Below are 144,179 nucleotides of genomic sequence, written 5' to 3' on the forward strand. Positions count from 1 at the left end.
TTGTCTACTTTATCAGACTGGGTTTCAAATGCGGTACATAGTTCCCCTACCATCTCCTAAGCTATAGTCATGTCACATGTCTCCAAGTTTATAGATTCAAGAAGGGCTTGGGCCCTCGTTGTCTAGGTTCAGATTAGGGGTGGCAATCGGGTCGGGTTGGCGGGTTGGCGTGTCAGCATACCTCAACCTGAACCGACCTGTTTATTAAACGGGTCGGCTGTGGCAAACACGAACCCGACCCGTTTAATAAACGGGTAACCCGACACGACCCGCCAACCCATTTAATAAATGGGTTGGGTCGGGTAAACGGGTTTTCAGGTTGGCGGGTCAGGTTGGCGGGTTGACGGATCGGGTTGTCAGGTAGGCAGGTTGGCGGGTTGACCGGTTGGGGGTCAGCCGGGTTGGCATACCCCCAACCCGAACCCGACCTGTTTAATAAATAGGTTACGCGGGTCAACCCGTTTATTAAACGGGTTGGCTTAAGCCCAACCCGAACCCGCCTAAGAGGCGGGTTGGCGGGTCGTGTCAGAAATTGCCACCCCTAGTTCAAATTAACGGAGCTGACGTGGTCATTGTGACTAGTCCTTGGAAAATAAGAACTTGATAGGGATATCCAAAAAAGATGTACCATAATAATATCAATCACACCGAACGCATATACGGCTGGGTAGGCATGGGGCTCCTGCACTCAAGGCATACACGTCTCCAAATAACTAACAAACACTTGGGTTGGTCAGACCCTCCTAAAGGTGCCTAGGCTGCACTAAAATATGAATTTGAACTTGGTGCAGGCTGAGAAAAATTCATTGAGACATTTCTCCAGCTCTTAGAGATACACTAAAGACATCATAGGGACATAAACAATCTCAGTCCTCTGGACTCATGGTAGATCAGTGTTGGGTTTAATCTAACTCCAAACATGACAAAGAATCAAACACAACTATATAAAATACGATTAAGAAAGTAAATAAAAAAGTCAAATTGAACCTGTACGAAAATCGTAAAGGACGTGGGCCCTTGATGCAGTGTTAAAAAGTGAATGGATGGATGGATGGTGTGGCTCCCAAGATCGCTGCATAGAAACCAAAAAGGTTGCATGTGTCCCAAGGAGTATGCTATGATACCAAATGTCAAGACTTGATTTCTATAGGTGTCAGGTAGATCTGGTCACGAAGAGGGACAAGTCTAGATGGACACGCTACAAGGTACAACAAGGGGGAAGACTCGTAGCATGTGTCCCTGGGAAAGAGACATGGTCAGTCAGGTGACAAGAGAGAATGGATTGTGTCACAGGGTAGGGACACGGTTAGGCAGAGGTGTCTAGGCATGCGAGTGCTGGAGGAGAGAGTTGTGTCCTAGGGAGGGGCACGGTCATACATACGAAGAAGTGATGGCATGTGACAGGGCTTATCCTAGGGTAGAAAACACAATCAAGGGGAAACCAATAGAAAGAGAGAGAGACACCTCTCTTTGATGGTTATGGAACAAGGCAAGTGACATAGGGTATCAGTTGGAAGGGAGAAACACATTCTCAACTAGTTGGTGATGGCGGATAGGTGAGACAGAAGAACTGTTCCCTTGAAAGCAATCACTCACATGAACACAAACTAAGAAAAGAGGAATCACTCAATAATTTTAATTAAAAATAAACTAAGCTATAGTACATCTATATATAAGAATGTAGAAGGGCAAAAGAGTAAACAATACAAGCACAATCCTACCCTAGATAGGATTCTAAGGGGGTATCCCACCAAAATCTCAGCTTGAGTGGAACTTAAGGCTGGGCGGGTTTCCCTGAAGTGGATCCTAGAGCTGGGATGATTCCTGCATATTGGATTATGAATAGGGTAGATCCAAGGCTAAGGGGGGAAGAATCTTCATGTCAAACCCGGAGCAAAAAGGATCTTTAACATATGCTCTTTGCAAATGATATAGTGTTGGTTAGTCAAGATAGAGACAATACACAAAAGCAACTAGAACCTTGGAAGAGCATGTTGAAGAAAAATGGTTTATGAATTAATAGAACGGTGATACCAATTACATTAGCATACAAGAGATGTCTATTCAACAATGGAGACATATTACAACAAAATTAGAGTTTTGAAGATGATATCACTAATAGGATAAATGTCAGATCGGTTAAGTGAAGACAAGCTAGTAGTGTGGTATGTGATAAAAGAGTACCTCTACGACTAAAAGAATGTCTCTACAAGACTACTATGAGATCAACACTATTATATAGAGCTAAATGTTGGGCGACTAAAAAACTACAAGACAAAATGTATGTTGTAGAGATGCGTATATTAAGATGAATATCCGGGGTTACAAGAAATGATAAAATTAAAAATGAATATATTAGAATGCACTAATAAGTCAAACCAATAAAATATAAAATAAGTGAGTGTCATTTAAGATAATTTGGACATGTTGCACGAACATGACACCAGTGAAAAATGTTGACTTGGTACAAGTAGTCAGGAAAGACCAATGAAGGCTTGAGAGGAGGCAATTAAAGATGACATGAAAGATTGCAAAGTGATACAAGATTTAGATCTAAATAGATAAGAATGGAAAAACGTGATTCATAAAGCTGGCCCTATATGGATAAGATTCAGGTCAGACAGGATATCACCATATAATATGATCAGGTCTAGCACCAATGTCTTCAATTTAGGTAGACCCTTTAACTGCTCAGATTTGACGTGTACTCTATTATGGGATCCAAAATTTACTTGCGAAATCTTGTTTGGATTTGGATTTTGAGTCCATTTTCCATTGGGATTGAGTCACATACTAAAAACCTTATAGATTTGAACCTTTAAATGTATTTATCATTTTGTACTCAATAAATGTGTTTTAAAGAAGTAAAAAAAATAATGGTTGCTATGCTATGATAAACACATCTAACGATTCAGATCTAACATAAAACATCTTGAACTATTATTTTTGGTAGGTCCTAATGTAACCTAGCTGAATAGGGGTAGCATAATCTTCATTCTCTGTATATATTTGATGAGCTTATATGTTATAGATTTATATATATATACTGATGTTTCTAAAAAAAGTTTTTTTAAACACTCATTTTTTAAAAATATCACAAGATCTGTGACTAGACACAGCAAAACCATAGACGAGACTCGCTACATGAATCAAGCTGCTTCTAACTCGGCTCAGTTCAGTTGATTATGGGTTCATTAGGCTTATCTGATGATAATTAAGCTCGCATTCTAGTTTATGTGAGCTTATAATGATAAGCTCATATTCTACTTGATATGAACTTATAATAAATGAGAAATGGTTGAACAAGCTTCTTCTTTTTTTCTGACAAGGAACCTTTGTAGGGGAGAAAGGATTTAGTGAAACGCTGGGTGACATTAGCAATCACCCAGGGTTCACAACCACAAACCTCACACCTCTGTGGGTCTCACTTGTACTGAGCTACAGTAAAGAGGGGGCGGGGTTTATAGTTGTAAACGTTGGGAGACATTGCTAATCTCACCCAGTGTTTGACAGGACCGCTCTCTTTGTAGAAATACAAGTGATTTTTTGGGCCTGCTTAACTATAAAGTAAACCCCGGGCAGTCCACCAGGCCGAGAGCAGATCAAGCACTTTTAGGAAAGTGATTTGGTATCCTCACCGTCTAAAATATGCACAAAGACCATAGATGAATCAATGCATATGTGCTGTCCACCAGACCCCATGAAGCTCAACTTGTTTTCTCATAAAGATAATGTATGCATATTTAGTATGCAACATATAACTCTGAAAAAATATTGGTTGCCGGCCATGACTTTAGGTTGAAGGTTCCATTTTTCACCTTATCATATGAAAAACAAAAAAATATGTAAACAAATCTCAAAGTTCAAAATTTCTTGTTCCTTGTCTGCTATGTAACACAGACTCTTATAACAGGGCATCGCACCCGCACCCGCACCCAGGCGGGTGCGACACTTGGACACAACTTCCTTTGTGTTAGGTGAAGCCAACCACATTGAGGTTTATTTTTATTCAAAAGTAGATTCAGTTAACCCTAATCAAGTTTATTTTTTATCCATATTATATATATATATATATATATATATATATATATATATATATATATATATATATATATATATATATATATATATATATATATATATATATATACCCTCCTTACACCCCCTGCACCCAAGTTTTTTTAAAGTGTCACGTCGCCACATTAGCATCTGCACCCGCACCTATGTGACATAGCTTGTCTGTATTTTTTTTGTGAGTCAAAGTCACTTTTCTTCCTAACACTTCCCTTTTCATTTTTTTCTTGTGATAGGGATCCCAACACGTATCACATGTTTAACTTAATGTGCTGACCATTAGTGAAAAAAATCTCATCACCAAGAAATTGTACGTACATCAATGGCTTGTATACAGGTGGAGCATCCATGAGTGGTCACATCAATTCATTGCCCATTTTACTCAAATGCATCTAGCTAACTTTTTCATAAATAGATATGCATTAGATATGTGAACTTGATAAAGAAAACACATTTTTTTTTGGAAGCACAAATTCTTTAACAAGGAAATTGCGTGTCCAGTATCAAAGAAACTTGATTTTTATATTGGAAAAAAGTAAGTTTTTAATTCTACAAAATCGACCTACTCTTAGGGCTTGTTTGCAATGTCATCTGATAAAGGATTTTCTCAACAATCACAGCTTCTACTTTCTCAGCTGTGATTGTTCATCTCCAAACATGCCCTTAAAGCCTTGAAAACTGAGCCTTCGAGCTTCTGAGAAGATTTTGGTTACTATGGTATCTCATTCCGTAAATGTTGGCTACCCACGAATAGTCTAAACGAATAGGAAGAATGGAAATAAACCTTTCTATCCAATCATATTTAGATTTTCAATCTATATTGGTCTAGGTCGAATGAGATAGCTGGATGGTTAAGTTGCACCAAGGACTCAGGTTCAAATCCTAGAGGGATTATCCCCCAAATATATATATATATATATATATATATATATATATATATATATATATATATATATATATATATATATAGAGAGAGAGAGAGAGAGAGAGAGAGAGAGAGAGAGAGAGAGAGAGAGAGAGAGGTTGGCCCTGCTGAAGCTATTATGAGGTTGTTCCACCCACTGTATTGAAATGTTTACCGTAGAATGGATCCAAGTTTAAACGAAAGAATCATCTCAAAAATCTAATTTTTATTCTTATATTCACAGGAATGAAAACAACAAGCAACAACAAAGAAGACAGACCACAGATCTCTCCTTGAATCAAACCAGAACCACCATTTTACATGATTATATCACCAACACACTGATTGATGTTTTCTCACCAATAAATAAATCAGAAATGAAAATCGTGGGGCACCACTTGGTGATCTGCCCTCTGCCAGCCTTCCCCACCCTACAAATCTCTATAAGTACATACACCCACTCTCAGCCACCTCCTCTTCTCTCAGATGGAGTGAGTGGGGGGGAGCACCTCTCTCACTACATTACTGAACAATTGCACCTGGACTCAAGCTTCGGAGGTTTCATGCTATCAGGCTGCTTTGGTACATTAACATGGTGGATTTTCGTTTCTGGGATTTTCATTTCTTCGGTCTTGTTGAAGGGGCGGATATCATTTGTTTGCGGTTGTTGCTTTGCTCTAGGCCTTTGTGATTTTTGCATCCGCTTTCCAGAGGAACCACTTGGATTTCTGGTATCAGTTAGACCAGACTTATCCAAGATGGTAACAGTGGGCCTGGAATCTTCAAGGCAAAGGGATTCCTCCTTTTCCATAGCAATGCTTGCAGCTTTGTATGCTAGACTGTGAACAATGGAGCTACAGAACAGTATTGTGTCTGTGGCTTCCTCCAATGTAATGTTTCTTGATAAACAGCTTTTTGGACCCTCAACCTTTGTGGCCTCTTCCTCTGTTAGCAAGTAAATGTCAGTAACTACCAAGATTCTGACTGGAAACCTGAAATCAATTCACTGTTACATGCAAAAGAGAAGAATTTGAAAGAGAAACTTGACGTGAATTCAACCATCCAGAAAAGAAGTCATCCCTGCAATTCATCATGCAAGCCATAATAACCCTGCGAAATTGCCATCTCCAATCTAATTCCTAAACTACATACATGCAGTATTTCAGTTGGCAAAGAATCACTAATTAGTCAATAGTCCTTCAAAAGGGAAATCTACAAGAGGATGAACAACAATCAAAGATTGCAAATTTGGCAGAACCAGACATTCATGACTATTATTAACATCTGAATTGAAGTCAGAAAGTTTGATGGGTTTCATAATGGATGACAAGAGTGCTATTCTTCCATTCGATTCTGCCATCTATAATGTTGTACATCATATTTAGTAGTGGTTCGGTATGTGATATACAACAAGAAAAAGAAATTCATATATATATATATATATATGTATATGAATGAATACTTGCTATGCAATGGTAAGTTAGGTTGCCATATATAAACGGATGGCATCAAGTTGCTTCAAACTTAATTTATACATTGCATTGCAACTCCATTGAGATGGTCTCAAGAGGCAGCAAGGCAGAGAAAAGCTTTAAAATATGACAGGTTTCTATCGAGGAAAATTCAGCTATGCTCAGTGAAATCAATCAAAAAAGTTAACATGAATCACAATGTTAAAAGAATTACATAAATCCCCCTTATGCTTCTGCCACAACATCAGACAATTATTCACAAGGGATCATGTGGTTGGTATGCTGCTGGAAAACCAGGTCAGAACAAGAACTAAGATGCCATATCTGTTTAAATATATGTAACTATACATATATATAGGGGTATTATCGACTTTTCACATAGTTGTTTTAGTAAACAACTATTTCTTTTTGTATTCATTTTTTATTTTCTTTTTATTTTGTGCCTCAAAATCCAACCCAAAAGGGCCCCCACATAGAGTCATTGGGGCCTCCAACGGTCACATTTGTGACCGTTGGGGGCTCCCAATGACTCTATGGGAGCCCCCTTTTGGCTCTCCTTTTGAGACCCCTTGTGGGTGTATAAATAGGGGTGAACCCCTTTGTATTCTTAATGCTTTAGAGCTCTCTCCTTCAATAAAGAGCATTTATTTTTTAGTTTGTGCCTTTCTCAAGGCTTGTTTATGTTGTCCCACAGTGGACTTGGCTATTATCTATCGTGTATTGGACCATTGTTGGTAATTGTGAATGCTTTTAGCATTCTCTAGTTTTCTGCATACTTCATTACAATACCTGCTTCAAGAATCAAGTATATCTCTCATTGCTTCAAAGTTGATCAATTTTACTACCAGGATGCTTTTAAGCATTTCATGATCCACCCTGAAATAATGGAAGAGTGTCACTTATAGAGATGCTTTCTAGATTTTTAACTTTGGAATATCTGTTCAATCAAGTTCAAATATAAAACAAAGAAAACTATGGACTGAGATCTCAACACTAGGCAGTTATTCCGAGCAAAGTTGCCCCCACTCACAAATGTAACCAATAGGGGAACTTGGAATCCAGAGAACACATCAATCTTATAAGTCATGATATGTATGTCCCATACACCTAGAACCACAACTCTGAACCAACAACATTGTCATATGGTCATGAACTTCTTGAATGGAGTAAACAGAATGAATACTTCTTTCAAATCCTTGTGGCACCATGGAAATCTCCCTCTTTGGTGCAAAGATGGTGCTTCAGCTGCTTTAAGCAGCAATCAATCGGTCCGAATAGCTTCTCCTATAATCCTGTTGATATGTTTCTTGTTCAAACAAAATGCTATAATAAACCTAGGATCTCATCATTGCTCTATTCTTTCACTATGGATAAACATGCCAATCATTGTTGACTCTTTTCCTCCGGAAAGTCGGACAAAGAAAACTTTTCAATTATAAGAGAAACACAAAAGGAATGACAAGATGTCATCCTTGCATGACTGGAGAAAAAGTAGAGAAACCAAGGAGATTCTAGTTAATGTTAGTGCTTATTGATTCTTAAGTTGGTTTTTATGATCATCTCTATTTTTAAGTGCCTCTTGTACGGCACCAAGAGTCCTCTTCTTTTAATGGACTCCAAGTGTTTTAACCAGAGTTACCAAAAGCTTTTTAGATATGTGGGAAGTCCGCTTTCTGGAACTTGCTTCAGAAGCGCGATACACTTCGCTTCCAAAGCACGATACTCCTCGCTTCCGAAACTTGATGGGAACCTCGATTCTCCCACGCTTCGACTATGCTTTCCAAACACTTCATCTATTCTTCTTATTGTAATGAAAAACACGGAAGCACCAATAATCAAAAGATCTCTTTGAAAGAGTCAAACCAAGATCCAAGAACACAAGCACGTAAAGTGCATAAATAACCCACTAAGGGGTGAAGTGCCTAAAGGCAAAAGGATATTATTGAAGAGAAGAGACAAAGTGGGCTGAAAAGCCTTGCTTTACAAGTGAGAGAGCTCCTTTATTTATAAAGGAGCCAATATGTTGGAGAGGGACCACAAAAGGGGCTCCCTTCTAGTCGTTGGGAGCCCCAACGATCATAAATGTGACCGTTGGAGCCCCAACGACTAGATGGGTGGGGCTCCTTAGTGGTCCAAATACAATAAGACAAAAAAAAAGAAAAAGAAAAAGGAAAAAGATAAAAAGAAAGAAAAAGAAAAACCTAAAATAAAAAAGTATAATATAATTTACCAAAATACCCCTATCGGGTATTTGAATGAAAAAAAGAGATATATGTATATATATACATATTTTAACAGGCCTCCTCAAACTTTACGGGGAGAAGACCGAAAGTTTGCCAAGAAGAAACATAAAACGCGGAGTCGGAAGCGCTTTAGTGAAGAAGTCAACCAACTGATATTCTGAAGTAACATATGGTAGTGTGATGGTTCCTCTGAGAAATTCGTCTCGAACATAGTGACAATCCATTTCAATATGCTTGGTACGCTCGTGGAATATATGATTGCTTGCGATGTAGATCGTGCTATTGTTATCACAACACATCTTGGTGGAAGAAGAAATGAGGATGCCCATGTCACAGAGGAGACTTCTAAGCCACACAATTTCCATAGTTGTCATCGCCATAGCCCGATATTCAGTTCAGTGAATGATAGAGAAACTTTTTGTTGCTTCTTACATCTCCATGAAATGAGAGAATCTCCTAGAAAAATGCAAAAACCAGTAGTTGAGATTTGATCATTGGGATTCCCCCCAATCAACATCAGTATAAGCAGTTAATTCAAGAGATGAAGAAGAGGATAAGAAAAGCCCTTTGGAGATGGAGTTCTTGATATATCGAACAATTCGCATTACGGCCGCCATGTGAACTGTAGTAGGAGCATGCTGAAATTGACTTGCAGCATGAACCACATGAGCAATATCCAGACGGGTGATGGATAAGTAAGTAAGGGATCCAATCAATTGCCGATAGGGGGTAGGATCCTCAAGAAGAACGCCATCCTCAAGTCTCAACTTTGCATTTATAACTTCAGGAGTTTCCACTTTCTTTTCATCTGAAACTCCTGATTTGGTCTAATTTCATTTGAGATAGAATGTATCCTCGAGGAGAATACACCACTTAAATACCTAAAAAATATCTCAAAAACCCCAAGTCAAACATATCAAAAGTTTTCTTTAACATAATCTTAGCATCATTTACTCTCTTTTTGTCACTTACGGTGATGATTATATCATCAACATACAGAAGTAAAATAACAATGGAGTCATCTGTTTTCTTAACAAAAATAGCAGTGTCAGTATAACAAGAGATAAAACCCAAATTGATTAATACATTACTAAACTTGTCATACCAAGCTTTAGGAGCTTGCTTAAGACCATATAATGCCTTTTTTAATTTCAAAATTTTACCATTTAAATTCATGCCAAGAGGTGGTTCCATATAAACTTCTGTAAAGATGTTCACGAAGAGACAATCCACATCCAAGCACTAATACTTTATAAAAGATGTGCTCAAATGCACTCAAACAACACTTGAACAAATACGCATACAAGCATAAAATAATCAAACATACACAAAGGCATGCGATGAATGCATTAACCAAAAAGGAAATGCTTATTTTTACAAAGGGGGAGCACCCCTATATATACACATCCACACAAGAGGAGCCAACATGGGGGCTCCCAAAGGAGTCGTTGGGAGCCCCCAACGACTCTATTGGGAGGCCCCCAATGTGGTTCAAAAAATAAAAGATAAAAAATATTAAAAGAAAAAGAAAAAGAAAAAGTTAAGAAAATAATTACAAACATAATTCCAAAGGGAATATGCGTAAAAGGGAAAATTACAGAAATACCCTTTCGGGTATTATAATAAATAAATATATATATATATATATATATATATATATATATATATATATATATATATATATATATATACATGTAATGAAATTTGAAGTTACATTTTAACACCCCCCCTCAAACTTACGGTGTGATGACCACAAGTTTGCCAAGAAGGAAGTGAAACCTAGACGAATAAAGAGCCTTAGTGAAGAAGTTCGCCAACTGATATTCAGACGTCACGTACGGGAGATCAATGACCTTCAAATATTTCTCTCGGACATAGTGACAGTCCATTTCTATATGCTTTGTTCGCTCATAGAAAGTGTGATTCTTGGCAATATAAATTGCACTTTTATTGTCGCAGCATAACTTTGTTGGTTCTCCAATGTGAACTCCCATATCTTCTAGAAGACGCTGAATCCATACAATTTCCATGGTGATGGACGCCATGACTCTATATTTTGCTTCGGTGGAGGACAAAGAGACCTTCTGCTGCTTTTTACATCTCTAGGAAATCAATGATTCTCCTAAAAAAACACAGAAACCAGTGGTGGAGTGATGATTATTAGGGTCACCTCCCCAATTTGAGTCAGTATAAGCAATTAACTTTAATTCATAAGAAGAAGACAAAAATACTCCCTTATTTACAGTTCCCTTAAGATATCTGATGATGCGAAGAACAACACTCATGTGAACCGTTGTAGGAGCATGTTGGAACTGACTGGCAATGTGGATCGCATGTGACAAATCAGGTCGAGTGATACTAAGATACATCAACGAGCCTACCAGTTGCCTATAAGGAGTGGGTTCTACTACACATCATTGCTTGAGAGACACTAAGGATGAATTCAAAAGCAACCTGAGATACGTAGATTCATGGATTGAGGCCATATTTGGCATGAGGCCCATGCCAAATCCGACCTCCATCAAAGAGGATACCTCAAATCCCCCAACACTCCCTCTCCCCCCCTCCCCCCCAAAAAAATGCTTGAAATCTATGTATCTCTAACCCGATGAGGGGTGGTTAGGCCAAAGATCCTTGGATTTGATATTAGATCTTAGATCTCGAGGATTGTTGATGGATTTGGATATGAGATTTGAGGTAATCAAACTTATCTTAAAGAGTAAAAAGCTCTTCTCATTATGTGTACAATCAAAGACCATCCTTGTTTTCAAGTCTTCAAAGTTCAAACACCCAATGTAAAGAGAAAAAGGTTACATAACAAGTTAGATCTTTGGTGACAAAATTCATAGATAAGAGGTCAACTTAAAACTTTCCTTATGCAAAATTGAATAAAGGAAAGTTAGGTGTATTAACCATTCCTTTTCCGAACAAAAGGTGGACACTTATTGCCCAAATTCTGATTCACTAGGATTAAATGTATAATAATTAGTGAATAAAGATCTCATACCCAACATGTGATCTGTGACATCCAAATCTATAACTCATGAAATAGAAGCCACAAGAGACAAAACATTAGCATCTTGTTGCATGTGATATGATTTAAAGGTGGAAGTATATGCCCTATCCTCAAAATGATCAATCAATCGAAGCCATAATTCCTTAATTCCTTTTCTTAGAAGAGCTAATTCCCCTTTGCTTAAGGTTTCCTTCTTTTCTTGAAAACCATTATAAGCAGAGTTGCTTATAAGCAAAATCTTTTCCACTAAATCTCAACATTGGTGCCTAGCGTGCTTTGTCTTTCCACAAGAACTGCACTTAAGCTTCTCCTTTTCATTGTTAGACTTGAAGCCTCTACCACCATCTCAAATTATAGCTACCCCACTTCCCTTGCCTTTTTCACCACTCATCTCATGAAAAGGCATCTCACTTAGAAGGTGGATCTCTCATCATTTGGTCCATGGGAGACAACTTAGTTCTATCTTCCTCTTGTTGAATAGTATATATATATACTCGTATGTATATATTCCTATTAGTAAGGGGTAAAATTGTAATATTTCAGGGGGATTAGTGTTAATATATATAATACCCAGTAGGGGTATTTTGGTCATTTTACATAGTTGTTTCTAGAAACAACTATTTTAATAGGTAAGGAAAAAAAACTTTTGGGTTATGTAATGGGTTCTATTCTCGAACTTCAACTAGAGCTCACCAAGATAGGAGGTCAAGAGAAATCTCTCGAGAGAGATGCTCGCCTTAAGGCCATTAAAGAACATCAAAAAAGGGACAGAAGATTGGGAGAGCAATCATGTAAAGATTCTTGCATGGTTCATGAACAATGTAGAATTCAAGGTATGTGCTAACATTGCCAAATTTCGTAAAGCCAATGAGGCTTGGTCCTTTATGAAGGGTATGTATAACCAAAAAGATCTTGCAAGAGCATAGTTTTTGCAAGAAAAAGTGAGAACCACCAAACAAGGTGATTTAAGCATTCAAAATTACTATAGTGCTTTAAATCTACTATGGAATGAATTAGCACTCTTAGAGCCTAAGTGGGTTGCCATTGAAGATGTGGAACTTAGGCAAAAGCAAATGGAACAAGAAAGGTTTTCTCAATTTTTATTCGGGCTTCGTCCTGAGTTTGAACAAGTTAGATCCTTCCTTCTATATAGATCTACTCTTCCTCCTTTGGAGGATGTCATTGCTGAAATTATTCAAGAAGAAACTCGGCTTGATATGAGTAAGAGTGTTGATGAGGTCTTAGCCACGTCTAAACCCGACAACAATGTTAAAACATATAAGCCTCCACATTTTGGGAGGCAAGGTAACTATACCAACAATAATTGTAAAACCTGTAAAATTTCGGCAATTATCAAAATAAATAAATATAAAATTTCTCTAGAATAAATATGATAATATGATATGGATTTGGTCCAAATGGATCTTGGATCCGAACAAGATCATATGGATCCAGTATTTGGATTCAGATATGGCAAGTGGATTCAGATCCTTGATGGATTCGAAACCCAATTGGATCTTAATGGATTCAAATACGGTATAACCTCAATCAAGATCCGAAAATCTAGTCAGAGAGTTTTATAAAATTCAAAGTATTCGGATATCTAACCAAAATCTAAGATCCATTAGAAAACCGTAAGTATATAAATAAATTAATATATACAAAATTTACAACAAGACGTGAAGTGGTGTTGTGGTAAGGTGTGTTGCATCCTTGTGAGGCAACCTGAGTTCAAGTCCCACTACACGATTTTCTTTTTTGAAAAAAAAAGAGACTACATGTAAATTGATTTGAGGATTCATATTTCTAAATTAAAGAGAAAAAAACAATGACCCCAAGTTGGGTGGGACGTCCCCACCTACTGGATATATATATATATATATATATATATATATATATATATATGTGTGTGTGTGTGTGTGTGTGTGTATCAAAATTAATTAGTTAGAATAATATATATATAATGCAATATGGGTAAAATCCTAATTGTCTAGGGTTTTATTTAAGTAAAGAAGCGGCAACTAGGGAGAGTTGCCATGTTTAGATTAGGCTGAGATTTTTTTTCAACCCTCATCCAACGTTTTAGAGAGGTCCTATTTGGTAAGAGATCTAATTAAATGAGAAGGGTTTAAAAAGAAATGTAGAAAGAACAACTAAGGTAAGTGGACACTTACCATATACCTTGGGCTTGGGGGTGACTCTCTATATAGAGACTCTCCACACATTTCCCCCCAAGCTCCTTCTTCCTTTTTTTGTCCTTTTCTCTCTCTCCTTTACTCTCTTCTCTTATTTTCCTTTTCTCTTCTTTTCTCCTTCCTCTCCTCTTTCACACCCCTTAGGTACACTTTGTAGCACGGGTTGCAACCATTGGATTTGCAGCAAGGTGGTGGCAGCCTACATCTAAGGTGTTCTTCATTCTTCACCAAATCAATCCATCATCTAACCACACGATTCCAGTTTCAGGTTTCCAATTCATTGAGAGGTAAGGGGTTGATATCTTTGTGTATGTGTGCATAATGCCATGAGGCACGTATAAGTGTTACCACTTGAATATATGTACGATGATACATACATTTCAGCCATTAGACTTGGCCTTGGTTGAAGTAGTATATACATCTAATGCTGCTTTATACTTATGCGTAGATGTATAGTCTCAAATAGTAATCTGCACATTTGCATTGTTTGGATCTTTTATTTTTTATATACGTATGTGCTTAATCATAAGTCTGTGTATTTGTGCATATTTGATTTTTTATAGTCTTGCATATATAGGTGTAAATCATAGATCTGTGTATTTGAGCAGATCTAATGTTAAATCTGCATATAAATATGCTTAACCACAGATCTGCGTATTTGAGCAGATCTGATGTTAAATCGGCATATGAATATGCTTAATCATAGATCTGCGTATTTGAGCAGATCTGATGTTGAGTCTGTATATACGTGGGCTTAATCATAAATCCACAGATTTGATGCTAGAGTTGCATCTACGTAAGCCATAGAAAAAAAAAAACAAAATCCGGTTTTGATGTGCATATGCCCAATAGTATAACCAAGTAGAATATCAATATTCAAGCTACACGTGTCTTATGCATTTGATTGCGTTGAAATGCTCACGTTTTTATATGGTTTGACTTCACATTATAATAAATTATGTTTGATATCAAATTTGTTGAAACTGTGTGAAGGTTATAGAATCGCCAACAATCACAGTAGTTAGTTGTTAGACACATACGACGTGAAGCATGCAAATAAGTGTTGTGTTCTGCATCAAGGTAAAGAATCAAAAGTATTGCAAATAAATAAAAAATAATAATAAATAAATACTCTTTATATATATACAGATCGGCCTGGGCAGGGTTGATGCAGCAAGGTGCGCCATACCCTGTTGGCACAACCACTGCTTGCTGCTCTACTGGACTGATAGGAACTAGCTCGTGCACATCACTTGGTGTTGGGACATTACAGGTTTAAAACCCATGGGTGCGGTACCCGGCTTGCTTTTCAAAAGAGTTAATATTAACCGGTGGGGTTTGCCAAAACCCAGCTTGCTTTTCAAAAGAGTTAATAATAACCGATGGGGTCTGCCATGCCCCAGCTTGTTTAAAAAAAATATATAATTATGTATTCTACAAGGTGCAACCAGGAATGGGAAGGGTCGGTTCGACCATAGCCCACGTTCTTTGGTACCATGTACAGTGGGATAGACCAGACCAATATAACTGATATGGCCGGGTATGCAGCAGTCTAATTCGATTAGGCTTGACCTGTGCAACTCAGACTGAGTCACGCTAGTCAAATGGTCGGGATCCAGTGCAGGGTCAGCAGACTGGGAATTGCTCGGTTCCCAGCTTGCTGACCGTGCACTACTGTGGCTGACAGCCATTGTGCATAGCAGTATATTTTGCATCCTGCTGGGCACAATCGGATGGGTCACATTGAACCCCAACCGCGGTTGGTATAGTCCTTGCAGACACAGCTGCAAGGCTTTTAGAGGTCTGCCTATGCCTAGTTGTGGCTGCAGCGGACTGCCAGCATGTTTATGACTCGTCGCAGCCCAACTACGGTATAAAGGGAATATATATATATATATATATATATATTGAGAGACAGAAGGTTTGGTACGATCTTTTAAATGATAAATGCTTGAATTCGCAAAACCTCAATTTTATACATATCCTCATTTTATTCGACAATCCAAAGAAAAATGAAAAATTTGGTTGGTTTCGACCGTTATAGTGTACACAGGCACACTTTTGCATAAGCTACGCATTTTACTATTTGTTCCTAAAATAAATGTTTATCTCGTTCTTGAGTTTGTGAAATATAGAAAATGACAATTGTACTGGTTACTTCGCTTGCGAATGAAATATATGTTACATCGAAGATTCACTATTATGTGTATACTCATAGTAGGTTTGAAACTCAGTAATATGCACATACATTGGTTATGGCAAAACTCACTACAATGCACATGTTTAAATAGTGAAATAATTTTTATTATCTACTTATGAAGAGAATATTATGTGGCAAATGAATGAGATATCAATGACGTATTCATGTTGCACATGGTTTTGTATGTAGTTGACATATGAATGTCATGACCCATATCAATGCATGAACCGCCCTTTGTTAAATGCATATTTTTGTTATAATTGCACAATTAAGAAAAACTACAAGGGCATGATGGTACAAGATTGAAACTGAGCACACAGAACCCCTGTGGTGCTATATGGGCACTTATGATGCTAATTGATTTGCATATAAATTGAATTGTGATTAAATGCAAATATGACCATGTTTAGTTTTGGTCGATATATGCTTGTTATGCAAAAAAATGCATAAAATAAAAATTTTCCATGCCATGATCATGATCATGTGAAAGCTCAAAACTGAGCTTGCAGTTCTGCAAGTGCCATACGAGCACTTATGAAATGTTGTGTTTGTGATATGCCATGTGGTGGCATAATCAGTGTGGTACGATACGTATACCCTAGCTCAAAAATAAAAGCTAAAATAATGCATATACAAGTACTTGGCTCAGGTTTGAGCCGTAATTCTGAAAAATTGTATTGGTGCCTATCGTGCACTAGGTTGGTAATGTGTATACACTTGATCACCTCGAGTGTGGGTTTGGGATTTTGGAAATCCCTTGTGGTGCAATGACTCGTACGAAGAAATAAACAAGATTTAATATATGCACATATAACCTAACTGCGGGGTTCTGGGTATACCTAAAAAATAGTATATGTTACCATTTTTTCTAGATTCTAGGTATACCTGAAAATGATATATGTTACCGATTTCCCAGAGTTCTGGGTACACCTGAAAGACGATGTATGTTACCGGACCCATGGTCTACCTTGGAGAGGGTAGATGGTACAAGCTTCGTAGGACAATTATGTTTTTGTGAGAGCAAGACGTCTCACCCGGTCCCCATTCCTCAGAGTTAGGGGGCCAAGACTATCAATACGGCCTAGGTGGTAGATCCAAGTCTTCTGCAGAAGTTTTTGGAGTGCATCCTATTTCTAGTTCTAGCCATTGGGGAGTACTCTCTCGGTCGAGAACCGTCCCCTTTGGGCCTCCGTACGGCTAGTCACACGGGGTATTAATTGAAAAAGCATAACAGACCCTCGTGTGGTCTCGGTCCGCTACAATGTCGAATGCCTGTGCGTACAGGTAATTAACAAGAGAAACATAAAGTCAGTGCACTTTTGAATGTCTTTAAGTAGTCAGTTCACTTTTACATGTCTTTAAGTACATATAATGCTTGATGTTGCAATTGTTATAGTATAAATGTAATTCATTCATGGGATGCGTAGTTTAGTAATGTTTTCCTTTATATTCAAATTGTTATAACATTTATTCATATGATGCGTCTCTCATTAATGTTTTCTTTTCTGTACTAAACAATGAGTTGTTTTGTATTGGGTGAATCTCATGGAACTTATATGAATTTTATCATTTTCATATCATTATTTGAATATGTTGCACATATATGTGTACACATGACACTAAGCACGTTCATATTGATACTATGCTTCTTATTCAGACAGGGAGTAGTCTGACCCCATCTGAATTATTATTTTTCAAGAAACAAATAAAGATATCGGGGCAATTGCGGTCATCGCTACGGGCGGTGCCACGAGACCATGTCTTTTGTAGATGTCCTGAGAAACTCTGACTTTAAATTCATTAATTGTATTATTTATGAGTTGTAATATTTCAAGGCAAGGCTTTAATTCGCCTAATGATATTGAGTTTTTGTTATCACCTGTAACCCGCTCGTATTATTTGACCGAGTGATTAATAAAATATTTCCGCTGTGGTTTAAGAAAAAATTTATTCCAAAATTTTTGAGTTAAATATTTAGGGCGTTACAATAATAACTATGGTGGAGGTAGAAAGATGATCGTTTGTCATCATTGTAATGAGTTGAGTCATATTAAACCCGCTTTCCCAAAATTGAATGGAACTTTCAAGTATAAGGTTGCTTCCGTTGAATAATCAACTACCAAAAAGGAAGATGAAAGCAAGAGTGAAGATCTTAAAGATATACTTGGACAAATTTTCATGGCTCTTCAACAAATCCTCAAAGCTACTTCATCTATATCGGGTGCCACCATTGCCTCTACATCACCACCCAGTACGTATTCTTGGATTTTAGATTTGGGAGCATCATTTCATATGACTCCCCATGAAAATGCTTTAACCGATGTATGCATCAATTCAAAAATATCTTGTGTTTCTATGGTCGATGGAACCTTTTTAAAAATAAAAAGTATAGAAACACTAGATCCCAAAAATTCTCAAAAGTTTTTTGTCCTAAAAGTTAGAGTTGTTCCAAAACTAAACTTAAATATTTTTTTTGTCTCTCAAATTGTAGACCATGGATGTGAAATATTTTTCTCATCTAATGGGTGCTTTATGCAGGATCGTCAGTCCGGGAAGCGGATTGGGCAAGGCCATAGGAAGAGAGACCTTTACTTTATGGGTTATTTGACTCTTCCTTTCAACTCATTTTGTACATATGTCCAAGACAAGAGCATTGAAACTTAGCATAAAAGACTTGGACATCCAAGCTACTAAAAAATGCATCTTTTTCCTTTTGAGAAAAAATTTTGTAAAGAAAAAGATATGAATTGCAAAGATTATATTCTTAGGAAAATGAAATATATTTCATTTCTAACTAGAACCTTTGTTTCAACAAGACCTTTTGAATTGGTGCACTCGAATATATGGGGTCCATCTCCGGTTTTGTCTAAGGGTGGTTATTCATATTATGTAACATTAATTGATGACTTTACTAGGTATGTATGGATCTATTTTCTTAATTTTAAATCGAAAGTTTTATCATTTTTAAATAGTTTTGCATAAAAGTTAAAAATCAATTTCAAAACAATATATCTATTCTTAGATCCGATTCGGGTAGAGAATATCTATCTAATGATTTTCAAAATTGCCTAAAGATAAATGAAATTTTCATCAAAGATCGTGTCCTAGAACACCTCAACAAAACGAGCTAGCGGAAACAAAACATAGGCATATTGTAGAAACCGTTAGAACATTGCTTATTTCTAAAAATATCCCCAAATTTTTTTGGGCCGAAGCCGTTTTAACCTCCACTTATTTAATAAATTATATGCCATCATCCACTTTAAAAAATATCTCTTCCTATGAAAAACTTCTCAACATGACATCCAACTTCAATCACTTACGTGTTTTCGGTTGCAAATGCTTTGTACTTTTACACGAAAGAGATAAGTTGTCTCCAAAAGCAATTGAGTGTGCTTTTCTTGGATACGGGAAAAATAAAAAAGGATATAGATGCTTTGATTTAAAAAATAACAAACTTTATTTTTCTAAAGATGTGACATTCTTAGAAGATGAAAATGGTTTCGAAAATCTTGATAAGAAAGATGAAATTTGAAAAGAAGGCATCGTTATCTTCATTGTGTATGTCTGACCCGATCCATTTATGTAATGGATCGGGTCCAGATCCAGTTCATGTATTGTAAATTAACATTTTGTAAAGGGGTATTTTCGTACCCTAGTGTTTTACACTTTATTTTAAATAGAATGAGAGGGCAGTCACGATGGACTGAACCCTCCTTCATCTGGAATCTCTCTCTCCCTCTCTTCTCTTCTCTCACTGTCGATTAGGGTTTCCTTCTTTCATGGTATCAAAGCCCAGCGTGAATCTGCGTGAAGAAAGCCCAGCGTGGATCTGCGTGAGCCATGAATCTGTGTGAAGAAAGCCCAACGTGAATCTGTGTAAAGAAAGCCCAGATTTATCAGCCGTGAATCTGTGTGAAGAAAGCCCAACGTGAATCTGTGTGAGCCAAAATCTGGGAGCAAATCCCAACGTGAATCCATCAACGTCAGCAGAGTGGATTTATCAGTCGTGAATCTGTGTGAGGAAAGCCCAGCGTGAATCTGCATGGTATTGTGACCCTCAAATACCCAGCGTGAATCTGTGTGAAGAGTATTGTGAACCTCAAATACCCAGCGTGAATCTGTGTGAAGAAAAACCCAACGTGAATCTGCGTGAATCTGGACCTATCAGCCGTGAATCTCAAAGAATCACAGCATCAATCTGTGTGCCTTTCATCAGTGTGCTTCTACCATCTTCTAGAGCTCGCAGCTTGATAGAACATAAGAGGCTCATCCTCTTTACTTATGGATGTCAAGAATAACTGAAAATCCAATGAAAATTTTTTATAACTTACCCACCTGTCAAGCGGATGTCGAATCCGTGAAGATCTTCTGATATCCATTTGCTGCGAAACGGATGATCCAGATGGATCCGTGTTCGTACAAGGAATGAATGAGGGCTCTTTCTCTCGCCGAGTGTACACAATTCCCTTATACCTTGTTGGCTCCAAGTCATATGTGACAGTTTCCCCCGTTTGAGTCTCGTTGGCTGAATCCTCATGTGGCTCATTCTGACTGCAATTTTCTGGACAGTCTACTGTACCGTTGGAGAAGAATTCTGAATTTAACCATGGGTAGTATACCTCAATGCTGGAGCTTGAGTTATCAGTATCCACCATAGTTGAATTAGTATCCTGATCAGCAAAGTTCATTTCATCGAAAATAACATTCCTTGATATTTTGACACGCTTACTCAGGGGATCATAACACATGTACCCTTTGTAATCTTCTGCATATCCTATAAACCTGCATTTCAAAGCCTTATCTTGGAACTTGTGCCTGAGTGAGCTATCAATGTGCACATAACAAACAGACCCAAACACACGTAATTCATGATAATCAGGTTGTATGCCAAAAAGCGAGAAGTATGGTGACTTATTTTCTAAGATATTCATGGGCAAGCGATTTATCACATGAACTGTGGAGTGGAAGGCCTCAGTCCATAATGATATAGGGAGATTGCTCCCGTGCATCATGCTCATTGCAGTCTCAACAATATGTCGATGCTTCCTCTCAGCAATCCCATTTTGTTGAGGTGTATGAGGGCAAGACACTCTTCTCTTTATCCCATTATGTTGAAGAAAATTAACAAAATCACTCGAGGAGAATTCACCTCCTCCATCACACTGGAAATTAAGAATGTTGGTAGAGAAATGATTTTGAACGAAAGAGTGAAATTTCTGAAACAATCCAAAAACTTCTGATTTGTGTTTCATAAAGAATATCCAAGTATAACGTGAGTAACTATCAATGAAAATAAGATAGTATTTACTGCCAGAAAAAGAAGTAATTGGAGCAGGACCCCAGACATCTGAACAAATGACCTCAAATGGCCTTGAAGCTCTTTTATTAATGGAAGCAAAAGGTAAAACATGACTCTTACATAGATGACAGCTAGAACATTTTGTATCAACGACTTCTGAACTCAGACTGGACTTAGGAATAAGATTATTCATGACAAGTTTTTCAATGAAATGACGACCACAATGGCCAAGACAACTATGCCAAAGTCTTGGCTTATTACTTTCAGAAACAGTAAATATAAAATCAAAATCAAAGACTTGACGTTGGTGAGGCTTCAAGGATGAATAGTTGGAATGAATGAAGGAAGGATCTTCTTGGAAAATGTACATGTTGCCCCATCGTTTTCCTTCAGCGAATATCCTCCTCGTGCGAAGATCCTTGACATAAACAGAAGAGGGAGTAAATTCAACTGAAGCATTAGCATCATCAACAAGTTTTGAGACAGAAACAATGTTCTTTTGAATATTAGGAGCATGGATGACACTTGGAAGTTTAAGAGAGGATTTTGACATGTGTATAATGGCATTTCCAGTATGTGAGATGGCATGATGGGATCCATCTCCTGTGACTATGCTATTCTTTCCAACATAAGGTGTAAGAGTCAAGAGCTTACCTACATCACCTGTAACATGAGTAGCTGCTCCGGAGTCGACATACCAAATTCCTTTGTCATTTTGCTTCATATTTAATCCTGCCAAGGTTGCCAACAGTAACTCTTTTACTTCTCCATCCTTTTTAGTCTCTGCTTGTGGAGCTTTCCCTTTGTTTTGGGGATTAAACCAACAATTCGCTTTAATGTGCCCTTTCTTGTTGCATAGGAACCAAGTGGGAATGGGTCGTTGTCCCTGGACATTAGGTGTTGGAAGTATGCCACAACCTCCATAGTTATTTCTCCCTTGGCCTCCTTTTCCTCCAAAAGAACTTCCTCTACCTCGACCATAACTCATTCCCATAGCCAGCACATCTTGTGTTCCGGAATTCCCATGAGAGGTTTCAGAGGAACCTTTCAGATTCATCTCATATTGCAATAATTTTGCACGAAGATCTTCAAACTTTGGAAGTTCTGGTAGACATAGTAAGGTTGTCGTCATAACATGATAGTCTGGCCCCAATCCACTCAAGGTTTGTTGTACTTTATCTTTTTCACTGACAAGACACCCAATAACCGCCAACTGATCTGTGATGCCTTTCATTTTATTCAGGTATTCCATAATGGACATGGAATCTTTCTTCAACATTTGAAATTCTCGCTTAAGAAACATAATTCTTGCCTCAGAAATTTGTGAATATGTTTGAACTAACATATCCCACAGTTCCTTTGCCGAACAATCATCAGGAAGAGCAATAAGGACCTCCTGTGAAAGAGTTGAAGTGATGTATGCCACTAGCGATTGATCTCTCTTTATCCAAGCAACATATTCTGGATTCTTGTAAAGAACAACAAATTGTTCTCCTTTATCGTCCGCCTTTTCTTGCGCAAGGAATTCTGGAGGCGGTGGGACCGATCCATCCAGATGACCAGAGAGGTCCTGACTTTTTATAAACGGAATAATCTGTCTTTTCCAGGTTAAGAAATTGCAGTTATTCAATTTTTCAGAGACTAGTTGACCAAGAAAACTTGAGGACAGACATGATTGCCCGTGAGTAAATTCCATTTGATGAATATGCTTGAACTGACACTTAGGTATGAAAAACAAAGGACTCGACTAACAGAAAAAAAAATTCAGATGAGGAAAGACAGATGGCTACTAGCAGGCAGTTCTCTTTAGAATCAACAAAAAATACAGATCAGCAGAAAAGGAAATCACAGATTGACAGTGATTAGCAGGTAGCAGGGAAACACATATTCAATGCAGGAAAAAACAGCAGGAAGGAAATCACAGATCAAGAGAGGCAGATTAACAATGATTAGCAGGTAGTAGGGAAAAACACAGATTAAATGTAGGAAAAACAACAAGAAAACAGCAGGGATTAAACCACAGATCGAAAGAGGATCGAATTTTCACAAAGGAAAGGGGGAACCTGATTTTATTAGACACGGATTTTGTTGGTAGATATCATCATCACAGGGAATTGTAAAAGCCACATTGAGCAGGTGAAGAAGTTATTAAATCAGAGATTTAAGATGAAAGATTTGGGAGAGTTGCGATATTTTCTTGGGGTAGAAGTTGATAACAAGAATGATACACTTACCCTTGCTCAACACAAATATATGTTGGACATTCTCGGCAGAGCAGGCATGACAGATTGTAAGCCGTTAACAACTCCAAGTGTCATTCATCAGAAATTGAGTTCACAAGAAGGGGATATGTATGGAGATCCCACTAAGTATCGCAGTTTAGTTGGCATGTTGCAATACCTGACTTTTACTAGACCCGACATAGTATATTCGGTTAATCAGGTATCCCAGTTTATGCATGAACATCGTGTGTCACATATGGAGGCAGTCAAACGTATACTTCGCTACCTAAAGGGTACAGTGGGTGATGGGCTGGTATACAAAGGCAAGGAAGAATTAGATCCAGGCGGGGGCCATGAGATTGTTACTTATGCTGATGCCGATTGGGCGGGTGATCCAGACGAACGACGATCAGTATCCGGTTACTGCAGCTTCATTGGGCCAAACTTGGTATCCTGGAGCAGTAGAAAACAAAAGGTGGTTGCTAGATCGAGCACTGAGGCTGAATATAGATCAATGGCCACTGCCACGGCCGAGGGTACATGGATAAGACATCTTCTGACTGAAATGGGAGAGCTGATTGCTCGGTCACTGTTGCTGTGTGACAATCAAAGTGCCATCAACATGTCATTCAATCCCATTCACCATAGTCGAGCAAAGCACATTAAAATAGATCAACATTTTATTAGGAAAAAGGTTGAAGACAAAGAGATTGAGCCCATGTATGTGTCAACTAAAGAACAAGTTGCTGATATCCTCACTAAAGGGTTAACAAAGGATAGATTTTGGTTTTTGAAGAACAAGTTGTTCATGGTCCAACACCATGCACAACTTGAGAGAGGCTGAAAAGAAGGCATCGTTATCTTCATTGTGTATGTCTGACCCGATCCATTTATGTAATGGATCGGGTCCAGATCCAGTTCATGTATTGTAAATTAACATTTTGTAAAGGGGTATTTTCGTACCCTAGTGTTTTACACTTTATTTTAAATAGAATGAGAGGGCAGTCACGATGGACTGAACCCTCCTTCATCTGGAATCTCTCTCTCCCTCTCTTCTCTTCTCTCACTGTCGATTAGGGTTTCCTTCTTTCAAAATTGACTACATATTTTTGTATGATCTTTCTCCAACGGAAGATATGCATTCTAGTGATGATTCATTGAATCATTTTGAAATCATAGATGACACATATCATGAAAACTCTAATATTGAAACATCACCAAGTAGTGATGACATCATTGATAATTCTAAAAGTCTTCAAGTTTATACTCAGCGTGGGCAAAATAAACCTATCAGTGCCTTAGAAAAATTTTCTTAAAACAATGAGTCTATAGAAGAAACCTCTCTTAGACGATCTACTAGAGAATCCATTCCACCAAATAGATTTGTATCCTATGAAACACTAACACGTAATTATAGGGTTTGCTTAATAACTTTACACTCCCATCATGAGCCCCACATTATAATCAAGCCAAAAAAATATACTACATTGGATTGAAGCCATGAATATAGAACTAGATGCTCTTAAGAAAGCTAGCACTTGGAAAATAGTTAAACTTCCTCCCTACAAGAAACCTATTGGATGTCGGTAGGTTTTTAAAGTTAAAACTAAAAGTGATGAAACTTTAGAACGATATAAAGCAAGATTAGTAGCTAAAGGATACTCACAAGAATATGGTATTGACTATGAGGAAACCCTTGCACCCGTGTCTAGAATGACCAATGTTAGGACCCTAATAGTTGTGGCATCAAATAAAAAATGACCCATATATCAATTAGATGTTAAAAATGTTATCCTTAATGGAAACCTAAATGAAGAAGTCTATATGGATCCTCTGCCGGGATTTAACATTAAACAAGGAAAAACTCTTAAACTTTTAAAAGCACTGTATGGTCTTAATCAAGCTCCTAAGGCTTGGTATGATAGATTTAGTGATGTCATGACTAGTCTGGGTTTAACTCCGCCTGTGTAGTTATACACTGCCGGTCCCAAGCCCGGATAAAGGAGGAGGGTTGCGGTAGGCCTGTGACAGCCAGCATAAAAACTTTGTCATATCCTATGAAAATGAACCAATATGAGAATTTCGTTGGGGCGTTCCCTACTGAGCGACGCGCTGTACTCTCTAGGCCCGGAGGCAGTGATAAATGTGCAAGGGTTGCTAGGTCGTCGCCCAGAAGCGACGCGTCACACCGGCGCCCGGGTGTGGTGTCAAATAGGCAAGGGTTCCCTCACTTTGTTGGACGGGTGGGGGTAAAGAAGTTAGTCCAAGACCATAAAATTAGGTTAGCCACTTGGAACATAGGGTCTTTAACTGGTAAGTTGGTAGAGTTAGTAGATGTTATGTGTAGGAGAAAGATTGATATTTTATGTCTTCAAGAGACCAAATGGGTAGGTGAGAAAGCTAAAGTGATAGAACCTTGGGGATATAAGATTTGGTATACAGGAATAAATAGGAATAGGAATGGAGTAGGGATTGTTATGAGTCGTCAGTTTATAGATAATGTAGTTGAGGTCCGTAGGAAGGGTGATAGAATTTTACTTATTAAATTAGTATTAGGTACGGATATTATTAATATTATTAGTGTTTATGCACCTCAAGTAGGTTTAGATGATTTCATTAAGCATCAATTTTGGGAAGATTTAGATGGAGTAGTACAAGAGACATCTTATGGAGAAAAGCTTTTCATCGGCGGTGACCTTAATGGACATGTAGGCATTAGTAGGGATGGATTTGAGAATATCCATGGAGGCTATGGTATAGGAGAAAGAAATGAAAGTGGAGAAAGGATTTTAGATTTTTGTTTGTCCTATGATATGATCTTAGCAAACACTTGGTTTAGGAAGAGGGAGTCTCACCTAGTAACATTTAAAAGTGGGGTTAATACGAGTCAGATAGATTTTTTCCTACTTAGAAAGAGAGATAGGGGTTGTTGCATCGATTGTAAGGTTATACCAGGAGAAAGTGTAGCTACACAACATAGAGTCTTAATTTTAGATCTTAGAATTAGACAATGCCGCAAAAGGGATAGACATAGGATAGATCCTAGAATTAAGTGGTGGGCACTGAAAGGAGCTAAACAAGGAATGTTTGTAGAGCAGGTAGTTAAGGAAGTTGATTGGTGTCTCGAGGAGGATTCAGAATCAATGTGGAATAAGATAGCGGGTGGTATGAGAAAAGTAGCTAAGGAGGTATTGGGTGAGTCTAAAGGCGGTGCACCACTAGGTAAGGATACATCATGGTGGAACGAGGATGTCAAATTAGCTATTAAGGTTAAAAGAGAGTGTTATAGAAATCTAAGTAAGAGTCGTGATAGTGAGAATTTGGAGAAGTATATGATAGCAAAGAAGGAAGCTAAAAAAGTTGTTCGAAACGCGAGGGCTAAGGTATATAAGGAGGTTTATGACAAGTTGGATACCAAAGAAGGCGAGAAGGATATTTATAGGCTTGCAAAGATGAGAGATAGGAAATCGAAGGATTTGGGTATGGTTAGATGTATCAAAGATGAAACGCAAAGGGTTTTAGTCAAAGATGAGGAGATTAAGGAGAGATGGAAAGATTATTTTGATAAGCTATTTAATGATAGTCATGCTCAAGATCTTGGAGACTTCTCCATTCCTTTTCATGAGATAAATCGTGACTTCATGCGCAAGATTCAAAAGAAAGAAATTGCAGAGGCTTTGAAGAAAATGAAATCAAGAAGGGCAGTTGGCCCAGATGGTATACCTATCGAGGCTTGGAAATGCTTGGGAGAGAAAGGTTTAGAATGGTTGACAAATCTTTTTAACTTGATTTGGCGAACAAATAAGATGCCTAATGAGTGGAGGAAGAGTACTTTGGTGCCTTTATATAAGAATAAGGGTGATATACAAGATTGCACAAACTATCGTGGTATAAAACTCATGAGTCATACTATGAAACTTTGGGAGAGGGTGATTGAGTCTAGGTTGAGGAAGGTTGTCATGATATCGGAGAATCAATTTGGTTTTATGCCTGGAAGATCAACTATGGAAGCTATACATCTTCTTAGACAACTTATTGAAAGATATAGAGAGAGGAACAAAGATTTGCATATGGTTTTTATTGATTTAGAGAAGGCATACGATAGAGTACCTAGGGACGTTCTCTGGTGGACAATGATGAAGAAAGGTGTTTCTCTCAAGTACATTAGTATAATTAAAGATATGTATGAAGGAGTAGTAACCAATGTCCGCACTTGTGGAGGGGTGACAACCAATTTTCCGATAACGGTTGGGTTACATCAAGGATCTGCTTTAAGCCCTTTCCTATTTGCGATAGTGATGGATGAGCTTACGAGATCAATTCAAGAAAATGTACCGTGGTGTATGTTGTTTGCTGATGATATTGTTTTGATTGATGAGTCTAGAGCTGGGGTTAATGCTAAGTTAGAATTATGGAGACAGACATTGGAAGCTAGAGGTTTTAAGTTGAGTAAGAGTAAGACTGAATATATGGAATGTCGGTTTAGTAAGCAACGAAGTAGTGATGGGAGTGTAGTGAAGCTTGGTGAGCAAGATATACCGGTGAATGATTATTTCAAATATTTGGGATCCATCATTCAAAAGTATGGAGAAATTGATGGAGATGTAAATCATAGGATAAAGGTTGGGTGGATGAAATGGAAAAGTGCTACTGGAGTGTTGTGCGATCGTAGAATGCCATTGCGGTTGAAGGGAAAGTTTTATAGGACGACTATTAGACCCGCTTTACTATATGGTACAGAATGTTGGGCTGCCAAGAGACATCATATTCAAAAAATGAGTGTAGCTGAGATGCGGATGCTTAGATGGATGTGTGGAAATACAATAAAAGATAAGATTCGGAACGAAGAGATACGTAAGAAGGTAGGTGTTGCACCCATTGAAAATAAGATGCGAGAGAATCGTTTACGGTGGTTTGGACATATTCGGCGAAGGCCTAATGATGCTCCAGTTAGAAGGTTAGAGAAATGGGAAAATATATTAGTTAAAAGAGGTCGGGGTAGGCCTAGGAAGACTTGGATGGAGATGATAGGAAAGGATATGAATGCTTTGAACCTCACCAAGGACATGGCGTTGGATAGAAATGATTGGAGGAAAAGGATTCATGTGGAAGACCCAAAATGAATTTCTTTTTTGGTTCATATCGCTGACCCCAATTGTTTTGGGATGAAGGCGTAGTTGTTGTTTTTGTTGTTGTATGACTAGTCTGGGTTTTCGTTCATGTTATACTGACACTGCTCTCTTTGTAAAAAATATAGAAACTAGTATTGTTATTCTTCTACTCTATATAGATGATATGATTATAACAGGGAATGATCAAATTGGTGTTCGTAATGTTAAAAATATGTTAAAAGATAATTTTGATATGTCTGACTTAGGATTCTTAAGATATTTTTTAGGAATTCAAGTTGCATACTCTTCTTGCGGATATATACTTTCTCAAATGAAACTTGCTGCAGATATATGTACTAAATTTGAAATTTCAAATGACAAGGTGAAAACTCCGGAAGTAATCAACGCTAAATTAAGACTAGAGGATGGGACTCTTCTAAAAGATCCCACACCCTACAGACAACTCATTGGCTCTCTTACCTATCTGACCATTACCAGACCAGATATTGCTCATGTCGTTCATTCTGCTAGCCAGTTTCAGCATGCTCCTACAATTGTCCACATGAGTGTTGTGCTAAAAAACGTCAGATACCTCAAGAATACCATCAATAAAGGGTTATTTCTATCCTCATCATCTTCATTTAAATTTACTTGCTTATACTGATGCTGATTGGGGAGGAAACCTTAATCATAGAATCTCAACTACTAATTTTTGTGTCTTTTTAGGAGATTCTCTGATTGCTTAGAGATGCAAGAAGCAACAGAAAGTCTCGCTATCTTCTACTGAAGCTGAATACCAGGCTATGACAACTACCACTATAGAACTCGTTTGGTTACGAAGTTTTCTCAAAGATATGGGTGTAGACATCTCCGATCCTTCGAAGTTATGCTGCAATAACAAAAGTGCAATTTACATTGCCAAAAATCACACCTTCCATGAGCGCACCAAACATATAGAGATGGACTGCCACTATGTACGTGATGAATATCTGAGAGGAACGGTTACCTTATCATATGTCACATCAGAGTATCAGTTGGGGGACTTTTTCACTAAAGCTCATCATGCTCCCCATTTAATTTTTCTTAGAAAACTTTCAGTCATCTCCCCATAAAGTTTGAGGGGGATGTTAAAATATGTATATAAACCAGAGTTGCCAGTCGAGGAAGCGGGAGCGGGAAGCGATACGAGAAGCGGAAGCGGGAAGCAAGGCACTTTCAAAATTTTAGGAAGCGGGAAGCGTGGGACCACTTAGGAGCGAACCGGGAAGCGTCTCGGAAGCGACATAGGAAGCGTCTCGGAAGCAACATAGGAAGCGAACCGGAAGCGACCTAAGAAGCTATAAATTTCTAAATTGTAAATTATAAGCTACAAAGTTCTAAACTCTAAGTCTAACCTTAAAATTAACATAATCCACTACTTCACTTCATCATGCAAGATTCAAAATAAAAGTATACCAAAAAAATATTATAAGACCATTACAAAAAAGTAACATAAAAGTTTTTAAGTTGGACTACTCCAACTACATCATCAAAAAAACAATTAATAATTCAAGAGTTCATTAATCTGTCATCTTTCTCTTCCCCTTCAAGTCAGCAATAGATCGTGAACTTTCTGCATCATCACGTGCGTCTTGTCCTCCACGACCATGTCTTCTGCTCGTTCCTTCATTTCCTATAATGAATACCTTAAAAAATTAAAATGTTCAAAAACCATAATTTAAAATATAAAAAACACAATATCAACATACCTTGCCTAGGTCTCTTGCTAAAGAAACGATCAATCCGACCTTGAGGAACTGATGATCGCTCTTGTATATCTGCAGTTCTACTAGCTCTGTTGGATTGATTTGTATCCTCTTCAACTTCATTTGTGCGTATGATTATTGGAGGTAATGGAGCTCTTGGTTGTGCATCTTTATGTTTGGATTTGGAAATAGTGCTTGATTGTTGTGCACTATCATCCAAATCTCTCCATCGCATATCCTCTAATCTCAACGTATTTTCTTCTACAATAGGAAGTTCTGGATTGATATCCCATTTTCGACTAGGCCCTTTTTTGTAGCGATCGTTGCACCTTTTATAACAAGAATATAAAATATGAATGCTAATAAACAATCAATGATAGAAAAAGAGAAAAAAAATACCAAAACAAAAGTACAACACAGTTTAATTATACCTGTCAATCAATCGAAGATTGGAATGAATATACACTAAGGTATCAGCACGATCTTCATTGAGTCTATTTCTTTTAACATTGTGAATGTAACTATAGGTGCTCCACACTCTTTTTGCAGAAGATGTGCTAATAGGTTGAGATAAAACTTTAATGGCTAATGCTCTCAACTCAGGTGTATCACCACCATAAAAACGCCACCAATTAAGCACCGACATTGTAGGATTCAGTGCATCTATTCTTGCTGCATTTCGGCTAAATCTTCCACTTCTTGATGCAAAAGCCATAAGTTGTGACCTATAAAGTGTAGATAGCTCTTCATTTCCAGAAAATATGACTTCAAGCGCGAGCATTGCACCGTCTAAGATATCATTATCCTTTTCTGCAAAAAAAAATGTTTAGTAACTATAACAAGAAAATGCAAATGAAATAATAAAATAATTAAATCATTAAACTTTATTAAATTGATAGAATAAAAATTTTACCAGGAGAAACTCGTTTGACCCCTCCTGCTGCTGGGATTTTGAGATACTCCGACTCGTAATATTTTGGAGTAAGCATGTGGGCTAGACTATGGAGAGGCACATTCATTCTATCCCATCTATTTGAGACAATCTTATGAATCTTTTCATATAAATCTGGTTGTCCTTTTAGATTGTCTTTGATTTCCCCCAACATGTTGTCCATGCCTTCATACACTTCACCAATTATAGAGCCTTCCTGGTCACAAAATTTAATCATCTTATAGATGGGTTTTGTAATCAATAATGCTAAACGTACAGAATCCCAATATTTTTCATCAAGAACAGTTGTTTCTGTTGTAACAACCCTTTTTTTCATAGTGTCATCCGTGCATGATTGCTTCCAATCGCTCCATCTATCTGAAATTACTGTGAGCCTTAAGCTCTCCCTCACATCAAGCAAGCGTTTCAAAGTAGTATAATGTGAAGCAAACCTTGTTTTTGCAATCTTTATTAATTCTAATTTTTCATTACTTCTAAAGATTGCTAGTGCTTTTGAATGATTTGTGATATACTTCACAATTTCTTTACTCTGCAAATATGTTTCTCCCAACCAATGAAACTCATGTGCCAAATCCTTGAAGATCAAATTAAGTGTGTGCACAACACAAGGTGACCAAAAAATATACTTGTACGTTTGTTTTAATTCTTCACCTGCTAACTTGCAATTTGCTGCATTGTCTGTAATCACTTGCACTACATTAGAAGGCCCCACAAGTTTAAATCCCGTCTTCAAAAACTCGGCAATGTTTGCAGGTGACTGTTGCACATTAGAAAAATCGTTTGCATATAAGAACATCGAGCCAAAACAGTTTGAGGCAAGTATATTTATCAAGTGTTTGTTCTTGATATTTGTCCAACCGTTTGAGACAATGGAAACTCCAAACTCCTCAAACTTTTCTCGAAATTCATTTAACTCCCTGTGAACACACTCTTTCTCACTGTCAAGCAACGTTGTTCGCGCTTTTTCATATGATGGGGGTTTATATCCAGGCACTTTACTAACTGCAGATATCATCTCTTCCCAATATGGTGATCGAAGCACATTGAAAGGTATGCCATTTGCACACAAAAATCTGATAATTTTGTGATCTACATCATCTCTTTCTACCTTTTTAAAGGTATCACGAATATCAACTGTTTTTCGGCTTCCACTAGATGATGTAGTCATACTAATAGGCTTCTTCGGAGTATCAATTCTTGATCTCAACTCAAATGCACTTGATGAAACCTCCACTCGACGAACTTGCCTCTTAATTTTTTTTGCCAATTCTGCATTTTTTGCAACTACAGGGCAAAAGACAATCCCAACACTTTGTCCCTTTGGAGATCCCATGAGATGTGCCAAAACTCGAGTATATGACCCATGATAAATATTTTTGCAGTGCCTGCACATAAAAACTTAGGTTCCACCTTACTTTCCTTGCCCACTCTTCTTTTGTTTCAATACATGGCGCCATAGCACTGTTGTTTTATGCATGCTAGGTGGTTCATCATCTTGGTCATCTTCAGAATAGTAGTCATATTCTTCATCTTCCTCATCAAAACAATTTTCATTTCTGTTCTCAAACTCATATGGAATCTTGCCCTTTCTTGCATTATCCTTCCCAACACCACTAGACGATTCATGCTCCAAATTGTAAAAAGAATCATCATCGTCATCATAATTATCGTGATCATAGCTTGTGATGGTCATTAATGAAGCAAAGAACAAGCAAATATATCTGCATCATAAAAGTATAGGAATCATTTTAGAACACTTTAAAAAAACTATTATTAACAGCAAAAGATGGAGAGTGGAATGCGAAAACAAAAGGAAAAAAAAAAGACTCAAAGTGAACCATGAACGCCCCTTGCAATCGAATTCCCGTAAAATACCGTGGGGTTTACTAAACAACTTCAGTGTCAGCGCACATAAACTAATCATGCTCATTTCTTAAAATAATCCAGACAATATGTATCACACAGCTTCGCAGTCACAATCTAAATTTCAGAACTATGAAACCAATCAGATTTCCTTTTTCTAATAGCATTAACACCCGTAATGAATACAGAGGAAAGCATCAAGCCTTAAAATTCAAGTTTAATCAAACTAAATCTCAAACAAACATTACAGTTGAAACTTGAAACACCACAGATTTAATTTAACCCAGGAAATCACAAATAGGTAGAAGCTTGATAAATCCAATCTAAAAAGAACTGTAGACTAGTTCTATTTATTTTTATCAGAATATGCCCATCAAATCAAATTTAACGAACCAGTACATGAATCAGCCAAGAGTCCAAGACTCAATGAATATAGCAAAATTTGTGAATCAGCCAATTTTTTTTTACATAAAATAAAAAATGGCTACAATTATTAATAAAAATCTATTTCATATAGACAAATCGAACTATTTGCTGCAGTCAGGGTTGGGTACTGGGCTGGGCTACAAAAATGGATAAAAATCTATTTCATATGGAATCAGGGCTTGGCTAGGACTGGGCTTTTAAAAATAAATAAATAAATAACTGTTTCGGGAGGCTACCGTAACAGTTATTTATTTATTTTTTTTAAAAGCTCAGTCCTAGCCGGCTAGCCCAGCCCTGATTCCATATGAAATAGATTTTTATTCATTTTTGTAGCCCAGCCCAGTCCTACCCAGCCCTGACTGCAGCAAATAGTTCGATTTGTCCATATGAAATAGATTTTTATTAATAATTGTAGCCATTTTTTATTTTATGTCAAAAAAAAAAATTCGGGGGCAGTGTTGTGAGAGGCGTGCGCCTCATTACCTAGCTGAGGCGTGCGCCTCATTACCTGAGACGTGCGCCTCATTACCTGAGACGTGCGCCTCATTACCTACCTGAGGCGTGCGCCTCATTACCTGAGGCGTGCGCCTCATTACTTGAGGCGTACGCCTCAGAGGCGAAGCGAGGTGCTTCGCCTCATTGATTCAGTGCAGTGGCGTAGCTAGGATTCATGTGGGGGCAGAGTTGTGAGCCTCAGAGGCGAAGCGAGGCGTTGAGCCTGCGCATTTACAACCTTGCTAAGCAATGGAGGAGGTCGTCGTACGTCAGTGGAAGAGAGGAACATACCTGAACAGAGACATTGCTCGATCGCCGGTCGTCGGAGGTCGCAGATCGTCGGAGGTCGCCGGTCGTCGGAGGTCGCCGGTCGCCGGAGGTCGCCGGTCGCCGGTGGCCGAAAATGAGAGAGAGGAGTCGAGTGAAAAAGAAAAACCCTGCCTTCGCCCTTAAGTTTTCACGATTTTTTGTAAAATGTCTGTTTTACCCTTATTCATATTTTTTTTATTGTTTTTCACGTGTCAATTTCGTTTTAAAAAAGGGTAAATTTGGTATTTCGTAAAGGCGTCCCCCTTTAAAGGGGGACGCGATTCCCTTTAAAGGGGGACGCGTTTTCCTTTAAAGGGAAACACGTCCCTTTTTAAAGAGGGACGCGTCCCCCTTTAAAGGGGGATGCGTCCCCCTATAAAGAGAAGCGCGTCCCCCTTTAAAGGGGGACGCGCTTCTTCTTTTTTATGTGCGCTTCCCTGTGCGTTTCGGAAGCGCCGCGTTTCACGCTTCCGAAGCGCGTCTCGGGGAAGCGTGCTTCCCCTTTTAGCTAGGCGCTTCTGGTAACCCTGATATAAACACACACACACACACACACACACACACATATATATATATATATATATATATATATATATATATATATATATATATATATATATATATATATATATATATATATATATATACAATACCTGATAGGGGTATTTTGGTTATTTTATATAATTGTTTCTAGAAACAACTATTTTGATAGGTAGTTTATTTTTATCTTTTTTTCTTTTCTTTTATTTTTAATTTTTAATATACATTGGGGGTCCCACGTTATAGTCGTTGGGACCCCCCAACGTTCATAAATATGACCGTTGGGGGCTCCCAACGACAACATGTGGGAGCCCCCAATGGCTCCCTTTTTCCCCACTCTTTTTGTGTATAAATAGGGGTGTTCTCCCCTTGTATTCTTAAGTTTGTTAGCTCACATTCAATAAAGCTCTTTACTTTTTTATGTGTGTAGCCTTTTAAAGGCTTTTTGTATTGTCCCTTAGTGGACTTCTTTACTATATCTCTCTTGTGCCTTTGTGCTTGTCTATTATTAGACATTGTGAATGCATTAGCATTCATGTATTACATTTCCGCATACTTCATTACAGGTAGTATCTTTTGTCTTGTAGTGTAAAGGACAAATCAACCCCTATATTCTTGGGGTTCTCTCTTTTGAATAAACAAGTCTTCCCTCTCTATTATCGTCTCTTCTCCCCTTCTCTTTTGTTCCTGCTGGTATCGGAGCTTGATTGAAATCGAAGGGTGCCATGTTGAAGATTGTGAGAGGAAGAAGCTTTGTCTGTTCTGGGACCCACCTCGTTTTGCATGATCTGTTGCTGATGTCTATATCAATCTTGTTTTTTTTTTGGTCGATTGAAGTTGGATTTCATTAGACTGAATGAACTAAAAATTTCAATGAACCGATGAAATCTCAATTTTTGGTGGATTTTTCTTGTATTTTATGAAAAAATGTGATAAACAGTACCCTGAATGCAAGAAGTTCGTGATTGTGATGGTGTTGGTGGGTTTTGTTTGCCCAAATCAGTTGTAATCTGGAAGTTTTTTGGTGTGTGATAGATTGGGACTGATTTAAAGGGTTGTTTTAGTGTTCGGAACAGAGTTACCAGTCGAGGAAGCGGGAGCTGGAAGCGATACGGGAAGTGGGAGCGGGAAGCGAGGCACTTTCAAAACTTTAGGAAGCGGGGAAGCGTGGGACCACTTAGAAGAAAATCCTGAACCGTCTCGGAAGCGACCTAGGAAGCGAACCGGAAGCGACCTAGGAAGCGAACCGGAAGCGAGGGGGAAGCGAAAAAATGAAAAAAATGGGGAAGCGTTTCTAAAAATATACTGTTATTGCAAATAAACTCAGTTAAACCACAAAATGTGAAATGTTTCTCAACCAATATACTGTTCATTCACGGGACTCAAATAAGAATATAAATGATCATCATATTGATAACACAAAAGATAAAGACCATCATGTTATTGCAACAGGAAAATGAAACAAATAGTCTCTAACAATCCCCTGTTCCCTAAATGTACTTTCTAGAGAGAATGAAGGAATCAAACATCTACTCACGAGCTGAACCTCACACCACACAGGTCAGACACCAGCCCTATATCACTCGAAAACTCTTCATCAACGCAAAATATGGGCCCACCATTTGGGGGAAACAATTTGGATGGGTCGAAACAGGTAAACTCATTAACTGACCTTATTTCCCAACCTTAACACCCTCTGAGTAGCCACACAAATCTCAGATTTCCAGAAAGTGAACCAAAATAAAATTAAGTTAGGCAATGATGTCCCAAACCCTAGGTAGAGAATCAGATCTCCAAGGACCAAAACTTTCAGAAAATAAAACTGATAAGCTTTAGAGAAGGAGTTGCAGTCGTGCGATGAGCGTGAGAGAAGAGATGGAGTGAGAGGAGAGCGTACCTGAACATAAGGGGGAAGGGGAAAAATCGGAGTCGTGGGAGATGGAGAGAAGAGATAGAGGGGAAATGGATATGCGTACTTGAATATCCCCATCATCAATCGGTTGCGGTCGCCGGACGTCGGAAAAGGTCGCCGGAAGTTCTGAAGGTCGTCGGTCGGTGGCCAAAATCCTGAGAGAGAGAGGAAGAGAGAGACTCGGAAGAGGCGTGAAAAAAACCCCTAAAGCCTCTCTTTTTATGTTTTTTTCGCGCGTTTTTTAAAATTCCAATTTTGCCCTTAATAAAAAAACTCTTTCTTTTTTAAAAAAGTGGCAAAATAGTAATAAAGGTAACTCGTACCCCTTTAAAGGGATACGCGTACCCCATTTAAGGGATCCGCGTACCCCATTAAAGGGGTACGCGTACCCCTTTAAAGGGGTACGCGCTTCCTAATACTTAAGTGTGCTTCCCCGTGCGTTTCGGAAGCATCACGTTTCGCGCTTCCGAAACGCGTACCGGGGAAGCGCGCTTCCCCTCAAGCATAGGCGCTTCCGGTAACTCTGGTTCGGAAGCAGTTTTGATGATAGATTTGGGTTCCTAGTTCAGGCGGTAACCCATTTTCTGTGGTTCAGCATACTGTGGGTTGCTGGAGATTTGATATATCTTGGTTGTTGTTGGGTTTATAGTGTGGTGTTTGCTGGTTGTGCACTCACTTTGAGATTGTACCAAGTTATTTGTGATTGCTTTCGTGAAGGTGAACTCTGGATTGTTGTTGGGCCAATAGTGTTGTGTTGTTAGTTGATCACACATATTGATGGTTTGTTTGGCGGTTCATAATTGTTCTTGTGAAGACATTGATAGCACCATATAGGTTCTGTGTATTGGTGCTTTTATTGTGCTCTCTTTTTTGCCGCGAGTGCTATTACATCTTTGGAACAATTGGCTGTTGAATGTTTTGTGTGCAGCATATAACTTGTAGTTTGGGGGTTGTGGTATGAGATGGAGAAGGAAGAAGGAATCCAAATTATTCCTGTGAAGCTGAATGTGAAGAAATATGCCTATTGGGCAGACTTCATGTCTGCAGTTATAGTTGGGAAAGGTATTGGTGGCTATCTAGATGGGTCAACGACCAAACCAAAGAACACAAATCCAATCTATGCTACTCTATTGAATAAATGGGTGGTAAACAATGCAAATGCAAATGCAAATGCAAATGCAAAGATGAAGGCATGGATTTTGGGCTTAAGTTCCAAGAAGCTAAGGAGGTTTGGGATTTGAAATGAATTATGGCAAATACAAACAAATGCCTCTTATGGGCAAGTACAACATAACATAAATGGAGACCACTTACTGGTCAAGATACAATCACATACACAAGATCACTCATGGGCATCAGAGACAACATAAAAAATATAAAGAATCTATTGAGAGATGTTTGAGAACATGCATGAAAGAACAAGAGGGGGTTCACCCCTATTTATACACAAGAGGCAGTCTCAATAGAGCTGTTAGATTCTATAACAGTTATAAATATAATTGTTCGACCGAGCTCTATTGACTAGTCAACTCTATCTTGACTAGTCAAAAAAGAATTCACCAAGTCTATTTGGTATTTGACCAAATAGTCCCTATAAAAACATAAAAGGACCAAAAGTAAAAGTACTAATGTACCCCTAATGGGCACATCCTATTACAAGGATTGAAATAACCAAAATACCCCTAATGGGTATTTACCTATTCAATTATTATAAATATATATATATATATATATATACAACTTAATACTTCCCCTCAAACTTGCGGTGTAATCACCGAAAGTTTGTCAAGCAAAAGATAAACCGGAGAGAAAGGAGAGCTTTCGTAAAGAAGTCGGCCAACTGAAATTCAGATGCTACGTAGGGCAAGATGATGGTCTTCTTCAAGTACTCTTCATGAACATAGTGGCAATCCATTTCAATATGTTTGGTGCGCTCATGAAATGTGTTATTGTAATAACCTCAATTTTTGTAATTTATTTATTTAAATTTATTTGAAAATAACGAGTACTTTTCTAAATTTGGGCCTCGGATCCGTTACCGGATCCAGAAAAGAATGCGTAAATAACCCACCATGGGGTATTAAAACTATACTTATAATAGTTAAATAAATAATTAATAGTATAAAAAAGAAAAGAAAAACCAAGTATTTAAGGTTGGATCCGTGTTTGGATCCAAATAGATCCAACATGTGGATCTAAGATCCATAAAATGGTCTTTATATCCATATCTATAATAAAACTATTAATAATAATAAGAAGAAGAATATATAAATAAAATTTAAATTTTTATTTATTTATCCGAGGATCCACAGTTGGATCCATTTGGATCCAACTGATGGATCCATATAGTTTGGGGGTCGGGTTACGGGCCTCGGGTCCGGACCCGAGCCGCGCCCCTGTAAGCTCTTTTTAAAAGACAAAGGGCAACCCGATAAGGGTTGCCCGATAAAACCCTAAAATCAGGAAAGAGGGGGGGTTACGTAGGCGTAACCGAAACCCCACCCATCTCGGCAAGAAGGGAGGGGTTCGGCGATAAATGGGAGGTGGAAGAGGGGGTCTCACCCTCTTCCCTCGTCTCCCTCGTTTCTCCCTTCCCTTATCTCGCCCCTCATCTCTCTCTCTCCCTCTATCCCTCTCTCTGTCGAGTTCGGTGTGCCGGAAGAAGAAGAGGTCGCCGGCGAGCTGCGGCAACTAGCAGCCATCGCCGACCTCCAGCAAGCTCCCCGTCACGGCAGCAACAAGGAGCAGCCCCAGCTGACCGTGCCTCCAGCCTCCGATCGCCGGAAAACCAACGAAAAAGGTACGGGTTTTTCCTCTTGATTTCGAGTGGGAAAGAGGGTGCAAATTTGTTTTCCATGGAATATTTTAGGAAAATCGTTAGAGGGGCAGATTTGGGGGTTTGAGGCGCCGGAACCCCAAATCGTCAGATTTGTGAAATTTGATGCTATGGGTTTTATTGTTACCTTATTGGGTGGGTTGAGGATGCTATTGAAATCAGTTTTGTGGCTGATAGGCTTGTCTAGCAAAGGTTTTCTCCAGGACCGATAGTCTAGTAATCTGATTTTCAGTTTTTTTTGTGGTATCGAGTTGCATATGTTGAGATTGTGTGGCTGGTTTTGGCATTGTTTAGCATAAGTGGTGCTATTACTGTGTTTTGTATCTATGTGCAACACTTGGTTGAGGCATCTTTCGTTTCATGTATGCTTCTTGATATCGACTGTTTATACCTGTACTACAAAAAGGTTCTCTGTTGTGTGCATAATTTGTTATATGTTTCCTATTATGTTGGGAGGCCTTTCATGATGTGTGATGGAGAAACCTTCCCAGATTTTGGTTTTGCTGGGGCAGAGGAGTTGAGGTGTCTATCGTTTGCTTATGAGAATTGGTAACTTGCCCTCAGCATCGTAGGTTGCTATCTGGAGTGCTTTAGTTCATTGTACACAATAATACCTTGATAAGTACAGAGAACATATACCTCAGTCGAATAGTAACTAAAAGTTCATGACTCCACTATGCATTTGAGATGTCGAAAAAAAAATATAAATATATATCTATGATAACACTCAAAAAGATAATGTGCATTGACCCACTAATCAGTTTTTGTTTGTGCATATTGCGTGCCATCATCTGGCCACATATCAGCATGATTGAATTAGTCTTGGTGTTCCCAGACATAAGATGATGTAGCATGATCTGTAATATTCACTAGGTGTTGGAGAACAAAGCAGACCGTGACACTTTTTCTTCATGAGTCAGTGGAAAATCCCCTTAACTATCCATTTGAGATGCACAACAGATACATCATGTAACACCTCTTCTAGTAAGACCAGACCAGAAGACCTTAAAAGAAGTGTCTTGTAAATTTTTGTTTTTCATGGGCTTGTTTGCCCTATTAACAGATTTTCTTTTCATAAACTGTTGAAGTCTGTCTCTAATGGCTAACATCAGCTGCCTCTGACACATTCAATTTTCCAAATGCCTAATGAATGCTTTGATTGAAGTGGTTTTCATGAGGAGTTTCAGTGCTTCACTCATTACAGGGAATATTACTAGAAAAATAAAGGTGTTCATGTATACCAATGATTTTCTATGCCCATACGTCATATTTACAAAGGAAAACCTCACTTATAGGTATTATCCACTACAAGCCAAGCACAAATTCTTCTACAGGTATTTGAGATTCTTTGCATGACATGTCATTAAGGGATTGGTATGGGTGCATGTGTAAAATGTTACACGAAAAAAAAAATATATATATATATATATATATATATATATATATATATATATATATATATTAAGTGTATACTTTAACACTTAGTGTTATTTTGATTCTAGAGCTAGATCTTTAAATTTGCAAGTTAAATTTCCAGATTTAGTTATGCATGTATGGTAATTTTAATACATGTTATGAATGAGATTGTTCATGTGCTTTGATTTGATCTGACATGCCTAAGTATTATGCTATCGAAAAATTTGTTTAAGTGCATATACTTACATGAAATCGATGTGTGTAACATGTACAATACTGCTTGATTGTCCACATGTACTTATGAATCATAAATGAATGCATGTGTATGAAATGATTTCATAAAAGCACATGAATAGTGAACTCATGCACATGCATAAATATATTATTGTTTCATGCACATCTTTAAAATTTGTCATAAATATGCATCAAAAACATGTGGAAAATTATGCAGAGAGGCATGTAATTGATGATTTTTGCTTATGAATGCATTGATGGTCAATTGGATCATTAGGGGCTGGGTGAGCCTCGAGAACTAGTCGTTCTCTGATTTAGTTATTTTGATGCATTGCAACAAATCAAATGTGAGATTTGTTGTTTTACCACACTGTTCTATGTTGTCATGGGCGGTGGTCCCGTGAAAAGCTTAGCATGCTGATGTGCAAGCTTATGTTATTAATTCTGCATGTAAATTTGCAAATGTAAAAGAAATGAATTAATAACCAGATAAAAGAAAATAAAGAACAGTGTAATTCACTTTCTCCTTGATGTCCCTGCTTTAGCGTGGGAATCTTGGATATTGCGGTTTAGGGGAAACCGTGAGGATACAAAAACTCCGTGCGCGTTTTTTTGCCCCTGAACCCGATATTGAGGTTCTTCTCCTGGCCACGGTTTTAAGGAGAATCCACCACTTTACCCGGGAGTGGTGTGTTAGTCACAGCTGTGAGTTTGTTTTGGTATACCAAGAAAGTGGCGCCAGTGGATGCTGTTTTCCTTGGTGTCCCCGACTTTGGATGCTGTTTTCCAAGGTTCCGATGGATGGTGTTGTTTCCTGATATCGGTCGAGGACTAAGTTTGGAACCCGGTAATAAAATACAAATTTTGTGTGAAGTTATCCCGGGAACCCTAATTGACCTCGGGGTTTGTACCCGTTTAGTGTATCCGCGGGCCACTGTAATTAAAAAGAGGAACTTAAGGATGTGTGCATTTAATAGGACATACATATGGAAAGAGGGGAGCTTAAATGAAAGATAATATGGGTTCATGCATTATACATAAATCATGCATATTCTTACTCTGCATTAGTTCATGCATGTTTATCTGTTCACTTGGTTGCTATACATTGATCATTGCATGATGTTGATCTCTGTTGCATTTTAATTTCCTTTTTGATTAAGTTGTAATTAATGTTAATTACTTAGCGTTCCCTCATACTTAATGTTTATTTTATTGTGCATAACTGGTTAATTGCCTTATATTTTGGTTATGGTTGTAACCTCCTAAATTATTACATGGATCTTATTTATGCTCTTTTTCTTATTTGATTCATTAGGGAAACCTGTACGCAGAATTCTTTGGATTTCTGACCCTCTCATTTTATTGGTTTTTCCAGATACAGGTGATAAGTGAAATTGACTCGATCTGAGGAGACACGAGGGTCACATTTGCTTCAGATTGCTTCACTTACAGACAGAGGGGCTCTACTGTTATTTCTTTTCAGTTTTTCTTATTTTCTGCAATTTGCTATTTCACTTTTAACATTAAATATGACTTTTATTGATTCATTAATAAAAGAGTTCAGATGGTTGGTTACGAATGATAAATGTAAGTTGGTTTGTGGTGTGTGGTTATCCAACTGAAATTGGAACTGTAGGGACCCCAGGTCTCTGGGAAGTTTTCCGCAACTCCTATAAATTCAAAAAAAAAAAAAAATATATATATATATATATATATATATATATATATATATATATATATATATATATATTCCGCATTTTCAAAGGGTATGAATTGGAGTCGTTACAGTTATTGTCGGTTATGTAGATGGTGTTTTTATTGTCATAGCTTAACCTTGCGGGTTATTAAATATGCACACTCATATCTTCAAGTAACCTTCACAACCAAACAATCTCAGTTTTTATAGTAGTCATTCCACAGTACTCAGCTTCAGTGAATAATAATGATATTTTCTGTTGTTTTTTGCATTTTCACGACACCAGAGAATCACCTAAAAATACACAAAAACCAATAGTTGAGCAACAATCATTTACATCTCCTCCCAAATCTAAGTTAGAATAAGCAATTAGCTCAAGAAGAATAGGAGGATAATAAAAGACCTCTAGAGGTAGAGGTTTGTAAATATCTAACAATCCTCATCACAGTACTTATGTGAACTGTGTTGGGAGAATGTTGGAATTGGCTAGCAGTATGAATCGTGTAATGAAACACCAATGGTTACACAAATGCCACTTATGGACAAGTACAAATACAATGACCACTTATGGGTCAATCAAAACAGCCACTTATGGGCATACAACACATAAAAAAATATCAATTTGTATTGAGGATAGCCTTAAGAGAGGCATACATTGAAAGGGGTTTCAACCCCTTTATATACAAAAAGAAGTGTAGCCATTGGGACCACCCAAACGACTCTATGACCAAAAGACTAAAAATCCCAACCTATATTTAAATGTACAATAATAATAATCAATATAAATAAAAATAAGAAGAATATATACAATGACCATAATACCCCCTACATAACTAAAAGACTAAAATACCCCTATAAATACATACATTGACACTCTCCCTCAAACTTACGGTGTAATCACCGAAAGTTTGCTTAACAAAAAATGAAACCTAGGAGAATGAAGGGCTTTAGTGAAGAAGTCTGCAAGCTGATATTTAGATATGACATGTGGCAGTGAAATAATATTCTTCAAAAATTCTTCGTTGACATAATAGCAATCCATCTCGATAGGATTAGTACGCTCATGAAACATATGATTCTTAGTAATGTATATGGTACTTTTGTTATCACAGCATAATCTGGATGGTATTATTGATGATACTCCCATATCTTCTAGTAAGCTCCTCAACCAAACAATCTCTGATGTTGTGGTGGCCATAGCACGATACTAGAACTCCTCTCGTATCTAAGAGTGTTCCCAAATATTTTTGGGCCGAAGCAGCTCTTACTGCAATATACCTTGTAAATAGGTTGCCCTCTTTAAAAATTCAAAATTTTTCACCATATGAAAAAATTTATGTCTCACTTGATTATCCTAGACTAAGAGTCTTCGGGTGTAAATGCTTTGTTCTCACCCATAAAAATGATAAATTATCATCTAAAGTCATCCCATGTATATTCTTAGGATACAGAGAAAGCCAAAAAAGGGTTTAGGTGTTATGATACTAAAAATATTGTTATATATTTCTATGAATGTCACATTTTTAGAGCAAGAAAATGGATTTGATGTTATCACACCAAAAGATGAAAATGAATACAAGTTCTTAAAAATTTTCCTTGAAAACAATGTCACACAAAATGAAGAAATTAATAAAATATCTAGCAATGAATTTGATGAATCCCAGGATCATCCAAATGCCATTCAATATCAAAGAAGAAAAGATAATAAACAAATAAGTGCTTTAGAAAAATATTCAAACATAAGAGAACTAGAAAACACATGAATTAGACACTCAAAAAGACCATGTAGAATCCCAGATAGATTTGTGCCATATAAATCATTTGAACCTCATTATAGAGCTTGTTTAGAAAAAATGTATTCATACTTTGAATCTTCCACATATAATCAAGAAAAGAACTATCCCGAATGGCAAAATCCTAAACTTGGAAATTATCTGACATACCAACCAACAAGAAATCAATAGGATGTAGGTGGGTATTTAAAGTCAAAACTAAAAGTGATGAATGTCTAGAAAGGCAAAGTTAGGTTAGTAGCCAAAGGATATACTCAAGAATATGGTATTGACTATGATGAAACATTTGTCCCTATAGCATGAATGACTACTGTTAGACTATTCATTGTCATAGCTCCTCTTAAGAAGTGGTCGATTTATCAAATGGATGTTAAGAAGGAGTTTTAAAATGGTGATTTAAAAGATGTATCCATGGATTCACCCCCTGGATACAATGTTCCTAAGAAAAAAGTTTTGTGCCTTAGAAAAGCTTTGTACAACCTTAAACAAGCTCCAAGAGCTTGGTATGATCATTTTAGTTTTGTTATGAAGCTTGGATATACTTGTTATATTGACATTGCTTTGTTTGTTAAGAATTTTGTTGCTGGTATTATTATTTTATTACTTTATGTTGATGATAATCATAACTGGAGCAGATAAATAGAGAGTAGATCAAGTTAAACTTATTCTTAAGAAAAAAATTGAAATGACTGACCTTGGTTTTCTCATATTTTTCTTAAGGATTGAGGTTGCATATTACCTAGAAGGTATTTGCTCTCTCAATCCAAATTTGCAACTAAAATTATTGACAAGTCTTGAATTACTAATGGCAAAAGAGTGGATACTTATGAAGTGATAAATGCAAAGAGGAAGATTGATGATAGAGAACCTCTAGATGATCCTACTCTATCTCGGCATATGATTGGAGTATTGACATACTTGACCATTACCGGACCAGACATAGTGCATGCAGTTCACACAACCAGCTATGTCACATGGGTGCGAGTGCGGGGGTGCGACACTTTCAAAAAACTTGGGTGCGGGGGTGCGGCAAAAATATAAAAATTTTTATATATATATATATATATATATATATATATATATATATATATATAGTTGGACATAAATGACCAGGTTGACCGCACCGGGTGCCGCACCTGCACGCGCACATACGTCGTGTCGACGCGGGTGCGGCAGCTAGTTGGCCGAGTCCCTGTGACATAGATGACCAGTCAATTTCAGCACTCTCCTCTCACAGTGCACATAAGTGCTATGATGCGTATTATTAGATATTTGAAAAACTTCGTTTCTAAAGGATTATTTTTTATCTTTGTCTTCTCTTAATTTAATTGCTTATTCTAATTCTGATTTGGAGGGGAGACCTAAATGATAGACGTTCAACTACTGGTTTCTGTATTTTTGTAAGAGATTCTCTAGTTTCATGAAAACGTAAGAAGCAATAGAAAGTATCTCTCTCCTCCACAGAAGCCGAATATCGAGCTATGACAACTACCATGACTGAAATTATATGGTTGAGGCGTCTACTCATAGATATGAGAGTATTCGTGATAGAGCTATCAAGACTATTTTGTGATAATAAGAGTGACATCTACATTGCTAGAAATCACATTTTTCTGAGCGTACTAAACATATTGAGATGGATTGTCATTATATTCGAGAAATTTTTTTGAAGAAGACCATTTCATTGCCATATGTATCTTTAAAATATCAACTTGCAAACTTCTTCATAAAAACCTTGCCTTCTCCGAGGTTTCATTTTTTGTTAGACAAACTTTTGGTGATCCCATCGTAAGCTTGAGGGGGAGTGTTAATGTAAATCCATAGGGATTTTCTCATGTAAATTTGATTATTATATATTTTCATTTTCTTTATTTTTATTTTTTTCTAATAGTGTATTTATTCCCAAGCCTCATGGGCTTTTTGGGAATCTAGACAGAGTCGTTGGGACTCTACCCAACGGCTAGAATTCTGGCCATTGGGACTCTACCCAACGGCTCTCTAGGAGCCTCTTGTATATATAAAAAGGGGTTTACCCCCTCTCTTATTAGTAGTTCTCTCCAAGGGATTATTCCCCAATAACATTATTTATTTTATGTGTTCTCAGCCCTTAGTGACTCATTCTTGTGTTTTCATGTATTGACTCATAAGAGGTCATATTCTCAAAGTGTTCCCATGCCCATAAGTGACAACACCAAAGCATATTCTTCAGTTTGTGATAGAGAGGATGCTCCATGTGTGGGCCCTACCAAACCCATTGCCAAAAATAAGAGAGGACATCCCCTATGTGGATCCCATCAAGTCCAGCTGCCCTAGCTAATTGGGTTTTTGGATCCAGATCAAAATGATCCGTATCACCTATTTGATTATAACTCATTGTTATTTGCTTGCACTTGCTCTCTTCCCCTATTGAAAAAAAAAACATTTAGACACTATGTCACAAAGACACGTGGACACTGTTAAATTGTATCCAATATATATATTTATATATAGAGAGAGAGATACATATACCTATATATGTTTCATATATATATACATATACATGTATCTATCTATCTATCTATATATATATATATATTTACTTTTGTAAACCCACTACGGGTAAATCTGTCTTTTTCCTCTTACACATATTTTCTTTTTTGTATTTCTTTTCTTTTTTCTTTTTCTTTTTATTTCCTTTATTTTGGCTTTTAGCCAAGGAGGGGCCCACCTCATGTGGACGTTGGGCCCTCCAACGGTCATTAATATGACCATTGGAGGGGCTCCAACGTTCACATGAGGGAGTCCCTCCAAGGGCCATTCTTGCCTTATAAATAGGGGATTTCCCCCTCTTGTAATTCTAAGCTTTTTGTAAAGCTCCCACTTGTGTTCAATAAAAAGATTCTTTTTATTTGTATGCCTTTGTGCATTTGTATCCGTGTGGGTGTTCATCTTGTGCCTTTGTGCACACGTCTCATATCAAGAATATAGTGCCTTTGTGCACATAGTCTCTTTGTAGACTTCTTTACATGGTATCCGAGCTTAGACTCTAGAAGAAGAGCTCAGGTATTGCATTATCTTGGTGGTTGTCTCAAAATACGTGCCCATTTCTCTTTCTCAATCTTTTGGCACAAAAAAAATCTTACAAATCATTTCAAGAAAAGCACAATACATCAAGTAAGCTCAAAGAAGACCCATTATGGTAAGATTTTATTTCTTGAAGACTTCTTTTTTCTCATAAAGACACTTGGAGAAAAGGATTCTCATTTTTCCCTTGGATTTAAACTCAATGGGTCCAACTATCATGTTTGAGCTGGTAATATGGAAACCCATATTAAGGGAAAAGGCCTTTGGAGCTATGCGAAAGGCACTATTCCCGAACCCGAACAAAAAATCACCACTATTGAAAAAGGTGAAATTAAGGTTCTTAATGGGGAAGAAAGAGAGAAGGCTTTTGAAAAATATAATAAGAAGCATGAGGAGTGAGAAATAAAGAATTACAAAATCCTTTCATAGATTTTTTCTTCGGTTGAGACCCGAATCAATGCAAATATTTTAAAATTTAAGAAGGCATCTCAAGTATGAGAATATCTTGAGAGGATGTATACCTCAAGGGATTTGTCCCATAAATATTATCTTCAAAAAAAGGCTTTGACCCTTCAACAAGGCGAATTGACTATTAGAGAATATTTCGCCGAATTATCCTCCATTTGAGACGAGTTTGCTATGCTTGAACCAAAATGGAGTGGAGAAGCCATTGAGCTTCGACACAAGCAATTGGAAGAAGATCGGTTTTTTAATTTTTTGAACGGGCTTAGACTCGAGTTCGAACAAATAAGATCTTCTCTTATATCTTCTTTCACTTCTCCACCACTTGAAGATGTTCTTACTAAGTTAAGCGGAGAAAAAACTCGTATGAAAATTAGCAAGACCAATCCGAGTGTTCTTGTGATACCTTCAAACCAAGAAGAAAATGAAGGAGCATATGTCGTTTCTAGACCGGGGAATAACTTGAAAACATACAAACCCCTCATTTTAAAAATCAAAATCAAAATCAAAATCAAGGAGCGAGAGAAAATGATGGTCAAAACGGAAGATACCAAGGAAAATATTATAGCAAAATTATGTCATTTTTATAAAGAGTCAGGACACATCAAATCGGTGTGTCCAAAATAGAAGAATATGGTAGCTATGTCTATCACATTTCAACCACATAAGGAAGAGGGTTCATCTACTTTCACCAATGGAGCACTTTCTCTAAGTCAAATCGTGGAAGCTTTTCAACATTTTCTCAAGGAATTAATTTTTGAGGCTACCATGTCAACATTCTCTCCTCCCGGTAAGACTTCTTGGCTTTTAAATTCGGGTGCCTCCTTTTATATGTCTCAAAATACTTTTTTCGTTTTTGAATATTCAAAAAATGTATCTTTATCTTTTGTTTCAACCACGGATGACACTTCTCTTGAAATCAAAGGAATTGGAAACTTTGAAAATCAAGGATTTTTTATTCCCAAAATTAAATTTATACCAAAATTAAATTTAAATTTGCTTTTGATCTCTCAACTCTCAGACCATGGATGTGATATAAAATTTTCATCTAATAAATGTTGGATACAGGATCACCAGTCCGGAAAGTTGATTGGGGAAGGCTCTAGGAAGGGAGATCTATACTACGTGGACTTTCTTCAAATACCAAAGAACCCTTTTTGTAATGTAGCCCAACATAAAGATATAAATGTTTGGCAGAAAAGACTTGGGCATCCCAATGTCATCAAGCTTTCTTATTTACATTTTGTTAAAAATCTTTGTAAAAGTGATTTCACTTGCAATAATTATATTCTTGGAAAAATGAGAAGCTTGCCTTTTGAACAAAGAACTATGATTACAACAAAATCATTTGAACTTGTTCATTCGGATGTGTGGGGACCAACACCCGTTATATCGAAAGGAGGGTTTGTATATTATGTTATTTTTGTTGATGATTACTTTAGATATTGTTGGATATACTTTCTTAAACATAAACATGAGGTTTTTGCATCATTTAAGGCATATCACATGATTAAGAATCAATTTAATGGAAACCTCAAAATTCTTAGGCCCGACTTCAGAGGTGAGTATCTTTCGAATGAATTCAAAAGTTATCTTAAAAATTATGAAATTGTTCATCAAAAGTCTTGTCCTAAAACACCTCAACAAAATAGTTTAGTCGAAAGAAAACATAAGCATATTATTGAAACCACTAGAACCTTACTTATCTCTCAAAATATTCTAAAAAGATTTTGGGCCGAGGTGGCCCTTGCATCCGACCCAAAATCGTCTTCCATCCAAAAATTTAAATAAAATTTCACCTTTTAAAATATTATATCAAAAAGAACTCGACTACAATAGGTTGAGAATTTTTTGATGCAAATGTTTTGTTCTTACGGATAAAAATGACAAACTCTTACTAAAAGTCATTCCTTGTGCATTTCTTTGATATTTCGAAACTCAAAAAGCGTTTCAATGTTATGATATTAAAAATGACAAATTATATGTTTCTAGGAATGTGACTTTTTTGAAAAATGTTAATGGTTTTGAAAAATGTGAGCCTCATGAAGAGAATGTGGACTATTCTTTTTTGTTTGACTTATTATCTAGAAATGATGATATTTCTAGTGATGATGAATTCACTCATAATGATCTTAGTGATAATGAAGTAGAAGAAAATAACAATTCTTCTCATCAATCTACCGATCATCATATTGAAGAAAGGGCATCTAGTGATCCTATCACTTATACACATAAAGATAAAAGCATTTTTAGAAGTGCAATTGAAATATATAGTGAACCTAGTGAATCTACCTCTTCACATGATGAAAATCCTCGAAGAACTGAAAGGACTAAAAGAGTTCCTTCTAGGTTTATATCCTATGACTCATTCTCACCTAAATATAAAGCTTGTTTTAGTGTCATTCACTCATATGTATAACCTAAAAACTTTGAAGAAGCCAACAAGAGTGTCGAATGGAGAGAAGCTATGGATAATGAACTTAGAGCTTTTAGTAAAGCTAAAACATGGGAATTTCAAAATCTTCCTAGTGGTAAGAAAACTATAGGATGTAGATGGGTTTTTAAGGTCAAGACCAAGAGTGATGGATCTCTTGAAAGGTATAAAGTCTGTCTAATTGCCAAAAGGTATAGTCAAGAATATGGAATAGACTATGATGAGACATTTGCCCCCGTTGCGTGTATGGTTACTGTTAGATGTCTCATTACCATTGCTTCAATTAAGAAATAAAATATTTAGCAAATGGATGTCAAAAATGTCTTTTTGAATGATGATCTTAACGAAGAAGCTATATGGATGCTCCCTCAGGTATGGAGATTCCTAAAGATAAATTTTTTCGCTTACGAAAAGCTCTTTATGGTTTGAAACAAGCTCCAAAGGCTTGGTACAATAGATTTAATAATGTAATGTTAGAAAATGAATTTTCTTCATGTTTTACTGACACAACTTTGTTTGTCAGGAAATCCAATGCAGGGATAGTAATTTTATTATTATATGTTGATGATATACTAATAACAGGTGACAATACTAAAGGGATTAAGAGCATAAAATCTATTCTAAAAGATAGATTTGAAATGTCCGACTTGGGGTTCCTAACGTATTTTTTAGGAATTGAAGTTACCTATTCTCATAGAGGTTATTTTTTATCTCAAACTAAACTTGCATTTGAGATCATTGACTGGTCAGAAATTACAGATGACAAAATTTGTGAAACTCCTCAAGTAGTAGGAACAAAGATGAAAATCGATGATGGGATTCTTCTAAAAGACCCCACTCCTTACAAGCAACTTTTTGGATCTGTAATGTATCTTAGTATCACTAGACCTGATATTTCACATGTTCATGTTGCAAGCCAACTCCAACATGCGCCTACATCAGTTCATATGAGTGCAATTCTCTGGATCATCCGATATATAAAGGGTTTATTGAATAAGGGAGTATTTCTATCTTCATATTCTAAATTAAATTTACTAGCTTATACTGACTCTGATTGGGGAGGTGACCCAAATAACCATCACTCCACCATTGGTTTTTGTGTGTTTTTAGGAGAATCATTAATTTCTTAGAGATCTAAGAAGCAATAAAAGATGTCATTATCATCTATTGTCTGGATTCGCCAGCTACTGGAAGATATGAGGATTCATGTTTAAAGGCCCACGAAGTTGTGCTGTGATAATAAGAGTGCAATTTATATTGCCAAAAATCACACATTTCATGAGCGCACAAAACACATTGAGATGCCACTATATTAGAGAAGAATATTTGAAAAAAGTTTTAGATCTTCTTTATGTAACATTAGAATATCAATTGGCGGACTTCTTCACCAAGGCGCTATGTTCTCATAGATTCAACTTTCTCCTTGGCAAACTTTCGGTTATTGCGCCCTAAGTTTGAGGGGGGTGTTAAATTATATCCCATATATATATTTATATATAGAGAGAGAGATACATTTACCTATATATGTTTCATATATATGTATATGTATCTATCTATTTATATATATATATATATATATAAATATATATACTTTTACTTTTGTAAACCCACTAGGGTTAAATCTGTCTTTTCCCTCTTACACACATTTTCTTTTTTGTATTTCTTTTCTTTTTTCTTTTTCTTTTTATTTCCTTTATTTTGGCTTTTAGCCATGGAGGGGCTCACCTCATGTGGACGTTGGGCCCTCCAACTGTCATTAATATGACCATTGGAGGGGCTCCAACGTTCACATGAGGGAGCCCCTCCAAGGGCCATTCTTGCCTTATAAATAGGGGATTTTCTCCTCTTGTAGTTCTAAGCTTTTTGTAAAGCTCTCACTTGTGTTCAATAAAAAGATTCTTTTTATTTGTATGCCTTTGTGCATTTGTATCTGTGTGGGTGTTCATCTTGTGCCTTTGTGCACACGTCTCATATCAAGAATATAGTGCCTTTGTGCACGTAGTCTCTTTGTAGACTTCTTCACAGACACAAGGATGCTTGTTACCTATGTCACAGGGATTCGGCTAGCAGGGTGCCGCACCCGCATCGACGCGACTCGACGCGGGTGCGGGTGCGGCACCGGGTGCGGTCAACCCGATCTTGGGTGCGTTGACCGCACCCAGGATCATTTAGGTCCATTTTTTTTTGGATTTTTTTTAAAAAAAAATTGCCCTATGAAATGGGCTGCGAAATTTAAAAAAAAAAATCTGCTGACAGCAGCTGTTGCTCCTAATCCTTCTTTTCGTAAAGGATTTTCTCTCTCTATAATAAATGATAGACAGCTGCTGACAGCAACTGCTGCTCCTAATCCTTCTTTTTCGTAAAGGATTTTCTCTCTCCATAATAAATGATAATGATGGTGGTAGCCTTGCTGGCTATTAGTATTCACTGCTCTCCTGACGAGATGGGTGCGTACAACTGTATATAAAATGAAATTTGAAAAAACCCGCCCCCGACCCCCTTATATATAATATATATATATATATATATATATATTACATTTTTGCCCCTGCCGCACCCGCACCCGCACCCGCACCCATGTGACATAGCTTGTTACATGTTTGACTCATAAGTTTCAAATTTTTTGGAAAATAGAACACAAGGACATGGAGTTTTTTAATTTTTTAAATTTTAATCAATAAAAAACTATTTTTTATATTATAAAGTTAAAAATTCATTTTTATTGAAATAATACTTTAAAACATTAAAAATTATTAAATAATCTTAAAATATTTTTGTACATGTCGGTGTATGTGCCCACATGTCCGCTCGTGTCACCAGGGGCCATAGTCACAAAATATAGCCAAGATTTTGAAAATCTTGTGATATTATCATGATTCTTAAAAAACTGCGACAATCATGATATTATCGCAAGATTGAAGATTTTCAAAAGGATTATGTGGTATTATCATGACTTCTAAGATGATAAACAAAAAAGCAAAGAATACTTACTGTTAGGAAGGGCATAACTGTACACTAGCCACTGCCAACTCATACACATTAAATGCATTTTAAAAAAGCACTCAAAAGGTGTTCACGTGGGCAACTCCATGTAATCACAAGTTGGAATTCTCAAGAAGAACAAAAAGGCCTCTTAAATAGAAAGAGGGGCTGACTTCCATCGCCTCCTCTGGACTATTTTATAGAATACTTTAATAGTGACTTAGTAAGGTGCCCATCCAAAGTATGTTTAGCAAGGTAAAATCTTACCTTGTATCAGAAAAAAAAAGGTAATATATTACCATTCATATCTTGTTTTCTATTTGTTTAGAAATTCTTTTTAATATTTTTATTGTATTTTTATTTATAATAATTTTAATAAGCTGATATTGTCCCAAGATTTTCAGAGAAAAGCAATTTTTTTTTAAAATCTCCCAAGACATTTCATTGCCAAGAAATTGCTGATAACAACATTTGTGACTATGCCAGGGACACAGCACCAAAATGGTGTGTCCCTGTGACGTAGTTTAGACAAGATATTTGGTGCAACAATTCAATCTGTCAGCCACCTCTGTTCCTTTGATTGTTCTAGTTAGCAAGGTGTATGTTTCCATGGAAGATCAATTCACTCTTTCGTGTAGCATAGAAGGATTAAGAAACACGGTGCCTAATAATGCTTGTACTGTCATTCTAGGTATCTGATCCTTCAGTGGATGAGAGGCTCGGTTTTAGCAGCTCTTATGTCAAGCTGTTGGTGTCTCTGTTTCCACTTTGAAGCTGTATACTCTGTTAGTGATCCACCATCCAGCAGGCATTCTGTCCTCTCCAGATGTGTGTAATGGTTCTATTCACAGACAATATGCAAATAGGGACTCCTCTTATGTCGTTCTTGGGTAGATACGCTTCCATTTCTGGTTATGGTCCTTATGACCTAGACACTTTCACTTTGATTCATGATTAATGTGCTTATGTCACATGGGTCCTGATGTACGTATTTTTAATAACAGTCTCATTTACCTGCTTATAAATCCATTTCATTTGCCTACAAGCAAAATATTGAGTTATATTTCTTATTCCCATCATCATGGTCATGTGCATGCTTTTTATCTACCAAATTAGTCACAATCTTATATTTGAATTATTTTACCTGTCATAGTTTTCATAATGTTTGGGCCATGATTATTAGTCAAGGAAGTCTATCAAGACACACCAAAGAGAAAAAAATCTGCACTTCATGAATATGAAACATTTTGGACTTCTCCGATTATTGCCACTACTTTAGAATCCTTTTTGTTCCTTTTGCCAGGATTGTCCACTTGAACATTTTTTACTTCCTGATTTTGGTACCTTAATGCATTCCACGCTACTAACTTGCACTGGTTGGAGTATGCCATAATCACGACTGAAAATCTCATCAATTTCTAATCTTCAGAGCCAGATCCTTCCATTCAGTATTCAGCTCCAGGTATTCATCTTGTGCATTAAGAGCTAAGAGCACATGCTTGCTTAGGTTATGCTCCAACTACTGCTAACTAATCAAATGGCTAGACTATTTTTAAGGTATAGACATCAAGTTCTAACATAAGCCTTTAGATACCATCAACAAGCAGAATCCAATGGCACATTACACAAGCAACATTTACATGTTTGGATGCACATAGAACAAAGCATACAGGTATAGCAGAGACCCAACAGCAATATAATTTATGAAATGATATTAAGAAAATCTTCACCATCCTTTTATTTTTTCTGATAATCCTCCGCTCATTGGTACTTTTAGAAGTATAAATTTGATATTAGCCAGAGGTGCCAACATTCACTGCTTGTGAATATCAACATGTAAGTACTAAAGAAAATCCACACATTACTAAAGTTTAACTGTCATTTATTTTAAAAACCCAAATATTATTTGCATTGATATTATAAAGGTGAACCCAATCCTTTGAACCTCTACATTTTACTATTTGACGGCAGTAAGTCCAGTGGCATCAACACGAGGTTGGCTTTGAGTGTCCTATTCTTATCAAATCTCACTGATCTCAACTTTGCTAAGGGAAGAATATATATATATATATATATATATATATATATATATATATATATATATATATATATATATGTGTGTGTGTGTGTGTGTGTGTGTGTGTGTGTGTGGAAAATATTGTCCATCCTCAAGTGTATCATACCCTCTAGTAGAAACCACCTGTTCTTTCACATTTTCTTGGTTTTTCTTTTTGTGAATCAAGCTCTATGAATATGATACATATGGTTTTTTGAATTAAAAACATGTTTTGGATCGTCCAGTCATGTCGTATAAGAGGATTTTCCAAGGGCTACAAAATTCAATGGTCTACAATGCCTCAAAATTTAAATATTAAGAAAATCATATTTTTACTTCAAACCACCCAATGTGCATTTCCTAGTAAATAGACCTTGCTGAATGCATTCATGGGATCAAATTGGCCAAATAAAGCTCGTACCTATGAGATTCAGCTAGAGAATGCCGTACTCTAGAGTGTAGCCAATAGTGTATATATATGTACACCCCTCTTTATTTACTGAAAGATAAGAAAGAAGGAATTGTAGAGATGAAGTTTAGATGTATGAGACAATTTAAATGAAGTATCAACCATGTGACCTTAGAAATAAAAGAAAATGACCTATCCTATGACTTTGGCACATGATAGAAACAATAAAAAAACAATGCATTTAAATCTCACGATTTATAGATCCTTTTCCCACTATGGCACTTTAAACAAAAAATACTGACCCTAAAAGAAGATTGGAATTTTGACTGCTATTTACCTTTTCTTACTCCAAATTTATTTTCTTGACAAAAATGCAATAAAAAATGTTCCACATAAAAAGTGAAAAAATACTCTTCAACAGTTGTTGGATGTTAGAAGTACCATATCCTTCTTGCGATTTTATTTTCATCCAAAAGTTTCACGGCCTTCTTTTTTATCTTAATATTGCACTTAAAAGTCACATGAAAGAATAATTCAAGCAACGAGTGCATGTTCTACAAAAATATTCATCCATATTCTGCATCATTAGAGACAGTCAAGACATGTACACATCCTGGGAATGTAAATGTGGATAGGCATAATGTATAATAAATGCCACTGAGAGCAGATACTGCCTAAAAGAACCACAAAGACATCATATAGATATTTATCTGGACAACCAAAAAAGTGTCAGGTATATATAGATGACGGATATTAGCAAGTATAATAAATGAAACAACAGAAACACTGAATGGATGTACAACTAGGCAGCTTCATAATTCTCAGCATTTATCGTGTAGATCACAGAAGACTTAAAATGATTTATTAAGTGTGCAACCATAAACTTATAACGGAACAAAATTCAATATCATAAATAAACACGAACCTTTAAAACTTGGAGCATGGTCCAAAATCTCTAGTTCTGGAATGTCACACAGTGAACCTGGTTCCTCAGCTGCAGAAGCAGACAGCTCCTGGTCCAAAATACTATATGGAGATGGGGAGACTGCAGATGCTGAATATGACCTTGTAATACCATCATGCACATTTTCTTGATCTTCTGATACATTATCTAAGCAGTTCTCAGGAACAGCATCAACCACATAAACCTGATTATCTGTGCTACTAAATGTGCTATCATCCAAAGCCACAGAAGATTCTGAATCCAGAACCTGTAGTTCCTTTTCTGACATATACTCTGAGCTGTTAGGATGGCAATTTTCAGCATTCTCAGCTAAACTACAATTCTTGACAACCGTACATGTTTCATCCAGAACTGCATCAGATGTATCATCCAGCTGGGCATACTCCAAATTGCTGGATGACTCCAAGATAGATGCAGGTACCACTTGTTTATATTTGACATCCAGTTCATCATGCTCATGGACAGGAATCTCAGTTGAAAGGGAACATGTAGCATCCGACTTTACATTCTCCAGTGCCCTACTCTTTTCATCATAAATCAATACACTATCCTCCATACCTGGGACAGCATCACCAAAATTTTCTTGGTTAAAACTTACAGAATGGGCCTCATCTTCTAAAGCACAGCTTTGAACTCCAGGAGAAACTAGTCCAGTGGATTGTGCTTTTACATTCACATCAGTTCTAGGGCTCTCCAAGTCAGATCTCCTACTTGATTGCCGCTGAAAACGAGCATCTATTTGTCTTATTGAGGTTGCATCAGTGGAAGAGGAGCTAGATGCATTGCTCAGACCTCTCACAGCATTCAAGCTATTAGAAAAATAAGAGGAATTATCAAAACTAATATTTGAAGCAGCCAAGGACTTCCCGTGAACCACTGGCCAGTTGCCACTGCTCGATCTTGAGAGCAACAAGGAAATACCAGCACCTTCTGAAGCTTCAACTCTTAAACTTGGTTTAGCATTGTCATCCTCAACCTGTAACCTTAAGTTAGTGTCAATGAGATTGCCCTGAGGTCGCGTGAGATCAAGTGACTTTGAGCTGGTGAAACAAGTGTGGTGTGCTCCAATTATAACTTTTGCTTCACTATTTTTTCCCACATTATCCACAGGAAGCTGCTCCGTTTCTCTGTCTAGCAAGTAAGAAGTGCTATGCTCCCCTTGTCTTTCTTGTTGACCATGTTGTGGATTTGCACATACTCCAAAGTCATTCTCCACATCAATACCTAGTTCATTTTGTTTCTGTACATCATCTGAACAGAAAGCTTCAGAGTTTTTCTCGATCGTATGAATGTCAGTAGTTGCAATACTAGGCATTGCTTGCAATTGCAAGCGGCATGCCAAAAATTCATCTTTCTCAATGCAGCTTTGACAAACATTCAAACTCCCATCCAAAATTTCCAACATAAGGAATCTTTTGCCACATTTAGAACAAGTACTAACCAATTCACCACAACTAACTTCCACTGATCCATCTGATACAGTAGTTCCAGCATTCATTTCACCAATATCACTATTAGTGGGACTTTCAGAAACTACAGCCTCAGCCTCACTATGTGTCTCAAAAATGTTGTTAGAAGCACTAGAATGCAAAACATCCCCACACCCTTCCAAATCAGCATTATGAAGCTCCATGTCAGGTCTATCTTTGCTAAGTTCATCCACCTTTTCATAGGAAAATACTTCTTGCACATCAGAAAACGGTGCCCTTTCCCATTCACTAATCAGATCATCATGGTCACTGCCATCAGTGTCAGGTGCAATACTAGCACCCTGCTCAGAGCTTGCATTGCTGCTGGTTGTGACAGAGGAGTTGATAGAGATCATATGTTGATGGAAAGTGTTTCCTTTGCCAACATAGAAGGAAGTAGATGGGACACTTGACAGCAATGGCCTGAACATGCTCTGAGGACGTTTTCGATGATCCTATACAGAATATACAGATAATAATCATAATAAATTGAAAAAAATACGGACTAAAAGCAATCAAGAACATAGACTAAAGTTCAGAACCAATATAGGACAGCTGCATAGACAATAGGAGATTCACATCAGCAAATGTCCTCCAAGTACCAGCAATGCCAAAATGATTGATGCACTCAATATGCAAAGCTTACAAACCATAAGATATTATGGTGTTCAAAGCCTAAGATATCTAACTCATATAGATCATAGTTTTCATCTAATACAGGAATTTACCATACATACTTGCAGAGAAATAGGACACAGTGTGAAGCAAACCCGTACTTTATCACTTTATTTAAAAGATAAAGACTAGCTAAAATCCTAAATTCATTTGACTGCTAACAAGGCCACTTGACACCCTTGTTTTTCTGCTAGACAAGTCAGGACAGGCCATAGAGGTTCCAAACCAAGATCATTCAGCTAAATCAAGCAAGTTACAACATGTTTCCGTAATTCATAACATGATGGTTACCAAGAAAAGACCAATCTGGTTCACCATAGACAGAGTACATGGCCATCCATGATAGGAACACCAATTGACCATTTAGTTCAAAGCAATTCACCGGATACCAGATCTTATGCCAGATTCACAGAGAACATAGATTATATATTAAACTATCTGAATACATGAATCATCGGTTTGAAATGCCTGGGAGGACAGCACAAAAGTATATATCTATTATCAATATTCTAGTGAAATGACCTTTTCTTTCCCTCTTTTTCCTATTTCTTAATGAAAGCATAATCCATCCTCGACATTACCAACTAAATGATTTCTCTACTAGTGCATCAGATATAGTTTTGCATTGAAGGAAGAAATGATGGTGAACTATTAAGAAATAAACAGCATAAGTAATTAATTATGAGAGCATTATACAGTTGCGAGCATACCATTTGATGCATTGCAGAATCAAAGGACAGTTTTGGAGCAGAGCCTGATGATACAGGCCGAGAATTTCTTTTTGAAAACGCCAAGCCTTTTTGGTTTGCAATTGAGTGGCTTGACGTTCCTGGAAAGGCATCATGCTTGGTTGGGAGTGTAGACTGCACAGACTCCACTTCATCATCACAAGAAGAAACTACAGAACCCTTACTGTGTGAGCTGAAGCGATCACGATCATGGCTGTGCATTGAGCTGACACTTCTAGAAACTGTTGGAGAGGTTGACTGCCTTCTATACCTATTTGTTGCATCCCTACCATTCCTTGATGCAGGAGATGATCCCCTGACATATGATGCAGGGCGATCTGCCAAAGAAGTCCGAAGATTTGGAGGGGCATCTGAAGAGAATCCTGGATGATTTGATTGCCAAGCACTTATTTTAGGGGAACCAGAGCTTCCACGATTAGTCTTCACAGGTGAAGGTCCCCTTCTTCTAGATGAGGAAGGATAACCACTTGATCCAGTACTCATTCTTTGAGCTGTAGGAGTTGAAGCCCTAGGTGCTTGATTGCTAGGCTTGCTTGGTGGAGTAGAAGGCATTCGCAATGGCGTTGAAGGACGAATAAAGCTAGAGTTAGGAGCAGATGATGGTCTACCTCTTGACTGTAAAGTGCTAGTAGTTGACCTTGGCGATGGGCTTAGCCTGCGTGGACTTGCACTAGTTCTACCTGCCCTGCCACTGTATCTCTTCTCCATCTAACATTACATTGGCAATTGCACAAAATAAGAACAGCTGATGCAGCACAGAACCAAAAATTATATAATCGACTGCAGTCTGAGATCAGTAGTTTGGAGTGAATAAGTACCATATTAGCATGCTTGGCTCCTCTACTTGCTCTTAACCCTCTGTGCCTGTGTGACAGTGTGTGTGTGTGTGTGTGTGTGTGTGTGTGTGTGTGTGTGTGTGTGTGTGTGTGTGTGTGTGTGTGTGTGTGTGTGTGTGTGTGTGTGTGTGTGAATATCTGCATGAGTTGACAGGAGTATTCCTCACTGGAGTTGGATAGCAACTATCAAAGATCTAAGAATAATATGCAACAAAGCATTCCAAAAAGAAAACCAATATCTTACTGTAGTTGATTTTGATATAGAAATGGGTTGGCTCCGTGGTCTGCCTCTCTGTGAAAGATTAGGAGGTGGAGTAATTTTATCATCCAAGGAAGGGAAGAGTGGTGTATCAGGAGGAGTCAAAAGCCTGCAATTAGAAATGCCAAGCAACTAATTACACCAAAGCTCAATGAAGAAATTGATATTAAGAGAACCAAAAGCCATATTGTTTATCACAGTATATCAAAATATAGAAAAAATTGAGGAAGATTTTCCCAAAAGTTATTGCAAGAATCGCCAACAATTACAACATTTCCTTCACAAAAGGCATAAATTTCCAATAAACAGAGAAACTAATATGCGTAAAATGCAATATTGTGAGTGAACTAAGACAGAAACCCTGCCTGATATATAAATATAATTATGCATTTCAACCAAAACGCTTAGGTTTTTCATGCTCATGCAATAAAGAGATATCTGTATACAAACTAGTATGGAGTTTGTAACAACACCAGGCAGTTCAGCGACAGACACACCATGTAAAACAAAACAACAACAAATGTGCAAGCTTCTGAAACATTTTATGCCATCATCTTCATCATGCCCTACCACCAAAAATTTTGGTGCTTAAACATGACCAATTTTACACCATAGTTTGATAGTCAGATGCTTACCCACCAAAACAAATTGTAAATATGACAACTAGGAGTTGGATGTAGTTTGAGGACAAGCCAAATGAAATTCAGTTTATGCCAAAACAGACAAATGGGTATCGAGCTTATATGGAGCTCACATCCGAATCAATTGATCCTCAATGCAGCACCACATCTACACGCCAAAAATAAGATGTGAATACTCAGCATACCAGGAAAGTTTTATGCTGAACAAAGGGATGTTCTATTAGACTCAAGGAGCTATCAAAACCGATGAAAATTTCTTTTTGTGGACTTACATTTTCTTTTTGTGGACTTACATGGAGTTAACGGCTCAATCTTCAATTCATTTGCATGCATACAACAAAGACAAAATGGTTGCCAAACTAAGAACAAAAAGTGCAGTACCCTAACACTTAAGCAAGTGAACATGAAAGCAATTCCGATAAAAATTCACACTCCACCAAAATAACTAAATAAATAAGAGAAGTGTATTCAAATTCATGAATGTAGTCCTAAGCCATACCGATCTTGAGTTTCATTCTTCACTAACCATAAAAACAAGAAAAGGAAAAAGGAGTCAGAAAAACATGATCTTGCAAAAAAAGAGATTCGATGTGAAAATTTTTCATCAAACCACCAGTAAGTACGCCATCAGAATCTCACCAATCATAGTCATTTTTTTCGCTGTCTGCATTGAGAAGGTTGCTGCCATCACCTCGTGCGGGAATCGTCACTCCCAATTTGAAGTCCGAGAAATATCTCAACTTCAATGCTGCAACCCAAATCAGTAGAGCAAGTGGGGATCAATGAACTGGTGAAGAAACAAAGAAACAGGCGCAAGAAATCGAGATGGGTCTCTCAGAAAATTACATATAGAGTCGTCGAGATCCTCATTGGCGCAAGGAATCAAGAAATTGTCCCTCTCCCTGGTGTGCATATCGTTGAAGAGAGCGAGATCATCGTCCTTCTTCCTGAATATCAGCCCGCTCTCGAAGCTTCGACCCCGCTTGTGGCTGTCCGTCTTCCTCGACGGCGAGTGACGCAACGCCGGAGAAGGAGGCATTTCCGTCGCCACCAAAGGCCCCGGCTCTCGATCACAGTCGGCCCAAAACCGAATTCTGCTACCCTGAGTCGCTCCCAACGCCTTTGCAGACCCATAATTGAACCCCCATCTTCAAACGAGCGAACCACACAAACCCCAATTCCCGGAAAACCGCGAGGATCACCGAATTCCGTTAATGTGGAGTGAGATATAAGGGGAAAGGAAGAGTACCCACCTTACCCAGTTCACACTTTCTGCCATGAAAGCTCGAGTTGGACGGCTCAGATCATCTGCATTGCGATCGCCTCACAGATCCGGGTAGATCGATCTCCCAGAAACGATGAAAATGGAACAAGAGGAAACCCCAATTCCGTAAATTCCCCAGAGTAAGGAATTCTTCTTTCTCAGAGTAACCAGCAATCCACACAGAAAAGGGAGAGAGAGAGAGAGTTTTGGTTTCTGCTTTTTTTTCCTTTTCTCTTTTTCTTCTACTGATTCGTCCTGCCGTTTCCTTCCTAGTCTTCTCAGCTAAGTGAGCGTTTTTTTCTGTTCTTTTTTTTCTTCTCCTTTTCTTTTTTTTTTCTTTATGTTTTTAGTTTGTGTTTGATTTTCACTTCTTTCTTTCTTACTCTACCTTCTTGTTTTGCAATTTTTGTCTCTTATACACGAGCCAAGCAGATTAAAAAAAAAGATACGACTTTTACTAAAATGCCACTGAGGATTATATACACAGATCAATTGCAATTATTTAATATTTAAGAGGTTCTGATGATTCATATGTGATGACCCTGTTGGTACCATGTGTTTGATGAAATACTCCGTCTTTATTTTTAACATCATGTGGGACAAAAGAAAAGAAAGGTGAAGAGTAAAGAAGAGAGCTTTGCAGTGTGTAGTACTACCAAAGGTCCCCCATTTTTGGTAAAATTATAACAACTCAAAAGATGTAGATCATTGTGTTCCCATTGTGACTTTGCATATCTTAGTTTATAACAGATTCACAAAGATCTAGAACTTTGATTCACATGGTTGGTGAATCGATGTTTGTTTTTTGGACTTGCTATAACTTGAGGCTTTGTATGCATCTTATGGGAATTTTTGGCTTCTAATGAACCTAAATGCTTGTTCCCCGTTTGTTAACTTGAACTCTTCTGCTCTGATATGCAAATTCATGATTTCATCTCTTTTTTCTGTTAATAATGTAAGTTCAAGAAGGTGGTCAGGCTTTCATGTGACCACAAACACGAAACATCATGCCAGTGTCAGGGGCATCTCATGCTATTGCAGGAACAGTTCCACAAGCGTTTGATTCTTTCCTTTCAACTTTTCCCATTTTCTTGATGTGTCAAGGCACCAAATTTTACTTGCCATTTATAGGAATCTTACTGTGAAGAGTCGTTTAAGACGATTCTTGTGATTTGGACCTCGGTAACATCAAGAAGCTGACAGTTCATTCACTATTTCCTTCAGTAGTAATCAAACTTTGATTAAGAATATGGATCCTTGTTTTACCCATGGTAAAGCCTCCTCTTAAGCTTGGCTTATGGCATGATCTGAAGCACCAATTTTGACAACAGCCAGAGCATCAGGATGCTTAATCTAAAGAAACACTGCTCTACCAAGATTGAGTCTCTGTCACAAAGATTCGTGGATTCTAATACAAGGGATGCAGGTTCGACTCTCAAGTTCAAAAAGTGTTTGCGACAGGAGGACACAGAATTTTTATATTTTTAATCAATAAAGAACTTTTTTTATATTTTAATATTACACAAATGCTTTTTATTGAAATATTATTAAGATAGTAAAAAAAAATTGAAATATTAAAATAATGCCCTATGCATCCTTGTTCGAATCAGTGTGTCCCGCAGACATGCGGCCAAAATAGTGTGTTCCAGTGATATCATCACAGGCAGTAACCCTTTGTTACTTCTGATAGCAATATTAAACTCTCAAGTAAAACAAACGGTCATTGTCTAATGATAGTGATATTCATTTAACTACTAGTATGCATGATCAAACAAACACCTTCAACCACAAGAGTAAATAGCAGTGCATATGGATGGCCTCGAGAATCAACAGTTGAAAACCAGGTATTCCACACGTGTGGCATACAGATGTCCCCTTCCAATGAAACCTGAAATCCTAATAATTGCAGGCAACTTCTATTTTAGTTTGCTCGAAAGTACATTGTAATCCAAGGAATGTTTAATAAATCTATGGACTGTTCTTTGTTCTCTATTTCTGTTTTTTCTTTTATTTGAAGAATGCAAGTGAATAGTTGTCCATGAGAAAGCGTACAAGGTTCCATATGTTTAACCCAGAATTGAGTAGGACTCACTCTACCTTAAATTATTTCAGGACATTTTGGTCATTTAAGAGATACCATAGTTTTTAGCCACAGTGTCCTTTTTATTTTGGGGGTGGGGCGGGTTGTGGTGTAGGCCCATCTCATGCATTTCACGTAAAGAAAAGGAGGGTTGAGAATTAAGAGAAGAGGGTGACAATTTAATAAACTAAGATACAAACTTGGACTTGGTTACTAAACAAGTGAACTGTGTAGAAAAGTGCATGAAAGAATGAGTAAGCAGCAATCAGCCGAGCCACCTCAGGTGCCAAGAAAGCTACTTTGTTTTTTGAAAGGCAGGCTGGGGTTAGGCAGACCCCTACCAGTTATACAACGATACCAGTGGGATTCGAACTTGCGACGTCCCAACACGTGGTGATGACGTGCACTAGCTGCTCCTACCAGACAAGCGGAGCCCCCGTTGGTACCAAGAAAGCTACTTTCTTTCTGAAAAAAGTGAGAGTTTGTGGCTTGATTGTTGTTAACAATATCATAACAGTGACCTGTGAGCATGTCAATCCATTAGTGTTTGAAGTTCCAATGAGGTGCAATGGGCTCAATCAAGGTCAGGTCAATGTGCGAGTTAGTAGACTGCCTTTTTTTTTATAACAGCAAGTCGGTAAACTGTCACTGCTATGACCAAGTTCACAGGTGAGCAAAAGTGAGGAAATATTGGCGTGACAACCAAATCTAGAGTTTCCTTGAATTTCAGCATTCCAAGTAGCATTGGCAAACTTGAGAAAACCTGAAATTTCTATATTTTTCAATAGAAAACTAAAATTGCCCTTTTGGGCAAGTACAAATGCAGAATCCCCAGTTCCTAGTAAAGCAATATCCAGGTTACTTGTTCTGTTTAGATTTGTGGATTTGGAAAAATAGATTAACTCATGGGGGAAAGATTGCCATCAACTTTTTTCCAAGCCTAAATTTTGACAAAAGTGTAGAGAAAAGGGAAAAATACTATAAAATATGGATCTCCCAATGCCAACCACATGTTGATGGGACAAGACTTGATGATGATGGTGGCAAATTTTGGGTAAAACCCATATAAAAATTTAATCCAATGATTATGAGTTTAGAATTTTTACTGCCACATCTGTGGCCTTAAGGACTCTGTTTGGAAACTAGTAGCGGGGATGAAAAGTGGCATTTCAGGAAGTGGCAGCTACCACCTCCTAGAAGTGGTAGCTGTCAATTCCATGCCTGTTTGAAATCTCGGCGCTGGGATTGGCGTTTATGCATTTGGGATAGGAAGTGAGTCCCTTTCTCTACTGAATCATGGATTTGGCAACTGCCACTTCTTCAAATGCATAAACTCCCATCCCAACTACAGATTCCAAACTGGGCATGCTATTAGTCCCAGCTACAGATTCCAAATTGGCCACGCTATTAGTGTAAATACAATGCCGCTTCCAATCCCAAATGCATTAACTCCCATCCCAGCTACCGGTTTCCAAACGTCAATCAGGTGGTAGTTTGAGTTCCTAGATCCCAAACAGCAAACAGGCTTTTATTTTTTTTCCGATTCCCTTCTTTGACATACGGCAGTATCTCAGTGTTGGCTTGATCTGTGGATTGTATAGTCTGTTACTCCTCCACATCTGTGAGACGAGGCTAGACAGGTGAAGTCTGACCAACCTAGACAGGTGAACTCTTTGAACTTCCCATGTTTCACAATCAGAAGCAAAAACAAAGACAACAATCGTAACGAGAAGTCTCTTCCTGTCAGAAGGTCAGAGGAGAAGGACTTTGTCAATACACTTGTACACGTTACTAATGTGTCCAGTGTTGTTTGTGTCCCATTCACATTTCATGCTCAAGCCCCTAATCTTTCTTGAAAGTCACACCATGTCTCCAAGCTATGTTACAGTGACACGTCATTTTGAACGTGTTCTTCGTGACATGAGCGAACTTGACTGACACATTGACGTAGAGTCGGCATGTGCAGATATAGTTTTGATATATTTTGATAATTTTAATACCTTTAGTTATTCTTTCAGTAAAATGTATTTTTTAACATAAACATAAAAAGGTTTTTTCATTAATACAAAATAAAAAATTCCATGTTTTCACGTCTTATTTTTCAAAAAAAAAAAAAATCAAGCTTGTGAGTCGAACCCACATGGTGTGAGGTGTCGTACCCGTACCTTTGTGACATAGTCTTCAAGTATAGGTCTTCCTTCTAAACAGTCACTGTTAAAACTTAAATATATTTTTGTTAAGGAAAATGCTGCTAGACTTACCAACTTCTTAATCTCTCCATGATCCAACTTTACCAAACATCACATTGTTGATATAATAAACAAAAAATATATGGATGAGAGAGAGAGTGAGTTTTACTTCAAAAGCATCAGCCCCCAGTTTCAACTTTCAATAGAATAGGATGCTTTACTTGCTTAAAAGCTATGTCTCATTTGTACAAAAGCACTTGTATTATTATTCTGCTTTAGTGCTGTCGATGGGTCAGATCAGACTCCAACCTGTTGAGTTTGGACCTGGACCAGTCTAAGAGGTCCAGTAAGCTTTTCAGGCACGGCTCACCTCCTAGTCTGACCCATCTTATGTTTAAGTGAACATGCGGACATGGTTGGCCTGATTCACCTGATTATGTTGGATTCGGGTGATGAACATTCATGACCAGATCCGGAGCTGGATGCAGGTAAGGGTCCATTTGGATCAATGGAATGGATGAACAACAACAAAGTTCCATCTTATATGGGCTGAAAATTGATCAATCCTGATCTGGACCTGGCCCCATTCATACCCAAAAGACCCATTATTTAGACCTACCAAGAAAATTGGAAAGGCTTTATGGCTCGGATTAGTGAGATCCGTACATGTGAAGGTCCACCAAAACCTTGCTCATGTACTTATGCTGGAAAAAGCATGACATTTTCCAAATATCATCTACTTTGAAAGAATCGTGTTTGTATCACGTTATTAACATGATAAGAACAAATTTTGTGCGGATTTTTTATATTTCACATTTTATTTATATTTATAAATATTTTATAAATTCTATATATCTGATATTTGCTCGAATTTTTTCCAATTTTCAAAATATCACAAGATGATGATTGAGGCAAGTGAAAAAAAATCATATATTGCCTTTTGCTTCCTCCCTAATACATGCAAAACCAACCCATTCTTGCTTGGCACCTTGGTCAGCCCAACGCAAATCATGGGCATATCAGCGCATGTGCTGACTTAGAGGTGTAAGTGGCTTAGTCTGAGTTAGGTCAGATTTTTGTTTCTTCAGATTTAATTTGAAATTCTGCCAAAAATTAAATTGAGTTAGAACAGGTATGAATCGGTCATGTCAGTATTAGTTGTACCTCTTTTGGAACCCATCTGTGTTGTGGAAAATTTAGTTGACTTAGTGGGTAAGGCAATTGAGCTTAGTGCACTTAGAGGCACACGTTACACACTATCTTTCAAGCAATAGTTGATCACTTAAGAACATGTCTTTGGTATAATTGGTATTCATGCAACTTTGCTCCCAAGATACAACTGTGCTTTTGCGTACTCGCAAAGGTATTCCCACACACTGCACTAAGTGAGACCAATCAACTCGATACAGATCACATCGAATAACCCCTTAACTAGGTTAGGTTGACCTATGCTTAACTTTAGGCTAAACCATAGGCTCAACTTAGATTATAACCTAGGCTTGACTTAGGAAAAACCTTGACTAAGTCAAGGTCTGAACCAACTAGAGATAAGAAGAGTACATGAGAGAGAGAGAGAGATAGCTCATATGAACTAGTGAACACATGGGGTTTGAGAGCACAAGAGAGAGAGAGAGAGAGTATAACACCCAGAATTTTAACCCAAATTTTAAGGATTTTTTTTTAACAGCAAAAATATTCAAGTTAACCGAGTTAAACATTTCAAGAATCATCAAAACAATTAACATTCATTTCATTTCTAATAAAAGTTAAAACATAAGTTCATAATTGACAATAACCAAATTCAATTTAAACATCTCGAGAACACAATAAGTCATGTATTCTGATTCGTACACCATCCCGCAACCGTTCTTGATCTTTTACTCTTCACCTGAAAAATAGTAAAATAATTTGTGTCAGACTATAACCAGTCTGGGTAAGAGAATACTATGATTTTATAGATGTACTATGTAGCAGTATGCAATGTGATTGAATAGCTATGAATAGTAAATCATGAGACTAAGCATGACATAATTACACAAGTAACAATGAACTAATCAATTGCATATCATAGTTCTAACTCACGAACTAGCATAAAATGAATAATTACATGTTCAAGTAAATAATCACATGTTTAATCAACTAATCACATATTCATGTAATTAATCATTTGTTCAAGTACAAAATCTCGAGTAATACACACAAAAAGTTTAATTTAAGTTTCTCTTGAATTATCCTGCAGGTACTCGCAGGCCAAGGTAACCGTAACAGAAGAGAACATTCGTAAATTTATTATGCTTGGTGTTTTATTAACCCGAACGTCTAACTAAAACTAAAATCCTAAGGACGCGATTAAATAACCGAAAAACCCGCTCAAAGGCCAAACAAAAGAATGCATCCCTAACTTCTGCAGAAAAATGTGGAGCTACCGCCTAGGATAAATTTGGTAGTTCAGGTCCCCTAATTCCGAGGATTGGAGATCAACGAGCCATTGTAGTTCGAATCTAAAATCATATGTCACCAGAGTGTTGTACCACCTACCCTCTACAAGGTAAGCCTGAATCTGAGTGGATTGCTATCTTATTAATCTGTATTACCCGATCTATCAAGGTTTTCTCTTGATCTGAATTCAGTAGCTCAAAGACACTAGAGTTCCCCAAAATTTTGAATCATACTATAGTAGTAGTAGATCCCCAACCCTTCATACCTTAAATAGGTAGGTTATCCATATAATTCATTTACTTGAGCAGTCTCACCCAGAGTGCTCCAATATCTTTAAACCGTCAAGCATGAATGCTCCGGTACCTTTAAACCAATAAGGCAAAAATATTTATATATTCCAATTTTCATGTGAATTTACCTTATAATTATGATGGCCAATGTGTGTTGACCCTCAACACCCAGGCTTGACACTCATATGTTCATAGCAAACCGACCCGCAAGCTTAGTTAAGGGATCATTTTTTTTCTTTGCGGCAAGCTGCCACAACATACCATTAGGTTTTGACTTGCAACGTCCCAACACATGGTGACGTGCACTAACAGCTCCTACCAAGACAAGCAGAGCCCCAGTTGGTTCACTTAGAGAGCACGCAATGGAGTCTCGAAGATTCAGTATTGCAACTATATACACTTTTCTCCAAACACATTAGCATTTAAACATTTCAGAAAGTATACAACTTAATAGGCATTTAAACATTAGCTTAATAGGTAGGAACATCGCAAGCTCGGTTAATATTTCAGAATCAAATGCAGATTAAGCTCAAGCAAGTATGAAAATGCAGAAAATGTAAAAATGCTAACATGTGCAACTATATGTTCAGAACCCAACTATATATATTAACAACTAGAGTTATCGACACATACTTATTAACATTGAATTAACCCACTGTATATCCTGTACATGCTTATAAGTTGTCATGTGCAACCCATAATTCTGCATACGCTATGATCTGAGTATTAACATTTCAGAACATGCGGCAATGTAACCATGGGAACATACTCCGAATATGTAATAACTTGAGCATTCAAATATCAGAACCTACAATATTTTTTTAACAAGAAAATTAATCGGAACATACATAACGCTTTATATCGAGCCAATCTGAGTGTTAAAAAAAATTTCAGAACATGCGCTACTTTAAGCATGGAAGCAAATTAGATCATGCATTAGTCTGAGCATCACAAACTTTAGAACATGCAATTTATATTCATTTTACAGGAATTAAGAATTTACAAAAGCAAATCATCGTATCTGCAACTTACATTCATTTGCAGGGAAATAAAAGATGCAGTTTACACCTATTATAAATATCAATACAAGCACACTCAACTTTGTTTATGTTAAACCACAATACTGCTGAAATAAATACTTCCCAAAAATTCACATCATGCATAATCACTATTTCATAAAGCCTATCGTAGAAAGTAAAAGTCGTAATTGACAGAAAGTGCAGAAGGTATGTTTTTCGAAAGCAACTCTCACAAACACCTATAATACTTAAGCATCTTTTCCAACTGTCTGTTATGTATACACATGAAACCAATTGGACTGCATGTATACTCTACCAACTAATGATATCGCATATCCAAAATTTCTAATTAAGCAATTGGATCCCAACATAACTCGTACTGTTAAAGAAAAGAACTCCTAAACACTAAAAAAAAAGCAATCGTCAGCCAACAACTCAACATTCGACAACCATTAACCTGATTAACCAAAAATGCAACCTTTTTTTTTTGACGTTCATAATAGAAAAGAAAATTAGTCATTCTTGCCTAGTGTTCTATTTGTAATACCCAAGGCAGATCAAACAGATTCGTGTTTGCTCTGCCTCCTTTCGTGTTGATCGGTCATACCAAAGGGTATTGGCTGATTAGTTTTACACGAAAGCACCCATTGTTGTATTCATATGAAAACCCCTTAAAAATTTTGAAACTTCTTGATTTGGGGTGTGATACAACACAGTGCAGACTTGGAAACAAAATACACACACAAAAATCATAGTAAAACCCTACCTTTTGAAGATGTTCCGCTTTCCACCGCTTGCTGCAGTGATTTCGGTGCAGTCGTGCACCGTTTCACCAAATCGTGTGACAGAGAGCGAGAGGAATAGAGAGTGAGAGAGCAAGAACGAGAGAGAAAGAGGGATAATGAGAGGGAGAAAGAAGTGGGCTTAAGAAATGCGTGAGGAGGGGGGGGGGAAGATGTAGAGATTATGGCGAGGGGGGGGGGGGGGAGGTGGGTCGGTTACCCCCCTCCCAGTTGCGTGAAAGGCGTTTTCACACAGTTGCCCCCCTTCATATCCTTATAAAAAAGAAACGTTACATATTCACTCTTTTAACACACCTCACCCATCTTTTTTTTTAACTTATTACCTTTTTAACGTGTATGCGAGTTTGGATCGACCGAGCTCTAGACCCGCGACCCATTATAATTTGGGTCCAAGTTTTGGGCCATTCGGATCCATCCGAGGATTCGACTCTTTTAAAATTTTAAAGTACTAAAATTTTGATTATGAACCCAAATTAGATTTCTATGGATCCAAATACGTTATCTTGGATTCCAAGTGACTTGTTATGGATCCAAGTAAAATTTTAAATGGGACCCTACCCTAATTATCTCTCTGATGTCCAGGATCCAAATGAAGAAATGTGAATTCAACCATCGCATGTACTATTATGAATCCCTCTAAAGTGTTATAGGTCAAATATAGAATTTTTTTCATTAAAAATTTGATTTAAACTTTGCAGATCCACTCAATTCGGCTTGGATCCAATATCAAATTTGACAATGATATTGAGGATCCAATACCAGAGTTCTGATCCATTTGATCAAAATCTCTTATTAGATATCCAATTTAATGTTCGTGATCTGATATCTAAGATCCAAATGAAATATCAAAGTTTCGAACAGGATATTCGAAATCTAAATACGAATAAATAAATAAAATAATAAAAATATCCTTGTACCAGCTTAAGGACATAAATTTCAAGTTTATTTATCTGATAAAATTCATGGGTATTACAAAGAGAGCTGAGTAAGATGAAAATGAGAGAGGTATGGGGTATATATAAGATCCAACCCAACATCTATCAATAAAGAGGCTAAGGCTAGCCAAATGACTAGCAATGGGTGGCCTGGCCTGGCCTGACCAAAATGGCCAGGAAGGAATAAGAGCAAAAAGTCTCCATCAACAAGATTGAAAAGGTCTTATTGAGGTCAAAATATTCAGAAATGAAGGTGTGGTCAATGGTCAACAATTCTTGGTGGATAAGGAATATTGGACAATAAATGGGTTGCATGCAGGAACGTTGGGCAGGTAGACATGCTTCCAATAGACCCGATATTGTCTCTCTGTCGGTTAAAAAATGCTCTATATTCGTATATATGTCTATGTATTAGGTGAGCAAAGGTTTTCTAATGCTCATAATGGTAACCAGTGTGAGCGCATTATATTAAGGTCTCTCTAACACCTCTTTCAATATGATCTCGGTTAGTATACTAGTAAATATGTATATATTGAGTCAAAGTTTTAATTTGCTAAACAATTTTTTTTGTAAATCATATTTTTGCGATATGTTTATAATTATTGTGTTTGTTAAATTTTGTTTTTTATATCTCTAAAACCTTTGCAATTTTTAGAGTCTTATTTTAATTAAAAATATTACCAAATGAGGGATTACCTTATCAATTTAGAAAATGTGGTTGGAGGTTGTTATCAACCGTGACTATTTTTTTTAATGGGAGACTAGAGTCCCCATACTTTATAAATTGAGGGTTTCACCTTAAAGAAGAGCAACAAAGAAATCCTTCTATATAACCTTTTGCCATATAGCCAAGAGGCAAGCCCAGGTCCACCTCATTCATTGTGCTCCTAAACTTTTGTCGACACAAAAGCTTGAGCCTGATTCTCTTTGATGATGGTTTAAGTTAAAGTAAGTTGATTTAGCATTGTGCCATATTTTTTTTCTTTTTTAATCAACATAGATTTAAGAGTTTTGACTGGTAAAAAGTATATTTTTTATTCTTCTTTTTCTTGATGTTATTATTAATTTATGTATGTTATTTATTCAAATTCACGCTTTGATCGTATACATATATTTGGGTTAGATCATACCTGAAATTGGATAACACTTGATATAGTCAGCTTGCAGAAGCCATAACTTCACAACCGTATATCAAAATTTAGTTATTTTGATGCATTGAAAAGCTTATTTAATTATATAAACTGTCTTTTTAAGATAAAAGCAAATTCTACCTCCTTCATATCCAAAATTGCATGACAATCAAAAAGTTTTTGTTTTAGCAGATTTGGTAGCTTATTTAAATAAGCTTAATCTTATTTTCTATCTTACTAAAATCATATTTATGATTTTTTATTATAATTACATATTCATTTCAAATTATAAGTATTTATTATTTGAAATTTGATCTATCTAGATAAGCTTAGATATTTTAATTGATTATTTATGATTATATATACTAATTTAGAATATTGATTTGGTCATATTGATTTCATTTGCATATTTAAATTGACATGTCATATGGATAATGTACAAAAGTGTACATCTTATTTCATTACTATGATTATTTAAAAAAAAATATTTCTGATAAAATAAAGTAATAAATTTTTATATTCAATTGCAATTATATGTTGATATGTTATATTCGATTAACAATATTTCTTGTAGTATTTAAATTTCAATAAAGAGGTCAAGGTTGGCCAAATGGCTAGCAATAATTGTCCTAGATTTGCAAAAAATTGACCAGAAAGGACCAAAGGCAAAAAGTCTCAGTGAACAAGATTGAAAAGCCATGTCAGAGTAAAAAAAAATATTCATAAATGAGGATGCAGTCAATGGTCAACAATTCTGGGTGGCTAAGGAATGTTGGGCAATTAATGGGATGCATATAAGAATGTTGGGTAGGTAGGTTGTAGTTAAAGGAATGATCCACTATAACTAGGGCAAGGCCCTAAAACAGTCTCACTCAACTCAAAGAACATGGTTGATCAAAGACTTGGGGATAAAATCGTTCTAAGTTCTAAAAAGAATGGTTAAGATTCAAACATGACTATGACCAAGACCAAATCAAACCGAACAAGGCTAGACCGAACCGAACCTAAACCCAAACACAAATCCAAATCCAAATTCAAAGTCCAAAGTTCAAAGTTCAATTGATATGCCTCCAATGAGCCGTGCCCATAAATGCAACTCTACACTATTTAAAGCCAAGTGAAGTTCTCGTGCTCTTAAATGTGAGATTAAACTTTTGAAGGGTTATATAAATATACAAACTTAGGTAAATGTAGCACAAAGAGTAGTCTACACTAGGTTTTAACCTAATAGTTTTGAGACAAAACCCCAACATGTCAAGGGTTATTGGAATATATCATATCAAGTACAAATTGGTCTTATTGGATTTAGTTTGGGTGCAAACTTTGTAACACTATAAATAGCATTAGAAAACAAGATGAGCCACTTTTTCAATTTATGCTTGACTAATAAAGATCTTATTCAAATTGCAGATGCATTTCTTAAATTTGATAGTACAAATGTGTTCTATATGTTTGATTTTACAGGAATCAACTCTTTAATTGTTCAATTCTGACATGATGGTAGATTTTTATAAAGTTTAAAAATCAAAGGTCTAAAACTTTTATAAATATTCAAAGCTTAAAAATTCATGTTTTTAACAAAAGAACATGATCCAATTATCATTTCTTAGCAAATCGACCATGCTAAATGCATTTGTAGGGTCAGATATATGAAAAATAACCTGAAAACACTCATTTGCATACGGCAGGCCAAAAAAGTGGTAGACAACTACCATATACTCTCTCTCTCTCTCTCTCTCTCTATATATATATATATATATATATAGAGAGAGAGAGAGAGAGAAATATTTACTACTAAGTAAGGTAAGGAACTAATGAGCTAAGTTGTATCAACTCAATCTAACCACATAGATGTGTTCAACATGGTTTCTTTGTTAAGGATCAAGCCTTTGATCATCCTTTTTTGATGTAAAAATATGTTCTTTTGAGTTTTGAAAATTTGGCACATTGTGGGTCATTGATTTTTGGACTCCTTTAAGAACCTAATTACTTATCATAGTCACATAATACAAAATAAATGTCCTAATAAACAAACTGCATAAATCACATATGTAAGATTTGAATTACAAAAAATTAAATACTTTTGAAGAAAAGAGTGATTTCTACTCATTAGTTCCTTACCTTCATTAGTAGCTAATATTTACCCTATATATAGGAAATGTGATCGGCATTTGAACATTTAGGTACATGACACATACTTGAACATGCTGGCCATCTATTGCGTGCTTGATAGACGGTTAGTGTCTAAAAAAAACATCAAAAACGAGTATTTTTACCCAAATGGGCAATAACAAAAATTACCGTTATTGACTTTTAGATGTGGTTTTTGTCATCGCTATTACTCGTTTGGCGAAAAAACTCATTTTTGACATTAACCTTTCATCAAGTGCGCGATGAATGGCCAGCATGTTTAAGTATATGTCAAATACCTAATGTTCAAGCACCTACACTTTTCTCTCTCTCTCTCTCTCTCTCTCTCTCTCTCTCTATATATATATATATATATATATATATATATATATATATATATATATATATATATACACGTGTGTGTTTTGGGAGGGGGGAGTATTTGGTACCCTTCTCGTTGAGAAACCAGAGAGATGCTTTGAAGTCCCTAATACGATGGGAGAATGCCCCTACTTTACATTTATCATATTAAATTTTAGCTCCTTAGGGCTGTTGGATTGCCGAATAGCTTCTTTTCAAGTGTGATTATACTATTCAAACTACGGTGGGCACACATAGAAGATAATAAAGCAAAAGAAAATTTTGTATCTCAATTATCATAATCATCTATCGTAGAGCCTACCTAGAGCTGTAGTCTAGCCAGGGTTAGGTGGATGCTCATAGTTCATTAAGAAAATTGAAAATGAGACGAGTCCAACTTAAAAGATATCCTACTGGAACCCTGTCTACTAAATAAAACAAGACTCAACAAAAGTACATTTCTCGGGATCCTCACATACAGTGAAGTGAAGCATTTAAGAGGCGTTAAGCATTTAATAAAAGGGAAAAACAAAAGAAAAGCATTATAATCCTGCCCTTCACTTACTGAACTAGAATCAGCAATTTGTCCACGCTTTGCTCATGCACAAGTGAGCTGGGTAGGTAGGACTAGGGTCACAGTGACAGAAGTTTAAAACCGCAAGTTATCACCAAGATTTTTCTCGTGAGATTTAAAATTTTTTATTTATCTTGAGTTTTTATGGGAAAAAATATCGCTTAAAAAAAATAAATATGGGGAAAAATAAAAATTTTTTTTTAGAAAATGATATGGGTTTAAGGTCTTGTCCAAAATTGAAACTTCTAAATAAGATCATTTGAAACTTCAAATTATGGGTTTAATTTACATGTTGGACTTTAAGAGACACCACAACAAAGCAGTGGATTAGCGACGACCACATTCCGTCGCTATTTCATCGCTAATCCGTCGCTAACCGGCTTAGCGACGAATTAGCGTTGACAAGGCGACGATATGCTTACGTCGTGAATTTTTCGACGTTAACTGGCGACAGAATAAATTCGTTGTCAAGTCTGTCGCTAATTGCGACGGAATAACAAGCGATGTATTTCGTCGCCAATCCGCCAGTACTAAACGGTGACCTCGGCTTGGCGACGGATTTACGTCCGTCGCTAAGCCGTCGCTAGATTTATATGCATAGCGATGGATGTTTCTGTCGCTAATCTGTCGCAAACACGAAAAAAAAAAATGATTTGAAAATTAAATACCGAGAACAGTACAATTTATATTTCCTGTACAATTTATATTTCCTATAAATAAAAAGCAAACTACAAAAAAAAATTCATATAAAAGGAATCTACAACAATTAATCGTTCCACCTTAAAATTAACAAGTTTAATTATTTACAATTCAACAATTACAATTTGGAGAAAAAAAAATAGAACTTCTTCAACATAGTTTCTCTAATCATCGCCAAGATTTTGTGCGTCTTCTTGTTCATTGCCTTTATCTGTCCCTTCAGCTCCGTTACGCTGATTATCGCTAGCAGCCTACACAAGAAAAGAACAGTTAGTATTGATAAACAAAATATAATGAAATAAATTACACACTATATGTGATTCTATCATGTGCTCATATGTGTTCTAAGGCAATAAAAAAACTTTATATGTGATTCTATCATGCTCATATGTGCTCTAAGGCATGCAAAAAACTCTATATGTGATTATATCATGAATTATATGTGTTTTAAGGCATTAAAAAAAATTTATATGCGATTATATCATGCTCAGATGAGTTCTAAGGCAGCTAGAAAAACTCTATATGTGATTCTACCATGCTCATATGTGCTCTAAGGCAGGCAAAAAGCTATATATGTGATTCGATCATGCTCATATGTGTGCTAAAACAGTCAAAAAATTGAATATGTGATTATAGCATGCTCATATGTGTTCTAAGGCAGACAGAAAAATTCTATATGTGATTCTATCATGCTCATATGTGCTCTAAGGCAGGCAAAGCAAAAAACTTTATATGTGATTCTATCATGAATGATATATGTTTTAAGGCAGTAAAAAAACTCTATATGTGATTTTGGCATGCTCATATGTGTTTTAAGGTAGTCAAAAAACTGAATATCTGATTATAACATGCTCATATATGTTCTAAGGCAGTCAAAAAACTGAATATGTGATTATAGCATGCTCATATGTGTTCTAAGGCAGTCAAAAAAACTTTATATGTGATTCTATCATGCTCATATGTGCTCTAAGGCACGCAAAAAACTTTATATGTGATTATAGCATGCTCATATGTGCTCTAAGGCAGGCAAAAAACTCTATATGTGATTCTATCATGCTCATATGTGCTCTAAGGCAGGCAAAAAATTATATATGTGATTCGATTATGCTCATATGTGTTCTAAGGCAGACAAAAAACTGAATATGTGATTATACCTAAGAGGGACCTGCAATCGAAGATCCCCTGTTCAGCACAAAATTGTTGAACTCATCTCGGAGAAAGGGGGCGACAGTATTATGGAAGTAGTCATTCAGTGTGTCCTTAATGATCTAGCGTACATCATCACCAGAAAGAATAGGCTGCTGCTTGGAGCTTATGTTGGCGGAAGAAGTTTGTGAGTCGTAACTGGAAGAAGCAATAACTGGTGAAGTGTTCATATTACTCCCAAACCCGAACACGCGACCTTTTTTGGGTTCACCTGCTGCAGTCACCCATGCTGCAGGATCAAATGATGAATGCTGAGTAGCGTCATCACCATATCGCTCTACCATCTGTTGCTCATATGCCTCCTACAAAATAATGTTTAAAGTATGCATTAATAATTAATGATAACATTATGATAACTTGCATATTGCAATGATTATTAATAGAATAAATACATACCATTGTCGTTCTCGCCTTCTCTGATACGAAGACTCTCGTGGTCTTCCGTTTATGTGTTTCAACAAACACATCCTTATATGGTACAATGCCTCCTTTTTATGCTTCCTGCGAAGTTAAAGGACAAAATATTTAGTTCACAAGTTTGCAACAATACTTATAAAATTAATATTATATATTGATGAGTTACCATTTTCTTCAGGTGGCTCCCAAATGTCTTAGATCCACCTGTGTGTAGATGGGCTTCAGGCATTTTCGCTCGATTTTATGCAGCCTTCGTAGAGCGATTTCGAAATGCATCTTCCGCCCACTTATCGCACATTTCATCCCAATAATCTCTTCTGATAGTAATAGGGTCATGGCCCTTCCACTGTAGTGGATCATCTATTATGCTAGATGCTTTTTTTGCTGCAGTCTTTATATTGTGCAACATGTCTGCAAATCGATTGACAGTCACCTTCTGTCACACCTTCCTTGCATCATTTTCTTCCACCGTAGTTGCGAAGCGGTTCAAAGCCTACAAATATTTTCAGAAAGTTAGTAGACATTACTTAAAAAAATTAAATATGAAACACATTAACTATGAGGAACAATTGTATACCGTGAATGAGGACCACAATCTGTCTAACACCTCCTTTGGGTACTCTTTCCATTGAGCAACCGGTCCTGGTAGATGTTGAAGAAGTGAATTCCTAATCTCCTGTACTACTTCTTGTGGCTCAAACCTCGTGCTGCACATGAATTGGTACACAGTAAATATCAATATAAAATATTTATAAGATATGCAATAATTGAAAACGAAATACTTACGGTCGATTATCGATATACACTATTCGAATGAGTCTTCTTGTGCCAGACTGAGAAGACCCTGCTTCCTGTGTTGGCTCATGACTTGTGTGATCAACTGGTGTAGGTGGGTCGTGTACAGGCGAAACATAATCTGTAAAAAAATATGTTAGAAATTCTCAGAATGCGCATTTGAACTAATCAAGCATCCAATTAGTTAAATGATATACCTATCACAGGAGCCCGTGAAGATGAAGGCTGAGCCTGGCTACTACTGGATGAGCGACCACTGTAACCTCCACGAACCATATTCTAACAAATAACATATGTCATACAATACATTCAAATAATTCACATCAAGTATTACAATGCATTCAAGTCATTCACATCAAGTATTACAATAATTCAAATCATTCACATCAAGTATTGCAATACATTCAAATGATTCGCAACAAGTATTACAATACATTCAAATCATTCATATCAGGTACTGCAATGCATTCAAGTCATTCACATCAAGCATTGCAATGCATTCAAATCATTCGCATTAAGTATTACAATGCATTTAAATAATTAAAATCATTCACATCAAGTATTGCAATAATTCAAATCATTCGTATCAAGTATTATAATACATTCAAATCATTCACATCAAGTATTGCAATGCATTTAAATCATTTGTATCAAGTATTACAATACATTCAAATAATTCAAATCATTCACATCAAGTATTACAATGCATTCAAATAATTCGTATCAAGTATTACAATACATTCAAATAAAATTTTTAATCATTCACATCAAGTATTGCAATACAACTCATTCATTCGCATCAAGTATTACAATACATTCAAATAATTCAAATCATTCACATCAAGTATTGCAATGCATTCGAATCATTCGTATCAAGTATTACAATACATTCAAATAATTCAAATCATTCACATCAAGTATTGCAATATAACTCATTCATTCGCATCAAGTATTACAATAGATTCAAATAATTCAAATCATTCACATCAAGTATTACAATGCATTCCAATAATTCGTATCAAGTATTACAATACATTCAAAAAAAAAATTTAATCATTCACATCAAGTATTGCAATACAACTCAATCATTCACATCAAGTATTACAATACATTCAAATAATTCAAATCATTCACATCAAGTATTGCAATGCATTTAAATAGAGGTTTGTATTACAAGATTTTGCTCACTAGCTTGAGAATTCTTCCTCATCACTTGTTTGACTTTCTTCTTCTTCTTTTTCTTCTTCTTCTTCATTGTTTACCCATGCACTTGGTACATCATTTGGATCATATTCCTCTATGAATGTTTCATCGGCCAATGGAGATATGACATGCATATCATGCACAACATCGTGACCATAAGCGAAGTCATAGATATCATCTGATTGATAGTAATCGCTGTCGTCAGCTAACTCATCTTCCTGTAACTGATCATACTCAGGGTATAGTTTGGACTTCACCTTGCAAACTGCCCACCATTCATTTCTATCTGACTTTTTTATACTCGGATATGAAGTATAATAAACTTGTTGAACTTGTGAGGCTAATATGAATGGTTCATATGTTCCAAACCTGAATTTATGATTCACCTCCACAATGCCTGAAGCTTTGTCGAGTCTTGTGGCAGTTGGATCAAACCAATGACACTTGAATAAAGTTACCCTGTTATTTATGCCTAAGTAAGTCAACTTCATTATTTACTCTATAGCACCATAGTAATCATGTTCATTTTCACCGTAGCTGTTACCCTTGACACACACGCCACTATTCATCATTGATTTGTTTATACTGTAATCTTTTGTATGGAATCGATAACCATTTACGATGTACCCATTGTAGCATTGCACAACTTTGGTCGAACCATTTTCTAAATCACATATTCCTTGATCTTTAACATCACCATGGCGGACCTACGTACAGACATAAACAATGATTGTGATCATGATCAATTAAGTAACTTAGTGTTGTTTATAAGTACAAAATTTATGTTAGCTTCTTTACCAACTGTTTCAACCACTCCACAAACTTAGTTTCACGTTCTTTTTGTACTTCTGCATCAGTGGGATGTGAAACTTCTATTTGCAACTCCAGATCAAATCGTCTGCAAACCACAAATACTTATATTACCGAGTCATGTATCCACATATAGAACATAAAAGGATTTATAATTGTGTTGCGTTTACATATACTTACTCGATGTATGGGTCGATCACTGAGCAATTAAAAAGAATATAGATGTGTGATGCGTCTTGCTCTCGATCTGTCAAGAGCCTTGATCGACAACTATCAAATGCATGCCCAAGTGGTTGAAATATCGACAGCTTGTCAGCTACAGTTACTTGTTCTCCATCATAGTTACGGGGTGGGCATATGTAACGTGTTGGAATATGAGGTTCGAAGTACATAGATGAGAAATTTGAAATCTCTTCTAAAGTGTACGCCTCACAAATAGAGCCTTCTACTCTTGCTTTATTACGAACCTTTTTTTTTGAGGTCGAACATGCATCTGGCAAAAATATACATTTCAAATTTTAAATATCTGTCATTAAAGAGACAAATATAAAAAAACATATACCTTTCAAATAGGTACATCCATCGATATTGCACAGGGCCACCAACCCTTAGTTCATATGACAAATGTATGATCAAATGTTCCATAACATCGAAAAATGCTGGCGGAAATATCTTTTCTAGCAAACAAACAGTGGTGATGACAGAGTCCTCGAGATTCTTTACATCTGATACTATGACCTCCGATGCGCACAATGTTCTGAAAAATCCGCTCAACTCAGACAATACCCCCCATATAGGTTTGTCTAACATATCGTGGAATGCTAGGGGTATCAATCGTTGCATAAAGATATGACAATCATAGCTCTTCAACCCATATAACTGTCTATCGTCAATCTTCACAGCCCGAGCAATGTTAGAGACATATCCATCTGGAAATCTCAATTGTCTCAACCATTGACACACATGTTTTATTTGATCAGGTCCGAGCACGTACTTTGCCTTTGGTTTCAGTAATTTGCCATTATACTCTTTGAGTTCCAATTCTGGTCTTTTACATATTAATTTTAAATCCATACGGGCCTTCGGATAATCCTTCATTTTTCTTTTAACATTCATTATTGTTTTGAACAAATTATCAAACACATTTTTCTCCACATGTATCACATCCAAATTATGTCGTATCAATAGGGTCGGCCAATACGGTAGTTCCCAAAAAATAGATTTCTTCGTCCAATTGTGATCCTTCCCAAATCCACGGAAGGGTGTAGGACTGCGGGCATCTGTTAATACATCTAGAAAGTATCACAATCTTCTTAGAATCTTTATGCCAGACAATCTTGAGGATGGACTTTCTGTTTCAGTTGTGCCTACTTTAAACACATTCTTTTATCGTCGTAACGGATGGTCGCTGGGTAGAAATCGACGATGACACTCAAGCCAGCAAGGCTTCCTTCCATGCCTCAATCTAAAAGCTTTGGAATCCTCCATGCAGTACGGACATGCCAACCTCCCATGTGTGCTCTAACCAGATAGCATACCATATACAGGGAAGTCACTGATTGTCCATAGAACAACGACCTTCATGTTGAAATTTTGTTTTTTTGGGCATCATACGTGGTAACACTGTCATCCCACAGTACTTTTAGTTCATCAATCAATGACCTTAAATATACATCAAGATTTTGGCCAGGTGAGGTCGGACCAGGGATCAACAGAGACAAGAAAAAATTTGGACGTTTCATACACAAGCTTGGTGGAAGGTTGTATGGAGTTACAAATACTGGCCAGCATGAGTATGGAGTTGATCTACCCCCAAATGGATTAAATCCATTTGTACATAGACCGAGTCTAACATTTCGCACTTCCATTGCGAAGTTCTGATGAGTACGATCAAAGTGCTTCCAAGCTTCAGCGTCAACAGGATGCGTGATCTTGTTTTCATCGTGTCGAACTTTATTTGCATGTCATCTCATGTGTTTAGCTGTCCTTGAATACATATACAATCGCTGCAATCTAGGAGTGATAGGAAAGTAGCTAAGCGACTTGTATGAAACTTCCTTTGATCTCGTGCTACCATTTCCTCTTGTCTTTGGCTTGAACCGAGGATGCCCACATGACAGGCATGATATGTTGTTTTCCTGCTCCTTGAAATACAATATGTAATGATTTGGACAAGCATCAATCTTTTTGTAACCCATACCTAGAGCATTGACTATAACTTTCGCACGATAGAAATTTTGTGGCAATTTCTCATCTTTGGGCAACATACTCTTCACAATCATGCACAAACGGTCAAAACATGATTGACTCAAATTATACTCGGACTTCAAATTCATTAGTTGAAGAACTGCAGACAAGATAGTGTGACTCTCGCAACCGTTCTAAAGTGGCTCATCAGCATCTCTAAGTAAATCATAAAATCTACTAGCTGCATCGTTTGGTGATTCTTCATCTACGACAGTTCTTACATCACTAGAACTCATAGCAGAACCCAGTTCTGTTCCTGCGGCATTAAATATCAAATCCGTATATGGATTATCGTGCACCACATTCACCCGTGCATCAAAATCGTTTCTAAATTCTTCTCCATGAAACATCCAGTTCTGATAATCACTCACAAAACCATTCCTGTATAGGTGATGTCTAACACTATAAGGTTTTACAAATCGATTATTCTTACAAATCTTGCAGGGACACCTAATCTGACATGTAGGATCCACTGTACTGACACTTGCCGTTGCAAATTCAATAAAACTTTCAACACCATCCATATATTCATGCGATAACTCATTGTCCACTATCCTATGGTACATCCATACACGGTTTACAGTCATTTTCTTATGATGTTACAAATAATAGCCAAACGAATTAAAAGAGAACAATTAGAATGCTACGATGAAGAAAATATCAAATTTATCATGCAATATATAATGTCATACAATAACAAGAATTTTGATGCATGCATTGATAACTTAATATTTTCATGTGCAAACTATTAATGACACGATACAATCATTTGAAGCATGCTTTCATTATACAATTTTACATGGAAGTCATAATCAAATTGAAAGTAACTACATGCAAGCATGGATATAATTACATCAAATATTACAATACATCGTAATCATTTATATCAAACAAATAACAAACATGTACCTGCAACAAACACACTTCAATATCTCACTAACTACTACCATGCCTAGCATGGACTTCGTACTCCAAAAATAAAAACACTTCCATATTCATACATTAAAATCATACTCAGCATGATCTCCGAACTCCAACAAAGCAACCCTAAATATCAACAACTAAGTGAGTGTGTGAACAATAAAGTGTTACATCTAATAAATTAAATAACATGTGATATGCTTGCATCACTTACTCACCACGGGTATTTACCCAATTTGCATTATTTTTGTCACTTACTTACCACAGGTGGCTGAGCACGAGCTAGTTCCGTTGAAAAATCTGCACAAAAAAATGCTGTTTTAAAATGAAGTCACAAAAAAAAAAAAAAGAAACGGTTCCGGCAAGGGGTCGACTCCCCTGCTGTTCCGGCAGGGGGTCGACCCCCTTACGAAACATAGGGGGTTAACCCCCTTATGGAACATAGGGGGTTAACTGACCCCCTGTTCGGGCAGGGGGTCGACCCCTAGCCTTTTTGCCAGTGAGTCGACCCCCTGTCGGAACAGCAGGGGGTCGCCTGCCTGCTTGAGCAGGCAGAGGGTCAACCCCCTGCTGTTCTGGCAGGGGGTTAAGCCCCTGCCGGAAAGGCAGGGGGTCGACCCCCTGTCGGAAAACGTAGGGGGTCGACCCCCTGCCGGAAAAAGCAGGGGGGGCGTCGTTTACCTATCTCCGGGCGGCGGGGCCTGCGGACGGTGGGACCGGCGAACGGCGGGAGTAGCGAAAGAAGAAAAGGAAAAGCTGTCTGGGATTAGGGTTATTCGAAAATTAGCGACGGCTTAGCGACGGATTAATTTCGTCGCTAAGCCAACGTAAATCAAATTTACGAAACGAGCAACGGACTATATTCCGTCGCCAAGTCCGTCGGTAATTAGCGACGGAACAACTTTTGTCGCAAACGTCATCGCCAAATGGTGCGGCCGTAACGACAAAACAATATGTCGCAAAATCCGTCGCTAATTAGCGACGGACTTGGCGACGAACTATATTCTGTCGCTATTTTCGTAAGCTTCATTCATTATAGCGACAGATGTTTTTCGCTCGTTAATCCATCGCTAACTAGCGACAAAAATATTCCGTCGCTAACAACGTATTTTCTTGTAGTGGGACCTTTCCTATTCTTAACACATTAGGGCACGTTTGGAAGAAAAAAAAATCTCAGAATTTTAGTTTTTGCCCATGAGAAGTTTTGATATGATAACTTTTTTAAATGAAAAAAATTCTATTGTTTGTGCAGCATGAACAAAGTGGAATGAAAAATGTGAGAAATATAAGAGAAAGGGGAGGGTCTATCAGCCCGCTCTCATAGAGATAGACGGGTGGTTGACCACACCAAAGAGAGAGAGAGAGATGGTGGTAGTTAGGAGGAAGATGAAGAGAGAGAAACTCTTTTTGTGGCAGCATGTTGCGGGTGAATGGTTATCCTGATAAAAAAAATTTGATACAAAAAATTCTCCCACCTAGAGGTTGAGGAATTTTTTTCTATAAAAATCACACTTTTTAGAAAAACTTCCCTTTCAAAAAATTTCTCTCATTTGAAATGGTTGGAAAAGTTGTCATTTTTTCTTTCCTACTTTTTTTCTGTCATTTAGGTACCCTTAAAACCTTTAATTTCCAAAATAGATTTTAGAAAACGGTTTTCTATTATCAACACTTTCCAAAGCTGCCATGTTGAGAAACTCATTTTATGTTTTTGTTGGATGAGAGGAAGTTTTATTACTATTAAAATGAGAGAGAGATGAACTAAAAGATAGTTTAATGAGAGTTTATTCACTTGAAAATAATGATGTTAAATGCATTTTAAATGAACTTAAAGTAAGACATTTTTTTATTTAAAATCTCGTGATAAAAATGTAAATATCATGATAAAAACATGATATTTAGGTTTTGTCAAAAATATCACGAGAATTTAAAGTTTAAAACGGTAAGATAATGCATCATCTTTTTTTTTTACAATATTTTCAAAATGTTACTGATATTTGTCATTGTGGGTAGGGTTAAGTTGTGTATGTTCAGATCCAATTTTGAATCAGCTCTCATATTTAGACCAAATTCTAATATGAATCAGGATTGAGTTTTGAGTATGAGAGTATGATTTACTTCAATGGGTGTCAATGGATTGAGTTTTCAAAGACTCGTTCCAGACCCTATAGGGTCAAGATCTGATGATAAAGAAAGAGATCCGTTTAGAAACAGGGTCGGTCTTGAAGGGTCTGATTAGTATAGGAGCCATATGGTTTGTGAAATTTCATAATCGACCTGAGTTCGACGACCCGTGCTCCAATTAAGACCCATGATTTTGCAATGTAGAAAAAATTTAAAAAATATTATTTTATCGAGTATGAACCAAGTCTGGTTCATGTAATCATTATAGGATCCAAGTATGGTTTTATTGTGGCAAACTTGATCAAACTCAGTAGCAGCACCTCAAAGTCAGACCCAGGATCGGACCTACCCAGGACAGAACCAGATCCGACCCATTAACGCCACTACTTCTAACCCTTATTGGTTATTGACTCTTGGTGCACTGGGTCAGGTACAAATTGGTCAGATTTGATTTAAATTAGGCCTCAAAGTTTAATCTAATCATTGAATCATGTTTTTGGGGGTATACTGGATTTTTTGGGTTAAAAAATCAACAACCTACAACATACAGAATTCTCAAACTACAGAAAAATCCTGTTATTTATGTAAAAAATGATCTCCTCCTATGAATTTCACACACACACACACACACATATATATATATATATATATATATATATATATAAACAAACTTTTTGTTCAACATTACTCAAACGAATCCACACCACTGATTGCATGTGCAATCAACAGGGATTTTTTTATCCTTCAAAAACACCCCTTAGTGGCATTTGTGACCGCTGCAAAGGGCTTGCAGTTATAACATTGTTATAACTATGAGGCCCTTAGTGGCGATCGCAAACGCCACTAAAGGCCCTTTTTTTTGACATAGCATGTGTGCATCCAACATTACACCCTTTCCTATATATATATATATAATTAAACTAGTTGTATTTGACAATAGATGAATTCAACCTTACTAAAATGATTAAGATATTCTTATTTTTTAAAAATAATATTTTTGAAAATGCACAGTTACTTTTTAAGGTAAAAAAATAACTTTGATATATTAATAAAGTTACTTTTTTGAAAAAAAGTGTTTTTAGTAACCTCCAAGTTTAAAAGTCCTATAATGCCCAAAAAAATCACGTATTTTCAGAAAATGCTATTCCTTTAAAGATAATTTAGCCATTTTAATATGGTTGACCATAGATAATGTTAAACACAACTAGTTTAATGTTAGATAAACTCATATTATATATATAACTTGAGACCTCTCGATAGGGATGAAAGTGGACCAGGATAGGAGCAGGGGAGAAGGTCTCCACACCTATAATTCTTGCATTCATCCCTGCACGGGTTTTGATTTTTAATCTCCATCCCTAGTCCATTTCCCGTTTCATATCTTCCATCCCTAATTTAAACACAGCGAGGTGGGTCGAGGCTATGATTCCCCAGTCCTTCTGTCGTTGTTGTCTTCAGCCGTTTGAGGAAGGATAGGAGAGAAATGAGAGCTCGTGCGGCTTGTTAGAGGAAGGAGAGAGGAGAGATTCTATAAAAGGCTTTACGTTAAGGTTAGAAATAAATAAATAAATATATATAAAGGTATACTAGTAATTTCTTTAACAGGGATCGGGAATGAGGCAAGGCGAGGCGAGGCGGGGCAAAAGTAACTCCATCCCCGCACGGGTTTTGATTTTAACATCCATCCCAGGTCCATTTGTCGTTCCATGTCCTCCATCCCTAGTCCAAACGGGGCGAGGCAGGGTAGAGCCCTGTTTTCCCCCTATCCACTATCATCCGATTATGACAGTATGATGCAAAACAAGGTGAAAAACATCAACTTTTTTTTATAACAAGTTACCTGGTGAGATTAGGTTAAGATCTTATCTCAACATATTTCCTTCTCTTAAGGAAATCGTGTAACTTAAGAAAATATCCCAATAGATTTCCTTAAGAAAATCGTTGTAATCCCCTTGATTAAGGAGAATCGTGATATGCTGTAGTCGTGATTTGCTGTAACCACTTTCCTTTATGTAACTTCTGCACTTTCTATATAAACAGTGTAGTGTTGATAAATGATACATGAAGAAATTTTGTTCGTTTTATGCTCTTTGCAAAAGTTCACATGGTATTAGAGCCTATTGTCAGAAGCAAGCTTCCACCATTCATCTACTCTTACATCCTCGCCTTCTGGAGTGCTAGCCAGATATAAACTTTCACCCGATTGAGCGCTGCCAACTCCTCTACCTCGCCGAGCTTCCAGACGTTCACCTGAGGCTAACAACGCCTTCAACTTGTCTAGCATAATCGGCTCCCAGTCCTGCGTGATAGTGTAGTGGAAAAACAATACCCGATCGATCCCAATCCTGTCGGCTCTCAATCATGCCAAAGGATCCACTAGTAGTACCCATACATAATCGATCCATTTTTTTGTTTTTCTGGTTACTGCCTGAGTTTGGTTTTTTTCTTTGTTGCTGCAAGATCCTTTGCAGTCAGCTTCTTGCTTCATCTTGCGTGAAACGCTAAATATTCTACAAGTGTTTTCATTTCATTTTTTGATTTTACATGGATGGAACCAGTCTTACTCCGATGAGGTTGCAAGTTCGTTCTATCGACATCATTCTAACAGTCCAGGAATTGTCCTTGTATCTCAACTTCTTGATGAAGACAATTATGTCACTTGGAATCGAGCCATGATAATGGCCTGAGTGCCAAAAAATAAAATCAGCTTCATAGACGGTTCAGTTTCAAAGCCTAAAAATGATTCATCGGATTATCATAAATGGGTTTGATGTAACAACATGATTTTATCATGGCTGTTAAACTCGATTTCTCGAGACTTAGCCAATAGTGTTATTTATGCCACTACAGTTCAGGAAGTCTAGGCAGACTTACATGAGCAATTTTCACAAAGTATTGCTCCTAGAATTTATTAAATCCAATGTGCAATAGTTTGTCTTCAGCAAGATTCTATATCAATAGCCACATACTTCTCTAAACTTAAAGGATTTTGGGACGAATTGTCTTCATATAATCTTTTACCCTTTTGTACATGTGGTGCTGTCAAACAATAGAAAGAACAATAAAACGTGAATGAGTTTTTTAGTTTCTTATGGGTCTTAATGACTCTTATGATACAATAAGGAGACAAATTATTCTTAAGGACCCGTTGCAGTCAGTTGCCAAAATATATGACTTGGTTATTCAGGATGAATGAAGTAGGGAAGCTTGAGTTAATCCTATAACTGCAACAAATAAATCACTTGTGTATTCTAGTTCTCCTCATAATGACCATCATGAAGCATCAGTTAATGCCATCCAATTTAACTCAAATGAGCGAATCAAAGATGCAAGATGTGGTAGATCTACTTGTTCACATTGCGATATCGCTGGATATGTTAAAGAAAACTATTTCAAGCTGAATGGATATCCACCAGGATATAGATTTCATAAATCAAGCCCGAGCAAGTCAGCTCCTACATTGATGATTAATGCGTCAGTATCACACAGAGGTGAGGTGAAATGAGGTACATATGATACTGTTGCGCTCACCCGGAGTGAGTATAACCAGCTCATGGCCTTCATCAAAGGCAAGTCATCTATAGCCAATTTCATAGGTTTGTCCTTTCGTTCTCCTTTAAACACATCTTGGATCATTGACTCAGGAGCCAATGATCATATTGTCTATTCTTCTGAACTTTTTGACAAATACGAAAAATCTACCATTCATGTCAAACTCCCAAATGGGTCATCCGTGGGTTTATCACATCAAGGCTTGGTGAAAATTTCAGATTCAATCTCCTTGCAAAACGCTTTGTGTATTCCTTTGTTTAAATTCAATCTGATTTCTATTAGCCAGCTAACCAAATCCTTGAATTGTTCAATCACTTTTTTCCCTAACTTGTGTGTCATTCAGGACCGAGTATCAAAAATGAAGATTGGTGTGGGTGAAGAGCGAGATGGGTCGTACATGTTGAATGTCTCACCACCTCTTACTGCATCCTTATCATTTCTCATGAACAACCCGAGTATTTGTGTAACGCCCCAAAATTTCAAACTTTATAATTCCTTTGAAATAGTTGAAAAATTCCTTTTCTTTACAGAGTTTATTTTTAAAATCAGCAGAAACGTTTTCTATAAAAGAAAAAGGAAAAGTTTGACAACTTTGGGCACGTTAGTGAGAGAACAAAGATTTACCATGAACGATCTGTAGTACTACTTAGGAAACCATTCTTCTATTAAAAGGGAGTGTCAAGTTTGTACAAAATTTGAATTTTCTCTAGGGAAACTGTAACAAAAACCAGAATGTCCAGGAGAAAAACTACGAGCAGAAACAGTGGATCCTGAAGTCATCTCGCAGTCACGTCATCGCTTGTGATGCACCTATTCATCACCTGTACCCATGAAATGAGTTAGTTTTGCGAAAAACTAGTAGGTGAGCACAAAAATAGAAAGAACTAAATTAGGCATAAATAATTTATGCAGCAGGTAATAACGAGTAAACTAAGCAAATAAGCTAATCAAGAAGGCTTAAACAAGCAATTTACGCAAGTAAGCTAAGCAGATAAACTAGAGAAATAAGCTAAGTGCAACAAACTGAAAGGCGAACATGCACAATTTAGTTATTACTTGTTAATCGGCCATGCAGGTATATACATGACACGTGAGTCGAAACAGCCGAGACCAAGCCGAGTATCCATTATGTTAAGTATTTTAAGATACCTCGATTGTCTGACTGAATCCTATTCCTATAGAGACGACCGATGGTCGAGAGAGTAAGTCCCCAAGGCCAGATAGGGATGCATCCAACTTTTGCAGAAGTGTTAGGCTAACTTATGTAGCCCCTATCCCCCCCCCCTAACCTCCAATGACTGAGGAAGATGGGTCTTTTGCCCGTAAAAAGCCATAAATGGTCTGCCCATCGGAGTTGGTACCCTTCGTCCTCTCTCTTGACGAAGCCAGGTTGAATCGAGCGCGACGGAGTTTCTTAGTCGTTGCCTCATTCTTCATGCTCTGGTCCATTAAACCAAAACAAGCATCTTGCCCATGAAGGCGATCTCATTTTTTTATATGTGTTTTCAACAACGTGCACAAAACACTAATCGAGGTCATAAGATCATCTCATCCAATCATCGTAGTACTAACATGCCTCACATGTTCAAGTGTACACTACGAGGAAAGGGATATAGGTCCTCAATAGGAGCCTCAGGAGTGTGTTTCGCAAAGATATAATGTTTTAAAAAGTTATTTTAACATTCTAAATCTTTCGAAACGATCAACAACTTGCCTACATATGACATGTGATTTTCTCGAAACTCGCATCCGATGATGCAGTGTCTGGGTGCTATGCAAGTCTCGACACTGGTCTTGGTGAATGGGCTTTGCAAAAGAACCCATCGACCAACAACTTGATCTTGTCCCAGATCAAGGATTTTCCCAAAACATATTGGGTAAAATAGTGGAAAAGGTATTCCTCCCGAGTACGCTGAGTCGATGGCAAGGCAAAAATGAAAGACAATAATGTGAGAAGCAAGAGCCTGGGCGCGAAGCGTGACAACAAACAGAAAACAGGAATTGCGAAAGCAAATGACAAGGATCGTGAAACCACGTCATTGAATTAAAAGACAGTAAGTAGTAAATACGAAAGCAAAAGCCTGGGCGCAAAGCGCGACGACAAACAGAAATAGGAAATGCGAAAGCAAAGGACAAGGATCACAAAACTGCGTCCTTGAATTAAAAGACAATAAGTAGTAAATACGAAAGCAAAAACCTGAGCGCAAAGCGCAACGACAAACAAAAACAGAAAATGCGAAAGCAAAGGACAAGGATCGCGAAACCGTGTCCTTGAATTAAAAGCGTACTTATATACGTATATGTATATAAATATGTAATTAAGTCCTTTCAATCTTTAATTATTTAAGCTTGATTTAATTATTTAAGTCCTTGTGCAACTTCTCCTACCTTGGGGTATTGCGAGGAAGAAGTCGTCTACGAGCGTAGGTGATCGTTGGTTTAGTTCGCGTGGCGTGAACGGGCTCCGTTGCGTAAACTGCAAAAATATGACTTTTTTAGAAGGCATATAAACGAACAAAGGTAGAGAGGAGACTCGGCTTCTCCGCAATACAAGGTCGGGATCAAATGTCCTTGTCGACTTGAAACAGAACGGGGTAGGGTCCAATGACCCATGCCGCCAAAGAAGACAAGTGCAAAGGCCATCGACCCCTGTCGTGCTAAAAGTAAGAGGGGCAGGGGCCTTCGGCCCCTACTGTGTCTTCAAAAAGAGGGGCAAGGGACTTAGGAGGCCCTTGCTGGGTTTTAAAGAAAAGAGGGGCAGGAGCCTTTGGCTTATGCCAGATTTTAAAAAGAAAGGGGCAGGGGCCATCGGCCCCTGCCAAGGAAACGAGCAGAAAGAGGGAGCGCAGGGGCCAAAGGCCCCCTGCGGCTTATCAGGAGAGGAGGCAGGGGGCCAATGGCTCCTGTCGAGCTTTTGCTCGATAGAAAAATGAGATAGGGGCCATCGGCCCCTGTCAATCAAGAGAGGGGCAGAGGCCATCGACCTTTGCTGGGTTTCCAAGAAATGAGGCAGGAGCCAAAGGCTCCTACTTCCTTTCTTAAGGGAAGAGCAGGGGCCATCGGCCCCTACTCAAAAGAGAAGGGTAGGGGCCATGACCCCTACCAGAATAGTAAAAAGGGCAGGGGGCGGAGCCCCTTGCCTGACAAAAAAGGGAAGAGGAAGGCACGACAGGGGCTGCTGGCCACCTGCCGGCCTTCCGGCGAATCCAGAGGAAAAAAAAGGGGGAAAATGAGAGGAGAAGGTGGGGTTACCTGGGCTGCCGAAGGGAGTGAGAGGTCGTCGGGGAGGTGAGAGGTCATCGGGCGGTGGCTGCCGTGAAGGGAGCTTGCTGGAGAGGAGGAACGTCACCAGCGGGGCTCGCTGGAGAGGAGAGCGAGGGAACGAGGGAGAGATGGAGTCGGGGAGGGAGAGCAGAGACAGAGGGGAAGAGACGAGAGAGAGAGTCAGGGGATCGGGGGGAGAGGCTCGTAAGCCCTCCCCTCTACCCTTTCGCCCTTTTAAAAGGAGGGGCGCACACAGGGCCTGCCCCCTGTGTCGCCGGAGATGCCCCCCCCCCACCTCTGTGGGCTTCCAGCCCCTCCGAAAACCTTTTTTCAAGGGGCTGGGCACGAGTTGGATCCGGGTCGGGTCTGGATCCGACACGGGTCCGATCTTTTTTTTTTAACTGGGTTTTGCGATTTGGCATCAACGACTTTGACATCCCTCAACTAGTTGCATGAAACTTTTTTTAAAATATGATTCTAAAATTATTCCAGACATTTCATGTCATTGTGATGTGTGTCATCGTGCTAAACAAATGAGACTACCTTTTGGTTTAAGTAAAATATCTACAAAAAACATTTTTTAGTTAGTGCATATTGATATTTGGGGTCCCTACTCTCAAAGCTCCTTAAGTGAGGCCCATTACTTTCTCACTTTGGTAGATAATTTTTCTCGATGTGTTTGGGTGTACTTGATGCGTCATAAAAGTGAAACCAAACATTTACTTTAGAATTTTGTTTATATGATCCAAAATAAGTTTTCACGTCGTATCAAGTATATTAGATCTGATAATGGGTCAAAAAAATTTCTCATGAGATTCAAAGTTTTGTTGAAAACACTGGAATTAATCACCAATATGGTTGTATATCAACACATCAACAAAATGGTGTTGTTGAACAGAAACATCGACATTTGTTAGAAGTAGCAAGAATTCTGATGTTTCAAGCTAGTCTATCATTCAAGTTTTGGGGTGAATGTATCTTAATCATTGCTTACTTGATCAATCACACTCATACTCCTCGTTTAGGAGATCTATCATGTATGAGGTTTTGTTCAATCGAAAACCAACTTTCAATCATCTTAATTTTTTTGGATGTTTGTATTATGCTACTAACACCGATCAAAATAAACTAAGTTTGATCTAAGAGCCAAAAAATGTATTTTCATTGGATATCCTTTTGGATAAAAAGCTTACAAAGTATATGATTTGGAAACTCACTCATTTTTTTTCAGTTGTGATGTTATTTTTTGTTAATCAACTTTTTCATATCACACGATTAAAGAGGGTGACAATGACATAGTGTTGACAATCCCTGCATCCATGGATGAATTCTCCATAGATCATGATCAACTTGAAATTCGTTATGCTTCAACATCCACTTATGAATACACCATTCCTCTAAGTAACCATACTACCCAATTAATTGATGTTGAACCAAATATTCGAAGATCAGTTCAAGAAAAACGTTCTTCTGTTATATTAAGAGACTTCTACTGTACAATCACTCAATCTGATCCTAATCCAATCAGAACTACGACCAATGGACCAAGAGGTACACATTTTCCCTTAGTCAATTGTATCTCATTCCAAAAATTTTCTGCATTACATCAAAAATTTCTTCTAGCCATCTCTGTTGTAGATGAACACACTTCATTACATCAAGCTGTTCAAGATGACTGCTGGCATGATGCTATGAGTAGGAAAATACAAGCTTTGGAGAAGAATAACACCTGGTCTGTCACCTTTCTCCCAAAAAGAGTAAAACATGTTGGGTGTAATGGGTATTCAAGGTCAAATATAACTCTGATGGTTCTGTTGAGCAATACAAGACACGACTTATGGCAAAGGGATACTCCCAACAAGAAGGACTAGATAATTATAAGACATTTGCTCCAGTGGCAAAATTAGTTTCAGTTTGATGTCTTCTTGCTATCGCAGCCATTAAAAATGGATCTCTCCATCAAATGGACGTACACAACGTTTTCTTACATGGGGATCTTGATACAGATGTTTACATGAAATTACCTCCAAGGATTGCAAACATGGAGAGAATTTGGTATGCAAACTCAACAAATCATTATATGGCCTCAAACAAGAGCCCAAAAATTGGTTTTCAAAAATTGGTTTAAAAAATTGCTACCACTACGACCTGAATTGCTGCTCTCTTGGTTTCTTCAGCGAAAAACTCTCCAGCCAAATTTAAAACTCCTTGATTGGCTGTGCTCATAGCAGCCACATAGAAGGTTCGGGACATATATCGTCCACGTGCACAATCATTCTAGACCCTCCCTGAGGCGCAAAGTTCGCACTAGCAGATACTCGCCTTGCGACTCCTCTTCGAACCGCCATCTAATCCCTCATTGTTCACTCGTGCACTGATCAAGCTCTCTAATGGTGAAATTGGTGAGTCCCTCGCTTGTAAGGCTGTGGCTGTCACCCATAAAACTGTGGCCATCGCCCCTGAATAGTGTTGGGGTCATCCTGATAATACACATTTCTGTTTTCGACTATGATATAAATTGACGGAGGTCATAGTGTCAACTTTCTCACTATTTGAGTCATGTTTGCCATGAATCCAGTAGTCATCATCATTACAGTGACAAACTCCTCTTTCCCTACGACTGGTGGCTCAGAGGATTCTTGCGCCCTAGAGTCTTTGTGACTATCGTGCTCGCTAGCCACTCTTAATCACAAAACAACCTAATCACTAACGTATTTTTAGCGAGCAAAAACTTATATTATATTTTGTCATTGAACTTGTTATGAATGTTGAACATTTTTTTGTGAACCTGACTTGGATACCATTTGTAACACCTCGACCTGGGACCTCGAGAGTCCAAGTCTAGCTGGTCTTACTTCCTACAGGGTAATCATATAGAGTTTACACAGAGAAATCATGACTATTTTTTTCTTTTTCCATTAACTCATTTTCTTTTACAAAGTTCATCATTCATAACATAAGAAAATAATAAGTACATGAATGTTCAATGATAAGAAAATAAAAACTACCAAGAACTCTGCTGACATAGTCGATCACGTCCTGCCTGCGCTAGTGTACCTGAAATCTGCAGTTATAATTATATAGGGGATGAGCCTGCAACCCAGTAAGAAATATTTATAAGCAAATAAAGACTTTAACTTACAACTGTAGTGGGCTCTAAGCCCCTAGTCTGAGTTTAGTTTTCGACACACGACACAAGGTTTGTATATTTTAATTATCTCCCTTTAAACCCTCTCAAACACTCACTCACACCAAACTAAAACACTAAGTAGGTTATAACAGTTATAGCCATCTATGGGCATAGCAACCTACGTAGAACATTCATATTCTACATGTTGGCCAGACTATAAACCATACACTCTCAGTAATCCCCGAACCACCAGGCACTGCAGTAAAACAAAAAGGGTACCCCACCGGTAGTTAGCCGGGAGGTCAGTCTCAATCTTAATCTCAGCATGGTCCATGTTACATCCTAACTATGATGGCTTTCAACCATCCATGGTTGTTTAGAGTCCCAAATACTATGTGAATATAACCCTAAATCATATTTTAAGTTCAATGCATTGAACAATATTTTCAAGCTCATGTTTCATTTGTTCTCTCACGAGTGATATCGTAAAATGATCATGACAGATCTCACTCTCAATCTCATAAATGACATTAAGGTTCACACTTATCTCATATTAAGCAAGCAACGATATAGAGTTTCAATATCGTTAAATCACCAACAACCCACTCTCCATGCTAGCTACACTTTGATCGTGAACCATATAGCTCTTTCCACGGGTCGTCACTTCCAGGATTTAAGAGATTATGCATGCTAATCTCGATTTAAAAGTCATATAACATGACTAGAATAAAATAACTCAAGTCTAATCACAATCTCATCACAATGTATGTTATTTACAGATTTTAACATAGATATGCTATCACAAAAATAATATATTTCTAATATGCATGATATATCACAACTAACATGTGTATATAATCATCTCATAATTTCATGCATGATCATTTTATGCATATAATGTTCACACTCAAGAGCTATCTTTCTAATTATGCTAATACATAACATCAACAATAACATCCAACATAAAAAAAGTTTATTCACAACTAAAATTACTTATAATATCCTTTACCTCGAATATGAATGTTATGCTCTGGTCGCAATCGAGTCTCAAAAGGCACTAAGAGTAGGATCTAATCATCACACAATCATGTTTGTATTAATACACATAACTTTTTATATTTTGACAAAATTATCAAAATATCCCTCTTGACTTAATTATTGTATTCCTAATTTGACTATAACTAGAGGACAAAGAGATTCCCCTCTATGATATGAGTCCAACACACCAAACCTCACTCAATTCTGAGTTAAGAGTGCAAAGTTATGCCCATTTTACTCAATCGAATCTTGGGTATACACAAGAGTAATTTGGTCATTTCAACACTTATGATTTGACCCGACTCATCCTAGATCAAAACAGGTTTGCTCTGAGCTTAGAGTACTAAGTTTACTTAACTTAGTCTCAACCCATTTGGGTTTGGTTCAAAAACTCAATTGGATTCCCAAATTTCAAAATTAATCATAAACTGAATCCAAATCCATCTTTGATCTGGATCCAAAACTGTCAAACTAGATTCAAACCCATTTCTTATCTAGATCCAGAATTGATTCATTCGGTTGGATCCAGATTCAGTTTTGATCGAGATCCATCACTGATTCAAATCAGATCTAATTTTAATCTGAACTAGATCTAATTCTATTATGGATCTAGATCTATCAAACAGGATCCAAACTTAGTTCTGTCTAGATCCAATTCAATTTGGATCGATCTAGATTGAACTGGATCCAAATTTGGTTTGATCCATATCAGACCAGATCCAAACCGAGAACCGAGACTCAGTCAGACTCGACTCGGTCTGGTTTACACCGAGACCGGTTCGATCTGATTGAGTCGGCCCAAATTGGTTCGATTCAAACTGATACGGTCTGAACCAGTTCAACCCGGTATCATTATTTTTTTTCTTACCTGATTCGATCTAGGTTGCACCTAGACCGACCGGTCTGTTCTCATATTAAACAAATAGGGCAAAAGGGTTGTGCCCCTTTAGTCTTCCCAAATACAGAAGGGTCGGCCGCCAAAGCTGGCCCTCTCTTTCTTTCTCTCTATTGCAGAGGAGCCGACCACCGGCACTGACAGGCCCTCTCTCTCGCGCGCACATGCGTGCATGCGTGTGTGTGTGTGCAAAGCTGAGTCCCCCTCCCCTTATTTTCTACACCTGTGCAACCCACCAATAGCCATGGTTGTTGGCCCTCTTTTTGATCGAAAAAAGAAGTAGAAGAGAAGAACCTTACCTTCGTTGCCGGCCAAAAATCCAATAAGTCTCCCTCTTCCTTGTTGCTCCTCGTCTCTCATCTTTTTTTTCTTCATGCCTCTCTCCCTCTCTCTGTCGTTCACTTGATTGCTAGTGGAGGAGGTTGTGTGAAGGCTTTTATAGCCCTTACAGTGGGTGTGGATAAACCTCACCCCTCTTCTGTCAATCGCGAGGGGTAAGGTTTATTCTCATATTCTCATCTCGCCCCCTCTCTACGAGATTTGGAGAAGTTTTTTTTTTTATTTTGGGGGAACCGTCTTCCTTTTTTTTTTTTAAATCCCCCCCCCCCCCCCTCGACGATTGTGGTTTTACATGATGAGGAACGGTTAGGTGCCTAACCATACATCAAAAAACCCTAGGATGATTAAGATGCGTAAAGTCAAGCCCTTAAGTTAGGAGAATACCAACAGAACACTATGCTTTTGAGGACATCATTGGCAGCTTAATATAGAAAGGCTCTCACTTCCAGGTAGTCCTTTCCAACTTTTGGTGGCTCTTACTTTGGTTCAGGTGGCCTTTTTTTTAGGTTGCGTTATTTGAGATTCAATCTTGAGACGTAAAGGTTGCTGAGATACACACAAAAACCCTAGAATGATTTAAGGTGTTTAAAGTCAAGCCTTTGAACCACCAAGATCCTACCAGGAACCCACCAGGATCGGGCCTAATCCACCCTATAGTGGTAAGCCCAAAGCGGCAAAGAATAGACTGGCCCTAACAGTGCTGCTCAATACCTGTCATAGATTTGATCCCAAGAGGAATCAAACTTGTGAAGCACAAAGCCTCCAAACATGCTTCTCCATTTGTACAGTTGGAAGGCCCCACCACATGAATGGTTCAAAATCAACACATACAGCCGGTTTCTTCAACAGTGAAAGGTTGGCCATACGATCAGGGATGGTATGGGTAATTTCATAGCAGCTGGTTGGATCACTGGATCAACAATTTTGAAGGACAGACAATGGAGTTGTTGGGAAAGTAGCTTGGGACAAGTGAAACAGCAGAACCAGATTATTTTGGAAACCCCACCACAGAGACCTGATCAGAATCACCACCAATTATCTGCAAGGGAAGGGAAGACTGGGTCTGCTTCCCCAGCAGGTCTTGTACATTTTGTACAGTTTCAAAAACTTCAAGATCAGTGTTGCGCAAAGGGAGGGCAATATGATAACAATTTTTTTGGCAGATATAGCTTCATTGTTAATAGAATGTAATTGGATGGACAAGCAACTGGACTGGCATCCTTCGGTTGAAAGCTTCTACCATGCAAAACTGTACATAACTTTTTAATCAATGCACTGGTAGGGGTCTGCCTAACCCCAGATTGTCTATAAAAATATTATATAAATAACAAAGCATTCAATTACATATAGCAGATTGATAGAATCCCCACATTATTGTTGAAGACATGTTAACATACTGTATCATCTAGACATAACTAAACTGTAGGACATCATCAATTTTAGCACTTAAAATATCTTTTAGCGAGCTCGCTGATTACTGGACCATTTTCCTTTTTAATCGTACAATATCTGTTGCTATGGCAGGGGGGAGAACATCTGCCCACCCAAATGCTTTCCTCAGGTTTTCCATCACATAACTGCATCCACATCTTACTTTTTCATGCGGAAACTTATTTGATTCCTAGAAGCTCTGGGGAGATATTTGTATGTCAAAGGTGCTGTTTTGGCTCATCAAACAGTTTGCTCCTGGCAATATCCAATGCACAGCTCCATAAACCTCCTGTGCACTTTGCAGGCACTAATTAGTAATCTCTTAATCTTTCATGAAAGTTTACTCTGTTTAGCTTCCTCTGTCGGGGAAAAGTCAGCTAGGCATAGGAAACTATGATACAGTTGCCACACAAACTTTTCTCAAACGATATTGTTCTAGATCGTCACTGAACCTCACCTTCAATAAAAAGCAAGGTTATCACCTTTGTCGCAATTTTGTGTTATTCAGTATTCGGTCGACTCTTGTCCTCATTGCCTGAAACTGCAATTTGGTGATATATCAGATGGATGCCATCCACACACGCACAAGGGAAAAATCTTAGAAATTGATCTTTCTTCATCCAACTTTATTCAGGTGTCCAACTTTTGAAATAGAACCAGAAAACCACGCTTTTAAACTACATGAAAGTACATGCAGTAGATGACTGGAACCACCCAAATCAACACTGAGTACCTCCCCAAGCAAACACCTCCAATTCATGTTTGGTGAACCAAATTCAATTGATATAATAGATACCCAACCACTTCAAGATAGATCGATCTTAAGATCATTGTTCTTTCCACAGTCACCCCATATGAATCTGATGACTATTAGTATGTCTAGTCGAGCAGTGGCTGCTAGGTTATGGGATCCACTCAATGTCTCTGAAATATAACACTGTGGCAATTGACATCATGCATATAACATAATATTAAGACTTACCAGCTTATCTTAAGACCAACAACAATTCTTCCATCATTTGGCATACACATTCAAAATAGTTCAGAGTTATTTAGATCATCCATGACTTTGTAAAGCATCCATCTCCAAATCTTTTCAAGTTCTTCAAAAGTCTGTAGTTCCATTCAAATAAAGTTGTTCGAAATGAATCATCTCAGCACTCATAACACTAGGTTGATTCCCTAACCTTGATAATGTCCACGGACCAGCACAAGTCAACTGGAAAGAAAACTATGACATCTTCGTTTACATGACATAAGAAATACAAGATATTCTGATTCAAAACTATGGTATGCTAAGATAGCATGAAGGTGAAAAATCTTCTGAGAAAATGTCAAGGAAACAAAAGAGCAAGGGAAGCCCACTCTACCTACGCTATCAATAGCACAGAAGAACAATTCAAATTGCCAAATTCTCTTCTAGATACATAGACTGTTGCATGTCTGGTTTATGGAATTGACAGTAGATTCCATACAAACAAGAATAGTGAAGGATATAACAATAAGCAAACCTGTTTTGGTCCCTTTGGTTGTGTTTCTGTAGTCCAAAGACTTTCCAAATTGTAGCATGATCTGGCCTTCTCGTCAAGCGCATGCACAGTTACACTGCCTAATAGATTACATGAAGTCACAGGGAGAAAAAAAAAGGGTGAACAATGGCAGTAGCCTGAACAAGTCAAGATTATATTAATAGAACCCTCACCACAAAACAGCAAGGATATACATCATTAAAGGACCAGATAAATGGCAACCAAACACAAGAATGATATGAAGTTAGAATTCAATCAACTGACCAGAATCTATGTCGACCCATTTCCCAGATTCGTGCCCTTCTACACTGGGCAACATCAACTGCTCAGCTCCCTTCTGCTTCTGTTTCACCTGCTCTACAAAGATCAATTGTAAGAGCAAATAAGCAGGAATTTTGGCACTATGTTCCCATGCACACATGCTTCCTTGCAACCACAGTTCAATCAGAGGAACCACCTAAAAAAATTAAATGAGATGAGGCCATTTTCCAAATCTCTACCAAATATATAGTAAAGTATTTGGATGAACCCCACTTATCGAGATATTGGTATAATTTGGTATATAGCAATGTACTTCATAATGCAATATCCCTCATTATCACATTATCAAGATGATCGTTGCATCCAAACACCACCATAATGGGTGGTCGAATCACAGAATTCTCTATTACTAGATGGAAATTCCTTCAGTTTTTCCAGTTTCCTACTGCTATTTGGAACCCCAAACTCCAAAAACCTTTCTGACTGGCGGTGGCATCAAACGAGCACTCGACAACAAATTGAGAAATACTTGGGTTTTGCAAGTTCCTACTAGGAGCAAGGAAGCTCTAATGGTGGGACAAGTTGGGTTTACATATTGTGCTTCACAATCCAATACCCCCCCCCCCCCCCCAACTCATCCCAACTAAGTATTTAGGCACATACATTAACCTCAAATGCTGAGACAAGTTGGGGCTATGTACCTTGCTTCACAATACAATACCCCAACTTATCCCATTTAGCAGTAAAAAGAAGAAGACACTCTGATCGTTGTAATTTTTTTTCCTTTTCTTCTTTTTAAGGGAAAAAAAGGAAAAAAACTCTAGCAAGGTCTCACTTGACCTTTTGAAAAAGATATTTTGAAATTACTCGCCTCCGTTTTAAAATTTTGCGAGAAAATGAAAAGACGAGATTCGCTTGTCAGTACGAGGTTCAACCGTTCCTGACGCCTTTACCAGAGATAATTGAACCAAAGATCGAATTTATGCCTTTGACTTGCCTAAATTTGTCTAAGAAATTATTCTAAGCCCTAAAATGCACATTGAATCATGTTTGTGCTATGATTTTAAGTTTTGAGAATATGTACGCCTTTGATAATTTTTCAGAAATCTGAATTTTCCAAGTAATTTTGAAATGGATTTGAAGGTATCCTTTAAGAGATGACTTTGAAGTTCAAAAATCAATTTAGATTTGGAAATAGAATTCAATTTCAAAGTAGAAGATCGAAATTTGAATTTTAAGTTTGGTTTGAGAATTGAATTCAGAAATCAAACTTAGAATGATTTGAAATTGGAAAATCAGAATGAAATTGAACTTGAACTTGAACTTTGATTTGAAATTGAATTTGAGTTGAATTCTGGAAAAGGATTCAAAATTGACTTTTGGAATGGAAATCAAAGTCTGAAATTGAAATTAAGTTTGAACTTGGAATTGATTCTTGAAATCATAATTGAACTTAGAAATCATTTTTTAAAACTAAATTTGGAATTTAAAAATCAGAATTTAGAATTGAAATTGGAAATTAAGATTGAACTTTGAATTAAAATTGAAGATTTGAAATTGAAAATGTAATTGAATTTGAAAATTAGAAATTGAAATTGAAATTTTGGAAATGAAATTGGAATTTAGAATTAAATTCAAAGTGAAATTCAAATTTTAGTTTGAAATAAAAATCAAGAATTGAAATGAAATTCAAAATTAAAATTTGGAATTTGAGAAAATAGAAAGTTAGAAATAAAATCAACAATTGGAATCTTGAGATTATTTTGAATTTTGAGAATTGAAAATTAAGACTTAGATTGAAATTGGAATTGAAATTTGAAAATTGCATTTTGGAATTAGAATTTGAAATTTAAAATTGAAAGTTAAAGTTATTTTTGAAAAGGAGGATTTTAGAAAATCCAAAGATTAAAAAAAAAATACTTTGAATACATTTGAAAATATTTTGAAAATGAATTAGAATAAACTTGAAATTATCTTGAAAATGTTTAAAAAATGGTTTAAAATAATCTTGAAAATGATTTGAAAAATGACTTAAAATAAAATCGAAAATGTTTTGATAATAAATGGGACAGGAATTTTGAAAACCACTTGGAAAATACTTGAAAAAATGAAGAATACTTTGAAAATTTCAAATTTTTAGAAAAGGAGAAAAGAAATGATGCAATTTCTACCTCAAATGATGAAATGCATTAAAAGAATTTGTTTGAAATTGGAATTAAAATCAAACTTCATTCTTTAATAGAATTAAAACAAGATTAAAACTTTAATATGACTATGGTCACAAACATATTATAATTTTAATCTTTATCTAAATTCCAATAAAGAATGAAATGAATTTTTGTGCCTTTATAGAATTAAAACAAGATTAAATTTTCGTATATTTATGACTATGGCCACAAATATACTTGATTTAATCTTTATTTTAGATTCTAATAAAGGAAGAAAATGTATTTGAAATATAATGATCTTTTAAAATAAATTATATTTTAGCAAAGAATAATAATTTTAAGTATTATTTATATCCCGACTATGGCCGTGAATATGAACTTTACTTAACATTATTCATCATTTATTAAATGGTGCACATGTCAGTTGTGTTTTCATAGTGTTTTTAAGAAATAAAAGAAAAAGATACAATAAATTAAAATAAAGAAAATTAAACTAAGATGCTCATTCATTCTAAACTAAGCATAAAGCAAATTTTCTCATTAATGTATTATTACAACACTTGAATGGGTTACATTAATTGAAAAGAAAAGAAAAGAAAATCCTGCAAAATGAACAAACATGTTAGAAATAAATGTAGGCATTTATGGATTTTCTTCAATTATTAAAAAATTGAAGAAAAATCCAAGATTTGCCTATTTATGCCTCAAAAAATAAAAGAAAAATCTGTAAACATGTCAAAAAATTATGAAATTTTATGTGGATAAACTAGACTGAAAGAAAACCCTTTTTACAGATTTCAAAAATAAATTTTCATTAAAGAGGACACATCAAAACAAGTTGAAATGAAGCTTGAAAAATGCTTAAAAGGGGAAAATGATAGTGTTACGACTTCTACTCAAAATTGAATATGAAAACTTTTTAGAAATTTCTAAAAATTTAGGAAGATAAACTAGACATATAAAGAAAAAATCTTTAATTTACAAATCTAAAAAATGAAGTCCCATAAGGGAGATCTCATCTGATCAAGTTGATCAAAAATTTGTAAAAGCCTGTGAAAGAAATTTTAATAGGTTTCTGATTTTTTATCCGAATGACAGATCAAAACATAATAAAAAATTATGAAATTTGACATGCATAAACTATAAATTATAAAAAGAAAACTCCTTTTTATAGATCTAAAAAATGTTCTCCCATTAGGGAGATATGAATGCAACAAGATGGTTTTAAGTCGAGATAATGCTTGTAATTACAAACAAGCAAGGTTTCAACTTAAAATGATATATATATATATATATATATATATATATATATATATATATATATATATTTCATAGAAATAAATAAAACTTTACATACAAAAACTAGACATGCAGATGGAAATGTTTCTTTTTACAGATTACAAAAATGATCTCCCATTAGGGGGAAATCATTGAAACAAAGTAGGCTAAAATTTAGATCATAAAAGTGACACAGTAAAACATAGTTGCGGTTTTTGGCAAAAAAATAGATATCAAAACACTATAAAAATTTATATGAAGAAACTAAACTCAATGTTGAAGATTTTTCCATTTACAGATTTGAAAAATCATCTCTGGTTAGGGAAAAATCACTCAAACAAGTTGGTCTAATTTCAGGGAAAATCCAGATCGGCTAAACAACAAGGTCCGAATCCAGATTTGTTTGAGTTATCAAAACACATCAGAATGATCTGGTTTTTGTTGTGAATCCAAAAAACATATATATGATGATGTGGTAAAAAATTCATATCAAAACAAAACCTAATTATATACAAAATAATGAGGAAAAAATATACCAGAATTGAAAATATCATCTCAACATCATTGAATGGAATAGAATCTCAAAATGGATTGATCCAATGATCAAAACGTGAGATCTGTCATTCTAGATCATTGATGATAATAAAAATGATATAAAAACATAAATAAAAGCATATAAAATGAAATTAAAAGCATTGGAGCATAATTTGAAATTGATTTTGCCCATAGAATGTAGAATTTGATCTATTGAAGATCAAATCCTAATTCTAAATGGCTAAAATGAAAATGCATAATGTAAAAAGCAATTTGAATGGATCAAAGCATAGAAAATATAAATTTGCATGAAATTGAACTTGATCTACATTACTATTACATGAAATTGAAAGAAAATGCAAGAAAAAAGGGAAGAAGAAAAGGGGGCGATTTTTGAGAAATTGGAAGAAATAGGAAGAAAAAAAAGAAAATCAAAAGAAAGGGAAAGAGATGGCCTACCTTGGGCTTCTTCTTCCTTGCTCCAGCCACCACCTTTAAGTTTGAGCCACCAATGCAAAGAAGGAGAGTTCTCTTCTTTGAAAAACTCGTCACCCCCAAAGGGCAAAAGAAGGAAAGAGAGAGGAGGGAAGCGAAAGAAAATTTATTTTTTTTGTTCTCTCAATTCCTCAAACTCCAAATTCATGATTTGAGAGACCCCCAAGGGGTCTATTTATAGTTGAGGAATGGGGTTGGCTTTTGCAAAACTTTAGATATGAAACTAAAAATTCTCTAAAAGTAGAAGCCAAGCCCATTTGGGCATTTTTTTTTGTAAAGGGGCATAAATGCACTTTTGGAAATGCTTGGACACATGGCACCCATCTTGCACATGGGTGCCCATGCGACAAAGGGGGGGCTCACATGGGGTTGGCGCCAACCCCATGTGGGTCTTTTCCCAATTTGTAAATGGGCAAAAGTGCCCTTTTGTCAAAGAAAATGACACATGACACCTTCTTGCAAGGGGGTGCCCATGTGTGTCTTTTTTTTATTTTAGAGATGGGCAAAATGGGATTTTCTTGAAAGATTTGACACATGGCATCACCTTGTGAGTGATGCTCATGTGGATTTTTAAAATCAAGGGGATTTCTAAAGGTACTTTGAAAAACGATTTTGGTAAAAATGTCAAATGGTGCCATTCTTTGAAAATAGTATTTTTGGTTTTTGATTTTAAAAACTAAGGAAAAAGAGGAATGAAATATGAAAATAAAAAGAGGATTTTAAAAATAATCGGATTTCAAAAATCCAATTTTGATTTATGAAATCCAATTTGGCCAAAACTAGATCCAGATTTGAAATTTTGAGAATTTTTGCAAAACATTGATTTTGGTTTTTAAAATTTCAAAGATTTATCTTGAAATTGGGGATAAAAATTGGATTTTGATTTTGAATTTGAAATCCCCAAATTGATTTTGAATAAAAATTGGATTTTGAAAATGGATCTCGACCCATTTTGATATTACTCAATCCATATCAAATTTTAAACTGGATGCAGAGTATTTTTCAAGAGTTTTTTGAAATTCAAAGGATTATTTCTTTAAAATTGGGGGTAAAGATTGGATTTTGATTTTGAATTTGAAAATCCCCAATTGATTTCAAATAAAAAATTGGATTTTAAAATTGGATCTGGATCCATTTTGATGGTTTGAAATCTGATTTGAAATTTGGACATGATCTAGGATGTTTTTCAAAGGATTTTTGCAAAATGATGGATTTTGATTTGAAATCTAAAGATTGATCTTGAAATTAGGATAAAAAATGGGTTTTTGAAAGGGATCTGGATCCAAACTTTTGAAAAAGATTGGATTTGGATCTCGATTTGAAGGAAATTGATTCAAAAATGGAAATCAAACCCTGAATATGGATTTCTGAAGAATTGAAAATGGAAAAAGCCTAAAATTCATGATAAAATTAGGATTTTGATTTTGGATCTTGGATCCAATTTCTAGAATGGAACTGAATCTTGGATCTGAATCAGAAATCAAGAAGTGAAATTGCATCTCAGATGTTAAATGAATCTGCAGAAATTTGATTGAATTTGAACTTCTGAACGGATCAAAAGGTGGATCCAGACTAAAATGGATCCGAAATGGTTTAGTTGGATCCTGGATATCTGATGAGATATTCTGGGTTCAATGAATGAAATTGGACTTTTGATATGGATTTTTGAATGAATCAGATGAAAAGTTTAGGTTCGGAAAGAAATTAGACACCAGATCCAGCATTGGATCCAATATCCGAATTGAAATAGGTTAGATCTTGAATATTGATAAGATATTAAATGAAGAAATTGTTCTGAGTCTGAATTTGGGGTCTATCCCATTTCAGAAATTGTTGGAAACAGTGTCCATATAATTTTATTTTTTTGGGTTTTCGCCCTGCAGGGGCAGAAACACGGTACTAAACTGGTCTGAACTAATTTGAGCTAGCCTGGCCCGGAATAAACTTATTCAGAAGCTAGTTATACTGAGATGAACTCATTTCGAAGCTAAATCACTAGCTCAACCAGTTGGAGTCAGCTCAAACAAGCTAAAAATGAGCTCGAATGAGCTGAAATGAAGGTCTGAGTGTGAAAAAAGTGAGTTTGAACTGAAACTGAGCTACTCAAACTCTTGGTGAATATAGATCAGCCTTACTGGGATGAGATCTACTGGTTTTGACTGACTCAGAGATAGTTTGGTTAAGATTTGAGCTAAAGTAAGCTTATTTGGTTTTAAATGAGCTAAATTAGCTAAAATGGTCAGGATTCGCTCATCGTGAGCTCAAAGGAGTTAGAAATAACAATTATTCTAAGTTTTCTGAACTCGAGATGAGTTTGGTTAAACCTAACTGACGAGAAGTCTAAGGGTGACCTAGGTGTAAAATGGTAATTTTATTGATTGAAAGGGGGTAAAACTGACCTCTAGACTGGGGTAGACCTAGGGGTGAGACTTGATATCGCCCTGTAGGGGAATGTCATCTGTCAAATGAAAGATGTTTGGAATGGACTTGAAAAATTTGGGGTTTTTATAGACACAAAAACAAAATTAGGGATTTTTAGAACCAGAGAGCCCAAACGGGTCCCATAAAACCAGAAATCTAAAAATCAAAAGAAAAGGACCGATATTATAGTGATTTGGCATACGAATAAAAGAAAAATAAGACCAAAGTGTGGCTCCAAGAAAAACCAGAAAGCTCAATTATAAAAAGAGAAAACTGAGATTTTGTTGAATGGGGAGACGATCAAAAGGACAACATGAACTGGGTTTCTCTGAGAGCCCCAACTTCAAGGATTTTCAGAACCAAAAAAAAAAAAAAGGCACAAAGGGTTCCAAGAAACCCAAAAAAAATTAAGAATAAAAAAAGAGAAAAAATCAAGAATTTTCGCAGGGTGCTTATAAAAAAACCATACCCAGATCCAATAAGAACAACATGAACCAAACCCGAACCATATGAGTAAAATCATATTTTTTATCATTTTTACATTGAAAAATTGTGGGTCTTAATTGGAACTCGGGTCGTGTTCGGGTTTGGTATAAAATTTCACAAACTATACCCAGATCTATGTATTAAACCAACCTTTGAGTTCAGACCGGGTCTTAATTCAGTTTTCTTAGACCCTATAGAGTTTGGTTCAAATGCGTATAATTATTAGCATAATGGTTGATATCATCTGTTCTTTGTGCAGTGGATGAGAGACAATTACAAGAGTGTGTAGGAAATTATTAATTTTTTTTAGTGTCAAGCTGGGGTTAGGCAGACCCCTACCAGTTCATTAAGCAGATGTAATCTGTATACAAAAACACCCCTTATAACTATAACAATGGGTGCCAGTCTTGGGGGTGATCTTTTCAAAGGTCAAGTCAGCCTAGCTAACTGTACCAAGTTCTTTACCAAAAAATGAAATTTACAGTAGTTATATTTGACTTGAGTCTCCCTTGAAGTCCCCTAACCTACCTCAGTAAGTTGTTGAGCCAATCTATGAGCTAGGTCCAACAAGTTTGTGTGTGGAAATTATTTTTCATTATAGGATACTACAAAAGAAGTCATAGAAGGGAAATGGACATAAATGATAGAAAGAAAGATGCTATTGTTGTGTTGCTTTGCAAAAATAAGGCGTCGATACAATATGGTCGCACTTGGGTAAGTAGCAGAGAGGAGGTGCAAAGTCTGGAATCCTCTCTCTCTCTCTCTCTATATATATATATATATATATATATATATATATAGAGAGAGAGAGAGAGAGAGAGAGAGAACAATAAACAAAAACAAGTAGGACGTAGCACACCTGCTTTGTCTGATAGGGACCGTGTGTTAAGTTTAGGATGGAAATGATGGTCGTCGATAACACTAATGGATCAGTGTCTGATGTATGTGCATATGAAGAAGCAGATAGAGATGTAAATAGCCCTTTTCGAGAGAGAGTGTTTTTACAGTTTCCTAGTGACTGTGTTATTTTTCTAAGCAAGTCCTCTTCCTCATATAAGGGAGAGACAAGGTTGGCAGTTTCATCCTCCTGGGTAGCCATCTACTCAGCTCTCAGTGGGACTTGCCGATTTTTTCTCTAACTGTTTCACTGCTTTGAGCTTATCCAGATTAAGCATGTTTAAACATGTTTCATGTGGATAAGGCCCTTTAACATGCAGTTTCACGAGTTAGAGAGAGACTGGGCTCACCTCTCTCCTCAACTCAATAAACTCTCCGTGAAACATGGTCACCATGGTCATGTATGACCAACATCTCTCACTTGGTCATGTGAAACTAATCATGATGCAGGATTTTACCTCCCATTGTTGGAGTATTTCCCTTGCATCTATATTCGTGGAATGAGTTATATACTTTAGTTACTCATCCAGCCATATGTTTTATTAGACATATCTTAATCACATTCATGATACATGTTTCGAGAACATTTTCTCTGATATGCCCTTTGTTAAACGATCAACAATCATATCGAATGTAGGTAAGTAGCTAACTTTGATTTTATTTCTTTCAATTATATCATGAATATAATGGTACTTTATCATTATATGTTTACTTTTAGAATTGTCCGCTCCACTCTTTATAAGAGAGATAGTAGCCTAATTATCACAATAAATTTGGATTGGCCCGTTGGTTATGTCCTATTTCAAATAATTAATGAAGCGGCTTATCCAAACGACAAATATGGTAGTTGCATTGCATGCAATATATTATGCTTCCTGAGCATGTTGAGCTACACAACCTTGTTTATTACAAGACCAGAAAATTGCTCCTCTTTCGAAGAGAAAAACATACCTAAAAGTGAATTTATTATCATCTCCGCTGCCTACAAAGTCAGCATAAGAATACCTAGTTAATTCTAAATCATCAGCTTAAGAACATAATTTCAAGTTTATAATCCCTTTTAAATATCAAAATATTCTTTTTATTGTTTACCAATGAGGCCAACCAGGATTACTTTGGTAGCGACTAATGATTCCAACAACAAAGCTAATATCAGGCCTTATGCATATCTTAACATACATCAAGCTTCCAACAGCTTGTGCACAAAGGACATTCAGTCTTTCTTGTCTATTGATCATGCATATATTTTTACATTTTATTCATCTCTATTTATGCATGATTCATGATAAAATCACATTAAAAACCCATCTTTATCGTTGTTTTTGAGGTTTTGTTTTAAATTAAATTTTCAGGAAAAATCATATTTTTTGGTCCAACCCTACATTTTTAGTGTTTTTATTAGTTTAGAATTTTCTTAATTAGAGTGTAATTAGATTAGGCTTTAATTAACTAATTTTAATTAGTTTAGAAAAAAAACACCTCTTTTGAAAAACATGTTTTTAAGGAAGACTTGTTTTGGAATTTTTGAAAATTTTCTGAACTTTCATAGAAATTGTGTAAACCTAATTTTTTATTATAAATAAAACTTTTCCAGCACACCTCCACGTTTTTCCCTTCTGAGAAAATGCAGGCCTCTTCTCTCTCTTCTCTTCTCTTCCACCTCCTCTTCGTTCCCAAACGGTTCTTCCTCGATCTCTTCCTTTCTCCCTTTGATTCATCTTGCTTCTAAAGTTTTTCTATCATCGATTCTTCTTGCCTTGGTCGATGGAGGTACGTGCAACTCAGAGAGAAAAACTACCTTCTTCTTCTCAACCCTTTCATCAGAGGTAAATCGTACAGTTTGCTTCTTCTTTTTCGTTTAACCGTAGTTTTAGTTTTTGCATCTCATAAATCACACTATTGCATATTATATTGTTTGATCATTGCATCATTATCATCTCTAGTTTAGATTAGTTTATATTTAGCATATGAAAAATAAATAGAATATATATATATATATATATATATAGCTTAATCTAGTATTAGCCATTTTCTTGATTTATGTGTAGGATAATAATATTTTATTCCAATCGATAGTTCTAACATAGAAGTTTCTAATATTTTCTTGAGTTTTAATTCAGTTGTGTTAGATTTAGGTTAGATTTAGTCCAGATTGATTATTTGTTATTTATGTTCAGTGTTCATTAGGTTAATTACTTAGATTTTTCTATATTAGCCGATTAGGGTATTAATATTAAATTTTTTTATCTTTTTAATATAGTGTAGAGTATTATGTCAATCACATTTTGCGGTGTCATAGAGTAGTGTTTAGTTTACATTCATTAGATTAAATTAGATTAATCCAATTAAATGTAGTTAGACATTAGAGTAGAATAAATCATAGTAGCCGAATCCACATTTTCATCCACTATCATATTTTTTTTGTTAGCATAGCTTATGTTATTCCCATCATTGCTGCAATTTTAATTTTTAATTCAGTAGTTTCATATAGTGATTCACGTCAGTTTATGTCATTTGTTATTAAAATTTGATTACCATTTTCCTTTTTTAATATATCTAGCCGATCTATTTTTTTTCATTACCGTTTTAGCATAGTGTAGAGCACGTTATTAATCGATTCTTTCTATAGCTTAGAATAGTTATTACTTAATGGTAGTTAATTTAGATCAGACTCACATCACATAATTATTTTAGATGTATTGCTTTTCCTCTTGTTGATTTATCGTGCATAGGAATAAATAGCCGGTTTTTGGATCTAGTATATTTTTTAATTCACTCTAGTTAGTTAGACGTTATTCTATTTTAGAGTAGTCAATTTAAAGTGTCGTCCAGCACATTTGTTATTTATTTATTATCGAGTACATCAAGTTGATTTTTTTTGGTTAATCGGTTATGGTCTTTTGTCTTTTAGTTATTACTTGAATTATCAAAGTAATTGAGTCTTGTTATTTTAGCTAGCACTTTCTTGATTCATTTAGATGATATAGCTTAGTTAGTTTTGTATTAGATCTTGCTAATTAAGTAATTAGATACTGTACTACAATAGTTAGTTAGTTACTTTATGTGCCTGGCCATGTGTTTGAATTTCTTGATTTTCAACTAGTTTATTTCGTGAGTCATTTAGCTAGAATGTCATTAGGTTGTTACATAAATTTGTTTCTTGATAGTTAGTTTGTTTTACCCTTTTGTCATTTAGTGTTTAGGTTGTTCATGTTAGTTCATGTTTGTCTCATGTTAAGTTAGTTCATTCTTAATAGTCATATTCTTGTTTTTGTGATTTTTTGTCAAACTAATATTGCATTTTTGTTTAGTTTCTTTATTCTTTGTTTTTGTTTTATGTTTTTTGGTTTGCAGGGAAAAGTTTATATGTGCGGTGAGCCCTCGAAAGTACCCCTGAAGAGCCCTTTGAAGTCCCTAAAAGGTCCCCTCAAAAGACCCTTCAAACTCTCAAAGAGCTCCTTAGGAAAATCCCATATCTAATGAAAACCAAAGTTCAAGAAAGGGACTAAAAAGCTCAAGCACTGAAGACATTTTATTTTCTTTTTAGCTTAGGCTTTTATTTTATTTCAATTTAGGTTTGTAATAAGGCACTTTATTTTTTATTTTTTTTAAGCCCTCTACAGAGGCAACACTCTCTTAGTTATTTATTTATTTAATTCTTTTTATTTTTGACAATAAAAAGTAGTTAAATGTTTGCTTGAATACAATGTATTTCCCCGTTCCCTGAGATCGACCCAGACTCTACCACTCGTGTGAGTTAGTTTTTATATATTTTGGTGTTTGGCTTTCACACTTATTTTTACTTAAAATATCTTTTTAAAAATCGTTTTCCAAAACTCACACCATCCATCACTAGGGCTATCATTCTTACTCAATTTGATACCTTTTATCACAGGTGTTCTAATAGGCTTGCAATCACTCATTTTAAAATTTTTGAGTATATTGTTTATATATCTTTCTTGACTAAAGCTTAAAAGTTTAGAGTTTCTATCTCGAGTGATTTTAATTCCAAGAACATTGGATGCTTCTCCCATGTCTTTCATCTCGAACTAAGAATTCAACCTTGACTTGGTTTTGACAATCATATCATTGTTGTTTTCAGCCAAAAGAATGTCATCCACATATAGTGAGAGAATAGAAAATTTACTATCACTTTTCCAGACAAACACAGTGGTCAAATTTATTTGCCACAAACCCTAATAACGTAATTGCCTTGTGAAACTTTAAGTATCACTGATATGGTGATTGCTTGAGCGCATATAGAAATTTTTTCAACCTATATACTTTATCTTCTTTGCCTTTTATTATATAGTCTTCAGGTTGCTCCATGAAAATAGTTTCCTTAAGCTCATCATTAAAAAACGGTTTTAACATCTAGTTGATGCAAATATAGGTCGTAATGAGCTACAATAGTGAGAATTATCCTTATCGAGGCAAATTTTGCAACAAGTAGATATGTGTCAACATAATCTAATCCTTCTTTCTAAGAAAAACCCTTAGCAATTAACCTTGCTTTAAATTTATCAATACTACCATCAGACTTAAATTTCTTTTTAAAATCCATTTATATCCAATGACTTTCCTTTTCTTAGGTAAATCAGTCAATTCCCATACTTATTTTTTCTGAATGAACTCAATTTTCCGGTCTATGGCTTTTACCAAGTATGTTGACTCATGTGAGTTTATTGTCTCACCATATGACAGGTTATCTTCCATGTTATCCATGTTTAAAGCATAATACAGTTCTTCCTACAAGTAGACATAATAGTCATCTAAGTAAGACAGATGAGCCCTAGACTTTTTATGCCCAATCTGAGACTGATGATAAGAAGCTGGAGAGTTGCAGAGGGTTCGTCATTACTTAAGTGTTCTTACGAGTCGTTATAATCATAATACAAATCAAAAGGACCGTCTTCATTTATTTCAGGAATAATTTCTTCCATGTTTTGATCTTACTAAAAGATTACATCTCTATTTTTGATTAAACCCTTATCTGGGTGGTAAAATTTATAACCTTTGGATCCTTTAGGATATCCAATAAAGATACACCTTATAGATTTTATATCGAGTTTATCTCTAGATCGCTCTATAACCTTTATATGAGCTATTGAACCCCATCTACGAATGTGACTTAGATTTGGTTTTTTTCTTGTCCATAATTCATAAGGTGTAGAGACAACAACTTTACAAGGATCCCTATTTAAAACATATGTTGTTGTATGTATTGCTTCTCCCCAAAATTATAAGACCCGCGAATTTTCTGAGGAATTTATTGCCTAATTAATATTGAAATGTATGCCTTGGTGCATTTATGAGATTATAGCATGTAATTTGATGTAAATTGTATGTGCTTTGTATTTTGGCTTTGCACGCGCGACTCGAAAATCGCGTAAATATACTGTGTAAGTAAGAAGCGCCTAATTCTGGATGAATTAGCTTCTGAAATTTTAAGGGTTAATTTGTAGTATGTTTTTATGGTTTTTCCCTGAATTTGGGACTTATACGATGTGAAAACCTTGTCAGTGCATGTGAATTACGAGTTTTGATCTACGATTGAACCCGAATCGTAATACGCTTAATTCTTGCAAATGGATGAGAATTTTCTTAAGAGGCATCAAGAATTTCATATTAATTGAGGTTTAGTAGAGCACTAAATGATTTATCGGAATTTATTTAATATTTTAAGGAATTAATTAAGCGTTGTTTTGAAACTTAAGGCATATCTGATTTTTGGATTTGGATCCGGGTCAGCTAGAGGACCCAAACCCTTTGGGCGTCCCCTCTAGAAGACATTTTTGTCATTGGTTGACCAGATGGTCAAAGGTAGACCAGCTGGATGGCATGTTTGAAAAGAATTGCATGACTTTTGAAATATAGGCCACGATTGGCCATTTCCTCTTTTCAAAACTCATGATGAGCCTTGAAGCTCATCATGAAAGGCGTTTTCCAACAAAGGGGACCATGGGGCTGGCGCCCCATGGTGTTTTTGTAATATTTTTAAAGCTATTCAAATGGTGAAAGTTGATTGGCTAGACTTAGTGGCAGCCCATGTAAAAATTACAAGCTTTAAAGGCTTTTATAAAGGCAAGACAAGGGCATTTTTGAAAAGCTTTTTAGAAACATCAAAAGATGGACATGCACTGGGCATGGGCTGGCCATGGGGGGGGGGGGGGGGGGGGAGCGTGGAGCACCCCAGCCGTTCATCCTAGCTGGGATAATCCCAACCATTCGTTTCTTTTAACCTAAGTATTTAAACTTCTAATGAAGGAAGTAAGAGAGAGAAAGAACACCCCTTGGACGATTTCCTTTGGAGGAGCCTCTCTCTCTTCTCCTTATTCTTCTTCTCAAAAAAAAAAACCGAGTTTGAGAGTGAGTTTGTGAGTGTGGTGTGGAGCAACTCCAGCCGTGGTACCTTCTTCATCTCCTCCCTTTTCAAAGCCGCGAAGGTGAGACACCTCCTTCCCTATTCCTATTGTGGATTTCGTTTGAGCAAGGTTCTACTTTGGCTTGCAATTTGAGCATTTCCCTTTTTTCCTCATTTCTCGTTTATGTGGCTCACAAAATGGGTGGCATGCATTATGAATGTTCGGTTAAATATGGTTTTATGTTTTTTTCCTCATGCAATATTGGCATTATAGCTTAAGGCCATACGGTTCTTCGTGTTTGCACACTTATTGGTACTTTTTAAACCTTTTTTTAGCATTGGTAAAATGTGTTTACAAGAAGACGTTTTAGCCTTGCATTTTCCTTAAAAGCTTCAAGTTTGTTTCTTGCATGGTTTAGTTTGTAGCAACAAGGCTTTTCTAATGCTTTGTTTCATTGGTGAGGAGGCTACAGATGGCACATGTCCAGCAAACCCATCCATTCGGGTTAGCCCCATTTTGGGTGCTGCTGGCTTGGGCTAAACGGGCTGAGCTGTGGTGGAACCGCACCATTGCGTTTAGCACTTCATTTTCTATCCTTTGACAATAACGCCTATACCATTGATTATTTTCCTGTTGCTGGACGTTCCAGCAGGGTTAGCCCAGACCGTTTGCAGCTGGGTCAGCCCGGGGTAGGTCGGGCTGAGCCCCACTCGTTTCTTCCACCCTTTGTTCCTGTTTGGGCGTCCAGAAATTTTTGGACGCACCTTTGCCTTCGGGTGACCCCAGACCGACCACAAACGGGTCAGCCTGAGCGCCCTTTTTCCCTTCCCGTTTGTTGGTGACGCCATTGAGTTGAGCCCATGTTGTGGCTATGGGGTTCGGTTATTCTGTTTGGCCTGACATGGTCTGGACCAAACTCGGTCCAGACCTGTCATAGGCCTGGCCGAACCCAGTTCGGTAGTTAGGGCACTTAGCCCTTTGCTTCGGATATGTTCTGAACCTTGCTGCAGCCTTGATGTGTTTAGGCTGCAGCTGGGTGCAGACAGCTTGGCCTGCACCCCTCCCCTCGATGCTGGCTGGTGCCTCACAGACTGTTGTAGCATTGTAGTAGTTGGGCCACAACCGGGTGCAGGCTGGTTGGCCTGCGCCCCTTCCCTCGTTGGTAGCCGAGACTCAGGAGGTTTGGACACATAATCCAGACCTTGTCAGGTCTGAGTGGAATCGTTTGGTGGGTCTGGACCAGTCGGTCCAGACCTAGGACCTTGCTATGTCCGCAGCCTGTGCAGGTAGCCTCCCCTTGACCCGCGCTATTGGTCCTGGTGGTGCAGCACCAGCAGTATGCTCGTTGTTGTCTTCTTCCTTTCGCCACACCTTTAGCATTGATAGTGAGGTTTCGGGCTGCAGCCCATGCGGCTGCATGTGCACTCGCAGCATGGGGTCCAATACCCCAAGGACATGATGGTTTTGACTCATCGTATCGTAAACTCTCTGTGCTCGTCAACCCAAGCAATTTTTTATGTATTTTTCCTTCGTTATTGCTGTACTTTTAGCATTGTTAGCAATCGCCGAGCTGCAGCCAAAAAGGGCTGCAAGCATGTGTTTGGAGTGGAGTCCAATACCCCAACGAGTGCTCTAAGTGGTTCAACTATTCACAGCTTGTGCGATGAATGCACATTGTCCGTTGCAACTTATGTAAATATGCTTATGATTGCGCAATAATTTGATAAACCCATCAATATGGGTAGTGTGGATGCGCACCTCATGCATATGTACACTTTAGCATAGAACGCAAATGTTCGCAATGCTCGCAATGATACCTCGTTAGATGTCTTTTATAAAAATAAGGTTTTACACCCTATTGAGTGCTTTTAAGCAAAATGAGGTCTTGACCTAATAGAGGAATCTATGGCATAGGTCAATTGTAATAAATGAATATGGTTTTTCCCTTGTCTTATGAGGCACGACACAAAAATATATTTATTTGAATGTATTAACATGTAGTTGTGACGTGGTTGGTGAATGTGTTTAAATGGTATGTTCACGGCCACACACCCCTAAGCACGTAAGCGTTGCACTAATTAATGCAATCATATGCTCACATTGGTGATAATTGAAGGTATAATTATGTTGGAAATTACATGTATTTCCCTAAGTACATAGGGATTCTCGAGATACATGTTTGATATATTGGTCTTGTGAGACTTCTAGAACTCCTTGGCGAGTCTGGTTGCGGGCAATGGCCCCACTTGGCGAGATGAGCTCACATATGGTTGTAATACATGATTTTGGAATTTTGGCACAGCTTGTGAGTCACGCTTTACCGTGGCAAAATGCTTCTAACTCTCTCATCATAGTGTGTAACGTTTGGTATCGTCATCTAGCTAGTTTCACACTTATGACATGATGCACATACTTGTCCACTTGTACCTGTGCACCGTTCACGATGACACACCTGTTTGCACATCACCTTCTTTTGTGTTATTGCATCGACTGTTATGTTTTGTGATGCGTACCATGTTATAAACTGTGTTAGATTTTACGTTCCTTGATGCATGATATGCTAAATGAGATGAATTGTGAAATGAACTATCGTGGTTGACTTATCCTGCTTGCCTATTTGCAATAACTCTTGCTAGTTATACGCTCTTATTGCTTCATGTGTAGTTTTAGTGCTGCTTATTATACCTGCTCTTGCTTTAGCTATACATTTGTTGTATTTAAGCATGCTACATGTATCTTGAATAGCTTGCTTTCGATTTCCACATACGGTATATCGTGTTGGTTTGTCTCACCAGCTCGAAAGAGTACTGACCCCGTTTTATGGGGATACATGTGTTTTACTTAGGCATGCGTTGAAGCTCGATGTGTTGCAGCGGACTCTGAACCCACACTTCTGAACCTCACTTGTTGGATCCTGGCAGTGTATTTGTAAAAGGGATTGGTTGTACAATTTTGTAAAGATGTATTTAATAAAAGTCGTTTCATTTTACTGTTGTTTCTCACCTGTAGTGGCCGCCAAGGGTTTTATGCTTGTTTTCCTTTTTGGTTTCTTCTGCACTTGCACAATTTGTTTTAAAAAAAAAGGTTTACCCTAAATCCAAAGGATTTTCAAGGGATTTTCAATTGGGGAAATCTGGGGCCGCCACCGTTTGGTATCAGAGCTGTGTTTTAAAATGATAAAGAAGTGTGGTTCAAGTCTCTGCACGCATCAGCTATCGCACTGTAAGTATTTCTAATTTAGTTTCTGATGTTTCGTGACTTGTTCTGTGTGAATTGATGACATTGTGTGCTTCTCGGGTGTCTTCCGATGTGAGACACAGTTTTGTGTTTAAGCCGCGTATATCGGGCTTAAGACATCGATTGTCGGAACCTAAGGGTTCATTCGCGCTTGTGGATCTAGTTTCCCAAGCTGTTTCGAGTCGACTCCTGTGAGATTTGGAGATTTTCGACTAAGACTTAGGGGACTACTTGCGTAGTTCGCCCTTCTCGTTCCAAATCGTGTGGTGGAGACGATTGATATATCGTAGCGATTATCGAGCTTTTAGCCTTATCGTGTTATAGACGAGATGGCTTCGATGAGAATTGTCGTGTGAGGCTCGAAGTGGTTGTTTCCCCTCTTTTCCAACTTCGTTGGAATTGTTCGTAACCCTGTCTCTGATGAAGGGTACCTTGTTGGATGCGATCCTTTTTGGATAGAAGGCGGAAGCCTTGTCTGTGCCAGTGAGCCTCTGCGTATCCCGTTGGCGGATACTGCTGATTTTCCTCAGTCGTTCTTGACGATGAGAACATATCTGTTGTTACGCGCTTAGCAGGTCGCGTTTGTGTTGTCGGTGATGGCATTTGACTCCTGCGAGGGTTGTTTTCTGAGGATTGTTAACACCAGTTTCGGGGTGTTGTTGCTCGTGAGAGAGCGTTGCGGGAATTTTTGTTTCCCCCACCACTGTCTGGAGGATTGTGGTGCGTTGGCTCAGGAGGTGATTCCTGGTTGCGCCAACTATGCCGCTGAATGGAGTAGCGCTTCAGCGATGCCGTTAGCGTGGTAATTTGCTGACGATGCCATTAGAGTGGTGATTCTCTAATGAAGGTCATTGGAGTGGTGATTCTCCAGTGATACCGTTAGAGTGGAGACGCTTCAGCGATGCCGTTAGCATGGTGATTCGCTGACGATGCCATTAGAGTGGTGATTCTCTAATGAAGGTCATTGGAGTGGTGATTCTCCAGTGATACCGTTGGAGTGGCGATGCTTCAGCGTGGTGATTCGCTGACGATACCATTAGAGTGGTGATTCTCTAATGAAGGTCATTGGAGTGGTGATTCTCCAGTGATACCGTTGTAGTGGCGACTCTTCAGCGATGCTGTTAGCATGGTGATTTGCTAACGATGCCATTAGGATGGTGATTTTCCTAATGAGGTTGCTGGGATGGTGATTCCCCAGTAAGGCCATCAGCATGGCAATTCACTGACGATGCCGTTAGCGTGGTGATTCGCTGACGATGCCATTAGGATGGTGATTTCCTAATGATGCCGCTAGGGTGGTGATTCCCTAACGATGATGTGATTAACAAGGATAAGATTAACGATGCTACGATAAATGATATCTTGTGACGATGCTAGATGAGTAACGGTGACTCTCGTGTTTTGTCGTGTCATGTGATGATGACTCTCCTTGTTTCGTTAGAATGGTGTTTCTCTAACGTTTGTCATCTAGAATAGTGATTTTCTAGCGATAGCGACCTTGTTTGGTGTCGCTCGAGTTCGTTCGTAGAACGTGCTTTTGTCGTGTGTTTGCTGCACGATTGAATTGTGATGTGGTTTCAGTTTGAATTATGTGTGTTTTGTGCTCATGATTGTTGTTTGATTGCTGCAATTGTCATTTTGTGAACTAGGTTTTTTCAGACATACCGATTGACTTACTTTGCCTTTCTGTCATGATAGATGACTTGGAAGAATAGATGCAACAATATTATGGGCACTGTGAACAACCTTGCAGAGGTTGTGCAACAGCAAGTGGTTGCGATGCATCAGATGAGTGAGAATCTTCAGAACGTAGCCCAGGTTGTGCAGAATAGTAGCGTGATTACGTATAAGCAATTCATGGAGTTAGATCCTTCTGCTTTTACGGGTAAGACAGACCCTGAAGCCGCTGAGTCGTGGTTACGTGAGATAGAGCGTATTTTTCGTGTTTTGGATGTCCCAGAAGAGAAGAAAGTAGATTTTGGTACTTATCGTTTGAAAGACCATGCTGAGAAGTGGTGGGACACTGTTTCTTCGGTCAGATTCAAGGACGTGACTGTTACGTGGGATGAATTCGTTAAAGTTTTCAACTCTGCTTATTTTCCGAAGCACGAGCGCAGTAAGAAGATGCAAGAATTTCTGGACTTGCAGCAAGGAACGATGACTTTGTCCGACTATATTACGAGATTTCGTTGTTTGGAACGATATTGTCCGAACGTTTACGTTGCGGAGCATGATCGAGCAATGAAGTTCGATCGTGGTTTGAGGCCTACATTGAGAACTAAAGTGTTCACCAGCGGGCCTAAGTCGCTCGAAGAAGCTATTGAGGTAGCTACTCTGTTGGATGAAGACCAAGCCGAGCAGAAGGCTCAAGTTTTTGCGATTGTAGCTGAGAAGAAACCTAGTAGGGTGGAGTCCTCGCCACCTACTAGAGAGCGAAAGTGTAAAAAAGTATAGCAGAATGTCCAGTGGAAGCAATCCCAACGATCGAATGTCCAGCGAAAGCGACCTCAGCAACCGGAAGTTCAGCGAAAGTGTCGACAATGTGACGTAGATCACGCTTTTGGAGCTTGTCCTTGTTTCGATGGCAAGTGTTTCAAGTGTGGACAACCTGGGCATATTGCCAAGTTCAGTCTAGAGAAGTCTTCGACATACTTAGTTGTTGCCGATTAGGCGCTGTCAGACGAGATCTGACCCTTTTGTTGTAGCTTGTTGTTTTATGATTTCGCAGACGAAATCCCTTTTAAGGAGGGTAGAATGTAAGACCCGCAAATTTTCTGAGAAATTTACTGCCTAATTAATATTGAAATGTATGCCTTGGTGTATTTATGAGATTATAGCACGTAATTTGATTTAAATTGTATGTGCTTTGTATTTTGGCTTTGCACGCGCGACTCGAAAATCACGTAAATATATTGTGTAAGTAAGAAGCGCCTAATTCTGGATGAATTAACTTCTGAAATTTTAAGGGTTAATTTGTATTATGTTTTTATGGTTTGTCCCCTAATTTGGGACTTATACGATGTGAAAACCTCGTCAGTCCATGTGAATTACGAGTTTTGACCTACGATTGGACGCGAATCGTAATACGCTTACTTCTCGCAAATGAATGAGAATTTTATTGAGAGACATCAAGCATTTCATATTAATTGAGGTTTAGTAGAGCACTAAATGATTTATTGGAATTTATTTAATATTTTAAGGCATTAATTAAGCGTTGTTTTGAAACTTAAGGCATATCAAATTTTTGGATTTGGATCTGGGTCAGCTAGAGGACCCAAACCCTTTGGGCGTCCCCTCTAGAGGACATTTTTGTCATTGGTTGACCAGCTGGTCAAAGGTAGACCAGCTGGATGGCATGTTTGACAAGAATTGCATGGCTTTTGAAATATAGGCCACGATTGGCCATTTCCTCTTTTCAAAACTCATGATGAGCCTTGAAGTTCATCATGAAAGGCATTTTCCAATAAAGGGGACCATGGGGCTGGCGCCCCATGGTGTTTTTGTAATATTTTCAAAGCTATTCAAATGGTGAAAGTCGATTGGCTAGCCTTAGTGGCAGCCCGTGTAAAAATTACAAGCTTTAAAGGCTTTTATAAAGGCAAGACAAGGGCATTTTTGAAAAGCTTTTTAGAAATTTCAAAAGATGGGCATGGGCTGGCCATGGAGGGGGGGGGGGGGGGGGGGGCGTGGAGCACCCCAGCCATCCATCCTAGCTGAGATAATCCCAGCCATTCGTTTCTTTTAACCTAAGTATTTAAACTTCTAATGAAGGAAGTAAGAGAGAGAAAGAACACCCCTTGGGCGATTTCCTTTGGAGGAGCCTCTCTCTCTTCTCCTTATTCTTCTTCTAAAAAAAAAAAAACCGAGTTTGAGAGTGAGTTTGTGAGTGTGGTGTGGAGCAGCTCCAGCTGTGGTACCTTCTTCATCTCCTCCCTTTTCAAAGCCGCGAAGGTGAGACACCTCCTTCCCTATGCCTATTGTGGATTTCGTTTGAGCAAGGTTCTACTTTGGCTTGCAATTTGAGCATTTCCCTTTTTTCCTCATTTCTCGTTTATGTGTCTTACGAAATGGGTTGCATGCATTATGAATGTTCGGTTAAGTACGTTTTTAAGTTTTTTTTCCTGATGCAATATTCGCATTATAGCTTAAGGCCATACGGTTCTTCGTGTTTGCACGCTTATTGTACTTTTTAAACCTTGTTTTAGCATTGGTAAAATGTGTTTACAAGAAGACGTTTTAGCCTTGCATTTTCCTCAAAAGCTTCAAGTTTGTTTCTTGCATGGTTTAGTTTGTAGCAGCAAGGCTTTTCTAATGCTTTGTTTCATTGGCGAGGAGGCCACGGATGGCACATGTCCAGCAAACCCATCCATTCGGGTTAGCCCCATTTTGGGTGCCGCTGGCTTGGGCTAAACGGGCCGAGCTGTGGTGGAACCGCACCATTGCGTTTAGCACTTCATTTTCTGTCCTTTGACCGTAACGCCTGTACTATTGATTATTTTCCTGTTGCTGGACGTTCCAGCAGGGTTAGCCCAGACCGTTTGCAGTTGGGTCAGTTCGGGGTAGGTCGGGCTGAGCCCCACTCGTTTCTTCCACCCTTTGTTCCTGTTTGGGCATCCAAAAATTTCTGGACGCACCTTTGCCTTCAGGTGACCCCAGGCCGACCACAAACGAGTCAGCATGGGCGCCCTTTTTCTATTCCCGTTTGTTGGTGACACCCTTGAGTCGAGCCCATGTTGTGGCTATGGGGTTCGGTTACCCTGTTCGGCCTGACATGGTCTGAACCAAACTCGGTCCAGACCTGTCATAGGCCTAGTCGAACCCAGTTCGGTAGTTAGGGCACTTAGCCCTTTGCTTTGTATATGTTTCGAACCTTGCTGCAACCTTGACGTGTTTAGGCTGCAGCTGGGCCTGCACCCCTCCCCTCGATGCTGGCTGGTGCCTCACGGACTGTTGCAGCGTTGTAGTAGTTGGGCCGCAACCGGGTGCAGGCTGGTTGGCCTGCGCCCCTTCCCTCGTTGGTAGCCGAGACTCGGGAGGTCTGGACACATGGTCCAGACCTTGTCAGGTCTGAGTGGAATCGTTTGGTGAGTCTGGACCAGTCGGTCCAGACCTGGGAACTTGCTATGTCCGCAGCCCGTGCAGGTAGCCTCCCCTTGACCCGCGCTGTTGGTCCTGGTGGTGCAGCACTAGCAGTAAGCTCGTTGCTGTCTCCTTCCTTTCACCACACCTTTAGCATTGATAGTGAGGTTTCGGGCTGCATCCCATGCGGCTGCATGTGCACTCGCAGCACGGGGTCCAATACCCCAAGGACATGATGGTTTTGACTCGTCGTATCGCAAACGATTTGCGCTCATCAACCCTAGCAAATTTTTATGTATTTTTCCTTCGTTATCGTAGTACTTTTAGCATTGTTAGCAATCTCCGAGCTGCAGCCAAAGGGCCACAAGCATGTGTTTGGAGCGGGGTCCAATACCCCAACGAGTGCTCTAAGTGGTTCGACTATTCACAGCTTGTGCGATGAATGTACGTTGTCCGTTGCAACTTATGTAAATATGCTTATGATTGCACAATAATTTGATAAACCCATCAATATGGGTAGTGTGGATGCGTACCTCATGCATATGTACGCTTTAGCATAGAACGCAAATGTTCGCAATGCTCACAATGATACCTCGTTAGATGTCTTTTATAAAAATAAGGTTTTACACCCTATTGAGCGCTTTTAAGCAAAATGAGGTCTTGACCTAATAGAGGAATCTATGGCATAGGTCAATTGTAATAAATGAATATGGTTTTTCCCTTGTCTTATGAGGCACGACACAAAAATATATTTATTTGAATGTATTAACATGTAGTTGTGACGTGGTTGGTGAATGTGTTTAAATGGTATGTTCACGGCCACACACCCCTAAGCACGTAAGTGTTGCACTAATTAATGCAATCATATGCTCACATTGGTGATAATTGAAGGTATTATTATGTTGGAAATTACATGTATTTCCCTAAGTACATAGGGATTCTCGAGATACATGTTTGATATATTGGTCTTGTGAGACTTCTAGAACTCCTTTGTGAGTCTGGTTGCGGGCAATGGCCCCACCTGTCGAGATGAGCTTGCATATGGTTGTAATACATGATTTTGGAACTTTGGCATAACTTGTGAGTCACGCTTTACCGTGGCAAAATGCTTCTAACTCTCTCATCATAATGTGTAACGTTTGGTATCGTCATCTAGCTAGTTTCGCACTTGTGACACGATGCACATACTTGTCCACTTGTACATGTGCACCGTTCACGATGACACACCTGTTTGCACATCACCTTCTTTTGTGTTATTGCATCGACTGTTATGTTTTGTGATGCGTACCATATTACAAACTGTGTTAGATTTTGCGTTCCTTGATGCATGATAGGCTAAATGAGATGAATTGTGAAATGAACTGTCGTGGTTGACTTCTCCTGCTTGCCTATTTGCAATAACTCTTGCTAGTTATACGCTCTTATTGCTTCATGTGTAGTTTTAGTGCTGCTTATTATACCTGCTCCTGCTTTAGCTATACAGTTGTTGTATTTAAGCATGCTACGTGTATCTTGAATAGCTTGCTTTCGATTTCCACATATGGTATATCGTGTTGGTTTGTCTCACCAGCTCGAAAGAGTACTGACCCCATTTTATGGGGATACAGGTGTTTTACTTAGGCATGCGATGGAGCTCGATGTGCTGCAGCGAACTCTGAACGCACACTTCTGAACCTTACTTGTTGGATCCTGGCAGTGTATTTGTAAAAGGGATTGGTTGTACAATTTTGTAAAGATGTATTTAATAAAAGTTGTTTCATTTTACTGTTGTTTCTCACCTGTAGTGGCCGCCCAAGGTTTTCCGCTTGTTTTCCTTTTTGGTTTCTTCCGCACTTGCGCAGTTTGTTTTAAAAAAAAAAGTTTACTCTAAATCCAAAGGATTTTCAAGGGATTTTCAAGTCGGTAAATCTGGGGGCGCCACAAAAATACTTTGGCTAATGAAGCATTAGATAACATGCATCTAATCATATCGAGAAAGGTCATATTGAATCTTTCAGCCACACTATTTTGTTGAGGAGTACCTGGAGTTATAGTTTGAGGTCTGATCCCATTAGCCTTATAATATTTAAAAATTTTATTTGAGGTATATTCTCCTCCTTGATCAGACCATACAACTTTAATCTTTCTACCAAGTTGGTTTTCGACTTCTTGACGATATTCTATAAATTTATCTAATGCTTCATACTTATAAGTTATGAGGTAGACATAACTATATCTAGAAAACTCATTAATAAAAGATATAAAATATTACATTCCTTTATGAGTTTGCGTCTAAGGAATCACAAACGTTAGTGTGTATGATTTTCAACAAGTTAGATGCTCTAATTACATTATATGGGAAAGGTTTATTTGTTATTTTCTCATAAGTACAGGGTTCACATCTATGAAATGAAGATTCATTAAAGTCAGGTATTAGATTTAATTCAACAAGTTTCTTCATTTTCTTTAAGTTAATATGTTCAAGTCTTTGATGCCAGACATTTACATCTACGTTAAAGACAATGTCAATATAAGTAGAAATCGAAGGAATTTTATTTATATTAGAATAATCAATTTTAAATAATCTATGATGTTTATCAAAAACCTCATCAAACAGGACTCGACTATATTTTCTCATAGTAACATTTCTTTGTAAAAATCTAACTTCAAAACCCTTAGCAACTAAGGTCAGAACAAACACTAGATTACGTCTTATGAACGGTACAAACAAGACATTTGATAACAATACATTGTTTCTAGAAGTTTTAATATGATAAGTCCTGACACCCATAATATCAGAGTAAGTGTTGTTGCCCATGTACAACCGATGTTCACCAGGCTTATACTCGACCATGTCCACCATTTCCTCCTTGCTCATTGCCATATGACGTGTCATCCCAGAGTCCACCCATTATCTAGAACGAGCCTAGTCGGCATAAGATCATTCCGATATCATATAAATTATATCTCGTCTCTCCTTTTGCTGGCTATTTTTGTTATTTTTGCCATTGTTATTGTTTGTACGACTCTAGCAATCTTTCTTAAAGTGTCCAGGTTTTCCACACTTGAAGCACTTGGCCTGGAAGGCGGATCCGTCTGCGGCTTGCGAAATATTGAATCTTTCTTCTTATCAAATTTGCCATTACCTTTGATTTTTTTTCTTAAAATGTGGAAGTCTAGAAGGGCTATGACTGCGATGGTGAATATCTTTCGTGAAGTGTAATTCGCTTTCATGTCTTGTTGTATATGTTGCTGCTCAATTTTCAGTTGAGCAGGAAGCTCTTCTAGGGTTAGATTTTTTGAGTTTAGTCTAAGAACAGTTTTCACTATCTTCCACGAAGATGAGAGACTATGCAAAATGGTGGATATCTGCATACAATTAGGGATTACATTCCTAACTATTACTAGGTCATTTGCCATAACAAACATTTTGTTCATGTGATTAACGACATTTTCATTTTCATGCATTAGACACAAATTATATTGCTTTAAGAGTAATTGAATGTGTGTTTCAGAAGTAGTATCATACTTCTTTGAAATGACACCAAACATAGACTTAGTTGTAGGGTAATCTTTGAACACCCTAATAAGATCGTTGTCTATATAGGTGAGCATGATGGTTCTAGCCAACATGTTGTCGCTTTTATATTTTAGAAAAGTTGATTTATCCTCTTTGGTAACTTCGACACTAGGGTCCCTTATTTCAGTAGTGAGGACATTTTCGATACCCTCTAAAGTTAAAACAAAAGGAATCCTCCTCTTTCAAATATGGAAATTGATGCCATTAAGTTTTAGGCATTTTAGCTAATTCGGTTGCACAAACCCTACTTGTCATTTTTCTAATTTTAGGTATTTTAAGATAACAAAGCATGATAAATATAAGTCTAACATTCAACAAATAGATAAATAAGATAATATTAGCCATAAACACATAAAACATAACTTTCATAATCAACAAATTCATGAAATCAAACTTATTGTTTCATGCAAGTACTAAAAACATATACGATAATCAAGTTCTTTATTTTCAACGAGAATGAGCCAATCTGCAATCTCTGAGCACTTTTTTATAATTTCAAAAAAATCAAAGAAGAGTACAACACAAAAAAAAATTATAAAAAAAAACAGGACTTAAAAAAAAATCCAGGGAGTTTTTTACAAAAAATTAGAAACTTAAGCCTGTTATGGATAATATTTTAAAGTTTAGGTCCCTTTCAGAAATTACCCAAAAAAATGAGGACCTTTCTCGTAATCCAGGGATATAGATGTTAAAACAACAAAGTACAGGGACAATACAGTAAATTTATTACAGAAAGGCAAAGCATACAATAAAATAAAAAGCAGGTTCAAAAAAGTAATTTAACCGAGCAGGGACTTAATCGATAATACCAGAAAGGACTAGGGGTAACAGGAAATTTCACCTGATAGGGACATGACCAAAATTACCAGAGAAGAGCAGGGGCAATGCTGTAATTTTATTTATAAATGCATATAAAAGAGGCTCAATTTTTTTGGAAAAACCAGAAGCTTCGCAAGGAAGCTTTTGGCGTTCAACAATGTTTTTTTCAATTGTTGTGTAAAAAAAATGATAGATCTCCCTGTTCATTAGTTGAAAAAAAAAGCAACGTTTAGTGCCTTGTTACTAGAGGGCTTTGATGTTGCTGAGAGGTCGCCAGAGCAACCTTGCTCGTTGTTTCAACAATGGAGGATCAAAAGAAGTCTTAGTTTTCCCCTTTTTCTGCGATAAACCCTTTAGGTTAGATCGCATTACCGGATGGGTCGCTAGAAGAGGGATGAAAATACTGAGGGATGAATCGGCTAAAAAGAAAACAGGTAACCTTCCTATTCTTTTTTCTTTTTGTATAGCAAGGTTGCCGGATGCTGACGACCTCCTGCTAAATGTTCAGTGAAGGGAGGTCGTCGGTTGCAGTCGACTCCTTTAAAAAAAACTTTGTTATTCCAGGAAACCAAAAAAAAAAAGAATTGTTGTGACCCATTGGAATCAGACGCAAGCCCCGATTCAGGGTCTGTGATCTTCTTCCTCCTCTTATATCTCCCTCCTATTTGCCAATTCAGGGTCTCCTTTTTTTTTATGTTTATTTACTGAGGTTGCCCAATGTCGGTGACTTAAAAAAAACTGATAAGCGGAGGTCACCGGTTACTAGCGACCCTCCTAATTTTTTTTTATTTAGCCATTTTTTTTGTGACCCTCTCATATCTATCGTAGACCTCAGATGGGATCCAAGTCCTTATATAAGAGATCTTAAAAGAAAACTGAATAAGGTTTTTTTTTTTTTACTTGAAGGAGATTTTTTTAAATAAAAAAATGACGGGATAAAAAAATATCATTGGGCAGACTTGATTTCACTGCATTGTTTCCTTTTTATTATGTTTTTTTTAAAGCAGAGACAGGGGTCTTCGGAATCTGGCGATCTGTCCGATATGCCTAATCAACAAAGAGCACTGACCTTTTTATTATTGATTTCCATTTTTTCGGTGACTGTTGATCGATGACTCGTGGCTCTGAGCGTCAAATGAAGATCCAGAGATGGCACTGCGCACACCACCAACCTTGGCTTTGATACTACTGATGGATCGATGTCCGATGTGTGTGCAGATGAAGAAGCAGATAGGGATGTAAATGACCTTCTTTAGGAGGGGGTGTTTCTACTTAGAGTTTCCTCGTAACTGTGTTCTTTTTCTGAGTAAGTCTTCTCTCTGGTATAAGGAAGAGATAAGGTTGACAGTTTCACTTTCCTGGGTAGCCGTCTACCCAACCCTCAGTGGAACTTGTCGATTTTCTCTCTTTAATAGTTTCACTGTTTTGAGCTTATCCAGATGAAACATGCTTCATGTAGATAAGACCCTTTAACGGGCAGTTTCACGAGTTGGAGAGAGAGTGGGCACATTTCTCTCCTCAACTCAAGAAACTCTCCGTGAAACCACCATGGTCATGTATGACCAACATACACAAGATCTGTTACAATTGATGCTGGGGTGAGATGGTATGTGTGGCATAGGAAAGCAACCAATGGTCGACCAGTAAGGATCAGGTGCAATTACATGGCATAAAATTTGCATTAAGCACCTGATCGCCCATTAACAGGCCTTGGCCACACAACTGACAGGCCTGTTCTTAAGATGGAGGGTGATCAGGTGCTTAATGCAATATTTATGCAATCATATTGCGCCTGTCACATGATCGACCGGCCATGGGTTGACATCTATTGTGGTATCTCTTTGATTTCAGGGAAAGGCTAAAGGAGAGAAAGAGAACGTTCTCTCTCACTATCTAGATTGATTCAACTCCTTGGAACTGGTATTCTGGCCGCAACCTTTTTGTTTTCCCTCTTCCTTTTACCAGAGACATTCTCTTCATTTTTTAGAATGTAAAAAAAAAAACAGAGAACGTTCTCTCTCTTGATCCAGCTCAACTGGCCAGACTGGTTCCTTGCTGGCCGGTATAACGGCAACAACTTTTAGAATGAAAAAAAAGTGAGAGAACGTTCTCTCTTTGTTGATTCAGCTCAATCAGCCAGACTGGTTTTCTGCCGGCCAGTATTCAGGCAACAACCTAGAGAGAGAATGTTCTCTTTCTTGTTTTTTTTTATTGTGAAAGGGCAAAATGGGAAGGCTTTCTCCCCCATTTTTCCCATTTTAAAAACTGTTATCCTCTCCCTAGAACTGCTCTGCTCATTGATGTCGTTAAGCCACCAATCCTATATTATAGGAATTGTTAAACTCTTTGGTGCGTCTCTCTCTCTCTCTCCACACACAAAATATATACTATGCAGTTGGTCCTACAGTCTTTATCACCTAACCCATACTAAAAAACTTACGATTCAAAGCCTGACCAGATGGGTTATTGTTAAGCCTCAAGGAAGGAAACTGAGGAGGGAAATACGACAATAAAGGGGAGGGAGTGCGACGAGGAGAGGACATAGATACAATTAAGCAATGAGAGTAAAACACATAGAATGGTTCAAAAAGTATGAAATTTTTTCCAGGCCAATAATATTGAGAGGGTGGTGTATGTTCGCCCCCGATGATTCACTGAATCCCACGTCTGTGTTCGGGGGTCTGAATGAGCACCACGTATACAAGCACATGGGGCTTGTATTCCCGTGTATGTTGACATCACTTAGCATTGGAGTCTGATGTAGTTGCAAAGACTTAAGTACCCTTTCTTGCTATTCTTCTCATAAAGCGATGGATTGAGAAAATGACAAAAATGCCCTTCATTTAAAAAAGAAAAAACAAACAGTTCAAAAAAAGGACAAACATGTCCTCCATCCAGAAAGTCGATGATGATGTTGACTCTTCAAAGTCTACACAGCTAAACAAGCCTTAATCGTTTCGTCGATGGTGATCCGGCGAAACGATGGTGAGCCGCCGATCCGATGGTGAGCCGACGATCCGATGGTCATCCGACGAAACAAACCTGAGCCATCAAAAATGTCTGTTTGAACTTTTCATTGTCATCTTCTTCTTCTTCCTTCTCCGTAAAACACTGTAAAACCCCCTCTCTCTCTAGAGAAGAAATCAAGGGAGGCAAAGAGTTCCCCCTGGAGAAGGCCATGAACATCAACTCTCTCACTCTCTCTCCCTTCTCTCTCTACTTCTGTGCACATCCAACAGACGATCCTACATTGCTCCATCAAACCCCGACTGACCTGCACACTGACTGTAGCATCGTTCAACTTGATGAGTTGTGGAGCCTGATTCATAGTTTTTCCCCCTACAGGAGGGGGTTTGGGGGCACCTCCCAGCGTAGGTAATATCATTCAACTTGATGTGTTGTGGATCCTGATTTAAAGTTTTTGCCCTTACAGGAGGGGGGTCCGGGGGCTCCCCCCCGGCGCGGATCCCAATAACGACTTGTAATATTATCGAGCTTTCCTACAGCGATTTGTAGTATTTTCGAGTCTCCAACGAGCTCCACAACGATTTATAGTGTTATCCGGCTTTTCAACAGTGATTTGTAGTGTCTTCCGCAAATCATTATAGCGATTTATAGTATTTTTGGGTCTCCAATGAGCCCCACAACGATTTATAATTTTGTTGGATCTCACTATAGCGATTTGTAGTGTCTTCCGCAAATCACTATTGCGATTTGTAGTGTCTTCCGCAAATCACTATAGCGATTTGTAGTATTTTCCACAAATCACTATAGCGATTTATAGTGTTATTCAGTAAGCAAATCGCTACCCGAATTAGGACCAACTTGTCAGGGCCATATCTCCCTAACCGGAGGTCATATTTCAAATTCGTAAAAAATGGTGTCTTTGTTATTGAGTCTACTTTATTCCTGTAAATTTTTAGTGATTTCTATTGGCATTTCATTTCCCATTTTAACTAAAAACCAGACCCCTATTATTCTGTGTAATTTGAGTTGCACAACACCACTCTCGCTTGACATCCACATCTTGATTCTGGCATGCTCCTTGTTAGATTTTCCATTGATTTCTTTCAACCTTGCTTGGAACAAACATATGTCTTTCTCACCACGACACCTTGTGCATTTTTTGACCACGACACCCGGGACCCGTGCCGGAGGGGGAGCCCCCGGACCCCTCTTCTATAAGGGTTAAAACTCTGAATCAGGCTCCACAATGAATCAAGTTGAACGATGCTACCCACGCTGGGAGGAGCCCCCAAACCCCCCTCCTGTAAGGACAAAAACTCTGAATCCGGCTCCACAACGAATCAAGTTGAATGATGCTACCCACGCTGAGAGGAACCCCCAAACCCCCCTCCTGTAAGGGCAAAAACTCTGAATCAGGCTCCACAATTAATCAAGTTGAATGATGCTACCCACGCTGGGAGGAGCCCCCAAACCCTCCTCTTGTAAGGGAAAAAACTCTGAATCAAGCTCCACAACGAATCAAGTTGAACAATGCTATCCACGCTAGGAGGAGCCCCCAAACCCTCCTCCTATAAGGGCAAAAATTCTAAATCAAGCTCCACAACTCATCAAGTTGAATGATGCTACCCACGCTAAGAGGAGCCCTCAGACCCCCCTTCTGTAAGGGTAAAAACTCTGAATCAGACTCCACAACTCTTCAAGTTGAATGATGCTACTCACGCTGAGAGGAGCCCCCAGACCCCTCTCCTGTAAGGGTAAAAACTCTGAATCAGGATCTACAACTCATTTAGTTGAATGATGCTACCCACGCTGGGAGGAGCCCCCAAACTCTCCTCCTGTAAGGGTAAAAACTCTGAATTAGGCTCCACAACAGTCAATGTGCAAGTCAGTCGGTGCTTGATGGAGCAATGTAGGATCTTCTGCTGGATGTGCACAGAAGCAGAAAGAAAAGGGAGAGAGAGTGAGAGGGTTGATGTTCATGGCCTCCTCCAGGAGAGATTTCTTTCTCGGATAATCCTGCAGTGCAGAGACTGAGTCTTAAATAATCATCTTCGGGGCACTTAAGTCTTTACAATCACTCCTTTTCTAGAATCAATATTTTTTTTGGCACCAATGGAGGAGAGGGTACTTAAGTCTTTGCAATCACATCAAACTCCAATGCTATTTAATGCTGACAAACATGGGGATATGAGATGCACAGGCTTAAATACATGGTGCTCTTTGGGAACCCCCGAACATGAGATGGAGCTACCGGCCCTGTTCGGGGGGGGGGGGGGGGGAACATATAACCTGCTTCGAATAATATTGGAGGAGTGATATGAATGAACATAAAAAAACTGAAAATATTAAATATTTGCCGCCTATAGATATGTATTATTGCTGAATACTATGGTGGATAGCTATAGAAAACATAAAATAGATTACACAATGATCGAAGCAGTGGAGGTTTGCCAGGTCCATGTCACTTGCTCCATCGGTCGTCCATGCTTCAAGTGCACTCTCATCACGATAAATCCAATCTTGTAATGCAACTGATCCCATGACTGAAGCTAAGCCACGAAAAAGGTGAATCTGGGTTGGATGATCACTGCAAATCTTCGGACTTTGGTCATATGTTTAAAAGCATTTTCGATAAGAATGAATCCAACAAACCGTTGGATAGAGGTGACACGGGGGATAAAGCTACATTTGTGGACAAAAAATGCAATATGAAAGGAGATCAACAAACGATACATTAAATGAAGGAGTTGATTATGGATAATATCGATAATTGCAAGAGACCTCAAATGAAGGAGTCAGTTATGGATAATACCTATAATTGCAAGAAACCTCAAATAAAGGAGTCAGTTATGGATAATATCAATAATTGCAAGAGTATGATAAGGTCAGATCAGTTGTGAAACTGATCGACCTTATCATATGGCTCAGCATGAGGATTCTAGAAAGATGATCATACTTACCATGATTTGTGATTTCTTATCTCGAAATTCAAGGGAAAGAAATCCCACATTTGATTCCTTATTTTTTGGTTTTGGCGATGTTACCTTTCTTGTATATAAGTGTATGTTTGCCCCTATATCAAAGTAACAATGCCGTGGATGAAGGATTCTCATATTTGAACCACATATATCTCATGTCTTGATCTTTTACTTTTATTTTCCTTTCTCTTTACTGTTCACAACGACATCACAGTCCCTTACTGGCTTTATTTCAGTTGTAGCATCCCATTTGCTTGTCAACCACTGAACACAAAGGAAAGAGTAAAGAAAATCAAGAAATGTAATGGGGAAAAGGGGATGAATAAGGGGTTCACGAGGGCTCTTACAAAAAAAAGCACATACCCTTTGAAATGCACGTAGAACAAAAGTAGGATTGATGGTGGTCAAGCATGCATTATGCAGTAATTACCAAATTTGATGTGATGATCAAGATTGGGTTTCACACGTATTGCACAGTCCAACACCATACATCACAACAAAAACTCATACATGAACATGCACATCAATGATAAAGAATCGTTTAACGGCTTATCGGATCTCTATCATTTAAGGGTGGTGGACAGACAATGTGCATGTATGTTGTACGTAAGTAGTCGACAAAGCATCCACAATAGAACTGTGAAAATAGACAACATCCATAACATCACAAACAGTCGAAATATCATGACACTATAAAAAAACAAGCATGTAACTAATGGCGAGCCTCACACACGAGGACGCCCATAGTGCATACACAAGAAGAGGGGGTTGCGTGTTCTCCCCCAAAGATAAATTCGTGTGTTCGGGTGTGTACGGAGGAATATCTTGGGACCCGTGATAATTCATATGCCAATGTTACCCATTTTATAATAAAATAACATATAAAAAAAGATAGGTATGCATTTGACAGAAATGTCCTCCCGTAAGGTAGATATGCGTATGATGGAAATGTTCTCCCGTAAATAGCTTTGCACATTCCCGCGAGTTCAGGTTCCCGCCTTGGTTTTTAGCTTGTGTTACAACACATTGCCGCCTTCTCATTCCTGCCTTGTGTTACAAAACATTCTTGGGTTTGTTCCTACCTCATGGAGATAACTATAAATCGATCGACTGGTTCGATCATTGGTGGGAATCATAGGGAGATTTGTCGGCCCTCGCTTTTAACAATCTTCTCTTCTTTGTTTTTGTTAGGCAGTATGAAAAAAAGCAATGATGCACAAACATTCCAACAAGTGCCATTAAGGCATCGTGAGTACCTTTCCATGTCATCATGCTATTATTGAAGAACGTATGTCATCGTGAGTGACATTAAGGCATTATTTTCTTATTGCAGGTGGATGTTGGTTTTTCGACGGTTGAAAAATTGAAGATATTTGTAAGACGCTGGGACCTATTGACAAGAATGCTTGGTTACAGATGCGAGAAAAGGCCTCCACCCCATCCGGTATTGTCCATTCACTTAGTATATGCAATATAACGCAAATCGCGGTTGTAGTAACATACTACCGATTTGTGAGATATTATTTTGTCTGTTAATATCGATTTGTAAGCTATTATGCTGAGTTGACGTATCGATTTGTAATATATTATGTGATATGTATATCGATTTGTAAGATATTATGTATTTTCTAATATTGATTTGTAAGATGTTTGTAGTATGATTTTAAAACATGTGCGTGCAAAATTTACATTGTTGCACGCTTGTGGTGACAATTTGCGTATTCAAATCCTCGCTGCTCATTTAGCGATTTCTTTTAAAATCGCTTCACAGCAACATAGATATAATGAAATAGTTGTCACATGAATCGCTATCATCAACACACATATATGATAAATCATTTTTTTACTGGCATGTTAAATAATAACTCGCTGCATAGTATAAGCAAATAACAAATCACTATTGCCTTTATACTGTGATTTATTCAATCATTTCTTTGACTTGCTTAACTAATTTGTATCTGTTGTTATATGCATCTTAAATAAATTATAGTAAACGTATGCAATAGCTAACACAAATTGATATCTTGCTTATGACAGTGGTGAGCTTATCATCTGGTTGCAGTGAAGATAATGCATATCAATCATTGGAAAGTTATCGAGAAGTGAACATCTATATTAATGACACACCTGAAGAAGTAACATGTGCACTAATGATGCACATGATAAGAAAGGTGCAGGCATTGGATTTACTCTTGACTTTAATGTTCCAGCAGAAGAAATGCAATTCGATAAAGAGGTAGACGATCATGACAGTACACTTGATAAAAGTGCAGGCACTGGGAATATACATGATAGTACAGTTGACTCTGTTCCCGCAGAAGGAATACAGTTTAATAATGAGGAAGTTGCATACAAATTTTATAATGATTATGCCTTAAAACTTGGCTTCAGTGTTAGAAGGTATTTTTGGTCAAAAAATGCATAGGGTGTCATGGTGAGAAAGACATTATTCTAAGGAAGGTTGGAAGAAGTCAAGTGGAAAGTCAATAAGAAGCAAGCCAGATTCAAGATGTGGTTGTTCAGCGAGAATAGTGTTAAAAAGACTTTCGAATGAGAAATATGTAGTTTGCACTTTAATTAGTGATCATAACCATGAATTAGCAACTTCATTTATGACTCCTATGTTAAGGTCACATCGTAAAGTAGTTGAAGCGTATGCTGCAATTGCTGAAATAGCTGATAGCGTCGGCATTACACCAAGAAAGACATACAATTTGTGCACGCACATAGATGGTGATCGCGAGAATGTGTCATTCACACCTATGGATCTAAAAAACCACTTGAGAAGGAAGATGACAAATAACATGAAGAATAGAGAAATATGTTATTTGATTGATTACTTACAAAAGAAATCAAGAAATGACCCTAGTTTCTTTAGTGGAATGCAACTGGATGAAGATGGATATGCTGTGAATATATTTTGGGCAAATTCAAAGTCAAGAGTAGATTATGAATGCTTCAATGATGTGCTTGTTTTTTATACGATAGTGAAGATTAACATTGAACAATGACCATTTGCGCAGTTTGTCGGAGTGAACCATCACTCACAAAGTTGCATATTAGGCGATGCTTTTTTGTATGACCAGACTAAGAAAACCTTTGAGTGATTGTTTAAAGTATTTACATAGGCAATTAATGGGAAGTACCCTAAAGTTATACTTACAGATGGTGATCACACAATTGCGGCTGTAGTGTCTCATGTATGACCATATGCACATCATCGCCTATGTTTGTGGCATATCTTTCAAAATTTAACAAAGAACAAAGGATATATATTTAATCAGACAGGGTTTGATAAAAAGTTTATAAGGTATGTACTTGAGAACATAGACGAGGTCACCTTTATATCTGATTAGGAGGAAATGATTCAGATGTACGACTTTGAAGACTGTGTGGTTACAAAATTTATATATAGACAAAGAGAAGTGGCTATTGGCATATGAAAGACAATACTTTTGTCCAGGTATGATAAGCACACAAAGAGCTGAATCAATGCATCCCACACTGAAGAAAACCTTGTATTCATGTTTAACAATGTTTCGCTTCATGGAACAATATGAATTATTTATAGATGGTCTTAGACAGAATAAGCTTGAAGATGTGAAATGCTTCAACACACGCCTTGTAACTTTGGGCATGAAAATATTGATACGACCTGTAGATCTATATACATTAATTGTATTTGAATGGATTAAGGAGGTTATACAGGTCATGAATTGCAACATAAAAGGATGTATTACACAAATACCATATTGTTTAGGAGGGTGACGAGCATCCAAAAAGGTAAAAAGCACAAGTTACGTACAAAGTTGACAACAAAACAGTTGAATGTACATGCAACATATATGCATTCAAAGGTATTTTATATTATCATGCATTAAAGGCACTTAATCAAGAAAAGATACAAGAAATACTTGAATCATATTTAATGCGAAGATGGATGAGACAAGCAAAGAATGAACTGCTAGATATAGATAATGTCAGTATATCTGGTGTTGATGAGAAGTGCCACATAGCCTTCCGTTATCAACAAATATGTAGGTCACTTATGCATGTTACAGATTTGGTATCAAAAAGTGAAGAAGCCTATGTATGCATGAAAAAAGTGTCAAGAGCGTTACTTGAAAATATGCAGTTAATTCACCATCAGTCTGTTGCAACTCATGATGACTAAGTCTAAACATTGTATCGATTTGTTTATTAAATTTTTTTTGCCTTTTATGTTAAACATTGTATCGATTTGTTTATTGTTTTTTTTTGCCTTTTATGAATCAATCATTGTGTAAATCGCGATAGGACATATCGTTCACATAGACAAAGCTCGTAAATGCAAATCGCTATAGGACAAATCATTTTTGCTTTATGTCCATGGTTGTACAGATCGTCATAGAATACTTCCTCTATAAAAAATAAATCTCGATCACTTATAGAAAGAATTATATAATTATAGAATGTTACATTACAACAAAAAATTATTGCTGGTTGCAAGCCAATCAGTATCAAGCAAATCACGATAGCACAAATTATTTCTGACTTGTAATTTAAAGTTATCAAGTAACATGCCAACTTGTACTTTCAGATCCAGGTAGCTTATATTGATCCAAGCCAGTTGTGAGATATAGATGTTGCAACAAATATTGTGATTTACATAATGACGTCTATGTCCGCCACAACGATTTGCCTTTGTTACTAAAATATTGCTATAGTATAAAAGTTAAATCGATGTAGTTGTAAGTCAATTTATATTTATCAAGTTACCTCGATTTGTACTTTACTAATAAACATCATGGCGTATTTGTCATAAAGTATATCAAAGTAGATGAAACAGATCTATCCTTGGTTATCAGCATCACCCCCCGTCTATCATGCACAGGTAGACGGAACAAAGAAGAACAAAGAAGAAGAAAAAAGAAAAATATGAAGAAAAAAAGAACGACATAAGAAGAAGAAGAATAAAGAAGAAGAAGAAGAAAAAAGAATGACATAAGAAGAAGAACAAAGAAGAGGTACACGTGCGTAAAACCCTAATATAAATTTGTGTAAAACCCTATTCTATGTAAAATCCTACCCGACCCGACCCGTTGTCCAGGTCTAAAACCCTAATCTATTTAACCTCTCTTCCTCTTTTTTGCGGCAACACAACTTCTTCTTCTTCTTTTTTCTCCTTTGCCTTCTTCTTCTTCTTCCTTATATTTTTCTTTCTGCTTTGTTCTTCTATGTTCCTTCTACTTGTACTTGATAGATGGGGTTTGATGCTGATAACCTATTTGTTTCACGCCGTGAGGAAATATCTGGATAATCTTCGATGATGATTATGGTGGTTATCTTCTATGTATACATCAATATATTTATGACACATACGATTGTGGCGTATTTATCATGAAGTATATCGAAGTTTACATAGAATATAATGAGCATAATCATCCTCAATCGTTGCCGCCATACCGGAGCAAGCACATATATTCTGCATGATAGACAGGGGTGATGCTGATGACCATCTATTTGATCTATTCCTACTACCGGACCCTTCATCGTTCGTAAACCATCCTTCGTAGTTGGAAAAATATCTTCCTAATCTTTGATATACTTCATGACAAAAATGCTACAGTCATGTGGTTTCATCTTCTCTACCTGTAGAAACATATCGATGATGATGGGATCCCATACATTCTGCAGGTTCATCTTCTCTGTCTGGATTGCATTCGAAGCACATCACTATTTGGACATGGGGGTGATATTGATGATAATGTTTGTTTTCTTTGATGATGATGACCATAATCATCCTTGAATGTGGTTATAAATCATGTCGATTTGTAGTTATGAAGTTACCGCGATAATGATATGTCTTTGTTTGTCTTTGTAAATGAAATCAATTTGTATTTATGAAGTTACCTCAATTTATACTTTACTAAGTCAAAACATCATGTTGATTTGTTTATTGTTTTTCTTTTCTGCCTTTTATGAATCAGTCATTGTGTAAATTATGATAAGACATATTATTAACATAAACAAAGCTCGTAAACGCAAATCACGATTGGACAAATCATTTTTTGCTTTATGTCTGTGGCTGTACAGATCGTGATAGAACACTTCCTCTATAAAAAACAAATTATGATATCTTATAGAAAGAATTATATAATTATAGAATGTTACGTTACAACAAAGAATTATAAATGGTTGCAAGCCAATCAGTATCAAGCAAATCACGATAGCATGTAGCCTTCATATGTACAAAGCGTTTCAGTCTTTTATCAATCATTGTGTAAATTGTGATAGAAAGATAGCTCGTAAAAGCAAACCATAATTTTCATAGTACACAATGCTAAACACTTTTTCGATTTTTATTTATGAATGTTGAACATTACAACGATCTGTTTAGTGGCACTTGTGTGTTACACTTATTAAAAAAAGAATTATATAATTATAGAATGTCACTTTATAAAAAAGAATTATAGAATTACAACAAAGAATTATAGAATTACAATAAATAATTAGCGGGATACAAAAATCATATAATATTTATTCAGTGGCACTTGACGACTCAGATGGACTATGACATACAAATTGTCTCTTTCTTTTCCTTGGTGGACTCTCTTTCCTCGGTGGCCTCTTGGTTCCCTCGATCTTATTAAAACCACTGGTAATTATCTCTACCAGTGTACCATATTGTGACTGCATTTGTCTCCCAAAATTTTGCACCTGCTTCTGTAACTCCTTATTCTCCCTCTCCAACATCTCTAACCTTGTGGCGGAGGCTACCTTCTTCTTTGTGAGCCGTGTTAGCTCCTCATTGTGTACTGCAATTATGGGAATCATAGTTGTAGCTGGAGGGACACGATGGACGCTATTTCTATGCTAGGAGATGACATGCTGGGAGACAGGAGAGACCTTACTTCCACGTTGCTTCTTCTCAATCTCCAGATTTCGACGCATGGGTTCCCAATATCTTTTAAAATAGTTGGGGTCATATTGTCGTTCTTTATAATCATATGCTATAGCACGAACACCTCCTTTGTTTCAGCTATCCGATTGTTTTGTAAAGCGTTTGTGCCAATTCACGTTTCTGGCCCTACCACTATTCATCTTCCTTGTCACTACCACAAATTGCTTTGGAGTCGACTGTTCCAAGCCAGCTTGTAGGAGAACTTGACTATCATGCTGCAACTTGGCTTCAGATTTGCTAAACAGTCAAATATCTCAACCAGACAGTCTCGCAGCATCAGCAACAACCTCTTGGTCTTCATCCTCCCCGTCTCCATACGGTCTCCACATAACCTGTTTATTAGATATTGTGGTTTAGATATAGACATAATCATTCATGCTAATGAATGCTAAATATTAAAATGATTTATAATAACGAGTGCTAAATATATTACAACGATTGTTACTAATGAGTGCTTTGTATTAAAATGAATTACAATAATAAATGCTAAATATTACAATGATTTACAATAATGAATGCTAAATGCTAAAGCGATAACGCTTTGTACTAACGAAGTCAAAATCCTACAACGATCATTACTTAAGAATGCTAAACATTATAACAATTTATACTAATGATTGCTAAATGCCAATGCGATCACAATTTGTACAAACGAAGACAAAATCCTGCAGCAATGATTACTTAAGAATGCTAAACATTACAACAATTTACACTAATAAAAGTTAAATGTTAAAGCGATCATGATTTGTACTAAAGAATATAAAATCTTGCAACGATCATTACTTAAGAATGTTAAACATTAGAACGATTTATACTAATGAATGCTAAATGCTAATGCGATAACGATTTATACTAACGAAGACAAAATTTTGTATCTATGATTACTTAAGAATGCTAAACATTTAAACGATTTATACTAATGAATGA

The 144,179-nt window shown here is 37.3% G+C and overlaps 1 protein-coding gene across 1 annotated transcript; it reads right to left on the reverse strand.

Annotated features, from left to right (window-relative positions):
* Nucleotides 1–5,189: 5,189 nt before the first annotated feature.
* LOC149829834 (uncharacterized) lies at nt 5,190–63,542 on the reverse strand. The gene is made up of 6 exons (XM_090016111.1): nt 62,802–63,542; nt 62,595–62,703; nt 61,300–61,423; nt 60,181–60,927; nt 57,288–59,250; nt 5,190–5,923 (listed from the first exon to the last, which is right to left on the reverse strand). The coding sequence occupies exons 1-6, from the start codon at nt 62,992–62,994 to the stop codon at nt 5,496–5,498; spliced, it is 3,564 nt and encodes a 1,187-aa protein (XP_089872237.1). The 5' UTR covers nt 62,995–63,542; the 3' UTR covers nt 5,190–5,495.
* Between the last annotated feature and the right edge of the window lie 80,637 nt (nt 63,543–144,179).

The sequence above is a fragment of the Nuphar pumila genome, chromosome 8 (assembly GCF_984573655.1).
Source record: "Nuphar pumila chromosome 8, dmNupPumi1.hap1.1, whole genome shotgun sequence".
Classification (NCBI taxonomy): domain Eukaryota; kingdom Viridiplantae; phylum Streptophyta; class Magnoliopsida; order Nymphaeales; family Nymphaeaceae; genus Nuphar; species Nuphar pumila.

Bases quoted from the DNA above. Each gene is read 5' to 3' on its own strand.
- LOC149829834 (XM_090016111.1), bottom strand. From the start codon at position 62,994: ATGCCTCCTTCTCCGGCGTTGCGTCACTCGCCGTCGAGGAAGACGGAC. The intron at 62,704-62,801 runs GTAATTTTCTGA...TTTGGGTTGCAG, and splicing joins GGATCTCGACGACTCTATAT to CATTGAAGTTGAGATATTTC. The intron at 60,928-61,299 runs GTAAGATATTGG...ATGTAATGTTAG, and splicing joins CTATATCAAAATCAACTACA to ATGGAGAAGAGATACAGTGG.